The sequence below is a fragment of the Elgaria multicarinata genome, chromosome 1 (assembly GCF_023053635.1).
Source record: "Elgaria multicarinata webbii isolate HBS135686 ecotype San Diego chromosome 1, rElgMul1.1.pri, whole genome shotgun sequence".
Taxonomy (NCBI): domain Eukaryota; kingdom Metazoa; phylum Chordata; class Lepidosauria; order Squamata; family Anguidae; genus Elgaria; species Elgaria multicarinata.
Window position 1 is genome coordinate 130,274,968 of NC_086171.1, and position 102,631 is coordinate 130,377,598.

At 41.6% G+C, this 102,631-nt stretch overlaps 2 protein-coding genes across 3 annotated transcripts; both read left to right on the forward strand.

Annotated features, from left to right (window-relative positions):
• The first annotated feature begins 4,898 nt into the window (after nucleotides 1-4,898).
• Nucleotides 4,899-26,362, forward strand: MCOLN2 (mucolipin TRP cation channel 2). Its single transcript, XM_063117824.1, has 14 exons — nucleotides 4,899-4,981; nucleotides 5,272-5,434; nucleotides 10,163-10,336; nucleotides 11,086-11,239; nucleotides 13,183-13,270; nucleotides 13,356-13,452; nucleotides 13,938-14,037; nucleotides 15,817-15,929; nucleotides 17,633-17,782; nucleotides 19,033-19,134; nucleotides 19,211-19,333; nucleotides 22,713-22,919; nucleotides 23,861-23,970; nucleotides 26,313-26,362. The coding sequence occupies exons 2-14, from the start codon at nucleotides 5,276-5,278 to the stop codon at nucleotides 26,347-26,349; spliced, it is 1,614 nt and encodes a 537-aa protein (XP_062973894.1). The 5' UTR covers nucleotides 4,899-4,981; nucleotides 5,272-5,275; the 3' UTR covers nucleotides 26,350-26,362.
• Nucleotides 26,363-43,689: 17,327 nt separating this feature from the next.
• Nucleotides 43,690-83,257, forward strand: LPAR3 (lysophosphatidic acid receptor 3). 2 transcript variants are annotated; one of them, XM_063117837.1, is made up of 3 exons: nucleotides 43,690-43,773; nucleotides 68,207-68,963; nucleotides 82,256-83,257. In XM_063117837.1, exons 2-3 carry the CDS (start codon nucleotides 68,225-68,227, stop codon nucleotides 82,585-82,587), a joined length of 1,071 nt encoding a protein of 356 aa, XP_062973907.1. In that variant the 5' UTR covers nucleotides 43,690-43,773; nucleotides 68,207-68,224; the 3' UTR covers nucleotides 82,588-83,257. The 2 variants fall into 2 exon arrangements, with proteins under 2 accessions (XP_062973907.1, XP_062973917.1); XM_063117847.1 differs by lacking the exon at nucleotides 43,690-43,773 and adding an exon at nucleotides 45,808-46,010.
• Nucleotides 83,258-102,631: the final 19,374 nt, after the last annotated feature.

A 102,631-nucleotide genomic window follows, 5' to 3' on the forward strand; every position in this document is an offset into this window, starting at 1 on the left:
CCTGCTCTAGAGAGTGGACTGAGAACACATCTGGGTGCCAAGCAGATGCTGCACAGAGGAAAGAGCAAGGGGAAAGTCCCACTGCGTGAGTGGGAGTTTAATCATACTGAAGCCCATATCTACTCAGAATAACTCCTTTCAATGGAACCTACTCGCAAATAAATAGAAACCGGATTGGAGCCTAAGCACATTCATTTTATCTGCAGGAATAGATCATTAAACACACTGCTCTTTTGTCTTTCTGTGAGTATATTTGCAATTTAAGTAAGAACGTAACTAAAATCCTGTTGGATCAGACCAAAAGCCTATCTTGTTTCCCACAGTGGCCAATCAGATACCTTTGGAAAGCCGACAAACAGGACAGGAGGGCAATAATCCCTCCTGCTCATGCAAACCCCATTAAACCTAGTGGGGCTTACTTCTGCGTAAACATGCACAGGCTTGACCAAACATAGGTGCAAAGTCCCCTTGGACACACTAGAGCTCACTTACAAGTAACTAGATATTCATAAATTAAGCTGTACCTGCTTCTAAAGGACTTGCTAAATCTCCGTGCAGGGTGAGCCAAAGACATTTTGCTGGCTGAGATGAAGCAGCAAATGATACCCTTAAAGGCTCAATCTTATGCCGGTTTAGACAGAAAAAGTCTTATAACTCCCAGCATTCCCCTGGCTGCGGAATGCTGGGAGTTGTAGGACTTTTTTCCTGTATAAAACTACCTAGGAACGCGCCCTAAGTCAAGGTTCATAGTACCGAGGTCGGTCAAGTTATTTTGGCTCCTAAGGCAGACATTCCCACAAATAATAATTTTAAAAGTCGAATAAATCAAATAACTACCCATTTGAGGCTGCTCTTTCATGACCCGCCATCAAGCGGCTGCCTCGCCCTCTATCTCAGAAGTGGGCAGCGCATCCCCTCCACCATTAGACTCTACCTAAGGGTAGGGCCGGCTTGGGGAGAGAAAAGAAGACAAGCCAAACGAACGGGTGACAACAGCCACCGCTCGCTTTGGTAGCAGCAACAGTCCTGCGCGCCTTTAAAACGAAACGGAGCGCCTGGTTGCTCCGAGCGCGCGGTCCCTTGAGAGAGATACCAGTAACGTGTGATTGTGGGGGAGACGAGTCGGCGCCGCTCTTCTCACACGCGCGCAGGGGCGGACGCAGCCTGGCGAGGGAGGAAGGACAGCGTGGGCTGCTGTGGCCACTGCAGGTTTCCGCTCGCGGAGGCGTGGACTGCTCGAGCTCCTGAGGCGCGTCCGCCGGAGCTCCACGTGACCCCCAGCGCCGGCGGGCTTTTCGCCTTGCCTCGCTCTTCCCTATGAGTCCCGCTCCCCTGACGGAATATGTAGTCTCAGGCAGAGCTGGAAAAGGAGGGCGAGATAGAGGAGGTGGCCGTGGCAAGCCCCGCCATCCCGGCGCCATGGCCCTGAGGTACCTGGGCAAAGGGAGGACCCTGGTCACCAGGTGAGTGGGAGGCAGTAGGGAAGTTGGAAAGGAGTATTTCCTGGAAGCTCACGGAAGCTGCTCTTTCAAGCGTATTTCGGAGGTGCAATCTCAATCAATCAATCAATCAGTTACATTGCTGTACCCTCCAAATACCCGAAACTGTCGTATACCCATTTATCTGGGAGTAAGCCCCATTGAACTCAATGAGACTTTTTGAGTAGACAGTTATAGGATTGTACTGTGAGTATTTTTAAACCGAGGTTGTGGGTGAGTGATGGTGGTGGTAGAGAAGAGAGATCGTGGTTGGGTTTGAAGGCTGAGTCTTATTTCCCACCATCACCCCCACAGACTTTCAAAACTTGTAGGAAGCTCTGTTGGTTGGAGGCAAAAGTCTAAAAGCAGCATATTGGGTGAGGTGTCTTTCTTAGTTGGTCCTAATATAGGGATGATACTAAGGTATAGGTTGGGTGCTGCCAGGCAAGGCTTTTGTTGTGCATCCATCCCCCTGCCTCATTCATGGATTTTTTTTTCTGGGTTCCAGGAGCCCTCTACTTTTTGTGATTTCCCCTCATTTATCCCACTGCTTCTTCCATCTTTTTCATTTCCACCAAGGGTGCTTCCAGACAAGGTAGGCTCTTATTACCACCAATCAAAAGGAATTATTTAGTTAGTTTATCCTTTTTGGGCAGCTATTGCATTCTTTAGGAATTGTGCAGCTATTGTAACCTATAATATTTTTTATCGTACCATGGTGTGTTTTTTTCTGATAAGAAAAGGGATGGAAGAAGCAGTGGGAAAACGGGAGGAATACAAATGGAAGACCACTTCATCTGGACCTCCCCAGTAAAATTCTGTTAATGAGACAGAGTGATTGCACAATTAAAGTAGCCCAGAGTGCAGAATAGCTGAACAATGTGTTTTGCTTGGTAGCGCTAGGAGCCCTCTGTGGCCAAGTTAGATAACCACATATATAGACTGTAACATCCAACAGCTAAAGAACAGGAGAGAAGGTGCTGCTTTTTGTGGGTACTTACATACAGGTGCTTCTAGCACACACCTAGAGCATCATCACATGGGGGAAAATTGCATTTCCTTACTGTTGCTTCTCTGCCCGCATGTTTGTCCCACATTACTTTCTCTTTTGAAAGAGGAAGTAAACATGCATGTGGCCCTTTTGATTGTGCTGCTTCTCCTGCACACAGCAGAAGATAGTGATAAGTTCCATCTCAAAAATAATTCAGATTTACTGGGGTCTTTTCTTGTCATGTAAAGAAGGCAAGAAGGGACAGGAGGCGTGCAGGACGCAGGCAATATCATGAATAGGACCTGTGAAAATCTGTGAGTGCCCAGCAACGAGCATGCAATAAAACACCTGTCTCATGACACCCCTATTCTGTCAACAGCTTTTTTCTGATAAGAAAAAGATTGGAAGGAGCTGTGGGAAATCATGGGGCGGTTACAAATGGAAGATAATATCTGTTGGACACACCTGTAAAATTCAGAATCAACTGACAGTTGAATCGTACTTCAACACTGGCAACTGGGCATTTTCCCATTGCATCTGCTTGCTTGGGGAATGTAGGACAGAATGCATGGCACTCACCACCAACATCTTGCTGCTGCTGCTCCCTACTTCCCAGCATCTGTTGCTTAAGGCAGCGAATTCACTCTGCCTAATAGTAGGGCCGGCCAACTCTTTAAGGGTGTGGGGAGGGGGAGTTGCCTTGGGAAAATGCTGAAAAAGTTCTGACCCTCAGTATTGTTAGAAACAAGAAAGCAATTTGAACTGAACTCTGTATATATGAGTAGAGCAAAGTTAGGCTACTTGCTTCAGAGATTTTGAGAGACTGAAAGCCGGTGAATGAATTAAAACTTATCTGATCAGGCTGTTGACACTGGTTCTGACTAGATAAGGCTGAGGGAGAAATTGTGACCAGTGAAAAGACACGCAATACAGTCTTGTTCCCATGTAATAGGAGCTAGCATTTGTAGAGCATTTTAGAATACTATGAAAATCATATGAAGTGTTACAAATAAAGTAGGCATGTTTTAAAGGCCAGTATGTTGTAAGCAGGCCAGGGATGTTCACGGATTGGACATTGATTGTCACAAATGTAGCATGCACACGCTACAAGGAAACGGGTAAGGTATAGCTTTCTATTCATCAGCACTATATATTGCAGTGACAATGTTATAGATTTGGATTACAGGCTGCCAGTTAGCTATCTCAGATACATTCACCCTCCTTAAATGTTGGAGTGCAGGAGAAGTACATAGAAACCCATATGCTTTCAAAACAGTTTTTGAGTTTTCCCTGCTACTTTGTGAAATACAAGCTCTGCTTAGAGCACATTCATGCTTAACTCAGCCCAGTCTACCATGCAAACTATGTTAACTCAAAGCTCTGCAGCTCTGGACATCAGGCAGAATTAAGTACTTATTTAGGGCTTCCCGGAAGACACTGTTTGCTCTAACACTGGAGAGTACAGTAGGTCTTCAGTGTAATATTTTTAGCCATTAGATAGGTGGCAGCTTCTGTACTTGTTTTGCTCACACACAACCACAGAGACCTTTGGTTTCAATCATTTCCTTATGTGAAGGGATGTTTTATAGCTGTACTGTTTGCACAATATTACACAGCCAAATAAAGTGAAAAGGTTCAAGGAAACGAGAGAGATTATCATTTCTCTTGGTGAGACCAGACGCCAACATGCTGAATGATTACTGTGAGAATCCTTCTTACCAGTCTTCTAGGGCCAAGACATATGTTACAGAACTGTAAGTATGAAAGCCCTAAAGGTAGCCACACTGGATAACTGCTTAAAACAATTTGGAGAATTTGTCTAACTGAAAAACTGACAAATTTTGCCTGGCTGGAGGACAAATTTTGCCTGGCTGGAAGGCACATTTTCAGCTGATTGGTCTTGCTTTACTAATAAATTCAGCTCAAGAAGATCGACATTACAAACTTCCAGTTGTGTATCAATCATTTTGGCTGATATAAGAATATGTTGTGACTGCTGACCCATTTTGTATTATTTAAATGTTCCTGGTTTCTTTAACTTGATTTGATCTTTGTTTAGTTTTTGATTTTGTTTATTTGATTGGGGAAGGGTTGATTTGTTTTGAAAAAAATCTCAATACAAAAAATATTTTCTTAAAAAACACCCTAATGGCAGGATTCTTTGTTGTTCTCGGTGTTGGGAGTGACCAAGCAGATGCAAATTTCAGTGAAGGGATAGCAGAGGAAGGGAGGTGACTAACCATTTCCCCCATCTTCAGGTTTTCTGCTTTTCTCTCCCCCTCCCCCTTCTGCATAACCTCGCTGACATGGACTTGGAATCCTGCAGAGTGGGGGGAGGCAGTCTTGTGAGAGGGAGTTGCTGTGATTGGGGAAGGGGTTAAGCATCCCTCCCCTCAAATGTAATGTGTAGGTTGGACCTTGGCCTGTGACTTATATTGGTTGAACTGGGGCAGCTGCAAAGAAGTCTGAAAGTTCCTTAAGGATAGAACAGTCTTCTTATAAACAGATCCAGGTGACTGAAAATTCTTTGCGTTAATCTGGTTTATTTCATGTTAATGTTTGCTAGCTTTTTTTGGAACAAGTCCATTTTAAAATGTCATGCAAGATGCGTAAACAAGTTGCTGTGATGTGATGAAAGAAATGTTTCTTTTGTTATTAAAGAGTGAGAATGGTCCTTCAATTTGAGGGTCTTGTTCTTTACACTTCTAACTGAAAGCATGACGTGTGTGTTTGTGTGTGTGTGTGTGTGCGTGTGTATGAAAAACTTGAGCATTTAAAGCATGAACTTATTGTTTATGGCAGAAGTATGATGGCTCAGCCGGATTCAGACTTTAAAGAAGAGGAGTCCCTAAAGGAGGATTTAAAATTCTACTTCATGAATCCATGTGAAAAATACCGAGCTAGACGTCAAATACCCTGGAAACTGGGGCTTCAGATTTTGAAGATTGTTATGGTTACTACACAGGTAACTTTGAAAAAAAAATACCGATTTAGAATTGTATATTGGTGCGTCATGTACATGAAACAGCAAACAGATAGATATTTTGTAACTTCAGGCTTTTGCTTAAAGCTGCTTTCACAGTGTTAAAATTCCAACAAGTTTAAAATGCAAACAAAGGAGTGGATAGTCAGTGGGCAGGGAAATTAATTTCCCTGGTGTAAAGCTCCCTATAGCATTTGACCCTGTGCTCCTTTAAGTTGCTTCTGCAAGAATTTCAGTAATAATCATTATGTAAGGGGGGAGGCAGAGACAATAGTTTTTCCTTGTGTGTCATTCGCCTGAGAGATGCCTTTGAAAACAAATTTGTGTTGGCTATCAGCAGCTCCAATCCATACCTTCAAAGGCTAAAGCTCACTTCAGGCTCTCAACGCACCCACTCCCTCTCTATGCCACCTCATCCCTTTTGTTTTCCTTTCCACCTCATCTTACCCAAGAAGATCCTTGAAGGTACAGATTAGTCTTTGAAGGTACAGATTAGGCTTTGAAGGTGTTAATTAGTGTACCTTCCCTTTCACCCTCCCCAGCCATCATGATATGGAAGAAGAAAGGGAAAGATACAAGTAGGGTTATAGTTTAGTGATTTATCAGTGTTGCTTGGGAGCGGCAGTGGGAGAGTGAAATATTTATTTTATTATATTTTTAAACTTCCCAATAACAATTGTTCTTTGATAGCCTACAAACTGAAAACATAAAATACAAAGTAGCAATCTAAAACAAGAGAAAGCCAGCAGCAGGATGTAATAAAATCAAAAGCAAAACCAGCTGCAAAGGTAAAACAGTGCAAAGGTCTATAAGCAGTAACCAAAACGCCTGGGGAATTAAAAAGAAAAGAAAAGGTATTTACCTTCTTCTGAAAAGGGCATAATGTATTGATTCCCTACCTATGATCTTTCTGGAGGCATCTGCGGGAAGCAAGATGCTTGACTAGATGGACATTTGGTCTGATCTAGCAAGGCTCATCTTAATTCTTAAATGCTGTCTATATAGATTACTGCCGGCTGGATCCCCAGTTTCTCTGGTGAAAGGATCTTGAGACAAGGGCTGGGGCAGACTTGTGCTTGAAACTTTGGAAAGCTGCTGCCATGAAAACCTTTATGTTTAAAAGCATGGAGTTTCAAGCGGAATGTAATTGACTCTTGAGAAATTAAAATAGCATGACCCTCCCCCCCCACACACACACATAGCTTACCCTGGTGAGATGCATTGTTTACCCAAAAAGGTCATTAAAGTATTATAACATATTGTTTAAACCTAATAAAACCAGAAGGCGTTGTATAACTTTGTCCAATGCTTCCTCTTTTCCCTACCTCCTTTTCAAGGAAACTTGTAGCTTATTAGCCACAGAGTTCAATCCTGCAAGTCCTGCCTTTGTAGAAGAGCCATAGTATAGAAGCAAGTGTAGCCCTCTCTCTGCTATGATCGGTTGGGCTGCTGCCAGGCTAGGCAGGGCTGTGTCAGCCCATGCATTCCAAGGGAAGGCCTCTGTGTCTGCCTTGGGAGTGTATAGCAGTTTGTTGTTCCCTAAGGCTCCAGCTGCAGCTCTATGATGCTTTCTTTCTTCTAGGAGTAGCATCCATGCCAAGACCCTGGGGAGAACAAGCTGCTGGATGTTGCCAATGAAGGTGCAGAAGGCCTCACCTTGAAATGTATGGGCTGGTTGTGATGTGTGCCTGATACTAGGGCACTTCCCCAGCATAAAGGCAACCTGAGATAAAAGTTATGCTAGCTTCTGAAGAAGCCCTGCAAATGGTTGTGCACATGTTGGGCCCACAGAATTGTACTCACAGAGAATAGTTGTTGAAAGTTGCAAAAAGCTGTGGTTTTAAGAGAAAGAGCTCATGTGTCCTACAAGATGTGTCATGCATCGTGTGTCCTACTCTTTCTTCCTTTGTAGCTTTCCATGTTTCTTGATGCAGTTCCCCTCATTTGGGGATGTTTCTCCTGCTGACACTAAAATGCTCTGGGCAGGGAGGAATTCAGCTACTACAAAACTTAAATATTTCAGAAGTCTGCACAAAATATGTATGTGAATATAGAATGTTTACAAAATATAGAAGTCTATACAGAATATAGAAGTCTGTACAAAATATGCATGTGAATATGCATGGGTTGTTATTGAATAACAACCCATCTAAGAATGGGTTCAACAATTTTTAGTAAGTGTTCTGTACCATACTGAGGTGCTATTATAGTAATGTAAAGTATTTCCTTTTTTGTCTCCATGCTGGATTGGAAAAGGTTATTCTATGTAAGTATGAAGGGTGGGCTCCATGCTGTTTCTTTACTTTAAGTTCCCATATTTCCTCTTGGATCTCTTTCTCTCCAGTCTAGTCCCTCCATCATCACTTTGCATCATGCAAAATCCATTTTGTTTTATTTCTTTTGGTGAAATGAATTGAAGCCCTGCTCTTTAATACATTAGGATTTTTTTAAGAACATAGAGCCATGAAATTATATACATTTAGGCCACTGCTCTAAATCTCAGGCTTGGACATGTATAACTAGGGGGCGGGATCTACACTACTGCTTTAAAGCACTTTATAACAGTTTTGACAACTGTTGGGGCCCAGGACACACTGCATATACAGATTTCAAAATGTTTTCAAAGTGCTTTAAAGCGCTTTAAAAACAGTAGTGTAGATCCCCCTTAGCTCATCAGTTCTTGAGTGCAGGCAGGAAATATGTAAAAATGTGCTGTGATCATTTCAATATTGTTTTATTTGAAGCAAAATAATTGTAACAAGGGTGCCTGGTTTTGGGCTCTACTTTTTATTGCATTTAGAGAGACACTAATGGGGGCTCTTGCAAAGTTGAATTTTGCTCAGTTTCTCATTTTTCCAGCGTCAAACTTGTTTCATCCCATTTCTGCATCAAAACTCTGCATGAGAATTCAGATTCACTTTCTTGCACATTTCTCCTAACATTTGTGTTTCTGTACATATTCTTCCTAATAACAATTTGCTTCCTCAATATATTTTGTACATTATTCTTACTGCTATGCATTTTTGTGTGTGCTTTCCCCTAATATATGCATTTTGTACATTTGCAAAACTGGAAGAAGTGTCTGGAAGCAGAAATATCAAAGTAAAACTGCAGATTTTCAGTTTGTGTACTATTTGGGAAGTGTGAATTAGGTACTGAATGTATTTGTCCCCCATCCCTAGTTCTATAAACTTCAGTCACTCTCAGTAAATTTAGGTAGTCTCTGCCACCATACAGAACAGAACTTCCCCAGTTGCTTTACGCAGTGATAGAGGTGACTTCCTTCTTGTATTCCTTCTTCCTTCTTATATTTACATTTTGCACAAAAAATATTGGAGGTGCTGGAGGTATTAAACTTGTGCTGTTACATGTGGAGCTTTGATTAAATTGTAGAAAAACAGATCCAGGTTTTAGTGTACTTGCCAATAGAAAAGTGTAGACCCTAAACTTTGTTCCTGATAATTTCTACACTTTCAGCTCTCACTGTTCATGAAAGCTGAGATAGATGTCTACAAAAGCACTTTCTCCCTCTTATGAAAACCTGGAAGAGGTCAGTGACATCAGTGCTTGAAGACAGAGAGAAAACGGCTTCTTCTGTTTAATACTTGCTGTGTGTGCATTTCTTCAGATTCATTGTGGAAGTCAGATGATTAAGAGAGGAGCCATAGCTCAGTCATAGATCTCATGCTGTGCATGCATAAGATACCAAGTTCAGTCAGTTGCCTTTCTAGTGAAAAGGATCTTTGGTAGCAGTGCTAGGAAAGACCTTTGCTTGAGACCTTGAATAGCTGTTGCAAATCAACCTAGATGGTACTAGGCTGGAAGGACCAATGGTCTGATGTGGTAGACTGCTTTGTATGTTCATGGGAACATCTAGTTAGGCTGGGGATAAAGGGGAGGGTTTACTGTGGCTAACTATGAAGTCCTTGGAGTAAGGGATACACTGATCTTTACAAATCAGTAAGGAAACCTCTAACTTGGAATCTTCTTCATGCCATAATCATTAATAAAGCAGTGTGTGATGAGAGTTGGTATGAGATGCAAAATTTTAAGACGTGAGAGTAGGAATTGGTGCCTTTAAGAAACTAATGACCTGATCATGTCCAGTCATCAAATAGCTCTCTTTCAAATTAGTACCTGATGTACTGTTTTGGATATAACAAACTGGGTTTGCTAACCTATAGTTCAGCGAGCTGGGAACGAGCATTAAGTATGTGTTCCCCTTCCCTCCTCTGTTGCTGCTGTTGTTGTTTCCATTTATGCGTCCTCCTATAGCTAAAGCTGTCAGGATGACATACATAATTAAAAACCAATACAATAAAACCAATTATAAAATGCATAAAAAGAATTTTTAGAACGTTTTAACAGCAGCAGCAACAACAATTTAAAAAGAGATAAATATCCAAGCAGCTAAAACATGGAAACATGCCTTCACACATTGATTTCAGTCCTGGTCTGTTTAAGCCAGAGCTCTTCATTACATCTGAAACACGGAACCCTGGTTTAATTTCAGTTTACTGACCAGCATCTTAAATTGGGAACAAATCATCAAATAGTAAACACACTAGGCATATCAGGATTGGAGCACCAATGTCAGGGGAGGAAGAATGGTGTACAACTGGAATCGCTACACAAAAAGCATCTATTGTCTGATCCAGCACGTAATGTATGAAACAATTTACCTCTCTGTTTTCTCTTTTTTTTTGAAAGCTTGTCCTTTTTGGCTTGAGAAATCAGTTGGTGGTTTCTTTCAAAGAGGAAAATACTATGGCTTTCAAGCATCTGTTTCTGAAAAACTACTCTGGTGTTGATGAAGATGACTACAGCTGCAGTGTGTACACACAGCAAGATGTTTATGATAGTATCTTTTTTGCAATTAATCAGGTATGTGTCTGTTCATGGTATGCATACACAGGATGCAACAGCAACTGCAAACGCCTTACTAGAAATGCAAAAAACCCAAAACAAAACTGTGGCTAATTCAAAGGATTGTGAGATCACCTGTGATGTCTGTATACAGGCAGACAATAGGGATTATGCTGCAGGTAGGGTACCTGTCATTCCTTACTAATTTAATGTGATACCATTCTTTCAGAAGCATTAAGTGTCTTCTGAAATTTACGTCTCTTACAATTTGGCTGGCTGAATGTTAAAAGTCACATTTAGCCAGCTCTGCCATGGCTGCAGCAGCTATCCAGGCATCCTGCTGTTGGACAGAAGCAGTTAATTTCTCTCTCATTATGGGATACTAGAGCTATGAATCTAAACAGCCTTGCATGGAAATAAACCTTTAAATTGCTGGGATTTGTTTCCAAGTAAATATGTATGGTTATTGAAACAGTAGTTTTTGATTTCCTTGCCATTATGAGTTTATTTATTTATTTTAAGCAGACTGGTTTTCAGCATCTTACAGTTGCACTGCTATATTTTCGGATGTGCTATAATCTGAGTTGCAGTTACAGAAAAGGGTACCTCTTCTTCAAACCCATGTTCACAAGTGACGTAATCCAAATGAAAAAGTGCATTTTAGGGCTTTTTCATAAGTGATATGATGTCCTTTTGCCATTATGTAGATTGTAGTGTTTTTTATTCTGAAGAGGTTTCTTTGTTTTGTGTGTTTGCTTTGCAACTAGTACCGACAACTGAAGAATATATCACTGGGTACACTGGGTTACGAGCAAGACGAAGATGACTTGCAAGGCTTACAGTTATGTAAACAGCAATACAGGAAAGGCACAATACTTTCTTCTAATGATACGCTGCACATAGACAGTACTATTGAAACAGGTACTACTGGAATAGAAGTGTGTCGTAGCTCTGAATTTTATATTTGCCCCTTTGTCAAGGCCACAGGCGCAACCTGTAGTGCATCTCTGAGCCCATACAGCTGACTACCTTGCCTCTGATGTGTGGTAAAATCCTCCTTATTGTTATGATAGAATGATACAGAATAATGATCAAACCCTTCAGCTTTGGCTGTCTGCATGGGCCCTGTGCCTGAAGGAAATCCATGAACTGACTCTCAGGATTTGGTTTCTGCTTCAAGCACTATTGTTGTGTTCAAATGATTTTATCTTGACTTAAAAAGTTGAAATATGCAGAAAGCTTTTGATTCATGCATACAGTCCCTTCTCTCTCCTCCTTTAGCAGCTTAGTTCAATGAAATATAGAAGTTTCCAATTAACTATTGTTTCCCATTTTGAAATAACCAAAAAACTAACTTTGGAACCAGATTTGTCAGAACCAGGTTATTGGCTTTGGAACAAACCAGGATCTTAAGATGGTTTAAGATCCTGGCTTGTTCCAAAGCTGGTAATCATAGTTTCCCAATTCAAACAAAACAGGAAACTATATTTCTTCATGGTGCACAGCAACTGGAGGAGAAGGGCCGCATGTGGTGACAAAAGGTGCATGCATATTTCAGCTTATTAAGCCAAGATATAGTCAGCTGAATGAGATCTATAGCTTCTGAAATGCAGCCTAGTATGTGTTCCATATAGGTCCTGGCATACTGGCCGGTTCAGACGACACACTAAACCATGCTGCTTAACCACAAAGTGGTTAAGGGAATGCTTAGCCATGGTTTATGGTGTCACCTGACACGCGTTTTCGCTAACATTTTCTTCTGTTAACCACATTGTGGTTAGGCTGCCAAACCACATTCTGCAATGTGGTTAGTGGCACTAACCATGGCTAAAAGTGTCATCTGACACATGTATGTGGCTAACAGGAAGAAATCATAGAGCCCGAAGTATAGAGCAGCTGAAATTGCCGTGGCTGCTTTAGACTGCGGGCTCTGTGCCCGTCGGGGTGTGCTGGGGGGAGGGTGAAGTTCCCCCCCCTTTTAAATGCCTATGGGGGGGCTAGTGGGTGGGCAAGTTTTTTTAAACTTTTTTAAACGAAACGGAGCGCAGGAGCTCTCCAGCGCAACTGTGAGTAGGTTTTTTTAAAACAAACAAACACCTTGCCCTCTTCCCCCCCCCCCCATGGGCATTTAAGAAGTAAATCCCTCCCCCTCCCAGTTCACCCCCCGATGAGCATTTAAAAAGGAAAAAAAAAACCCTCCACCTCCCCCCCCCCCCAGCACACCCCTGATGGGCAAGGAGCCCACAGTATAGAGCAGCCGTGGCAATTTCAGTCGCTCTATACTTCGGGCTCTATGATTTCTGCCTGATGGAGGACTTGGATGCTGCATTAACCGCTTTGTGGTTAAGGAAAATTTAACCACAAAAGGGTTAATGGTGTCGTCCGCACCCGTTTTGCATATGTTTAGCATAACCACAGCTGGACAGGGTTACGTTAACCACAAAACCCAAAGTGTCGTCTGAACCAGGCCACTGTTTAACTAAAGGTGGTATGGGGAGGAAGATTTTGGGGTGGGTGCATAAAAGGTTTGCTTGTGATGAGTTCACATGATTTGCAGACCCCAGCCTATTTATTCTTGATACCTGCTCTTCATGGAATCAGAAGTAGAATACTACTTTTGTTCAGAACTGTATCTACAGAAAGAAAATAAGGCACTGTCTTGGAGATGGTGTTGCAAAGCAGACTGCCTTGCTGTACAAATTGTGAAAAGATTTTAGATGTTTGCAGCATAATACTATGTATGCTTAATTGGAGACATGTCCCGGTGAGTCTTATTGCAGTCCTAGATTTCTCAAGTATAACTGGGGATAAAGCTTTTGTGTCTTTTTGTTCCCTTCCCACCCACTGCCCCACTCTGCCCCCAGAATGCATTCGCCTAGAGCCTCAGGAACTGGCTGCTAAGGAAATAAGTCACTTGAAGAACTCGTCATTTTTCATCCTTGAGTTTTATAGGTAAAGTGAGGGTTTTGGAGACAGTTTTATATGTGTTTCTAAAAAAAAGGGGGGGACTATATTGTAATGCCTTCTCTTTTTCCAGACTCATACAGGTTGAAATCTCTTTTAAACTAAAAGGCATTGATCTACAAACCATTCATACCCGTGAGCTGCCTGACTGTTATGAATTTCAGAATACTGTAAGTGCTGTTCTGTATTCCCACATAGAAAAATATAGTCTTTTTATCTTGAACAATTTCCTAAGATGAGCTTCTCTTCTAACAACTAGTCCTAGGGCCAGTTCACACATAATTTATTTATTTATTTATTACATTTTTATACCGCCCAATAGCTGAAGCTCTCTGGGTGGTTCACAAAATGGAAAATCATGGCTTAATTAAGCTTGCCTGTTAGTGATTGCTGAGAAGTGTGTGTGTGGAGAGACAGGGAGAAGGCCCAGGATAACAATCTGTTTAAAGGTACATTTTGTCAGGCAACTGTATTTTTTAAAAACAATGCTTACGCAGTGCTTACGCACTTAAATGCATAGATGTTAAAAGTTTTGTAACTATTTTCCTGTGTTATTTACAACATTTTTAAAAAATGTGTATAGATTGTGTTACATGATCTAAAATATAGCTTCAAGCAAGTAGCTTATTGTTTGTTTGTTTTTTAATATCAACAGATTATATTTAACAATAGAGCCCACAGTGGTAAAATGAAAATATTTTTTGATACCGATGCTGTCATAGAAGAATGTAAAGACTGGAACATATCTGGCTCCAGTAAGTATTGTGTATGCATGTGTGAGTTAAAAGATGAGAATCTTGTGTTTTGACTATTTATGCATTAGCACTCAGGCCTGAACACCAGAAATAGAGGGAACAAGAGGGATCTGCAACACATATTGCAGTGTAGAGTGCTCCTGTTCACCATGCCCTCTTCCATGCTAGGGTGACCATATGAAAAGGAGGACAGGGCTCCTGTATCTTTAACAGTTGTATTGAAAAGGGAATTTCTGCAGGTGTCATTTGTATATATGGAGAACCTGGTGAAATTCTGTCTTTATCACAACAGTTAAAGGTGCAGGAGCTATACTAGAGTGACCAGATTTAAAAGAGGGCAGGGCACCTGCAGCTTTAACTGTTGTGATGAAGAGGAAATTTCCCCAGGTTCCCCACATATACAAATGACACCTGCTGAAATTTCCTTTTCAATACAACTGTTAAAGATACAGGAGCCCTGTCCTCCTTTCCATATGATCATCCTACATGATACTCCATTCCGTTGTCTCTTCCATTCATTTTTTCCTCTCCAAAAGTAAGCATTCTGTGGTCATTAAGCACATTCGGTGCTCATTGGGTTGGCTTGCATTTTTTCCTCTCTTAGGATCTCTTCTATAGATTTTTTAAAATTATTTCTGCAATCTTTGTGGTTCTTCCTGCCCTAGTGAGACCTGTCTCATGTGTGTGGTGCCATTTTGGCTACATAAGCTAGAACACCCACTTCCTGAATATCAGAAATGGAGGGAATGATGATAAGCATAACTGTAAATGTTTTATGGAGGAAGGTAGTTAGAGGAATATTTAATCTGCAAATGATTTGCAGTTCACATGGTGGGTAGGCAGAAGTGCTTTAGCAAGAGAGAAGTCAATTGAAGAGCAGTATTGCCTTTTTATTTTATAGATGGTCCAATGAAACTTTATAGTCTAACATGAAAGCTCTCTCGGCCAGTTTTTTTTAATTAAAATGTGAAATATAATACCTAAAATAATTGTTGGTTTCAAAACAATCACAAGTCTTATTCAGCCCTAATGTCTGCGGGAAAAGACTAGAGTGAAAAAGCTCAGAACTGAAAAAGTTACATTAAGCTATTACAACTGCTTAATGCTTGAATGCATGTCTGGAAAGTTATTGTCTGTCTCTGCAACTGTTGTTGCTCTGTATTTTAGGAAAGGCGTCTTTATCTTGTGATGTCTTAAACTTTCAGTTACTCATGCAAATGTTGCTGTAGGAAAGTTGTCTCCTAGTTAATTGAAGCTTTATAGAGGAAGTGTCCATCTTGACATAATCTGCCAAGGTTTTGAGAAACTGAGTTCTGCAATGTCAGTAAAACATAATTCCACCATTGCACTTTATGTTTACTGAGCTTGTGATGTAAGGAGGTTCTGTAAGACAGATGTGGATAACACATGTAAAACTTGCTGTATAGTGGTAACACACAAATACATTAAAATTCCTGCTGAAGCTTCTAACTTTGTTACGGGACGCTACTTGTATTGTTCTGCGAGTCCCCTTCATGTATGTCCCAATTACTCTGGTTATGTTTTGGAAAAAGTGATGCACATAAAAATGCGTACTATTTTTTCCTGTTTGTAACTGGTGCTCAAGCCTCTATTGGTTCAAGACCGATTGGAAGAGATGCGGCTTGTTCTGATGTAATACATTGAGCCCTGAGCTGTGATGTAGTTCTTTTGTTTCTTTCTTGTATTGTGGCTTGCTTGCAGATGCCTATGGTAATGAAATCTTTGTGTTCTTTTACTTTTGTATATCTCCTATAATAGTTCAGAAAAACACACAATATACCTTGGTTTTTGATGGGTTTGTCATTGCAAACTGCTTTGCTTCCCTTATTCTCTGCACACGGTCCATTATTCTTGCTGTAAAACTACAAAAAGTAAGTATACCTTAGTCTTGGATGCATGTTTGCTTTTTATTTTTCCAAAACAAAAAGGGTATTGGGAATGAGTCCACAGGAATACTCAAACAAGAAATCATAGTTCTGACTTGTATCAGTAGTTTGGTCAGGAGTTCTGTTAAAAGTTAAGTCACGGCGGCTGCACTACTAACAACTTTGAATCTGTCTCTAAAGATTGTATATTTGCATCTTAATCTTTTTGCAATTAACAATTGCACGAAGATGACCCAGAAGCCTTGCTTCTGGTAGGATTCTAATAATAATTTAATGTCCCCATCTGTGATTTTCAAATCTTTGTCTCACTCCTCCCCAGATTAAATGAGGAAACTGGAAATTGCATAAATACATTCTTCCCCCATGCTCACTTGTGAAGGGTTTTTTATTCAATAGTTGAGTTCTTGAGAAATGAGTGTTTTGTAACAGTTGATTTCCCCTCTACTCAAGGCATTGATAAATGATTATGAGCTGAATAATTGTGCAGCAAGAAGAAGCAAAATAAAATAAAATAAAATAAAATATTTCATTTTTATTTCAATATTTATAAGCCACCTTTCCAGACCAACTCCACCCAAGGTGACGAATAAAATACAAGTAAACAATGGCTTAGGGCCAGTCTACTTGAAGGAGCACCTTCTACTATATGTTCCTGCTTGATTGCTAAGATCTTCTTGGGAGGCTCTTCTCTGGGTCTCACCACCCACTTTTTCCCAGGGAAAAGCCTTCTAGGTCCCCCTGCTGTAGAATACACTTCCCAGGGAGTTCTACCTGGTATCTTCACTGAATAAATTTAGACACCAGGCTAAGACCTTATTCTTTAAGCAGCCACTTAATCTTTAATCTGTTGCTTGATTATTAATTTTACTACTGGTTCCTCAATATTATAAATATTTTTAAATGTTTAATATGGTATTATTTTGATACTTTTAATATTGTGGTGTTTTGTCATTTATTTTATTTTATGATTGTAAACTGCCCTGAGAGTATTAGCCATTTGGGCGGTATGCAAATCTAATAAATGAAGTATAAATACAGTAATATAATAGATAGATAGATAGCAAAGTATATATTAAAACAGCATTCAGTACATGAGAGCACAGTTTGTATAGTGCCTAACATGCTTTGATATGATGCAACCTATGGGTGCTGCCTTTAAATTATTCAGAAGGTTCAACTAGTACAAAACCAGTGAGCAGGCTGATTACTTGTGGTGATCACAAGAAATGTATGATGCTTATTCATCATTGTCTGCTAGTTTGGTCCTAAGCCAAATTCAAAGTGTGGGTACTTAATGGCCGGGTGTTGATTGCATTTGTCATTGGCAGATATAAAATCTAGTCCTCTAGTGTTCAAGTACATTGTAACCATATAAAGTATAACAGCAGAACTTACCCCACAATCCTTTTCCATAATGTTGATGCCAGCCTTTCCCCACCTGCTGTCCTTCAGATGTTAGGGACTTCAACTCCCATCAGTATGGCCAATGGTGAAAAATACTGGGAGTTGTAGTCCAAAATATCTGGAGGGCACCAGGTGGGGGAAGGCTGGTCCACACACTCTAGTGTAGTACCTGTGTGGTCACTTGATGGACTCTAGTAATGTGAGGAAAACCAGTATGCATTTTTTGCTCTAAAGTAGTAGAAGCTTCTTAACTGTTCTCCTCCTCCTCTTAATATTTAAAACAGAGGTTTGTGAATTTCTTCTTGAAGAAATATAAACGCCATGTGTGCAGTTCAGACCGTCTGGAGTTCATTAATGGGTGGTATGTCCTGGTGATTGTCAGTGATATGATGACTATCATTGGCTCTATAATGAAAATGGAAATAAAAGCGAAGGTGAGCTTTAAAGTCACAACTATTTTGGACCATTATGGAGTGGTGGTTGTGAGACTCCTCAATTCTTAAGCACGTAATCCTATCAGGATGCTCATCAGCCTCTGAAATGGAGTTCAGTGGGCAGGGCCATCCCTACCATTAGGCAGGGTGAAGCAGTCATGTCAGGCATCAGATTCTGGGAAGTGGCAGTAAGGTGTTGGAGGAGAGAGCTGTGTGTCTTTCAGCCTGCCCTATGCTCCCTAAGCTAGCCTGTTGCCTTCAGCTTCAATGGAGGAGAATGCTTAATCACCAGTGTTGAAAAAACAGTCTTTTGTACATGAAATGGGAGAGGGTGCCATCTTATTCTTCACCTCATGTAGTAAATGACTTGGGCAGCCCTGCTGGTGGGCATCCTATACAGATCAGGAGGATCATGGAGATGATCTTTGCCTCCGCGCTCCTCCCACTTTGCCTGTCTGTCTGGGGCTCTTTGGAGAAAGAGGGAAGGAGACTGGAGGATTCTCCTTATATATGCCTGCCCAAGACCTGAGATCTGGTGGAGGAGCCCTTCCCCGCATCCCACCAATGCAACATATATGCTATGATGGGACAAGGGAGAGGGCTTTCTCTGTTGTGGCACCCCGACTGTGGAATGCCCACCCCTTGGAGGCCCGATTGGCACCAACACTGATTTCATTTCGACGCCAAGTAAAAACATGGCTTTTAAACAAAGCCTTTGATGGTTAAACTCAGTGGCACATTGTTTAAACTGTTTTACTGCTTTTAAATTATATATTGTTTTATCTTGGTTCATGGTTTAATTTGTTTTTAACTGTGCATATTTATTGTTTTATACTGTATGCTTTTATCTGTATGCCACTCTGAGTTCTTAATGATATAGGGCGGGATATAAATGTTTAAATAAATAAATAAATAAATAAATAAATAAATAAATAAATAAATAAATACTCAGTCCCCTCCCCACTCACAGAACTCCCTCTTTCCTTCCTCTCTGAAGGTGCTTTAACGACCTTGGAGAGGCAGCCGGAGCAGTTCTCTCTACACCAGCTGTGAGTGGGAGGGGAACCCGGACTCCTGGCTCCAGGGTCTGAGTGCTGAGATCCAGGAATCTGAAAAATCCTCCCCCCACACACACACTGTCCAGGGGCCATAGGATTGTTCCCTAAGGGTTTTTTTTTGGTTGAAAACTTAAGCAGAACCAACTGCCCAAAAACTGTTTTAGTTGCTCAACATTCTCTTCTCTTTTTCAGAATCTTACAAGCTATGATGTTTGCAGTATTTTTCTTGGTACATCTACTTTATTCGTTTGGGTTGGAGTTATTCGGTACTTAGGCTACTTCCAGACATACAATGTAAGCTCTAGAATCAAATATTCAGTAGTATGGTATCTTGTGTTTGTGTGACAATTCTACTCTCCTCCTTTCATAGGTTCTCATTTTAACAATGCAAGCATCATTTCCCAAAGTTCTAAGGTTCTGTTGTTGTGCTGGGATGATATACCTTGGCTATACTTTCTGTGGCTGGATTGTTCTAGGACCATATCATGAAAAGGTATGCAGGTGCTTGGTGTGTGTTTCTGACACCATTTCTTATGTAACTAGGATATAATATAGAAGGATATAATATATAAACATTAATTTTGAAGTGGGTGAGTGTGTATGTACTCTGATATACATCAATTGCATTGTTCATATTGTGTGTTCAAAATGTCTGTACTTATGCATACATTCCATTCTGGATCCAACATGTATGTCTAGGGAAAAACAACTTGTGATGCTTGGCTTAGTTAAACAACACTCTTTACTGGCAAAAACAAATGTATTCATGAAGTTTGCTCTGACTGAATGAAAAACTAATATTTTTTGTTTGACTGTGGTCTACCTTTAGATTTTTCACAAGAGGGCAGCATTGTCCCACATTTTATTATGAACACAGCCTAAAATAAGATGCTACAGATGGTGATAGCTGGCTCTCAAGTTTGAGGCAGCTTACCTTATTTTGTTCAAAATAACTCAAATTGCAGTCTAAATTTGACTTTCCTGTGATGGTAGATGTGTTGGCCAAAAGAACATTTCCAAAATCCATATCACCATGATACATTTATTAGGCCAACTCAATGGTCACAAAATATTGTGCAAGCATTTGAGTTCTCTAGAACTCCTCTTCTGGTAAGATGATAAACAAAGCAAAAAGTAGGAAATGGTAGGGGAAGTGGCTGATGTTCAAGCCATGGAGTCTTCATCTGGTTACATTATTAAGATGAAAAGTGGGAGGAGAATGCAAACATTAAAATTAGCATCTACCAGGTACAGCGATGGTCTGAAGTTACACTTGGGACCCTCCGAAACAACAAGAAGAAACAAACAATGGTTGATCTCCATTTTTGAAAATATAAAATTCAGCTGTTATTCAAAAACTGTCTGAATCGTTAGGCAAAACACATTGGTTCCTTGATAGGTATCTTGTGGAAAACAAAAAGTAGAGATATAGGTGGAAAACAAAAGTAGAGATATACTGGGCAGTTGTTATATCAAAACTGGAGATAATTTCCTGGACTACAGTGGCAATTTATAAAATACATATTGCGTGATAACAAGAATATTCTTGCATTGGTAAGCTGACATATAGACCTTTTTTTACAAGTTTCAGCAACAAATTGTGAGTTAATTAACCTATGATTAGTTGTGTTGTATGCCAGATGTGAGCTGTTTCCACTTTGCATAAACAACCTCCTGTTGGCCTGATCAAAGGTTGTTGTGTGAAAGAGTGAATCCAGTCATTTTAAGTTGTTTGGGGATTAAATAACCCACAGTTAACCTATGATTTCTTAATTAATCCACGATTTTCTGCTCTGAAGTGTGAAATGGGACGTAGTATGATTTAAAAATAAATTTGTTCCTATTTAAGCCACAGGGAATGGAGTTGAACCTCCTGACGAAATGCTTTTCAGCTTTTCTTTGAAATTCCTTTGTTCAAAAATGGCCACCTTGATGTCAGTGTCCTGGGAGATTGAAATGTTTTTGAGTATTGCTATTTTTGATGTCACATTTGTGTCCATTTATTGTTTTGTTTAGAGACTGACCTGTTTGTCTTACGTACAATGAAGGCATTGCTGGCAAATGATGGCATATATCACATTAGAAGATGAGCAGGGGTATGAGCCCCTGATGTTGTGGATGACAGTATTATGTATTGTAAGAGTGTTACCAGAGTAGACATGGGGAGAAAATAGCACCTGGGAGAACATTTCAATCACCAAGGACACTATCTTGCCACAAAGTGGTCATCCCTTATAAGAAAGGAAGATCAAAGATGGAACACAAAACAATTGAACTACATTTCATCGGCTCACCGATATTTATTATTTATTTATTAATTAAATTTATATACCGCCCCATAGCCGAAGCTCTTTAGGCAGTTTACAAAAGTTAAATATATATGTGTTATCAACCAAAAATTGATGTATGATTAGCCACTGTCTGACCTCACTGTTTACAATTCTGATCCCAAACTACATGAATATATTTATTTGCAACTCAGCATAACATTTATTGCATCTGTTGAAGTGAACTGCAGTCCCAGAAACTATAGCTTATGCCATAACAAATGAGTTAGTTTTCAGGGTTCTAGAAGATCTGCAGTCTGTTGCAGCAAACACAACAAACAAAAGTACCTGTCTGGAAACAGTAAATTACGTGGATGGACTAAGAATATTCTCAGTAAAAGTTTGGCTCTTCCTGAGGTCTTTTGTGTCATCTAAAAGTTAATATACACATCTTTTAGAATCCTGTGGTGTTCTTGCATAGAAAACTGGCTATTTGTATTACAATTTGTATTTAACTTATAAACAAAAAACTTGCTAAGCATTTTAAACCTAGTGCTTCTGCTAATATAAGTGGTGGAGAAGTAAAAAACAACAACCAGATATGTATTATGTCATGCTTGGTTGGAGGTGAGGCTGGCTGATATCAAGAGCAGGCCTTTTGTTGTAGCTCCAACCATTTGGAACTGTTCTACACGAGGTTGCTAATTGGCTGTTAATTTGCTTAGGGATGTTGGAGAAATCCACAATGGAATCAAATGAATTTTATTTTTTATGAATCCATCCCACAGATTCCTCAATGGAACAACATTTCCCCAGTCAAGTGGATTCTGCAGACTGGCAGATCATTTTTCTAACTTTCAGAATTTTGTGCAAAATTAGTAATAGAAAACAATCCCACAAAATTAAAAAAAAATAGCCAGAAATGCACATTTTCCCCAAATGGCAAAAGTGTGAAAATTCAGAAACGGAAAAAAAAATTCCAATTTTGTCAATGAGTGGAAGATGGAACAAAAGTCTCCTGACGATCCATAAAACGCAGACAGAACGGATTTTACACAAGCCGTGCATCCTAAATTTGCTGTATATAAGTTTTGAGCACTACATGAGCATTTTCTTGCCTGTTTTTCCATTACGTAAACTCTACGTGGCACTGTGATATAGCAGAATAGTGTAAATACACAAGTGGAAAAGTGTTTTCTTTCAGTTTTACAATTAAATATTGCATTTCCCTGCTTTAAACAAAACCCGCAGAACTTGTAACAATGTTGTCTAAAGAACCCATGGACAACCATAAGTAGGGAAAGAAAAGTGCACAATACATGCCTCATATAGAAAATCCCTTACGTTCTCAAAACCACCACAAATCTCTTCTGCAAAATCAATGTACAATCTTTTTTTAATTAAGATATGTATTTAACATTTGATTTTATGAGGGCTGGATAACATTTGAAAATGTACAGTTTGTTTTTATTGATTTGTGGGGGTTTATTGATCTATTGTAAGACATCTAGCATTTTTATAAATGGGTGGGATGATATGGGTCTTTGATTCTTTCAAGTGCCATAGTAATGGTTTCTGATACCAGTTGTGTTCCATGCGTTCTAGTTTGAAGATCTGAACACGGTAGCAGAATGTCTGTTTTCTTTGGTCAATGGCGATGACATGTTTGCTACGTTCGCTCAAATCCAGCGGAAGAGTACTTTAGTGTGGGTGTTCAGTCGGCTATACCTGTATTCCTTCATTATCCTCTTCATATATATGATCCTCAGCCTTTTTATTGCACTTATTACAGATGCCTATGATACCATAAAGGTAAACTTATTTGTTAAGCACTTGTTTTCATCAAGAAGGCCAAATTATTGTTAACTTTTAAGAAGATCCTTTAACTTGAAGAGGAGTTTACTTACAGAAATATTTCAAACTTTCTCAGGCTTAAAATGGGTAACTTTGTAGGATGGGGGTAAGATTATTGGGAGGGGCTTGAAAACTTGCTTCTGTTGAATTTGCCATTTTGTTTCACTAGCTAGGCTACTGCTAGCCTAGGTTTGCCCCTTTTCCATATGTGGTGCTGTTGAAACTTTCAATGGTTGGGGGATAGAGGTGGGGCCAGGGGAAGAGGGCCTGGCTTTCTGAGGACTTTCTGAGGACTCCTTTCTGAGGGCTTTCTGAGGACTCCTCCAGTAGGGCTGGGTTTGGCCCGTAGGGCTGAGATACTGGACCCCTGCAGTAATGCATAGTACTTCCTCCAAGATGGAGGGGGGAAACTGATGGAAGCCCTATTTTGAACACAAGAGATCGCACAGCATTGGAAAAATTTCTAAAGCCAGGAAATGTCACTCTCTTGCCCGACACCATTGTTTTTACCAGAGCTATAGCTGGAGTAGCCTATTAGTAGAACTCTTAGAAAGGACAATGGAGCCAGAGCCAGACCCGTAAATTCAGTGTCAAGCAAGTATAAGAATATTTGCGCTTTATACTAATGAACAAGTAAAGTTACTTACAAGTAGAGTAAGGTAAGTGGATGAGGAGTAGAGGAGAGCATTTCTTTTATCTTCCCACCAGTAATATAGTGGGAAATTTGGTTCCAACCCTCCTTCAGTATATTTTACATTTGCTGGCTTTGCTAAACTGATAATTTTATCCATCTTCCCCCTCCTTGTACCGTTTTTTGATACAGTGGGGTTGGAGAGCAGTAGAAATGAGGAATGCCTTGAATTATCCTAAACAGATATTTCTCTATACTCCTGTTTCAGACATACCAAGAGATTGGTTTCCCAGTTACGGATCTACACGAGTTTCTAAAAGAGTGCAACAATGAAGACACAGGAAAACAGACATCAATAAGTTTCTGTTGCTGTAGGAGGTCAGTATGCTGTTTCACTGGTTCTGTCAGTTCTGTAGGACTAAATACCTTTGAGATAATGGGCTCAGTGATGGGGTCCAACCAGAAATATGGAACTTTTGTTGAGTATGCACTCAATTTTTCTGCCATTGTCTTACCAGTAGGAAACTACTATTTCTAGCAATAGAGAAGGAAAGGATCAATTGTATGTTTTTCTCTCTCTCTAATTGAACAGTGCTAGTGAGGGTAGTTAACCTAAGTACTTTTAATTGTGGCATAAATTGCTTTCCCTGGTGAAATCGTGAGGTTATTTTTAATTAACAGAACTATTGGCAGACAACATAAGCCAAAAATAATGATAATCTCTAACTTCCTCTCTTAATTATACTTCAAGGATGTTATCACAAGATAAAAGTGCTTAAAGTTCTGTATCCTTCTACATAGTTCTAACATTTTAAAAAGATGCCTGACATGGTGAAGAGCATTCTAAGCAGATTATTATTATTTACATTTGTATACCACCCCATAACCAAGGCTTTCTGGGCGGTTTACATAGGATAAAAACACTTAAAAACAATATACAAAAATTTAAAAGCACAAAAACATACAATTTTAAACCACAAAAACAAACCCAGGCTAATTACATATTGCTAAATGCCTGGGAGAAGGGAGATGTCTTCACCTGGTGCTGAAAATATAACAATGTCAGCGCCAGGCGGGCCTCGTCAGGGAGATTGTTCCACAATTGGGAGGCCACCACAGAAAAGACTGTCTCTCTTGTTGCTGTCCTCCGATAGCATCTCCCAGGTGGATTCCCTTTGCTTCGGGAGTGAACTGGAATGACTTGGAAGTTTCAGGCTGCAAAGCTCTATTTTAGGGGTCCCCAACCTTTTTGGATCCATGGGCACATTTGGGAAGTTGAGATACTGCTCTGGGCACTTCCACAAAATGCCTAATCAGTGGATCGCCACTTTGGCATCTACGGATCTTAGGCTGCGTCTTATTTAGCAAAAACCTTTGCTATGTGTCTATTGAAGAGTCTCTTTAAGAAGGGGTTGTCTAATACAGCTAATTGCTGACAGTGCAATACTGCTAAAGCTTCTTTTAAACATATTTTTGGCAATGACCACTAGTTGGTTCTTTTTGCGGGGAGGTTATCACACAGAATTTTTTTTGTACTGGAACAGTCTTTAATATTCTCTGATGTACACACTCATTTAAATTATTTTCCTGCTTCATGGAAATTAACAAATGGTCAATGTAAATGGATTCTCCACACCCTTTTGACAGCTAAAGGCTGGTATTACAGCATTGGAAGGATAAACACTGATTTCTTATAATGTAATGGAAGAGTCTTACAAGAGTTTCAATATTTGAAAGGGTGGCATATAAATGTCACCTTCAAATGGATACTTATTTGGATTTTTGGTCCACTTTTGTTGCAACCCATGTATAATTGTTAGAAAGTTGTATATTTCAAAGCTCCAGCCATCTATACCGGCTTTGATGGAATTAATACTTTTGGTGATTTGTCTGGCTATTCAATTAATTTGTCAAAGTCTGAAATGATGCCAATTGGAGAACATATATCTTCCAGTGTGTTGACTAGTAGGCAATTGTAGTGGTACCCAGAATCCATTACCTATTTGGGAATACTTGTCCCCATATATATAGATCTCAATTGAGTAAACTAAATTTAAGTAAGTTGATTAATGAGAGTTAAATTGCATCCCACCAGGCCCCCACAGGCTGGATGATATCAGCGGGTATGTAGCAAAACAGAGGTATAAGCCTGAGATGAGGGTCTGAGGACAGAAAAGCAGAACCTATAAATGCCAGGTTATATGTGAATTATTATTGTAGAGAATGGAAACTTAGAAACCAGGTGCTACAACAAATTTAAGCATTTGGCTAGTCTTCTACTAGTACCTTCCAACATATTTATATTGAATTACTGGTGTGAATTGGCTACATATCAGCTATTGAACCAAGTTCAAGTTCTTGCTGTTGGAATATAAAGCATGGTGGATTGCCTTTTCCAGTATATTCCTGCGTGTTGCTAAGATCATCAGAAGAGGCCTTGCTGGTTGTAACACAACCTGCAGATTACCATGGTATTTGGGAGGCGACAACGGTGGTGTCTTTTAGGCACCCGTTAAAGACCTATCCCTTTGCCCAAGTTTGTTTACTAATTATTGTGCTTTTAGCTTTGGCTTAAAATAATTTTAAGACATTTTAACTGATGGTTTTTTTGTATTATGATGCATTTTAACCTCTGATTTTGTAAACCGCTTAGATGTATATTTAGATATGGCAAGTGGCATATAAATAAATAAATAAATAAATATAACTTCTTTCTACAGGCAGAACAGTGATGACAACTTGATACTTATAAACTGAAGATGGGTGGTGCCAGCCTAAATTACTGCAAACAACCTGCTGGGAAAGCAGACCCTCTTGAACTGCAGTAGAGCATGCCATGAGTGCATGCCTTTTCTACAAACAAATTACTTCAAGGAAGGAGAAACAATGAAGTCTTCCTACAGTCCACAATGGGAAGCTCAAAAACTGTATATTGAGCTAGTATTGTATGAACAGTGGATGACCTTGTTGCAATAGGTGACCCTAAGAGGCACTTTCAACGAACTGCTGGGCGTTAAGTATCTCTTGGTTACGCCTCAATTGTAACCTGCTTTCTGGATATTTTATATTAAAATGTTTCAATGAAACCCACTTCTTAAACACAAACTACTGCAGTTATTGGTAACTGTAGGTTTTTTTTGGATTGCTTATTTTAAGATTGTATTTGGATTTAAGAGTATAATGGGCTTTCCCCTTAAACATAACCTATTTGTTAAACGTATGTAAAACTGTACACGATGGCTTGGTTTCCCCCCTCCCTTATGTTCTGTTTTTTGGTTTATTTAGTAACTTAAAGCTGTCCAGACATTTAACGTTCACTTGGTTGTATATGCACTTTTCCCTAAAAGCAAATAACTTTACAATCCGTGTGGGTTTTCGTTGCTGTTGTTTGTGTATCCTGGATAGTGGTTTTCGCTCATTATTTCCTTAAATCTAATTAAGGCTACAGCTCTATGCACACCTGAGTTCAGTGGGGCTTACTCCTGATCGGCTTAACTCTTAACTAAACACACATAGCGTTGCCAAAAGCTACTCTATCAATTGCAGCACAACCTGGTAATGTCACATAATACCTTGGAAAGGACACTGCTTCTGATTGCCTCTTCCCAAATGACAATGTTGTCCACGAAATTAAACTCTCCTGGAAATACATTACAATGCCAGGATAATGAGGACATTGATGTCTGTCACCATTGGCTTCCATAGCAGGAAAATGATGAAAACCATTGGAAGGCAAAGCTGCCCAGGATCCTTGGAACAAGAGGGTACTAGGGATTGTCTCTGTCTCTTCTCTCCCATCTTTTTTTGGGGTCAGGCTTTCTGCCTTTTTACCTCCCTAACTCTTCATCTCACTTCCAGCTGCCAGGCAGAGGTTTTCAAGGGAGGGTTGCGTGTTTGGGAGATGGGGAGCATGGTAGGTGGGGAGCTCAGTTAATAGAAAGTAGGGGAGCCTGGAATTCTTCTTTAGCTGGAATTTTAAGGCAAGCGCTTGTGTTTTTTATTAGGAACTTCCTCTCTCTTTCCTCCCTCCCTCCCTCAAGCTCATAGATGGACCCAACCTCCGTTACCTGTGTTGGCAGCGCTAATGGTCTACCTGCAACAGAAACAATAGCAAGCCAAGGCAGGAGAAGTGATTTCACCATAAATTAAGAGGTATCCTCTTGTATTAATGCAATAGATTCATTTTGATTCTTTAACCTAGTTCCATAAGCCACTTGAGGGGAAACTAAGCCTTTTAGCACCCCCTGCAAGCTGTGTGACAAATTACTTTTGAAAGTGGGGAGAGCTTCAAAAGCAGTTAGATACAGCATGAGGGTCAGCTACCAAAGTCACGTTCCACTAGATTAGCACAAGCCCCTGCATGAACCTAAGCAGCCTGTCAAAGCCCAGCAACAATGCTGTATTTGAATGACTATACATTGGGGAAATGCCATTGAAATCTCACTTATTCAGCCTTAATTTTGAAGCTTCTCCTCAAAGGTCCAGCAAAATCCCACATGATGTAACTAATCCACCCCCAAAGGTACAGGGATGGGGAATGTGTAGTACTCCAGATGTTGGATTGCAACTCCCATCAATCCTTCCATTGGCTATGCTAGCTATGGCTGGTGGTATTTGCAACACAGCAACATCTGGAGGGCCACACTTTCCCTATCCCTGTGCTAGTTAATGACATCTACTCACATGCTCTTTCATTGTCAGAGTGGTTCTTTCAAAGTTTTTATTACTACTTTTCAATCAAAATACATTTGGAATAGGTAAATATAACTGAAGCATGAATAATAAATGCAAAGACCTCCCCAGGACAATCAAACAAGATCCATTTGTATTGAAGCAAAAATGATGGAACTGATGTACTATTTATGATTCTTGTGCACTATTAACATTGGTCTTGAAGACTTATCTTGAATAAATAAACAGGACTGGCTTTGTAGGAAGAGGCAGTCTTTAAATTACCGGCATGAGGAGAGGAGTGCAGAAGAGCAGTGAAACCTGGCCTCCTTACCGTAGCTATTCTCATAATTAGAGCACGATATGGTTAAAATTTGTGGTGGTGGGCAGTCAGGCTTGTGCATTTCGTTAAGGATCCCCCTTACCTTTTTACAATAATTCAAGCATTGGACAGATGCTAGTTTTGACTTCTCTCTGTTCTTGTTTTTCGATGGAAAGTCTCTCACTCCTATTATTGCCAGATACTTTAAAAATGCCAGTTATTCATGAGAGATGGAGAGCATCAGCTCACAAACTGCTTTTCTGTAATGCAGCGTATCAAATGCTGCTACCTTCTGTTGTATAATCCTATATTAGAAATTATATTTATTTAAAATATTTCTTCACCGCCTTTCAGGGCACAATCCCTCCCAACACAGCTTACAGGTGTGTGTGCGCATGTGTGCAAGTGCATGAGAACCGCCAGGAAGGGAAGGGTGGCAGGAAAACTTAGATATCCAGTATTATAGTAATTCTAAAGCACTATATCCTAATGTGTTAGCATTAAATGCCCTTCTTTAGAAACCAGGAGGAATATAATATGCTGTCCTTAATGTCAGAAGAAAATGCTATGAATTCTGCCATGGGATATGTTTTCAGTAACTGGAGGCCACCAGGGAGAAATGTGTTGCAATGCTAACTATGAATCATCTTCAAAGGCTGGGGGAACGGAAATAGTCGATTTTAATTGAAATGCTAGAAAAGAATGAGTGCTCCATAGCAGTAAAAGAAAACATGGGCATTAGCATAATACACAATGAATAGTGTTGCAGAAGTGGAGAAACAGGGATAGCACTGTGCTCTTCAAACCAGCTTTTCTGAAGCGACCTTGTTGACTTCAGCAGTGCTAGGGACAAGTGCCTTGAAAATTCTGGTTACAGAGGGCAAACCTAGATGTGAGACAAATGCACAAAAAGCTATCTACGCTTTCCTTGTCCCCACGTCTTTGAAACTCAAGATGTTTGAATGAAGCAAATCTGAGCATGGATTTGTCCATTTAAGTAAATTTTGGGGCAATTTTGCATCCCTTTATGCCTCTGAATCTAACTAGTTACAGAGTCACTTAGAAAATGCTATGCATTTTTAGGACCATGTAAGCGTACAAACAAGCATTTTGTGCATTATTTGGCTTTTTCAGAAACCCAAGTCTTGTTTTATTTTAAGTATAATTGGTGTTTGATGTGGCTTAGTCTGGGATGTCCAACGTCAGTCTCAAAAGGGAGAGCAACAAAAGGATCAGCCTGTTAGATGGAACTACATTTTTAGAGTCTCCAAGAAAAGGCTTGATAACTGTGCACTGAAAAAAGAGAGAGAGGGCAAAATACCGTTCTGCTTGTTTACTTGGAAATAAGTTACTGAGACTTATTTTTAAGATTGTAGCTATAGTAGCAACATCTTCTACTTGTGAATGTGTTGTGAAGTTTTAAATTCACAGTTTTAGGGAAAACATGGCAATTGGAACTCGAATTGTTGCCCAGTTTGCTAAAACAAGTGAATAACATTGTGTTTAGGATTAATGTAAGTGGCTGAAGCATGCATAGAAAGTTGGGTGTGGACTTACTCTTGACAGAAATTATGGGCCTGTTCAGACAACATGCTAAGCCACGGTTAGATAGCTAACCCTTTTGCAACAAGTGGTTAGTGAGTGTGTTTAAACCATGGTTATGTAGCCGCTGGGTTTAGGAATGGTTCATACAACACTTTAAGTCATGGTTTACATGATATGCTAAGCCATAATGTTTAGCTCAAAATACTTAACCATCACGGTTTACCGTGCTGTCTGAACAGGGCCTATTTTAATTAAGCACAAACTTGCTTTTATATAATGCTAAACCACGCACAAGCAGGCACAATATTTAGGCTTGCAGGTTTCCACCTCCCTTTGCACACAGCAATTGAAAACTTCTGCTCTTAGTATAGCAGTAAGCCATGGTTTCATCTGAACCTGGCACAGTATGGCTTGCCTTGCACAAACCATAGGTTGCCTGGAAATGTAGTTTGCCAACTTCTACCAAAACATGTTTGCTGCAAAACCAGAAATGGAAGTTTTCAATGGCTGGTTATGAGTTGAGAAGGAAGTATGTGAGATTGATGGTTATAACCGGTCATGCCCAAACACTGACCAGGCCAGCCTTCTCCAACCTGATGCCCTCCAGACATATCAGACTACAACTTCCATCAGCCCCAGACAGCATGACCAATGGTTAGGGATGTTTGGAGTTATAATCCAATCAATCTGGAGGGTGCCGGATTCAGGAAAGCTGGACTAAGCCATAACTTCGTATTACATCTGATTAGCACAACTGTTCTGGATAACCAGATCAAAATTTTGTAGGAGTTAAACAGTAAAATACTATATGTTAAAATCTTGCCTTCTAAACAATGGAAATGGAAGTCAGAAAGCACAAAATGCTGCATCACACTCTAGCACTTCCTTGCTGATTATTCATATCTCAAAGCTTTTAATCTTGAGCTGTAGCAAATCTTGGAAGACAAACAGTATTTAAAAACAAATAGTTTTTCTGGAAGCCACTTCATGTTGCCATCTCCCTAGAGTTGTACAAAGGTTAATTATTTCTGTCTGACCTGCATAATTATGTTTGTACATCTTTCAGCTCTTCTTCGCTATGCACTCGTAGATGAGCTGGGGAAGTGGCAGACGTCACATGAGCTGGGAGGCACGGTGGCTCTGTGGTAGAACCCATCCTTGGCATGAAGAAGGTCCCAGGTTCAATCCCCAGCACCTCCAGATAGAGCTGGAAAAACTCTTGCCTGAAATTCTGGAGAGCCACTGTCAGCTTCGACAATACTGGTCCTGATGGACCCATGGTCTGCTTCTGAATAAGGCAGCTTCCTAGGTTTCTATATAGCCAGTTTGAATTATTTGTCCCATCCACCTCTGGATACATGCAAACATCTATGCGAGCAGACTCTCAGCTTTCCTCAACTTGGTGCCCTCCAGCTGTGTTGGACTACGACTTCCAGCATTCCCCAGACAGCACTGGGAGTTGTAGTCCAATACATCTGGATGCCCCCAGGTTCAGGAAGGCTGGACTAAGACGTGACTTAGCATCACAACTGAATAGCACTACTGTCCTGGCTAGCCAGATCAAAAATTTCTAGGAGTTAAACAGTAAAATACTACCGTATTTCTTCGATTGTAAGACGCCATCGAATCTAAGGCGCACCCAATTTTTAGAGCTGTTACTTTAGGGAAAAAAGTGCGTCTTAGAATCGAAGAAATACGGTATATGTTAAAATCTTGCCTTCTAAACAATGGAAATGGAAGTTTTATTTATTTGTTTATTACATATTTATTCTGCCCAACAGCCTAAGCTCTCTGGGCAGTTTACAACTAAAACCATAACATCCAGTTTAAAACTTTAGAATCACATAAAACCAGAATAAATTACAGTTCAGGGAATGCTTGTTTAAAAAGATATGTTTTTAGGAGGCGTTTAAAAGTTATTACATTTTCCGCCTCTTGGAATGAAGAGCAGGGCCTCCTCTGAAGATCGTAAATGTTGCTTGGGTGTGTATAAGGGAAGGCGGTCTGCTAGGTATCCTGGTCCCAAATTGTTTAGGGCTTTGTAAGATAATAGCATGATTTTATACATGGCTTGGTAGGTAACAGGTAGCCAGTGCAGTTCTTTTAACACTGGTTTTATGTGGGCAGAACTAGATGTCCCAGTGAGCACCCTAGCTGCTGCATTCTGCACAAGCTGCAGCTTCTGAACCACATACATGGGTAGCCCCACATAAAGTGCATTACAGTAGTCTAATCGTGAGGTTACCAGTGCATGAATGACTGTGGCTAGGCTGTCCCTGTCCAAGAATGGGCATAGCTGGCATACCAACCTAAGTTGATAATGTAGTTAGAAACTATAAAATGCTGTATCACACTGTAGCACTTCCTTGCTGGTTATGCATATCTCATAGCTTTTAATCTTGAGCTGTAGCAAAGGCTGCTCTATGTAAAATATTGCTAATGCTGTGCAGAGGAAAACTTCTTAAACAATTAAGAATACACAGCCAGTTGTGGAAATCACATTTCTAGGATTGGAACAGCAGTCTCTGAATTCAACCAATAATTACTCTAGAATCAGGGTAAGGTTCACAGGGCCTACTCCCTCAATGTGCAATTTGGGAATTGCTGCTTCTACCTATGTGCATGTAGCTGCAATTAAGTGCAGCTTCCCTGCTGGTGTCCCTGTGTTTACAATTATCTACTTCCCCTTGATGGTGTTCATTCCAGTATAGATCAGTATGCAGTCATCCCTCATACTCTCAGTATATGCAGAGCTATGTGGATGTATTCTTGTGCTGCAGTTCTGGCTCTGATCTCATTCTGTACATAGGCCCTATCCAAGACTGCTGCTGTACTTCTGCTGTTTCTATTGTGCCATCAGGACCCGTCGTTAGTGGTCCTGAAAGCAACCTTGGAAACAAGCAGGAATGCTACTTTTCAGAATGTGACAGGTCTGCAGCATTTCCTTCTACAAGCTCCACTGACCTGTCCTGTTCCAGAAATGAGTGTTTCCACTTGTTTTTGGTTGCTTCAGAATCCACTAGCTTCCTGGTGCACTAGTGCAGTCCCAGTTAGGCAGACATTGACCAACAGCACCTGTGTCCAAGTTTTATAGCACCACACTCTCTGTGTGTACACGCATGTAGTTTCCACTCCAGTGAAGGAGCATGCTTCTGTGCTCTTCTCCCTTTTGAGATCAAGACGGTTGAATATTTTTGGTCTATATATTGTGGCGTGATGATGATGATACTATCATGGCTCTGATAATTAAATCCAGCTTTACTTTCATGTTGTAAATTAATAGACTGCCATACAAGTTGGAGTACAGATGTAGATTCTGTAGTAAGCTTTTCCACTTGTTTTCATATTAGTGTATTTCTCTTGTTGCTAGCTCCTGTTTTCCCATTTTCACTGAAAGTCTTTTACTGGATTAACTACATAAAAGAAATGATAAATGACCCGGGTTAGCCTAATGACAGAAGAAAAACTATCTGCATGACCAAGACATTAACCATAAGAGGCCCAATACCTAAACCTCTAGAGTTTGGAATTTCAGTTTTTTTGTTCAGATGATTCATTTTTGAAATATGATGTATTTATCTTACATATTTGATCATTTATCTTACATATTTATAAAGGCTGTGGAAAACTATAGTATTCTACATGATCTATAGTTTTGGATTGCTTCCATAATAGCCATTTTCTCCAGAACTGATATCATTCGTTCATTCTTTCTGGTTTTATGGACAATCCAGCTGGCACTGCCAAACTCGTTTTCCCATGTTGTCCTCTCATCCTCTTTCAGACCTAATTTGTGATCATGTTTTCCTTTGCAATCAAAATGCAATTTCAATGTTGTCCTATCCAGTGTAGACTGGCAAACAATTTATGAGATTCCTATCTATAAATGTTCCTTTTAATTAGTAGTTTTCTCCTTGCCCCCTTTTTTGTAAAGCAGATTCTGCTTGTCAGTTTATGCCCCTTTACTTAGTTGCTTCCTGTTCCCTTGTGGGGTCACAGTATTACTAAATTGACCCTTAAGTAGACAGTTCCTGTTCCCAGGGGCAGGAGCATTTAAATGTTTTGTTTTCAAAGAGGAAAACGGTAATTACAGCCTCCCTCTAGGGTACAGAACTGCCTGTGGGCCACTTTGGAAAACAGTGTTCTGATCACCTGTGTGAACAACAAGAAACCAATTAAAGGGATAGAAATGGCTGTATGGGAAAGAGACAAGAAAGAAGACTCAAGGCCAGATACAAGGGGCTTTACTAGACGGGGCTCTAGCGCGCGTTACCTTCCGCAGTCACGTCGAGGCTTCCAGATGACGTTCACGAGGATCCGCCGTTATCCTGCGGTGAAGCCTCTTTCTCCCGACTTTAAAAAAGTGAGTTCTAGTGCGCCTTTTCCTGCCGTCCCGCGGTAATTCGGAGTACGTGTGGGAGGATGTGAGGTCCGCACTGGGCAGGAAAAGGCATGCTAAGGGGGAGTGGTCAGCAGCTTCGGTCAAGCCGCCTCCGCCATTTGCGTGCAGTCCGCCAGCTGGGGCAGCACGGCGGAGCGGCTTTTTTTTTTATTCCCCCAGTGACAGTTTGCACAGGAACGGAGGAACGGAAAAGTGGCTTGTGACTCCTTGCGGTGGGCAGCTACCGTGGCTGCATAATGGCGGTGCTGTACGCTGCCTGTTAGTGTGGGTACCAGGCTGGCAGAGGGCAGAGCTGTTTGTGGGCTGCTGCCATGGCTAAGGCCAGATGTGGGTTGGCTCCTTGGGATGGGGCACAGGGCACAGAGGCGGTCATCGCCGCCGACACCTCAGAGGCATGATGGGAGATGTAGGCACAGAGTGCCCATGCAGACGATTGACCTCGGGTCATATGACACCCGCCACGACCCCCATCAGGAAGTGAGCGCATCAATGCCCTCAACAGCACCAGCAGCACTTCAGCTGGCACTGGCACTGACGCCACCGCCGCCGGCTCTGGCGCCGCCGCCGCCGCTGGGGCCGGTGGCGGCATTGCTGACGGCTGCGCAAGTTTGCGGTCTTTCGGACTTGCACAAACCATGCAGCGAGCGAAAAAAAAAAAGCCACGGCAATCAGGCCGGTGTGGCTGCGCAACCGTGCTCGCAGCGGCAGGAGCACAACCGGCGCAAACTTCCGCCACAAATCGAAGGCAGGTGTGGATCATGAGCCGTCACGGCTGAACGGGAAAATCCGCTTTCACCGCTCCTCAACGATGGAACACCAAACAGTTGGAACATTGTGGAACAGGACTTACTTTGATCACATGAAGATCTTGCATGTGAGGAATGGGTATTGCTGAACTTTTATGGAAAATGTAGTACTATATTAGGTGTCATATGAAATCAATATTCTAATTCTGCTTCCTACTGCTTGTAGAAAAGCAATGTCTTAGTATTGCTGAATGACCCTACTTTGGAAGCAATGTTGCTGTCTTAGTATGTGGGAGTGATGGAGCAGCACAACAGCAACTGGTTCAGTAATGAGGTCTGCATGGAAGAAATAGCTGCACTATACTTCTGTACTTAGTGCTTCCAAATAATCAAAAATCTATTTTGCTACTAATGTTCTTCTAGTGCTAGCTTGATTAAATGTTGATTATACAATATGTAGACTCCACCTAATTGGTTGTTTCCTTCAGATGCGGTAAGTCTGCTGCAAAAAACAACAACACTTCACATGCCTCCAATCCCTACAACAGTGAACCGTCCCGAGATCTTCGGCTATTGGCTGGCATAGAAATGTCAAACAAACTAACAAACTAGTGAACCAGGAGCAAAATAGCAGTGGGGCATTTTATAAGCCGTAATAGTGGAAAGGTGACCAAGTAATTGGAATGGTGTAGTTATACACCATTGCTAAGCATATTGCAAGTTCTCTTTACCAAGTGCAACATGATCATGATGTCATTTTACACATGGAAGACTGCTACAGTTGCTATGAAGGCATCCAGTATTCCTATGGTTTACCTTAAAAAAAAAAAAGGAAGCAGACATAGAAGCACAATTAACTAGAATGCAGAGGTTTGACCGAAACATCACCTGGATTCTCACAACTATGATGCACATCAGGGATGGGCCATTTATAGCTCTCCAGATATTTTGGCCTACAACCTCTATCATCCCTCTCCATTGGCTGCCTTGACTCATTGGCTATGCTGGGAGTAGTAGGCCAAAACATCTGGAGAGCCAAAACACTCCTCAAACCACTTAACCTATATGACACAGCAAGCACATGGCTCAGAAGCAGACACAGGGGAGAGGACTGAAGGGGAGAAAGTGAGCAGGGAAAGGATGAGACACTAATCAGTTATCTAGTAAGTGGCCCACTATTCTATACAGTAATAGCAAGCTCATTTTTTGAGTGTGGATCCTTATGTAGCCACAATGGTACCATTGTGCACAAGAGGAAGGTAGTTCTAGCTTAAGGTAAACCCAAAGGTTTACACAAGTACAAAAAAACTTCAGGAAAAAGGGCCAGGGCAAATGGAATGGAGCAATAAGGAGAAGGGCATGGCTGGCTAGTTGGCACCCTGCACAGGAACTTTCCACTCTATGACATTTTGTTGCAGGTCCCACTTGCTCTATAAGACTTAAGTAACATGATTTGGGGAATAGTCAACATAATTCTTGCTCTTTCTTACAGATAGAATGAATTTTAAATTTGAATAGATAATAGACCTTTTAAAAATGCACATACAGAAGGAGCCAAATGTCCAACCATGTTACAGTTTGAAAATTATTGTGATGTTTCAGTTATTATGTTAGGTTTTACCTACCTTGGGTTTCCCAGTCCTTTTGAAATTTTGCCATCAGGTTTATTGAGCACAATGCAAAAATCAGGATTGGCAGACGTTTGAACAGTCTGCCTCCATTGTAAGAAGAGTTCATAGAACAAGGTCCTGATCCTGCTAAAAAAGAAGTGGTTTGCCCTGACACAGCTTTTAAACAGTGAGGATATTCAACTTAATGGGAAAGAGAGAGGGTTTTAAAAAATAATTTTAAAGTGGCTGAAATGTTGAAAGCAATTTGAAAAGTGTAGAGATAATGGAGAAAACCATAAGGCTTATTTACCTACTTCTTATAAATGAGCTGATAATCACATTTTCAAATAAGAACTCTGAATGAATTTGAACACTGGCTTTTAAGCTGTAAAGTTCCCCGTGCCTTATCAAATGAGCCCCTCTATAATTTCTTTTGCAAAGGAAAGACTTTGATTCTTCTGTGGTGAGTGGAGACTTGTGCTAATTTTTAATGACATATTTAGATTCACTTTTAAAAGCTGAGCCAAATATTTGCAATGAAGTTCATGTTCATAAATTCGGGAGAATGGAGTGCCCTAAATTTGGCTTCTTCCTGTTTTTGAAATTCCACCAAGTTCTTAGGAGCAATTTATTTATATATGGAACCCTGACTGTCCCTTGGCAGTAGATCTGTCTTCTCAGCTTCTGTTGTTATGAATGTGTAATACATCAGTTTTATTCCATAACTTTCAGGTGTGTGTGTGTGTGTGTGTGTGTGTGTAGGGGGAATAGTCTCCTTGATTTGAAATCTAAAATAGATTCTGGATTCTCATAGTTAGTATTCTGTGTGTTCCAGTTTGATATAGAGCAAGAGTGAGCAATTTGTGGCTCTCCAAATGTTTTGGCCTAAAACTCCCATAATTCCTCATCATATGCTGGCTAGGGCTGAAAGTCATAACATCTGGAGGGTCACAACTGCTCATCTCTGGTATACATATTTACCCCCTAATTTTAGCACCATGGATAGATTTCTATTCCCAATTCTGCATTTTGCTGATTTTTTTTTGGTTAACCATATGAAAGGAATTTCTACCCAAGATCAATTTTGTGCCTGAAGCTACTTTGAGCTGTCCCTGTGATTACTCATCATTAAAGGGATCATTCCTTTTGATACTTCTAAGGAGTAGCAGTGTGTTTATCACCAGAACAGAAAGTCACACAGGGTCATCTCACTAATATCCTGCATTTAACAATGGTCAAATTTCAAATCATTCCAGCAATGTGCAATGTCATGTTCCAGTGTGTTCTTAAAGAGAAAGGTGTGGTGTTTATCAAAAAGTTTCACTTGCTGCTGACTTTGATAATTAGCATTTTATATTAGGTGCAACCAAGCAGATCTTAAATGATGATGTCACTTTTGGGAGATTTGGTGCACTTATTATGTGTGCTTCATGCTGAAACTGAAGATGTTTCATTTCTTTATACACTCTGCAATTCTACTAGGCAAGGGAATGGCAGAGGAGGAAGGAGTAATCTCATGGTCCATGGAGATGTGCAGGTGTAAGCCTCTCTCAGCTTCTAACAACATGGAAATGTACAAGACCCTGCAGTAAGCCAACAATGTTTGAAAAGCCTTCAGGCTTCCCCAACCTGGTACCCTCCAAATGCTTTTGACTAGAGCTCCCAGCATTCCTGACCCTTGACCATGCTGGCAGGGTCTGATGGGAACTGAAGTCCAAAACTTCTGGAGGGCATCAGGTTGGGAAAAGTTGGCCTTGATTGTGGCATAGGTTTTCCTTGGCCTCGGTAGGTGGGGGAGGGGAGAAGAAGAAGATTAGTTGTTAGATTTAATTCTGCAACAGAATTAAAACATACAAAACATAAAACAGACTCTCCTTAACTTAAGCAGTGAGCGGGACAGAAGAAGAGCGAAATATTATCATCTATTTAGATTTATTTAGGTTATTTAAATTTACAACAGAATTAAAGCATACAAAATGTGAAACAATTATCCATTAAAAAAACAACCTCCTCAGAAAACAACTTTAAGGATGATGGAGGGCAGTGACCGAAGGCAATGCTCCTCCAGCAAGCTCTCATTACCTTCACATGGAGGATCTCTGCCCACTCACTTGCTGAACAGATGATTGCCATTGGGCTGCCCACCCACGCCGCCACCATCCCTGCCCAAAGGTAAAGTTAGAAAAGCGCTGACCAAGAAAATGTGAGAATTATGGTCCTGAAGAGAGGGGATATTATCCCCAATGGTGAAAGTTACTTTTACTGAAGGGGTAGACTTGCTGTACTTCTAACTATCAGATGGAAAGCAACTAAACCATGGAAGAGGAAGCAGACTGGTGAAACTGCTGATTGTCAGTCCAGCAAATGTAAGTCGTGCAGAGATGTGTGGCTGCAATATCTCACAGAAATTGTTTCCAATAGTTTCACATAAACCCTGTTCAGATGACACACTAAGCCATGGTGGTTAAGCACTTTAAGATAAACATTGTGGCTTAGCGTGTCAGGTGAATCTTTCCTAACCGTGGTGAATGCATAAGTAAACACACTTACTAACCATTTGCTGCACAAAGGCCTAACCATGGCTTAGCATGTTGTTTGAACAGGCCCATATTATAAATATTATTACAGACCAACCTGATGGGAAAGGTACCAAGACTAGTGCACTGACCAAGAAAACAGTAAGTGTGGGGCAAGATCACTGTTAAATATTGGGCAAGTGGTTATGTTTTCAGAATACAATGGAGTTAATCCAGACTTGGCCATGCTTTGAGTAAATCCATTGGAATCAGGGGGTGTTGATAGGCTTGGGGCCTTGGCCCGAAAGCTATTCCCCATGGCTCTGTTCTCCAGAAGCCTTAATGTCCATTGGTGCCAATGGAAGTTTTTTTTCTCAGCTTAATTGCCATGCAGAGAAAGTTTTCAGCTGGGAACAGAAGGGTTAACCTCCCTCCCCATATGTAATATCTCCCCTTGAATGGCAATTAAGCATAGAAGAAAATATTTCCCTTGCTGCCAACAGAAAGCTTCCCCCCATCTTTTAAGTGCCCAGCATGCCTCTGATTGGAGTGAAGTAAGTTATGACTGAATATGTTTATTAGGCAACCTATGTAGGTTTTAGCCACAGTTACAGTAAAGAAGGAGGGGGGGGGAACCAAACCAAAACACGTCAAATTATGCAGTCAATAAAGTATTTCCAATGAGAAGATGAAGCCCACATATCACGCAAAATATAATACATAAGTTTAAAATTATAGTTAAAATAAACATTCAAAGGGAGAGCAAGATGTTTGTAAGCACAGGATTATTAAGCAAAGCAGTTGGCCTCTAAGTCTCTTCTGATCTGGGCTGCTTTTACTGCAAATCTTGCTATGCTTATCATAATAGGCCTTAAAGTATTTGACAGTGTGTGTGTGATTTTATCGGCATCCTTTAGGTTTGCTACTGGCACCAAATCAACTCTCACTGATTTCAATGGATGTGTGCTAAGCCTGACTAAGGCCATGGCTAGACCAGGCCTATATCCCGGGATCGTCCCAGGATCATCCCTGTGCATCCAAGTGACACACAGGGGATCCCGGGAGCAGGCAGGGACGCCCCCCCCAAATTTGCCTGGGATAATCCTTAGGTCTAGCTAAGGCCTATGTCTGGATCCAAAACGGTGTTAAATGGGTAAGTCACAGTTTGAACATCCTGCATACCTCCAGTTGTTTTGGCCTACAACTCCCACCATTCCTAGTCACCACAGCCAATGGTGAGGAGAACTGTAGGCCAAAATATCTGGAGGACCACAAGCTGTCCAACTCTGGGCCAAACTGGAGATGATGGCAGTAGCCATGTTTGTTTGATCACATGTCTAGCCTAGTTACTTACTTAACAAACTGCATTGGTGTCTAATGTCAAGTGGAGACCCTGAGGATGAAGTGAGCTGACCCTTCTCTCCCCTCTGGAAGTCTATTGCCCTGGGCACTTTTTACCCAGCCTGGCTAGTGTGAGTCCATGAAAAGACTGATCTATCATCCTTCATTTTCTGTGCTATAGCACACATTCTACCACCTGCCAATGGATGGTTTGCAAAAAATATTTGTTTTAAAACCAAGTACATGAATACGCCATCCCAGATGTCTGATACTCGGACCACATCTTTCAGTTCTTACTAATTTAATTTTTGAAAGATGATGACAAAGCTTTTACTTCATTTGATTGTATTTGCTTCTTATCGGCAAGATTGTTTCATCCATATTGTGTAAGTGCTGGAAATTAATGCTTTACTGAAAATGGTCTTCTCCTCTTTACCATCTGTCTTAACTAAGAAAAAAACCCTGAAAGCCGTATAACAAAAAGTCGCACTGTCAGCTTTTTAGTTTGTGGTAGTAAAAAAAAAAAAGTCAAGAAGTTGTCTGGCATAAAGATCAGCTCTTAATTCTGTCCATGACAAGAATACAGTAAGACACGTGATAAGCCGACACTGAAAGCTGTCCCATAATGGAGAGAGATATCGATATGACCACTTACAAAGTGTTCTGAGAATGAGCACTCATTTCCCTTCACTTATTGCATCTCTATGGGAATAATGGTTTGATTTACCTTGGGACCAAATTTATCTGAAAGAGGGAAAGAAATGGAAAAGAAATTAGAAGGAGAAATAGCTTTTTTTGACAGTGAGGGGAGGAATAGAAAAATTGCAAAAAAGAATTTGCAATTCTTTTGGATGAGGACAGCCGAAAGGCAGCAGAGAAAAGAAAAAAATATTAGGTGTGGTTCCAGCCATTTTCAAGACAAAAGCAAATTATGTTAGAAGGAGTCGCCTTAAAGTTTAAGCATAGGTTCCTTCAGTAGTAGCTGGTGTCAGTGGGACTGTACATCTTCTCTGGGTTTCAGTCAGAACTAGTCAGAACTCTAAAGGAGGTATCCCAGGTGCTGGACCATGGTTCATCCCACATACACTTTTGTTCTGGTTTACTCTCGAATTAGGGGTTCAGTTCAGTACCTCAGATAGCTCCTTTAGAGTTCTGACTGAAACACAGAATGGATTCCCTGTTCCACTGGCATCACTGTCACCAGCCTCCACTGCTTTCCTTATCACTTGCTTTCTACTCTCTCACTATTTATTTAGGTAACTATCACCTAAAAACACCAAAATTGCCTTAGTGACACAGGAAGCTGCCTTATTCCAGGTCAAACTATTCTCCATCTTGCTGAATGTTACTTCCCAGGGCTGGCAGCAGGTCTTTGAAGCCCCAGGCAGAGGGTTTCACATTGCCTCTTTTCTGATCCTTGTGCTGGGTCAGGCAAATTCTAGCTCGTGAGTGAAACATTTCTATTTCCAACAAATTGGCCCTAGTGTCCCTGTGCTCAGAGCTCTGCTTCCACTGTTGAGCCACAGAGGCTCCATTAGCCACTGGTCAGATTTCCTTGTGTATACATTCTGAATGACTGCATTATTAAAAGACCTGGCTTGTTATCGCATCAGTGTACCAGTTATAGGAAATATGGGGAGCATTCCTGGCTCCTACGCTGTCCCTGGATCTTCAGGTATCAGCAGTGGTGGAGCGTATATTTGCACCTGAGACAGTCTGATCTGGCAACAGTTATCCACAATTTGATTAGATCACGGTTAGACTACTATAGCAACATGCTCTGTGTTTGGGCTAACCTTGAAGACCATCCAGAAGCTTCAATTGGTGCAAAATGTGGCAGCTTGGCTGTGAACTGGTGCATGGTATTGTGATCACATCCCTCCAATACTGAGCAATCTTCACTGGTTGCCCATTGTTTTCCAGGCTCAACTTAAGGTGTTGGTGTTAATTGTTAAAGCTCTAAATAGCTTAGGGACTGGCTATCTGAGGGATCGTCTGTCTGTGGTCCATCCCTCATACACTTTGCCCTTGAATTATCCCATTTCGGTTTTATAGTGCTTATATAGCATATGAAAACTTGTAAACTTACGCCTCTGCTGCTGTGGTGCGTTGTGGAGATCCGTTGAGGTTCACTCACACATGTTGTTATCCCCACCCACCCCAGATCTTCTTTGTACCTCCTCCTCGTACTGTGTATTGGTTGTTTGAAGTGGGGACAACTCCCCCTCTGACAACAGGGATTAGGATTTGCTTCTCAGTTACTCAAATCAGCAGGAGAGGACCTTTGGAAGAGGTCTTACAGACACCCACTTACAGACACCCACTTGTCAGGAACGCAGGAAGGGTCTTTCTCCAGTGTTACTTCCAAACTCTAAAATGCACACACACACCCCGGAGTTGTGACCGCCCCCCCCCCACTCTCTCTGAATTCAGGAAGGGGGCCATGACACAGCTTCTTAACTTGGATTTTTAAATTGTTCTCATGGTTTTTGAGGTTGCAATAAATACATAAATATAAGTGTGTGTCTTCTGGGGGATGAAGGATGCTGGGTGGGGTGGGGAGGGGAGATTCTCTATGTTGCTGCAATCTCATGCACATGTGCCCTGGGAGTATGTCCTTGAACACTAAGAGTAAATAACCGCAGGAGAAGAAAGAACAGGGCTGGCCTCAAGGCTAGGCCTGGTTGGGCACCTGTCCAGGGCCCCCTGGCAAGAGCCCCCTGGAATTATCCCTCCTTTTCCATCACTGCTGCCTGCTTGTTCACCTGCCTCTCAGTCTGGCCCAGACGATGGAGGTGGTGAGGAGGAGGAGCAGGTGCCTCCTTGCTCACTGGCTCTTTGCCTGTTGAGCAAGAAAGTGGGAGCAATGAGGAGCAAGAGGAGGAGGAGGAGCAAGAGAGCAGCTGGTTGTTGAGAAGGTAGACTCCCCAAGGGAGGGGACTCATTGAGGACATCTTGCCCAAGAGGAGAGAGAGGGAGAGAGAGAAAGAAAGAAGCGGTGGCGATGTGATGAGGGTGGCATTAACCAGTGAGTAGCTCCACTGCTGCTGCAAAACCGGTCTGTTGAGCTGGCTGCTGTTTTTATTCTGTTACTGTTGTGTTTTTAATTGTGTTTGAATGTATTTGTTTTATAAGTTTTAGTCGAGATTTTTTAAAAAATATTATTTAACTATGATGGTAAGCCGCCTCAAGTGCCATTTTCTTGGTAGAAAGGCGGGATACAAATCAAGTAATTTTTTTTTAAAGGGTGGGGAGGTTTGATCCAGGCAACAAGTGGGCACCCGGGGGTGGCAAGGCAGGTAGGCACTAGGCAGGCAAGAGGCGAGGCGGGGACAGGAGTTGCTGATCCCTCTCCCACTGGCTCCTTGTGAACTAAATAACCAAGGCGCCAACAACAGTGGAAAATGTTGCTGCCGCCGCGCCTTCTTGCCTTGTTCAGAAGCAGGAGGAACACCCTGTATTGGAGCAATCCCTTTCCGAACAGCGCAGCAAGTTTTGTTTTGTTTGTTTTTAAAACCAAACCCAGCCTCTGGCCAAGCGCAGCAAACTCTGAGGGAGCTAAGAGGGCCGGCAGGCAGGCTGCCCAAGAAGGGGCTCGAAGGCGGCTGCTCACTTCTCCGACGGAAGAGCCCGTTTGGGGAAGGGCTGCTGGTGGGCAAGGAAGCCTTGCTCCAAGGAGGGCGCCTCGGCCCCGCAAGGGTTACTTATTGACACGCTCGCGCTCTCCTTCGCCGCCTGCCCTCCCTCAGAGCTGGAGCAGCCAGCCCACGCCCACGCCGCCGACTTAGCCGGCGGCACTGGCGGGGCTGCCGTCAAACTCCTTCGCCCGGCCCTGCTGCTGCTGCGCCTTGCGTTTCGGGGAAGAAGCCACTGGAGAGTGGCGTGGCGGATGCCGGGCAGGCGACTCAGCCGCGGGCTGCTGGTGTGGTGAGTGAGGGAAGGAGCGAGGAACTGGCCGGCGCCGCTGGGGTGGATCCAGCCCGCGTCTCCTGCGCCCGCCACGAGGGAGAAAGCGCGGGGTGAGGTAGAGTGGGAGGGGGGTGGACAGGCGTTAGCAGGACAGTGTCCCGACACAGCGACATGCCCGCACCGGCTTTCCCTGAAAAAAAAAGGGTAGTGCAATTGGGATCAGTAGGCAATCCAGATCTGATCTGGATTAGGGCGCCCTCTTCAAATAGTTTACATTGAAGCGAGGGAAAGCCGAGGGTCAAAGTACCTGTTATCTGCGTTTGGGGTGTGTACACACGAACGCGTGCAAGCGATAGAAGGAGCGCCGCGCCTGCCAACTCTGGCTGAGTTCGGACGACACGCTAATCAACTGGAGGTGTGTGTGTGGGGGTAATAGGAACAGAATGGGAAACAACCGTTGATTAGCGTGTGTTCCAAACCGACCCTCTCTCTGGCCCATCCTCTCTGGGCACCGTGGATTTGGTCCATAGTTAGGCAGAAGCCCCCCTTCTCTCAGGGGATGTGCAACATAGAGGCTTCGCCACGTGGAAGGTGCAGCAACTTCAACCTCTAACTGGCAGACCTGAGTTCTTTACCTTTCCCAACAAGCCTTGTCCCCCCCCCCGCCCCCACCACATCACCCAGTGACAGCGCCGGCCCTATTATTAGGCAGCCGGCTCTGGCAGCATATTGTTGTGGAAGGACAGCATATTCTTAATTAATTAATTAATTATTATTATTGCTAGGGAAGGAGCAAAGGGCACTTGAGAGATTTTCTGTCTCAGGTGCTCAAATAACTTGACCAGTTTCGGGAACTATGTATCTTGCTTTGGGTGGGTGCGGGGAATTTACTGCTCCATCTCAGGCAGCAAAATGTCTTGGGCCTGCCCTGACCAGTGAGCAGGCAGTGATGGTTTTCTCCCTCAGGATGCTCTGCTGGGCCCGATCCTTTCTTCTGCACTGCCCAAAGGGGCGGGGGGGGGGAGGGACCATGAGCAGATCATGATTTCTAGAGGGAGAGAGAAGGTGAGTGATGAGAAGTAGCGGCAACTTCCACCTGCCCAGTCCTGCTGCCTCTTCATGGTGGCCCTCTCTCATCCGGTAGTGTAGTGAGGAGGATTGGGGTGGTTGGGTGCAATCACCACAGCCCAGAAGGAGAGCGTAGGTAAGCAAGTGAGATGAAGTAGCTACTCTTTCCATGTCCAGCAACATTACTCAGAGAAAAGGGTGAGCAAGTGGGAAGAGAGGTGCCTGCTCCAGTTTCTCCCTGGAGAGCATCACGGTCCCAATCCTCCCTGCCAGGGCTGTCCAGAGAGGGTGAGTAAGAGAGAGGACGTAGGAGCACCTTCTCGCAGTACACGAGGGTGTGTGTTCCAGGGGACTTCCTGACCAGGCAGGGAGTCCCTCTCCATACCAGCCTCTGCTGGAGGGCAAGGGAAGGGAGGAGAGATTTCCCTGTGCTGTTTTCACCTACTGCTGCTGGTCACCTTGAGGGGAAAAAAAAGTGGCAGAGTTAAGCATGCTTTTCAGAAAGGTGTGTTCACTTAACATAGTACATATTCTTCAGGATAAGGGTTTCCGTTCCAAGAGTCAACCACCCTGCTCCTATGCCGATACGGCTACTGCTCATCCATTTGTTGTTGTGTCTGACTCAGCCAATGTTTGGTTTATAACGTGGTTCCTGTTTGGAGGTAAAGCATTTTGGGGGGAACGTTTAATCCTATCCACATCCCATTCGCCCTATGAAGCACTGCCAATTCTCTTATTTTCTGGAACGTGCTTGATGAAGCTGCTAGTAAGTTCTTGACTCTAGCTTATTCATCTAACTGTGTGGAGAATAATATAAAAGTGCTTTTTTCTTCTTTTAGTTCTCTGTCTTTCTTTCTTTTTTCTTTTTTCTTGCAGTTCCTGCATCTGTAATTCGTATGCAAAAGCTGACTTGGTTTTGAGACCCAGTCTAAGCTGCAGACCTCATGGCCACAACCCAATCTTTATGCTTTTCTTTTCTTACTACGCCTTGCTTTTTGTACCATCTAGCCTAATGAAGATTTCTGCAGAATTCAAAACCTTGCACACTCTTTTATGACACTTTGGTTGGTCCTAAGAAAGGTATTGCCTAAATCTGGATTTTGGCTAGAATACACTTTGTTTTTTGTTTTTGTTTTTTTTAACACCGCCCCCCCCCCAAACTGAGTCAGAGCTTTGTTGCCTTTAGTGTGTGGGTGGGAAGAGCCTTGCCCCAATCTTTTTTTGCATCTTTGTGATCCACTGATAGCTCACTTTGACCACAAAAGATACCCGGAATAAACACCCGAAGATATACATGTGTTGGTGTTAACATTGGAAAAGATTGTGGACCCTGGCTATGCAGTCGCAAAATGATTTGAAATAACATGTCCAGCCCTGGTTGCTGGTATTACAACAGCCATGGGAATGGTACTATGGTCTGTTGGGAATGCGCTGCAAGTTTGCAACAGGCAGATCTATTTAAGACAAGATCCAGTCATAATCTTGGGTGACTTGTAAGGCTGAAATCTAATCATTCACATGTAATCACAGTCTGCAATTGAGCTGGGGCTCTTAGTGCATTGTCAGGCTACAGATAAGATGTGAAGGGCTGGCTTCTTCCCTTATCTCAGACCTCCCATGTGACAGATGGACGGCAGTTCTTTAAGGATGAGTTTCCCTAGGATGAGATTTTTCTTTCAGTTGTGTAAAATATTAAACAGCTAAGCAATTTTGCTGTTCTAACCATTTTAACTATATCCATCTGGAATTAAAATACATGTTTTAAAATGATGTGATGCCAATGAATTTGCTGTAATTCATTCATTTCATTGCTGATTGGAAAGCAAGTGGTTAATAAAAGTAATTGATTATAAGCCAGAGTGTGCAGTCCCTGAACCCTTTAGGCAAAGAGCTATTGCAGGGAAATTGTGGACTAATTGATGCTTGAAATAGCGTGGCACCAACTGCAGATTAAACGCTCTGAAGTCTATCACTGCTAAGGTTTGATGATCGTGATATGTTTATTGTTATCAAGTGTAGACAGGACTTTAGGATAAATTTGCGCACGTATTTAATGCTGACGTCTTTTATGCCTACCCCATGCTACACACATAGTTACGTGCTTGACAGATACCAGAAGGTAGCCATGATAGTCTGTTGCAGCAAAACAAGAAAGGGTCTCGTGGTGCCTTAAAGGCTAACAAATTTATCTTGGCAGACATTTTTTTGGTATTATAGCCCACTTCATCATTTTTGCGGAGTGTTATGGACTGTTTTGGGTTTATACAGTACATGTGGTGGAGAAGGACGATAAAGAGTGAGATCAGAAGGAAATTAAATATAAAAAGTGACAATGGTCATTCACAGGGCAGTTGCTGCCAGGGTGTTTGTGTTATCAACAAGTGCCTTGTGAATGACTGCAACTAATAATATGATTTACACTTTTTGTATATAATTTCCTTCTGATCTCACTGTTTACAGTTCTCCACATATGCATCTGAGGAAAGCCTATGCTTGAATAAATGTGTTAGCCTTTAAGGTGCCACAAGAGTCTTTGGCCATGTCTAGACCAGGCCTATATCCCGGGATTGTCCCAGGATCATATGACACACAGGGGATCCCGGGAGCAGGCAGGGACGACCCCTCCATTTGCCTGGGATAATCCTTAGGTCTAGCTAAGGCCTGAGTTTCTTATGCTTAACAGAGTAATTTCAAGTTAAACTCATTCAGATGTTACATACGACGTGAAAGCCTTGTAGTACTGGATATTCCTTTTTTTAGCCATATTAGTTGTTTGTGCTGATCTCCTTGGTCTGAGGGCTAAGCTAAATGTGATGGTGGCAGAGCTATTTGTTTAAAAAGCACGCTGCCCAAAGCACAGAGAACAAAAGGGGTGAAGGGCATTTTTAACAGCTGAAGAGTGCAGAACTTTCCCCCTTGCAGCTTAGTTACCTCCCTACCATCTGTCCTTTGAGGTGCACTTTTTCCTTGACTCAGCTATGCTCGGCTGAGAGGAATGTGTTTGGAGAGAGGGCCATGGGGAAGTAACCAGTGAGTGGGTGAGGATTATACATTCCTCACCCACATGGCCCCTTTGCTGCTAAACAGAATCCCCTCATATCTTTCTTCATTATTAGGATAGATCTGCATTGAAACACAGTGGATTTGCCACCTTTACATCTACTTTGGCTCCGAGAGGCATCGTTTGATCCAGGCAAGAGCATAAATACTGTCCGTGTTCACACTAACACCAGCTATATAAATCACTCACTTAATTAAAAAGCAATTGATAGTTTGAGTCAATAGCAAAAACACTTTCACACAAGAAATGGCACTTTAAATTATATGTCCTCCAGTTACTGATACTGTTAACCTAGGTCAGAAGAGTTGTCATGAACAAATATTTACTCCTATTTATTAGCAGTGAAAATAGTTATTGGGACAGCAGCAGATCTGTATTAATTTAAAAATGACTTCCACCAGAAAAACATTTTTACCACCAGCAAAAAGGACTTGTTTTAGCATAGCACTGTTTTTGTAATTTAGCTTCATTAATATCAGGCTTTTTAGGTTGTAATCCTATGTGTATTTAGGCAGAAAAAAATCCAACAACTTTCACATACCCCAGCCACCTTGTCTGGCTGGAGGATACTGGGGGGTTGTAGGATATTTTTCTGTCTAAATGTGCATAGGATTGCACCCATAGTGTGTCCTGTGACCTTGGCCCTTTCTACACCTAAGGATTATCCCAGGAAAATGGAGGGAGCATCCCTGACTGCTCCCGGGATCCCCTTTGTGTCATTTGGATGCACAGCGATGATCTTGGAATGATCCTGGGATAAGTGGCTGGTGAAGACATGCCCTTAGCCTCCAGAAATAGGGGTAGTACCAGGATATCATATACAGGTTAAAAAAGAGAAGGTGAGAGAGAATATTCTGAATTTAAATTCTGTCCTAGGCATTATATTCCCCAATGCATAGGGATGTGAAATGCACAATATTCCAGGCATGCTGCCCATCCTCTTCCATATACTTAATACAATGTGTGAAATGGAGGAAGACATATTTTATATACTGTTTATGGCTTGATGGCTATTGATAGCAACTTGTGTATTTTTATCTTTGCTTTATATGGGTTTTGCAAATGCACCGGAAAGCAAAACAAAAATACACCCTGTAGTAGGATGCAAATCCTAGATTTGTCTAGGTTGGACTCTATTTTATTTTCAGTCCACTGTAATCAAGACATTTCAAGGACCTTGAGGGCGCCTGCTCGTGGCTTTCTGAAGATCAAAGATCTCTCGGATCTTCTTGGGCTTTGAGAATACAGTGTAGCAAATCTTAGTAGTGGCTCCTACATACATATAGAAACTGCTACTATGAGGTCAGTGTAGAGATAGTAACATGCAACTTGTCCCCCTTTTTTGCTTATTTTTTTAACGTGACTTAGGATTGTTATTTTGTGAAGGGCCACAGCTCAGGGTTGGAGATGTCTTTTGCATGTATAAAGTCCCAAGGGTCAATTCTCAGCATCTCCAGTGAATGGGTAACAAGACTAGAAAAAAATCTGCCTGGCAGCAACTCTTCAGGCAGTGCATATGGACATATGGAATATATAGACCAATGGAATATATGGATCAATGGTCTGATTCAAGCCTTCTTCTCCATGTGTCTATCAAAATGTGGAGGTGGGAGGGGATCATGTCAGCTGGCCCTTCCCACAACTTCCACCATAAAGCCAAAGGTGAAACAGGAATATGTGCAACTGCATCTGTATGTGCAGTCAGGATCCTTGATGTTAGCAAAGACCAGATGTACATATATTTGCATCCACACTGATGCCTTTCTCACTTTTTGCCTAATCTGTGGAGATCTGTATTGTGTGGCCAGTGAAAATACAGAGGATGGGGTGGGCCCAGCTAATGGAATCCTGTTTCCCCTTCACATGTTATTGACTGAATGTGTGGAGAGGGTGAGAATAGGAATTATGTAAATGGCAGCTTGATTTGTTTATACCTGTGAATTTGCTGATTCTTGGTTAGGGGATACTGGCAAACTAAGGAAGAGATCACACGATGTATGTGGAATAATACTGCCTTTAAAGTTACTAATAGTGATTGGAATAGCTATTTTCCATGGGCATAGCTGCATATGTGTGATGTCTGTACTTTTTGGGTCTATATGCATCACTTTGCATTTAATACTGAACTTCATTTGCTATTCTGTTGTCCATTTGCAGAATCTTTTTCAGTACTCTTTATAGCATGCCTGCGCCATCATGGATAACTTGGAGTCTTCTGCAAACCTGGTGATGTTGCTGTTTTGCCCTGTTCCCAGTTTCTTGAAAACTCAAATATATAATGTCTATCTAATTGTCTCCATCTACTAGAGCTGCAATGTTTAATGAAGGAAGTGGTTAGATTAAGAATGAATCTTAAACTCACTTACTTGGGAGTAAGTGCCATTGATCACAGTGAGACATACTTCTGAGCAGATGAGTATAGGATTGCACTGTAAAAAAATTAATCAACTGATTATCTGGGCAGCAGATCTAAAAAACAAAACCCTGCAGACAGCAAGCATCTTTTTAAAACACACACACACACACATATTGCCCCTTCTCTTCCATGCAGGACGAAATGCCTCTTCTAACCGAAGACTGCTATGTCATCAGAACATCATCTGAAAACAAAGGAAAAATGCTCCTTGTTTTGGAAATACTGTTTTACCCATATGCAAACTTAATCAATAGATTGACCAGTCAACTAAAGCTCATACAGCTAATCAACTAAGATGTTAAAAATAATAATTCTAAAAGCTTCCCTTTGCAGGTTCTGTGTTCATTGTTCCTGTATGTTTAACAATCCGAGCCTTACTAATGCTTTCCCTAAAACTTACTTGCAATTGAGGTTGTTAGGTGGATAGATCTTAATTTCCAGAATGCTCCCTGGATAACTAATTTAAAATCAATGTTACATTTTCTACCTTCTAGTTCTCTGGTAGTTATTTTGTACATGTTTTTTCTTAAAAATGAACAATTTTATTTTTGCGTTCTTTCAAAACTCAGTGCCACTGAGTTGCAATGACTTGTTAGTTCTTAATTCATCAATTAGTTCTAAGCATCACCCTTGTCATTTTTGCTTGACATAGTTCTTCAAATGCACTTCCCATAACTAATGGCTAAGGCCTGAGCACCTCTCTAATGTGTATGACGGTATAAAAATGAGGTAAATAATTCATTGTTTCCTCCCACTGTCTTTTATCACAACAGTAACAATGCTGCCGCCTTTGTAACTGGTTTTCTGCTTCTGATGCATTTAAAGAAAACATGCAGTACCTAGGTCTGCAAGAATTTACTCTACAAATTCCTTCTTTGCTTGCACAGCCCAGGCTGCACCTACCAGGATCAAACCAAACAGACTGGCAGCATGCTTCTCGTCATTTGTGGCCATCATGAGGATGTCTTAACTGAGGTAGATACGTGCTACCCTTTCCCAATATATTTATTTATTTATTGCATTTATATACCGCCCCATAGCCAAAGCTCTCTGGGAGGTTCACATAAGATAAAACATTTTAAAACAATATACAAAAATTAACCACAAAAACATGCAAAATTCACATACATTTAAAATCACGATAACAACTTGAGAAATGATGAGCCAAAGAAACAGACCCAGGCTCATTACATATTGCTAAATGCCTGGGAGAAGAGAAAAGTCTTGACCTGGTGCTGAAAAGATGAAAATGTCAGCGCCAGGTGGGCCTCGTTGGGGAGATTGCTTCACAGTTGGGGGGCCACCACGGAGAAGGCCCTCTCTCTTGTTGCCAAGAGTTGTATAGTGCTGACAAATGTATTGTATTGAGACGACAAGTGTTGTTGGAATGTTATGCGGTGGGAATATGTGCCTCAGGAACAATACATGTGATCCAAAGTTGTTGTGCATTTGGCAGCCACTTCTGCTTTCAGTTGGGAAGACCCCTGTGTGGGACTCTATAGAATGCTCTTTCCGGCATTTTTCCTTTTGCTGCTGCAGGAGAATGCAGCTGCTTTTCTGGAATATTTAAATATTAGAAGTGTGGCTTCTTTGGGGAATCCTAAGAAATAGTAGAATTTATTAATCTATGTAGTGTAATACCTTTATTAGGAAAAACAACAATGAAGAGTCTTGTGGCATCGTAAGGCTAATACATTTATTTATTCTGGCATAAGCTTTCATGGACACTGTCCACTTCATAAAGATACTTGGCTGTTTGTATCTGGGCAAGTTTCTTCATGAGGTTGAAGGATTTTCTCTTCATACAGCTAAACGTGGTGGCTTCTATTGTACCAATTTCTAGAAGATTAGCACTGTAGGACTAACACAGCTACCCCTATGGAAACTTTTATTAGGCCAAAAAGGGCAAGCTTTCAAGACCTCCAGATCTCTTCATCAGGCAAGATGTTACAAAAAGCAGGTTGGCAGAGGTGGGATAAGAGATGAAAAATGGGTTGTGGCCAGGATGTCTGCATGATCTTAAGATGATATGGAAGAGGAGCATTTGCAGACTTTCAGATTGGGCTCTGCCAGGTGATGTGATGGTTTCAAGTTTCATAACCATGAACTTGAATTTTTTCTTATGGTCAGCATGGGTGCCTTCGTTTTTTTAGTTGTTGTTGTTGTTATTATTGTTATTATTATTATTATTATTAATAATAATAATAATAATTAATTTGCATTGCATTTCCAATGTGAAGAGGCTTCCCTCTTCTTAAATTTAGAGCAACATTGTTGTAAGTGTTCCTGTTTTGGTTTTATAAGCTCAGATATGGTATCTTGGCTACAATTCTACGTTGTTCTATTGGCTGACTCCAATCATCCAGGTCCAGACTGTATCCAGTAATCCATGCTGGTTTGCAGTACTACTCTTAGTATGCATGCCTCTTGTAGAGGACACAGGACAAAGCTAAGAAGGAAAGGATTTGATGGTGGTGACGAAATGGAATATACACATTTAGTAAGCCATGCCTGCAGAAAATCGAAAAAGTATGCAAAGGGCTTTATAATATCTTCAGTGCTGAGATTATTTCCCCATTGCAGGCTGAGTTGCCAACTCTTCATTTAGAGCACTACTCTTAAATGAGAGCTTTGCCATGACCTTTTTAGTTTAGACTCCATGTATAGACTTCCTAAACCGTAATTTCAGAAGATCTTAAATTATGAAAGCCTCTACAGTCTAAATTTGTGGTAACTAGAGCTGTACTGGGTGTCTGCCCTTAACAGGTTTCAGCATGGCTGTGATAGCTTTAAACTAGAAGAATATAGTGCAAAATGGCCTATAATGTCATATAGTGTTACACAACATTGTTTTTATATGTGGCTTGCCTCCACCACGATTATCTTTGAAACGGATGCAACTTCCAATTAAAGAAGGTAGGTTTGGTTTTCCGGATCTTACTTTATATCATTGGTCTTATTTGTTGACTTGTACTACATTTTGTGCTTTTCTGTTTAGATAAGATTTTCCAACTTGGTCATTTCTGGAATCTTCTTGTCTGGACCCTCTCTCTAAATGGATGGCACGAGGTTCTAAGCATTTTAGAATGGTTAGGGTTCCTCCCAGTTATGGGTGTTCAAGATCTGGCACATTGTGTCAATTACATTTTGATCCACTTTCTCATGCTAAATTGGTGCCATAGGGAAATCCAGATTTAAAAATTGGTATGAAAATGTTTTTGTGGTGGACGTAGACACATAAGACAATTTTTACTTTGGATCAACTGGTGGGTGCAGATGATGAATTTTGTTATTCCCTAATTTGCTCATAAATATGATTTACCAGCTCTAGCTGAATGGCAATGCTTGCAATTGCAACATTTGTTAGTATCTAGGTTTGGCACTGCTCTTTTAAAGCTTCAGCAACTCTCGCTATTGGAAGCACTTATTGAGATTTATCTAGTAAATCAACCTACGATCTATGCCTAGAAATACTTATTGTTTGTGAATAAGTACAAAGCCTTAAGCAGAAATGGAACTGGATTGCCTCATTTTGCCTAATGGATAGATCACCACCTTTGTGTCTGTATCTGATGCGTCTATGGATCTCAGGTTCTGTCTTAATAAGCAAAATCTTTTGATTTGTGTCTTTGGGATGCTGCCACATCTTTTTAATAAGGGTTTGTCTATCTCAGCTAATTGTTGGAGGTGTAACACAACTAATGCTATTTTAAGTATATTTTTTGGTAATGTCCAGTGGTTGCCCCTTTTGGGAGGAGGATAGTTGTACAGATAAATTTCGTATTGGAACACTCCTTAATATTTACTGATGTACATGCTTGTTTAAATTATCTCCCTGCTTCCTGGTTAATGCATGGCCAACGTGCCCCTCTGGCAGCCAAGAGACTGATATTAAAATACTGGAAGGGTAAATGCTCACCTCCTATAATGCAATTTTATTGAAGACCTTTCAGTGTTTTCATCATTTGAATGGGTGATATATATATATATATATATATATATATATATATATATCAATCTCAATGTCACCTGAAAATGGATACTTCTTTGGATAATATGATGGTCTGCTTTTGTTTATGTATAGTTCTTAGAAACCTGTATTTTCATATACGGTATACACACACACATTCCATGTGCATGCATTGAAATTGATATATGTACATTTATGTTTTTCTTTCTTTTTAAATTCTTTCTTTTCTTTTATTGAAATACATGGCACATCTCCATCGGCTTCTCATGATAAGCTGGCAAGTTGTTATAATAGTCTTTGGGACTGTTGCTCTTCACTTGGATTGTTTAAAAGTATATTCTGTGCACAATCCTTTATAGTACTCTGATACTTCTATATTTAAGTAGTAACAGGGTACAATAGATTATGTTAGGGTTGGCACACCACTCAATTGACCTGTCAGATATTGACAATTGACTGACTATTATTTTACCATGGTCAAACGTTGTTCAATAATAATCAAATATTGTTCAAAGCTGATCATGCTTTAAGGATCAGTCTGTTGTCTTTTAAAAAAAACACCCCACTTGTTTTCAATAGTTGTTCTTACGTTCCTTTATTTCTGCTTTATTTTATTTGTTTCATTTTGCAACTATAGGCTGACTGATATTCCATGATAAAAGCCAAAGAGAAGAACTGTTCAGTGAAATTTTCATTTATAGAAACCTTACCTAATATTGTTAAAAGCTGTTATAATTTGTTACATTCTTTAAAAAAAGTTACTTTCATTGTTTCACTAAACAAGTTAACTAAGGCTGCAATCTCATAATCACTTACCTGGGAGTAAACCCCATTGAAATTGGTGGAGCTTACTTCTGAGTAGAAATGTATAGGATTGCACTGTAATTTGTGTTTGTAATTATCTTAAGGCTTCAGTCCTATGCACACTTACCTGGGATTAAGACCTGTTGAACCCTGTGGAATTTACCTCTCAGCTATGATGTATAGAAACAAAACTGTGTAATGTGTTGAATCCAAAGTTTGTCATGCTTAAAGGAGACCCATTGAAATCAATGGGCTGAGGTAGTCAAAACTAACTTAAGTTGATTTCAATGAATCAGCTCTAACCGTGACTAATTCTGGATCCAACCCAGTATTTGTTTTGTTGTTCTATAAAAATAAATAAAAGAAACTTGAGCTTTCTTTGACAATGTTGTATCAACATTCGAAAGTCAATTTGAACAAATCTCTTTTTAATCACTGTGTTTTTCAGACAACAAGGCTCCTAGAGTGGCTTCCATAAAACCTGGACATTCAATAAAAAGCAGTAACTACCAAAAGATTTTAAAATATTGCAATTAATCGTAAGATTAATTACAGTCAAGATCTAAAAGGTTTTAAATTTGACATAAAAATATACACAGCATTAGATGGTGGCATCATTGTTCCTGCCTGTGCTGCGGGGCATTCAGCATTGCCCCTGGCCACTGAGGGTTTTGGGGTCTCCTGAAATCCGTGTAGTTATTTCCTCATTCTAAAATGTTGAAAAGCCTCTCCTAAGACTTAGTCATTGGCAATAAGAGCTTTAAACTAAGAGTGTCATCAGACAAGAGTTTTATCGCACACTTGTCACTGGCCACTCATGGATGTTTGTGGGTCCTTTTGACGCTGCTGTTCGCCTCCCACCCCTTCAGCTTTTTCTGTCAAAAAATAAGACCCAGAAAATCAGATCTGTTTTTACTATAACGACCCCTGCCACCATTTCCTGCTGTGTGCAGGAGAAGCAGTGTGATAAAAAACGTTCACTGAATGGGCTAAGTGGTTGTTGTTTGCTTCTTCTTTCTTCCCTGTGTGAAGAAAGAGGAAGCTGCTCATCCCTATTTCGGGACAAAAGCAGGAGACAAAATGATGGTAGGGAAACGCAACTTCCCCCTGTCTGATGAGGCTCTAAAATATGCCCCACCCCAGTTTGGCTTTGGCACCCAGCCCTTTTGGCTTTGGCTCAGAACGTTATTTGAATGTGACTGGTAAGAACATTCCTGAAATAGAATTTGGCCCTTGGGCTGACAGATATTCAACAGCCCTGCTTAAACCCCTCTCAGAAGCAGATCTTGAAAGCCATTAAAAATAAAACCTACGTTATGGTTCATTTTGACTCAGTGCACAACCATTTGTCAAATATTAAAAACCTGGTTGTCATTGTCAAGAAGAATTAAAGGAAACTACACCATGAAAAACAACTTACATTATGAATTCATGATGGCCGTGAACAGACCTAATTATTAACTGTGGTTTATTGTTGCATAACCAAGCCTGTGTAAGTCTGAGGCTCATGTGCTCCCCTCTTCCCTTCTCTGGCACAACTGTGAGGAGAAAATCAAAAGCTTTTGCTTCCATTTTTAACTAACCAAGGTTATCATTTCATCTGGACTTGGACAAACTGTGATTAGTCTTAACTTTGGTTTACTGAAACAAGTCTACTTCAAACCTCAGTTTATGAAGCTGACTTCTTAGGATTAATGTGTTAGGATTTCAATTAACTGTGGTTAATTGAAAATGGAAGTGAAAGCTTCCACCATCCTTCTTGTGGCTGTAGTTGTAGAGAAGGGGGCTTGTACATGCTCATTCGAGTAACATTAAACCATACTTTAACATTATGTTTGAACCAGTCCATTGTGTTTGTCAGTTGTATTTTAAGAAAAGATAGAAAGGCACTTACTTGTGATACATACAGAATGCTTACTACAGAATATGGGGTGTACCATCAGAACTGATTGATGCCTGCAAAAAACAATAGTCTGATAGAAATGAATCTTGCAGAATACTTTTTGCTTGAAAAACTAAAGCTCTAAAGTCTCTCAAATCCATTCTCTCAAATCTGTGTTATTAACAAAATGGTATATGAAAAAACTAGCAACCTTTTTATTATTATTATTACATCTTTATCCTTCCTTTCATCCAAGGAACTCATGATGTTGTGAAAAAGGCTAGGACATAGCAAATGAGCCAAGCAACCCTGAGAGTGCCATGGCTAAACAGGGATTTAAACTTGTGTCTTCCCAGTTGAAGTCCAATATTGTACTAACTCAACATGTGTGGCTTGAGATTTTTTCAAAATTAAACGGTGAAGCTAAATACTGGTTAATGATGACTTTTAAGTTTTTGAATCCCCTAGTGATTAGTGGCTGCTAAATCATTGTATCTTCTAATTCATTTTTTCAATTGGATTTTTACCAAATAGACTGATTTCATTGGTTTGTATCCAATGTTAATCAAACTTAAGGCTCATTAATTTTAATGGATCTACTCTAAGTAGGATTAATATTGGATACAACCCTTTAATTTAAAAGGCACCTAGTAAACACTCAGACAGTTATCTTCCCATAAAACATTAAGCAATATTGCATAAAATACAAGGAATCTAGAAATGTTTGTGTCTTCATTTTTTTAACCAGAGATACAGAAATCTTGCCAATTTCAGCACACCCAAGCTTTTCTTTTCCCCTCACTCTTGAGATATTCAGGAGTAAGTCTGCATGTTATAGTGCCAAAATAATAATAATAGCCCATTATTTTTGCAAACCGGCACTCAGCGAGAGAGATCCGGTTGCAAACCTTTTCTCTGCAAATCAAATTGAATTTCGTAATGTTACACCAAGTAAAAAGTTAATGATTCATGGTTATGTATATAAGATGACCAGATTAATTTAACAAGGACATAATCAAATCCCGATCAAAGTGTTTGGCTCCATGTTTCATGTTTACATTGTTGTTTCTCAACATTCTTAGCTTGTGTAGCAGCTGCTTGTTTTCTTCAAGTTACTTATAGGAATATAGGCGCAATCACATTCATGCTTTTCACATATCTGTTGAAAATGCAAGCGAACCAATCCTCAGAGTTGCTTATGTATGTAGACTTAAGCTTGCTTCCCACCTTACAATTTTGAATCTTCGGAGTGCTCCTTAAAGTCATGCTGTCATGTCTGATAATGTATTCTGGGAATGCACTGTGTACTTAACTAGCTCTGTCAGATGCTTGCATTTTAGAGCTTCTTCAGGTGTACTAAATAGTTTGAATTCAGGTCTGTTAAAGCCTTCATCATGTGTTTTCCTGACTGTGTAAGGGCTAAAATGGGACAGGGCCATGCATGTGTCCCTGTGTGCACTGGCCCTGCTCCCTCAGATCCGTGACCTTGCAGTTTTGAGCAATACAGTCTGCAGAAGAGTTTTACTCATCTCCGCTTGGGAACTCTCAGATCATTCCTTGTTTGATCAGGGCTAGCAATCACCCTGAGAGATCTAGAGCCTTTCCAACAAGGCTTCTATTGTACACTTGTCATTGCTCATTCATAGTAGTTTGCGAGTCCTTTACATGATGTTGCCTCATGGTGCTTCCCCCCCTCCCCAGCAAGGAAAGTCTGTTATTATTTAGAAATGACAGAATGAAAGTCTCATGTAATTGTGCAATTCTGCTATACCACAGTGCCATCTAGTGATTGTGTAATGAAACATATAGAGAGGCAGAGAAAGAAAAACCGCAGAAGAAAAAGGAGCAGATCCAGAAGCAGGGATAAAAGCCTCTTGTAGAAATGCCCCTATTTGCATTCAAGTAAATGTGAGTAGAACTCCCCTGCAGGCCTTATTGAAAACACGGCAATCTGAGGAGGCACGGTTGGTGGGCACATGGATGTTGGGTGCAGGACCAGCATCTGCATCCCCAGTTTTAGTCCTCAAACATTTGGGAAAATACATGAAGAGGGCTATTCACATACTGAGCATTCTAAGGAGACCTATTTCAGACATAGGAGTCAGGCAAATCGCATACTCCTGGTTCAGCACTGTGGCACACAGGTAGGAGTGCTCTGGGGTTTGGCAAGTACCCTTCTCCCTATCCCACCCATCTCTTCCTCCAAGAGGCACCCTACTCAATATGTGAAGCCAGAAATCTGTACAGGCCTTACCGGTTACTATTAGTTGTGTGTTCCAGCAGGGCATCAGCATAGAGTGAAGCACTCTATCCATTCAGAATAATAAGGAGCAGAAGGATTGAAAAAGAAAAGGCCTAGCAGGGGGAGGGCTAGGTAGCGAGAGGCAAGAGAACCAGAGTTGGTGTAAAGACATTGTTCCAGCAGGCCTTCCTCCTAGGAATTGAGGCTTATAAGTTGAAGCTTTCATGCCCCACCTAGGGCTCAGCTACAGAACATCAGAGGCTTCCAGAAGGATTCCTTGTGATGAGGAAGGCCCTGGCCACAAGGAGCCCTCTACTCATGAGGAGCCCTCCTTTGCAACTGGCCATTTCTTACAGTGATAATTCTGGCCTGCCTCTTGAGACGCCACAACTCTCGAGACTAGATTGTTGCTCAGCCTCTCACCTCTTCTTGCGGGGATGGACCAAAGGCCCAATATCCTTCTGGTCTGTCTCCTGGCATGAGCTGCTCCTCAGTGTGGTTGGTCTCTGGGAGGTCTAGCTCCTCCTCTGAAGAGGATTCAGACTGGCTACCTTAAGGGAGTTTCCACAAGTGCATTCCCAAGTAACTGGCACTCTAAATAAGGGATTTGAGTGATAGCTCACAAGTGACACATTCAGAAGGGCAATATCCATCCCCAATGCTCAAAGGTCCTATAAACTGGGTTTGGCACACAACACACAGCCACCATCGCAGAGCAACAGGAACAGTCGCTCTAAACTCCCAACAAAAGGAAGTACCTGTTTAATGAAGTCCTTCCAGTTTCCCTCCCATGACCATTGTCAACCTGAGCAATGTTTGGAAGTGCCTTGTGTGGCTCACCAAAAAAGTCCGGGTGACTTTTCTCCACTGTCATCATAGGTCGTTGAGGGCATCTGTGGTAGCGTGGAGAAAATGCCCTGCGTCAAGTGGTGAGCAACGGGGAGTAGTTTTTAAACCAGCTTCCAACCTTATGCACTGGGTGTGCCAGCCTCCAGAGCAATTTGGATGTCCCTAATACAATTATCAATTGTGCATTAAAGAACCTGAAGTGGGATGGGAGAAGGGGTGAACTGAACACACCCTTCCATAGAAATTCTGGCATGCATTTGGTTAGAATATAGAAAAAGCAAGGCAGAAAGTAAGTACATTGTGTCTATGTAGAACAGGCAGCATGTTCTTTTCCCTGTGAATAACAATGCAGGCAAGTTGTTTCTGCCATGGGAAGGACCTAGTGAGGCATTATTTTTATGGAATTACCTCAAGTGCTGAAAATAAGCTGGGACAATGATTGCTGAAACGCTTCGCTGTGAAAATGTGCTAAGCTCCATCTGACATTAAAAGTTGTATACGCGTACACGTACAGACACACGGTGCATTAAGGAAAGTGCTTACTGAAATGGATCTGCAGCAACTTCTTGCACACAGCTGGAGAAGAAAAGCAGTACAGCACCATGTACATTGATGGTGCTATATAAATAAATAAATAAATAAATAATTATAATATATAAACTGGGGGAGGGGGGAGTCTCTCCTAGAGATTGCCTCCATGGCACCGCTTTGCCACTAAACCCCACAGTTTTGCTGCTGCGGGGTGGGTGTGGGTAATTACCATTGCAGAAGGCAGCACAGGCTTTCTGGCAGCTATCCTGGTACTTAAGCCCACCCCTTGGCCTCTGCCTGGCTTCTGGCTTCCAATCAGCAGTTGCCGTCCACCTTGGAATGCCCCGGCTCACAGCAGAAGGGCCGTGGTGACCTCACATCAAAGGAAAAAAGTCACGGTAAGTTCCCACCTTTTTAAAGGCATAGCTTCAGGGAAAAGTCCCATGGTGCTCAACCTTTTTACTGTTGCTGGACCATTTATAGGTATACCACTTGCTGAAGCAAGCATAGTTCAGGGCTTGGCAGCTTGTGGGCTGCATGGCCCTTTTTGTGTTCCCCTTCTCATTCCACTCAAATTCAGTGTCACAGAGGCAAAAACAGTGTTAAATTTGCTTGAAAACAAGACAGACGGGGAACACACACCATGTTTTCAAGCAAAATTGCCATCTTGGGCCCTCACTGTGTGCCTTGTTTTCAAGAAAAATCATGGGTTGTTTCACCACTGCGGCTCTGCCAAATTTCAACATCAAATTTGGCAGTGTGGGGCAGCAGTGCGCCTCCCACCAGATGTCAGAGATTTACCCGGCCCCGGCATAGATGAACAGTGCCGGTACAGATACACATCAGTCCATCAGCCATAAAACTTCAACAAACCCTCAGCCAAAATACAAAGTGGATGGAAGACATTATTTAGATGAGGCTGAGTAGAGTATTGGGATGAGAAGAGGAGGGGTAAAATCTATGAGGAGAAATTAATTATGACCGTTTTATTTTTTTTTAAAGCATTCTTAGTCTGCCCGTCAGCCAAAATGGCTTCTGGAGCAGCTTATATCCAGTTAATACAAACAAGACAAGTCTCTAGGTTTGCAATTTAAAAGGACAAGACACAAAAGAAAAAAGGGCTGGTGAGGGAAGAGGTAAAAAACCAAGTGTTGCTTTTTTCTTTTCTTTTTTTTTTAGCAGAAATGGCCCTACTTCCCATCTCATCTCCCTCTGCTGCAGCCTGCTGGAGTGGCTGCCGCTGGTGACTCTTGAGGGAGGATCCTTAGGGAGGTGGTTCTTCAGCAGGGCTGATGGAAAGGCAGAGATTTAGTGGCAGAGAATTGCTTGGAACTCCACCATTAAACAAATGAACGTGTACTTTGCCAGCCTTTTGAGTCTTCCCATGTTTCTGAGGGCAATGTAATATGGAGTCACCACAGATCACTGCCATTAAATTATGTTCCCTAATGAGGAAAATCCAAACGGCCAACTAGTCTGTCTGAACTCACATGCCCTGGCTATAGTCTTCAGTTGTCCCTCAGGCCCAGAAAAAGAGCAAAAATGTTTGTGGGACCTGACTGCAAGCAAAAGCTCTCAACAAATTCACACACAAGTAGACAAACCATGATTCTTGGCACTTGGTCCTCTCAGGTCCTCTCACTCCTTTTTGTATGTGTTTACTTTGGTAGGACTTTGTAATGGTGTTGCTCCGCCTGATGAGGCATTCTCTCTTGTTGAAAGGGCTCCATGTTCCATTGTCTAAGTAATCAGTGGCCGCGATATGCCCTCCTTTAATCTCCAAACTCTTAGTTTCACGAACAGGGAACTTGATTCTTTCTGTGCTTGCCAATGTCCTGTTGACAGGAGGAACAAGTCAAGGACAGGACCAGACTGGTAGGGAATGAGCAATACACATGCTATTCGTGCAGCTATAGCAACCAGGGAGAAAAATGGCGAGTTCTATGCTTTACAGGTGTGGTCTGGCATTGGGATAAGGAAAGGCCTTCCGTTGTATTAATTGCGGCAGGTTTGCTGCTGTTCCCAACACCATACTCCAAGGTGATGCCTTCAAGTTTAGCAATCTCCATGCTGTTATACAAACCTTTACATTTAAATGCAGATTAGTTACAGCCAAGTCTGGTGGCATTTACATGTTTACTGAACTTTGATTTGCATTTAGGTCTGGGGAGCAACTTATCTCCTGCTGACCATAATCACTGCAGTGTAAACTGGGAGGTGTGGAGAAGAGGGTTGCTGTGCTCCGATTAGCACACTGTGCACAATTTAAATGAGAAATACCCAATGGCATCTGCATAACTGACTTTTGTGTGTAAATAAGCCTACTAACCTTGGAGAATTGGAATTATTCCCTGGTGTGCAAACTGGGTCAAATGTATGCAAATATACATAGTAAACATGACTCCTAAGTTAAATGCAAGTGGCTTTTAAGATTTTGGCAAATTCTTACCCCAACCCATAACTTAACTGTAGGGTGACCATATGAAAAGGACAGGGCTCCTGTATATTTTCTGCATAGAAAAAGGAATTTCAGCATGTATCATTTGTATAAATGGAGAACCTGGCGAAATTCCCTCTTCATCACAGCAGTTAAAGCTGCAGGAGCTATACTAGAGTGACCAGATTTAAGAGAGAGCAGGGCACCTGCAACTTTAACTGTTGTGATGAAGAGAAAATTTCACCAGGTTCTCCATATATACAAATGACATCCTGAAATTTCCTTTTCAATACAACTGTTAAAGATACAGGAGCCCTGTCCTCCTTTTCATATGGTCATCCTACTTAATTGTGTGTGTGTGTGTGTGCGCGCGCGCGTGTGCACCTAGGGCTTGCAAATGTTTCCTGTAAAATTCTGCAAGGGCTTTCCCTAGAACCAAATGATCTGAACAGATTTTTTTCTTCTTGGCGGTGTTCCCAGCCCCTGGTTTATTTCCCATGTTATGGATGGCTGCTGTATTGAAGGTCCACAGATGTGCTTTCGCTGGATGTAGAGATTATTCAGCTAGCTGACAGCTTCTGTTCTTTCAGCAATGAATGGGTGTGAAGAGGAGGGGCTTTTGAATGAAAGGAAAGGTTTCCCCGTCCCACCTAATTCATCTGAAAAATTATGGAGGCACAAGTCACCTCCTCCCAGCACCCTGTTTTTCTGTTTCCTGCGATAGGAAGCTGTCTCAAGAACCTCTTTGTTTTGGGGGCGGCATATAAATAAAATATATCAATAAATCTTAGATGTCCCTGGAAAAGGAAGACAAACCCTCTTCCTCAAGGTACAAAACCCTCCTGAAATTAATATCTAACTTTGCTAATGTAAGCCTGCCATGTTTCTCTTTGTTTCTGCACGGGCAAGAGACAGATCTGAGTTACATCCACGCTTTATGTTTTCAGAAATGGTGTTCAGCCATTGCATTTTTGTCCCAGAATGCCAACTGTAATCTGATACTTGCAACACTTGCAGTGACTCATTCAGACTGCAACCCCCATTTTGAAACTGAGTCTATACTGAAGACTCATAGCTACAAGATCTGGCCCAATTTTTGATTCCCCCCCCCCCTTCAGTTTCTTCTCCCATTTCCTGCCTCTTGGGGTTAAAATAGATGCTAAATTAAATACGTAATATGCAGCCAATCCTTACCTCTTTTTTTTAACCTTGAAGTAAATACATAGGGCCCTGCTGATCCAGATCACCATATGCAGGTAGGAAAAATGTAAACCTTCCCATCTAGCCATATCCTCCACTAAATTTGTTTCCCATTTGTGGTGGCTAAAAAGGAACCATTGGCTGTAGCAGTGGTGTTCCTGGTGGAAATGTAAACTGTTAGAACTGGTTTGTTGATATGGATCAACATAGCTGCCTGGGGTTTTAGCCTCTCTTTGGTGGTGTGGGAACTGTCACGATGAGTGCCTGCACTTGAAAATTTACCCTAGACTGCAGATCCAATCATCCCATGTCTTAGAGTCTAATTTGCATTTCTGCAATGGCTTCCTTCCCCGACTTTACCTTGGGATCTGAACATGGAGACACTCTGATTTCACCAGAGTCTTTTTTTCTCTCTCCTCCTATTCCCCCTCACCACCTGCTTTGTGTAATATCTTGCCTTATGAAGAGATCTGCAGGTCTTGAAAGCTTGCACAATTTTTGTGATCTTTTGGTTGACCTAATAAAGGTATTATTCAAATGTGGATTAATTTATTTTTATAGTCAGCATGATTATATTTTCCCTCCCAAATCTCTCTTGACAGGCATCACCCCATATTGGTCTGCCTAATAGCGTGACCACAGTGAACCTGTCTAGCATCAAGGGATTTAAACTGCTCTTTTAAAAACAGCTATCGCAAGATTATCACCATCCCAATTTCATTTGCTGATAGCCAAACAAAATGTCCAATGGCACCTTAAAGACTAACATGTTTATTTTGGCATAAGCTTTCATGGACACAGTCCATTTCGTCATATGCATGAAGTGTTCTTCTCAGTTGGCAAGTCTATACACATATCATTGGGGTGGAGGTGGGGATTGTAAACAGTGAGGGAATTGAAACACAGAAAGTGCAGACAGTAGTGAGTTGATTAACATATGTAGCATGATAAAATGTTTTTGTTATTCAAGCCACAGGGGAGTTTTGTCTTTTGATGAATTGTAATTTAGCAGTTTCACACTGCAATCAGTCTTTGAAGTTCCTTTGTTCAATAATGGCCACCTTAACATCATTTACAGAGGCCTAGTTTGCATGTCATGGCCAATTCCTGTGTTGATTTCTGACATCCAAACCTGGAACTCTGGCTTATTTATGATTAAACAATCCAAATTTAACCCAACAATTGCTCATGTTTAGTTGTTGGGTCAACTCTGGGTTGACCCAACTCTTAATGCATAAACAACCCAGGAATTCCAGATTCGGATATCACAAAACAACCCAGTAATAGGACATTGTTGATTGAAAACTGAAGTGGCAAATTCCTGGGTTCAGCAATCCAGGAATTGGCAGTGATGTGAACTTTGTCAGAGCATCCTAGGAGGTTGAAGTGTTGCCCCACTGTTTTTTGAAAATTGCCATTTGTGCTGATAGATTTGTAGCCATTTATTATTTTGTGTAGATACTGGCTTGTTTGTCCTATGAAGAATGTAGTAGGTCATTGCTGGCAATTGATGGCGTACATTACATTGGAAAATGCACAGGTGTATGAACCCCGGATGTTGAGGATGGTGTTGTTAGGTTCTGTAATCGTGTTACCAGAGTGGATATGGGGACAGAACTGGCATTTGGGTCTGCTAAGGGGTCTGGTTCCTGTGTGTATTTCTGTTATTTGGCTACTTACTTCAGAGTAGGACATGTATAGGACTGAACTGTTCATTTAGGAAATGACATGTGCTTAAGGGTCCATTGATGAGGCTTGCTGGCCACTTGATTAAATAAATAAGCCATAATTCAGGACATTTATTAAAATCCTACTCTTCTATATTATTGAGGACTCTAAGTGGCTTCCAAGTTTTGTTTTCAAAACAATAAAACAATGGAGCATCTTATTTTCGTTGGATCTGGTTTTGGCACATGTTTTGTCTATGTTCTGTGGGAGCTCCATCACACCAGTGATTTATCACAGTCTTGCCATGCCTGGTATGTGTTTTTGCAGCGAGGTACTCACATGATGTCGTCCCTCCCCTGTGCTCATCTCACCTCTTCCCCTCCCTTTTCCAACTTATTTTGGAGCGGGGAAAGTCTGGGTTTTTCGCCTCCATGCACAATAAAGCCGTGCCTCCCCCCCCCCATATATTGCTCTCCTTCCTTGCACTATATTGGACCATCCTGTTTTTTGTTGGGTGTGTGTGTTGAAGGGTGGTCTTGCTGACAAAAGAGGAGTGTGGGGCAGTTCTCTGCTCAACTGTGAAGGGGGAGGGAGAGAGGGCGTCCAAACACCCTGCGGAGAAGGCAAGCAAGTCTGCTGCCACCTGTGCCCAGACTTAGTCTCATTCAACTCTATGGTTCTTACTCCTGAGTAGGCATGTCTAGATTTCCTGACCAGAACAATGTCAGTTTCCCATTGCCATGCCAACATTGACCACAAACTTCTCCAAAAACTAATTGTAATACTTTCTCTTCCTTATATTGTTTATTATGATCTTAGGGGAAAGCATAGTGTGTTGTTTTACCGTAATTGTGCAGTTTCAGGCTGCCGTACTATAGTATTTGCACAGAAATAAAAATATATACAAAATCAACTGCAGGGGGAAGGAGAACATAGGGGTTGGGGCGGAAGATTTCACCAGCACAGTAGCGCTCCAGTTGAAAAGATGCATTAGCTGAAAGAGCGCAACAACACACAGACGTGAAAGTGCCCAGTGCTCGACTTCCTAAGGAAATGAAGGGGGAAACCGCAGACTTAAAGCGGGGTGGGTGGGATGGTGGGATGGAGCTGGGGAACTGTAACATATGGGCTCCATAATTCTGCACTTAAAACACCCAAGTACTGTCACTGGAGAAAACTATATGTGCATAAATGAGCTGAGGTTGCATGCTGCACATACAGTAACACATGGAGTTGCATAATTTGACTTTTGTCAATGTGTAATGCAGAAATTATTTGTTTGGGAAGACAAGAGAGCTTTGATAACTGAGCATCATAAAAATGTAATAAATAAATAAATAAACAAACAAACAAACCTTCCTATCTACAACAACATGCCAAAATATAGCCATTCTAACCACTATTTTTCATCTTTCCCCTCCTAGGATGCAACTCCTTAATCCATGATGAATGAATGCCACTATGATAAACAAATGGACTTCTTTTATAACATGAGTAAAACAGACACGGCGGATGAGTGGTCGGGGACAACGCTGGTCATTGTTTTATGTTTCGGGACCTTCTTTTGCTTCTTTATTTTCCTTTCAAATTCACTGGTTATCGCTGCTGTGGTAAAAAACAAAAAGTTTCACTACCCCTTCTATTACTTGCTAGCCAATCTAGCTGCTGCGGACTTTTTTGCAGGCATCGCTTATGTATTCTTGATGTTCAATACTGGCCCAGTGTCAAAAACATTAACTGTTAATCGATGGTTTTTGCGCCAGGGACTCCTGGACACAAGCCTCACAGCTTCTCTGGCCAACTTATTAGTCATTGCTGTTGAGAGACATCTGTCTGTTGTGCGGATGAGGATCCACAGTAACCTCACAAAGAAGAGAGTCACCTTTTTCATTTTGTTGATCTGGGCCATAGCTATTTTCATGGGCTCAGTGCCCACGTTGGGCTGGAACTGTCTCTGTGACATTTCAACCTGCTCTTCCCTGGCTCCTATCTACAGCAGGAGCTACTTGATATTCTGGACAGTCTCCAACTTGGGGGTTTTCCTCATCATGGTGGTGGTGTACATAAGAATCTACATGTATGTCCAGAGGAAAACCAATGTTTTATCTCCGCACACTAGTGGATCCATCAGTCGCAGGAGGACTCCAATGAAGCTTATGAAGACAGTCATGGCGGTGTTAGGTAAGTTGTTCCTCCTCTGCACCATTTAACCCGCTTGTTCATCTGCCTTTCGCTCTAGCCCAGACAACAGAGGTGGTGAGAAGGAGGAGCAGTAGATGTCACTACCTACTTGCTCAGTGTCTGTCTGTCTGTCTGTCTGTGAAGCAAGCAAGTGGTAGCAATGATGAGAAATGAGGAGCAATAGAAGCTGGTGACTATGATGGTGAGAAGGTAGAATTCATTGAGAGACGGACCCCATGGAGGGCATCTTGCCCAGAAGAGAGCTTTTTCATTTTGTCTGTGAGGAAGCAATAAATGAGTAATGAAGGTGTCAACTGGTAGAAATTTCCATAGGCTAGCAGCTTTTGTACACAACAAAGTTGGTTAAAATATTGGGATGGGCTCAGCACTTGGATTACAGGGGGTTCAGGGAGGGGATTTATCCCCTTACCTGTTCTGATGCTTCCTTTAAGCTGCTATTTTTAGGAGACTATAGGATGGGCATGATATTAATAAAATGGGGGCGGGGTGAGATGGTGATGGGGCTTGAGGTTTTTATTTAGTGCTTCAGACCTTTCCTGACATAAGTGAAGCACAGATCACAATCAGAAAATGATTTTCCCTGCCCTACTTAATTAGAAAACCGTAACTTTTAAACAAAACCAATCAATGTGCTCTCTGGTGATTATTGGCCCTAGGTTAGATCTCAATTTCAAGGTTTATAAAGCTGACTTCCTTCATTTCCTCTTACAGTGCAATCCTATATCTGTCTTCGCAGAAGTAAGCCCCATTGAATTCAGTGGCACTTCCACATAAGTGCCACTGAGGCTTATATTACTGTCCCTAGTGCCCAGTTATTTACAACCTGAGGTATCTGGGTAGGTTCTGACCTACGATTGAGGGATGCATTTATAAGGGTCACTCCTTCCCCCAAATTCAATGTCCGATTTGCATTCCCACCTGATTGGGAATCTAGAATGATACAGTGCAATTTTAATTATTTTGTCAGCACAAGCTGGTCTTGGACACAAGCTGTTGGGTAGGTGTCCAGTAATGCTAACCGAATCTTGCAGTAGCCCCGTTGCCCATCAGACAATGAATGGCTTCTTTCATAACTATGATATAATAGTGTTGTATTTCTTCGTTCCTCCTTCTTAGCAGGAGATAACAGAAGAAGGCATTGCTCTGTCATGGGGTGGGTGGGCTAGTCCTGTCCCTGTTAGAAACATTCTGCGATATCAGGACCATGGAGGATGCCTGTTTTCCAACAATAACTTTGCAAATGTAGCGCACTTATCTTCCTAATGCTCAAGGACATCATTTCTTTAGTCTGGCAGCTAACTTGTTCTGGCAGTGGGCCTTGTCTTCTGGCAATAGTAACTCAAAGAGAGTTACTATTCTTCATTGTGAGATGATATTAATTGTTCACTGACTCGAACCTGTTGCAACATTAACCTACTTGCAGCTGATGCAAAACTATGCAGTGCCTGCACAAGGTTCTGGGTTCAAGATATTGGGTAGATTGGTTGGGGGCTTAAGACCAGGGCGGGCCTAGGTGGACCAATGTTCTAACATGGTAGACAGCACCTCCATAGCGCCTACTATTGTTGGGAGGCAACATGAACTAAAGCTACGGGAACTTCACTGCCTTCCAAACCTCCCCATTTTTCCTCCCCTAGCTGGTTTTACATTTCTTCTCCTTATTTTTCTTGCCTGTTGGGTATGCTGGGAGACATGTTGTCAGATGCCAGGACCAGCACCGTCTCAACAAAATGTTGCTAGCTTAAATGAATCAAAAGTAAGGCATCCATAGCATCAAGACATGATTTAAGCCATGGTTCTCTAATGGTTCTTAGGCCAAGAACTCTTCAATGGTTGGTTGGAAAGTTGAAGAAACAGTAAAGAACCCCTTTCTTTCCCCTCATGGGCTTTGTGAAAACCAAAACAAATGGCCACACTTTTGGCATTATAAAGAGCAGGGATTTCAGTTAGAGGGTCTCATTGCTACACTAGTTTTCAGGAAAGCTGATAAGTGGAAGTTTCAGTTCATAGATATTAGGACGTATAGTTCATGAGTGAAATGGGCAGGTATGAAGCTGGGAAGGGCACATATACTGCAGGGACTCTGTGGTGTGTGTGCGTACATGTATATTGATGCCTTGCGCCTTGCCACCCCCAGGCTTTTGTCTGTTGGAACATGGCCTGCCTGTTGTGGTGGCAGATACTAAAGCCCTTGAAGGCAGGGTTTAATTTCTTTCGCATATGGGGAAATAGCTACTTAGATCAACGTTGTAATGTGTTATATATAGCAACTTCATGCATTCATAATTGCTACTGTGTTGGGAGGCAACATGACCTGTTAGCTCCTATTCATTTATATGAGAGAGGGCAAAGAAGTACCTTTGGAGATCAGGTCTAACCTTGTTGCTGGTGACCCTAGTTTCTAGCATACAGGTCAGCATTTGCTATTTCTCAGCAGTGACCCGGATTGCCTTTCAAAAAAACATAAGAGCCATGCTGGATTAAACCAAGTGTCCACTAGTCCAGCATTCTGTTCACACAGTGGCCAGCCAGCTTCTCACGGGAAACCCTAAAGTAGGACATGAGTGCAGTAGCACCCTCCTGCCTATGATCCCCAGCAACTGGTATAGAGGTGGTGTACTGCTTCCGATACTGGAGGTTATATAGCCATCAGGACTAGTAGCCATTGATAGCTTTCTCCTTCATGAATTTGTCCAACCTCCTTTTAAAGATATCCAAATTGGTGGCCGTCACTACATCTTGTGGTAGTGAATTCCATAATTTAACTATGCGCTGTGTGAAGAAGTACTTCCTTTTATCTGTCCTGAACCTCCCACCAATCAGCTTCATGGGATGACCCCGGGTTCTAGTATTATGAGAGAGAGAGAGAGAGAGAGAGAGAGAGAGAGAGAGAGAGAGAGAGAGAGACCCCTGTCTGCACAGCCACAGGCCTTAAGGTTCCATTTCATGTGATACAAAGGTGTGGCAGAACCTTAGGAACTGATTTATATAGGAAATTATACCCTCCTTAGCAATGAAATTGCACTTTTAGCAGCTATGTGATAGGCAGAAATTCAACAAGTGATTACTTTTCCCTGTAATGGATATGCAGTGATCTAGAGAACCCTGGCTGTTGAACTTCTATAGTCATTAGATGGACAGGAGTCTTGTTGGGGGAAGGAGGTTTCAGCCCAAATTCTGATAACTTGGCTTCAGCTAGGGACAGTTGGTTTTTATTGCTTAGTTTTTAAAATACCTGAGCAGAAAAGCAAGTAGAATTAGTACCCGATAAGCACAGCCTTGCTCAAATAAGCCGTGCTAACAAGGATTACCAGCATCTCTGGATAAAGGCCCTAATGCACATATTTGTGCAGTTTCTTTCAAGAACGTTTCGCTGCCTTCGGGTGGGAAAAGAAGGGCCTGCTGGTGCGAACTGCTTGTGAAATGATACATTGCCAAGAACTTCCTCCAGCTCAAACTGAGATGGATGGCAGCGTTTTCAGTAATTTTGGCAGAGCCAGACAAGGGCTCAATTTGCAACAAGTTATAACCTATTAATTTGTTCAGGAGAGCAGCAGCATTTTCTTTCGGGTCAGACGTCATCCCATATGCTTTTCAGATGTTTCTAATTCTTTCTATTATGTTTGGAGATTATAATCTAGCTGAGTTTCTTATGTGACTGTTTTCCACCTTTTGGATCTACGTATTTTAGTAGCTGAGAAGTCACAATGCTTTCTATTTATCCTAAGTGCTCCAATGCTTTCCATTTATTCTAAACTTCTTGTTTTCCAGTTGTCGAGTCACTGAGTCATGGTGGCTTGCTGGAGAAGATGTTTCTGCTTGCCTTGTACAAGAGTTCAACCCAGGGGTTTCCTCCTTTGAGCCAAACTACATATTACACGAATTGCATAGCAGAGGACTAGCTTTTTATTTATTCTAGTGAAAGCAGACATTGCCCCAGTTCAAATTGTGACTGCTGCACACTAGGAGGGGGAGGATAAAACCTACCCTCTACCATTTTTCCCCCCTGAATCCACCCCCACAGGAGTTTTTGGTCAAAAAAAGGCAAGACAAAGCCCCTCAATTGATGCCACTGGAGACTTTTTCTTTTTTTAACGTGCCCAGTCCTACCGTGGATGGTGGTGGTGGTAGGACTTATGGAATTGGGACCACATATGCTTACACTAGAATCAATAAAAAACAAATCCTCAGTCACATGCTATGCTAGTGTGTTCTCAGTTTCCCAGGAAAGAGAGCAGAAATGATTCTGCTGTGTTTTTACCAGTCTGCCTAATTCTTTATAATCCATTAAAAACACCAAAATCTGGAAGTGTGTATGTTTATTATTTTTGTTCATTTGTTTTTAATTTCAGTTATTTACTCCAATAGAAATCCTCCACTCCAGTTTCCCCAAAGTACATAGCACGGAGTCTAGCCAAAAACAATCATTGCAGTTTTGGGGGAAATCACTTGAGAAGCAGTTGTGGGGGACGGGACTTCAGAGTCTTTTAGATACTTCTGCCAGATTTAGCAGCAGGTGACTCGAGTATACCACTTGAGCACTAAGCCTAGAGGGCTTCAGCCTGCAGCTCATCTTAATTTCATATTTGTATCCTGTTTTCCCTCCAAAGGGAAGACGAAGGGATTTTCTAGATGAGACTTCTATTATGTGCACACCGTTTCTCATTCATGGTAGTTTGTGGGTATTTTGGGCTTCTGTGCTTTTGAAGCATTTTTGGAGATGGGAGGGTGTGTGTGTGTTGACCGAACAAAATCAGGCATTTTGAGGAATGGTGGAATGAAACGCTAGTGTAGTTACACAATTCCACTATACTAGAGCACTACTCAGAGGTTATGTAGCAGAACATAGAGAAATGCAGAGACAGAACCCCCACTACCACCACCAAAAAAATTGTGTAGATAGCCAATCTTAATCCCACCAACGATCTGGAAGCAGAAGCACCAAAAGCCCTAAATTGCCTAACAAGAACTATAAAACAACCAATACAAAAGCATCACAACTGCAATCAATATAGACATATTATATATCTAAAAAAAAAAAAAAGTAAAAGTGTTCAATGCTATACCAAATTCATAATGACAAATCACCCAGGGTTGGATCTAGGATCTGCTTTCCATGAGAGGAAGAGCCCTGCTCATGGAAGATCCCTCTCTCAGATTTTTGGGGAGTCCCCCTCCCCCCCACACCACAGCTCACCCCATTCAACTCTGTGTAGTATCTTCTAGCTCTGTGTAGTATTTTCAGAAGGGCTGCTTTGGGAAAGAGCGAGTGGAGAAGTCCACTTCCGCCTATGCAGTTGATGCAATATAAATCTGGATCCAACCCCTAATGAGTATAACACATTTTAATGACAAAGGGCCTGTTCAGACAACATGCTAAGCCATGGTTAGGCCGCTAACCCTTTTGCAGCAAATGGTTAGTGAGCGTGTTTAAACTGTGCTTATGTAGCCATCATGGTTAGGAATGGTTCACACAACAGGCTAAGCCATACTGTTTAGCTCAACATGCTTACCATGTCATCTGAACAGGCTTACCTGTGGCTTACCATGTCGTCTGAACGGATATAATTATCAGTGCTTAACTAACAAATTATTGCACACAGTTAACTAATCCAATAATATTCCCTAATAATAAAGGCAACAAACTCCCATTACAATCCTATTTATGTCTACTGATAAGGAAGTCCCATTCAGTTCAGAGGGAGTTACTCCTAGGAAGAGCAACAGAACAATACATTGAAATCGACCAAGGGAGTTTTCCCAGAGCAGTAGCAAAGGTGAAACAGGGTGCTAGGTGTTAAAGTGTTTTAATCTTTGTAAACCGCCCAGAGAGCTTCAGCTATGGGGTGGTATATAAATGTAAATAATAATGATGATGATGCCTCTTCCTGCCTCTGCTGTGCTAGTGGAGCCTGCATCAGTTCTTGTAAACCTCACTTGTAAAGATGTCATCAATGACTTGCAAGGACCACATTGTATTAATATGAGAGAGAGAGGGAGGGAGGGAGGGATAGATGGCTGAACAGCAGAGTTTCGGATTGTTCAGATGATCAGTGGTGGACACAATGCAACATTGGTGATCTCCCTCATGTGTGCTGGTTGTGTGACTGGGATTACCCTAATTACCTGCAGTGCATCATGGGTTGCCATGTCCTCCAAACCCAGTGTGCAGTGTGGGCATATGCATTTTCATCCATCCTATAATCCCTACTGCAAGCCATGAGATGTAGGGTGGGTGAAAATGCACTATGCTCACTCGACATGGTGCAGAGAATTAGGGTAATCCCGATCATGCGATCGGCAGGGGCAGGAAAAACTGACCCACCGTTGTTTCCCCTGCTGACAGTCCAAAGCAGTCTTGGACTTAAAAAAAAAAAGATTGCCTGTTCAGGAAAGCGTGTGTGACTTGTGATCAGATCCAACCATGCAAATGTATCCTTTTGTATGATAGGGATAAATGATGCAAGCAGATCATGCATTAAAGTTGTGAAATGAGCTACAAATGCAATATAAATCCAGAGTATTAAAGAGCAGAACGAATGAATTGCAATGTGGTTAAGGTCCTGGAGACACCTTTTTTTGCCTGGAACGCCATTTTCTCGCTGCAGGACAACTTAATTTTCTGGTGTGCATGCATGTTTAGTCTTGGAGGACTTCTGCCCTGGGCCTAGAAATATTTTAATTAATAAATAATATTAATGATTTAGAAAGTTAACATTTGTTAAATTTTCTGGCAATATGAAGTTGAAGGCTTGGTTAAACCAATGAGGCACTAAAGGGGACCTAGTAAGTATAAGAATAAGAGCTACAATCACAGCATGGTGTGTACATGGTAAAGTCATGCTGTGCTGGATGCGTGCAAAGACTGGCCCAAATAACATCCCCCTAGTAAACAAATACAAATCTATTCTATACAGAATGACTAAGTCTTTGTAGTTTAGGGGGGAAATTATGACTAAGCGGAAGGGAACATGATAAATAGAATACTTTCACCCCCTCTTGTCACGTAATTGATTGACAGTAGGTAAATGGCTGGAAAAACAACAACAACAACAACAACAACGAGTCCTGTATCACTTTAAAGGCTAACACATTTTTTACGGCTTGAGCTTTTGTGGATTAGGGTCTACTACATCACATGCATGAAGTGTTATAGAGCTGGTACCCACTCAAAGTGAAATGGGGAAAAAAAATCAAATATCTGCATTGTAACACAGATATCTGCTGTGAAAGTCTCCCAACTCAGGCAAGCTATGAGGTTAATTTTTGGTTTAAGGACTTTGCTTCTTGTGTATCATCTATGTATTGTAATGTTTGATTTGTTTGGCTGCAAATTTCCTTTTTGGCTATAACCTCTAACTGGTTGCCTAATGAATTTGATTTGGATACACCACACGCACACACAAACACATATGGTGGAGGTGGGAGAGACTGTGAACAATAAAATATATTTTCTAGTCTTTAAAGTGCTGCAAGACTCTTTCGTCTTGCTGTAACAGTCTAACATGGCTGCTATCCCTCTAGAAATTGAAAAAAGTAATTGAGTATTTCTTCATATAGTACATTGGTGGCTCATGAAATTTGCTACTACCTGATAAGGCAATGACCCTTAGCTTAGGTGGCTTTGAGGAGGAATTATTGATTGACAAGTGGAACCTGCACTAAAATATTTCTCTGTGGAGTTCTCCTGTGCAGGGTGCCAGACATGCCCGCTCCCAGGATACTCCGTTCCACCTCCTGGTTTTCTGTCCTTCCCCCAGCCCCAAATAGAAACTTGGCATTTTGAAGCATTTTTCATTCATCTGTGTTTTGGATTCCTCCTACGCAACCCACTTTTAGGAAAAAAGCAAAAGGCCTTTTTGTGGGGGAAAGGGGGTATTTCTGCAGAGATTGAGATTTTCCTGGGCGTGTTGATACCTTCATCCTGTGCATGGATGGTGCTGTTTTGCCTGCTTTAGAATTGGCACTCACCCGTGAACTTGGCTAATAGAGGGAATTATAGACACTTGGATGAAGGAAAGTTATACTTGGCTATCAAAACTAAATGGAAACTTAATGTATAGTAGCAATATAGATCTGAATACAAGATCCTGAGGACTAATAGGGGTGTCTATGACTTTCATGCCATTGGAATGGGAGCTTCCACTGGTTGGCTGTTATTAGAAATGAAATGCAGGACTTGATGGATCTTTAGTCTGATCCAGCAAAACATTTCTTGGTGGCTTAAATGTTTCACTGCTTATAGATCCCTGTTGCAGAAGCATCTTGGCTAAAAATGCAAAACAGCCTTTTAAAAGAGAAGGGTATAGCATTCCAGGCAAGTCAGCACATGACTTTGGGTTTGCTAAGCTGAAGTGTGCTTACCGGACGGTCTGTTCTAACCTGCCTATATTTGAGCAGAAATGTTACTTTTTAAAAACAACAATATACAACTCGCTCCATATACATTTATATGGCTTATATAGACTGTCTGAGCATTGTACAGAAGATCTGAGTGGCTGTTTAAAAATGTGTTATTCAATGTTATTTAAATGTGCTTGTCCAGAATGTAAAAGACATGAGTTGAGATTTCTGGAGAACTCCTTTGCCGGGCGATGCAGAAAGATTAAAAGATTGTGAATGTTTCAGAGAGATGGGATTTCGTGTGCTAGTGGAATTGAGGTAGACTGCCATAAAATCCTTATGGGGAAGGACCGTAGACCAGTGGTAGAGCCTACGTTTTGCACGTAGAATGTTCCAGTTAGAAGGATCAGGTTGTGGGTGATGGGAAAGATGTTTTTCTGCCTGGGACACTGGAAAGGCGCTGTGAGTCAGAGTAGACAGAACAGGGCAAGATGGACAAATTTGTTGACCTGCTAGAAAACAGCTTCTTGTTTTCATGAATCACTGAGAGAAGTTCACTTATCAAAAATCTCTCAACCAGACCACTGAGTACAACTAATGTTGTGTTTGTGATGTGGCAGTAGCAATGACTCAATTGCCTCTTCAACCTAGAGTTCTTCCCTTCAGCCCACAAGCTGTTTTTTCTTATCTAATCATCTCGAGTCTTGTCAGGATGAACCTTTGGTTCTTGGCTTTCCTCCAAGCCCTGAATTTATTCAGATTCTGAGGAGAGTAGCCAGACAAATGGTTCTGGTCTGAGGAAAATGAATTTGAATGCACAAGTCGGGTGCTGCAGGTCAAATGTGCTCATTCTCTTAACCCAGCGTCACAGATGGGTGTCATCAGCACCTATTGGACCATGCTTGTGCCACCACTCATGCCGTTATATATGCTACAAGTCTCCACTTGTGCCACTGTGGCAATTAAGACAAAATAGAATTTATGTATTTACTTATACCATTTGGTGTAACACAAAGCACACTCACATTTGTGTAGTTGCAAAACATAGTCGTCTTTTTCAGCCCACTGTAGTAGCTGCAATTTCAGGAATTTTTCCCCCTTTTTATTTTCTTCCTTCTTTTCTTGCTCTTATTAGGATATGTATTCCCTCCATGCCAGAGCTGAAACACTGAGGCAGCAATGACACAAATACAATGAATATGACCCTATACTCAAGGCTATCCCTCCTCTTCAAATACTTGAATTACTTAAAATACTTTAATTTTTGTGAACCGCCCAGAAAGCTTCGGCTATTGGGCGGTATAGAAATGTAATAAATAAATAAATAAAAACTTGAAAGGTTGTCACACAGAGGAGGGTCAGGATCTCTTCTTGATCATCCCAGAGTGCAGAACACGGAATAATGAGCTCAAGTTACAGGAAGCCAGATTCTGGCTGGACATCAGAAAAAACTTCCAGACTATTAGAGCAGTACAACAATGGAACCAATTACCTAGGGAGCTAGTGGGCTCTCCCACACTTAGAGGCATTCAAGATGCAGCTGGACAGCCATCTGTCAGAGATGCTTTAAGGTGGATTCCTGCATTGAGCAGGGGTTTGGATTCGATGGCCTCATAGGACCCTTCAACTCTATGATTCTATGAAGCCAAGGGACCCCACCCCCCTCAATCTCCAGTCTAGGGTACATCTAGACTACAAATATGCAGTTGTCCCTTATGGGAACATCTCTCAAAGTCTAAAAAAGGGTCTGCTTTGACTTTTTATCCAGATAAACCCTACAGGATGAGATGCTCAGGAAGTTGAATTACTTGGTTCCATCGCATACTAAATTCTGTGCTCATGCAGTAGAGAATGTAAGCCTATGGGATATGCATGTAGCCTTCATCTCATAGCTTCATTCTTCCTATTTTGCAGATAGGGAATTGAAGGGCTTCTTCAAAGCTCCACAGCAAGGTGACCACGACAGTTGGATTAGAACTCTTGTCCCTTCCCCAACATTCACGTCATGCTAGTTTAAACTGTACTGTACTGTACCGACTTGGTTTCTATAATGGAAAATAAAACTCTAGGAAGACACTTGAGTAATTTATTTTTAAACCTGGTCTGGTCAACAGATACTGAGACCACCAGAAGAGTGTTTCCTTGTTGTCACAGGCATACTTGCTGAAATACTTACTTATGTAGGCTTAAGGGGAGGGGGGGGGAAGCCTTCTCGAAATGTAAGCGTTGACTTGAAAAATAAAATCAATGAGCAGCATTTCCTCTGTGTGTCTTTTACAGCCTGCCTTCTTTGTGCAGGGCTGTAATTTTTCTATTTTTGTAAACTAGGCAGCAATTGTGGCTTGAGCGAAATACATTCTGGTTTGCGAGTCGCTTTTCTCTTTCTCTCTCCCTCTCTCTCTCTCTCTGTTTGCACCAAGAAGCACTGAATGATGAACTGGCAATGTTGGCAACCCCGTCTACGGGGGAGGGCTACAATTCAGCTGTTTGAAATTATTTATTTCTATTTGTTGTGTTTGACTTGGTGGCTTTAATTATTATTTTTTATTTGTTAGCTGTTTTGGGAACCTTGTGGGGTTGAAAAGCAGGTTATAAATAAATAAAGTCAAATAAAGGCCATCATGGCCTAGCTTTTCTAACTTGCTTGCCTATGATGTATAGATTCCAACCAATATTTATTTATTTATTACATTTTTATACCGCCCAATAGCGGTTCACAAAAATTAAAACCACAATAAAACACCCAACAGGTTAAAAACACAATTACGAAATACAGTATAAAAAGCGCAACCAGGATAAAACCACACAGCAAAGTTGATATAAGATTAAAATACAGAGATAAAACAGTAAAATTTAAATGTAAGTTAAAATTAAGTGTTAAAATACTGAGTGAATGAAAAGGTCTTCAGCTGGCGATGAAAGCAGTACAGTGTAGGCGCCAGGCGGACCTCTCTGGGGAGCTCGTTCCACAACTGGGGTGCCACAGCGGAGAAAGCCCTCCTCCTAGTAGCCACCTGCCTCACTTCCTTTGGCAGGGGCTCACGGAGAAGGGCCCCTGTAGATGATCTTAAGGTCCAGGTAGGTACATATGGGAGGAGGCGTTCCTTCAGATAACCTGGCCCCAAACCGTTTAGGGCTTTAAATGTCAATACCAGCACTTTGAATTGGGACCGGACCTGGACTGGCAGCCAATGAAGCTGGAAAAGGACTGGCGTAATGTGATCTCGCCGGCCAGTCCCTGTTAGTAACCTTGCTGCCCTATTTTGTACCAGCTGAAGCTTCCGGACTGTTTTCAAAGGCAGCCCCACGTATAACGCATTGCAGTAATCCAAGCGAGAGGTTATCAGAGCATGGATAACTGTAGCTAGGCTATCTCTGTCCAGATAAGGGCGTAGTTGGTATATCAACCTAAGCTGATAAAAGGTGCTCTTTGCCACTGAGTTCACCTGTGCCTCAAGTGACAGTTCTGGATCCAAGAGCACCCCCAAACTACGGACCCGATCCTTTAGGGAGAGTGCAACCCCGTCCAGGACAGGGCAAACATCACCTCGCCGGACAGATGAACCACCCGCTAACAGTACCTCCGTCTTGTCTGGATTGAGTCTCAGTTTGTTAGCCCTCATCCAGTCCATTACCGTGCTCAGGCACTGGTTCAGAACAGTCACTGCCTCACCTGGGTTTGATGAAAAGGAAAGGTAGAGCTGGGTATCATCCGCATATTGATGACACCTCAGTCCACATCTCCGGATAACCTCCCCCAGCGGCTTCATGTATATGTTAAACAGCATAGGGGATAAGATAGAGCCCTGTGGAACCCCATGGCTTAGGAGCCACGGCACAGAGCAATAATCCCCCAGCACCACCTTCTGGAATCGGCCATCCAAGTAGGAGCAGAACCACTGCAATGCAGGACTAGAATAGGTCTCCCCATACATTATATGTAATGTATGGGGAGGAAGGACCATGTAAGCTACCTTTGGTTACTTGCAAGAGGAAAAAAACCAGATGTAATAATGAATAAATGTAATATAAATATATCTTGCAGCCCTCAGTGTCACCCTGTGGGGAAGAAGAAAGAGCAAAGGGACAGGAGCAGGAAGAGGAAACATCAGGGCCTGCTCCAGTTTGACTCCCCTCCTTCGGGAGCGGGGCAATGCAATCAGCTCTGTTGCTGGGCTACTTAATTTCTCTCTCTCTCTTTCTCTCTTTTCCCTCTTCCCTCCCGAACTCCTTTTCCTTGTGTGTCATGTCTTTCTTAGATTGTAAGCCTGAGGGCAGGGTCTGTCTTCTTGTTAATTGATTGTAAGCTGCTACGAGAGCCTTTTTGGCTGAGGAGCGGGGTAATAATACACGACCTCGGAAGGATGGAAGGCTGAGAGCCGGCTGCCTGAAACCAGCTTCCGCTGGGATCGAACTCAGGCCGTGGGGAGAGTTTCAGCTGCAGAAACTGCTGCTTTACCGCTCTGCGCCACACGAGGCTCTTACAACAGATAAACAAACAAATAAATAAAAGCAGCTTTGGCAGAGAGTTTTCAAGGAGAAAGGTGAAAGGAAAGTAGAGGCCCTCCTGGCTATTCTTGGGATAGATGATTGCAAATGTGGGTTGGTGGGTGCAGTATACTCTCCTCTATCTCTCAGGTTTCTTTGCTGTCCCAGCTCCTATAGGGCCATGGCAGAGCACTCACCACTGGGAGGAGGATAGTGTGCTGCTTCACTCAATATAAAGGAAGTATAAAGACTAGGGAAATAAAAGAGATTTATTGTAGGAGGTCAGTATATCTAGCACCATCAAGTTCCATAGGTGAATTGTGCTTTGTGTGAGTGCAGTAGTTCCCTCTGACTCTTCTAAGCCTATACATTGCAGGTTGGTTTTTCCAATGTATATCTAGATAACCTTGTTTTTTATTTCTCTCTTCTCTCTCTGATAGGTGCCTTTGTTGTGTGCTGGACTCCTGGCCTTGTCGTTCTGCTTCTCGACGGCTTGAATTGCACTCGTTGCGAGGTTCAGAATGTAAAAAGGTGGTTTCTTCTCCTGGCCCTGCTGAACTCAGTCATGAATCCGATCATTTACTCTTACAAAGACGACGAGATGTCAAGTACTATGAGGCGAATGATCTGCTGCTCTTTTGAGGAGAGAAGCCAGGAGCGCCGGTCTTCCAGGATCCCCTCCACAGTGCTCAGTAGAAGCATTGATACCTCCAGCCAATACTTAGAAAATGGCATTAGCCAAGGGACGATCAGTGGCAAAGAAAATACATGAGAAACTCCTTTTTTCTCCTTAGATGTGGACTGCAGTGGCGAGGAAGGGATGGCGGTGGCAGCGAATGGAATGAGCTCTGAACCAGCTGAGGTCACTGAACCCTGAAAGCACAGAAGAATATGTTCTCCGTACCAAAACCCAGGGTTACCTGACATCTTTGTAAATAACTACTGGATGGATGGAAAGAAAATGTACTTGGTGAAAAACAACAGAAGGAGTAGTCTTATTCTATAGTGTTTCTGTTAAGACTGGAAACAGTACAAGCAGCATTGTGGAGTCCTCCTTCCTCAGAGACCTAGCATTCACCTGAGGTGGTAAATCTGTGGCTGGATTGCACTACTACAGACTACTGTGTCAGGGTGGTTCTCAGAACTGAATGTTTCTTCATTAAATAAAAAAATCCTCATAGATAGCTAGGATGTTATGGAGAAGAGTTGTAGAGTAGCTTCCTAGTTCTCTAAGTGGAGTAGGGTTTTCGTTGTTGTTTCGTTGTTGTTGTTGTATAGTGGACCATTCCATCATGTGAGCTACTCCACCCCTGCATTCTGAAGTGATCCAGCCAGACATACATTTGCCACCTCAGTGAGCATCAGACCACAGTTTCAGCCTGCTCCTTTGCACGTTTACTAGGAAGTATGTTCCATTTTGTTCAGTGTAACATGCTTCCAAATTGTATACATTGGATTGCAGCCTATTGAACCCAATAGGACTTGCTTCTGCGTAAACATATATATGATTGGGCTCTTTGATCTCCTAATTGGTACAGTGTGTATGCTCCTCAATTAAACATTTTTATAGTCGGGCCATAAGTGAGGGTTGTAGAGTCTAAATGTGTGCCCTTTTACGTTTATCTGTGTGTGTCTTTTTTCAAAGTCAACGTAATGGTTTCTGCATGCCACTCTCCTTTCTGAAAGGTGGGGGAATTCAATAGTTTTCTAAAATAAGAGCATACAATAGGCACCCAGTGTGCCTCCTCATAACAAGTTATTCTGTGCATATGCAATTACTGTGGCTTGTCAATAGGCATAGAACTGTTACTCTTCCAGCTCACCTCCTGCCGCTTAACTGAAAGAGTGACTGTGTGTGGACTGATGGTGGTATTTTAAAGTCTCTAGTCTTGTCTTGCGGACACATGCCTGTGTTGCTAGAACAAGAACATTGGAAGTATGGACATTACACTGAACATCTTTAAAGGCCGGGCTTTTTAAAATATGAGTTCAGAAAATGGTGTGATCAAAACAAGACTGTTATGACAAAAACATTGGCAGGAATATTTGTACACTTGCAGTTTATGGATTTAATCCTTTCCAGTTAGTGAGGAACCTCTGGAAAAAAATCTGCAAAAGCATGGGATTGTACATAAATGTATTTCAATGTTGTTGTGGTTTTAAAAAAATCCTGAGTAATATGTATAGATCAATTTAAACAGTGTATTTTAAAGTGGTTTTTATCACCTGTGGACTACGTGTGAAATCAGGAGTATATTTTGTGTGGTGAGTCCATTGTTTTAAAATAAATTCTTTCTATTTGAGTTTGGGTACATCATTATTTAGGGGACCATTTTCAGACACTGGAATTCTAGAAGAAATACCGAGGGCCTGACTACACATGACGATAATGGTGCCACTCACAATTGCAGCATCTTTGTTTATTTAATTATGTGTGCATGGTGAATGTATTGGGACCGCAGTGCACAGGAAGGGAAGGTTTCGCTTTCCCATCCCAGCCACAGCACAAATCTCTCTTGCACGGTACAGTTAGACTTAGAGTAAAAAGTTCAAAATGACTCCTGTAATTAAGTATAAAAACAAAACAAAACAATGATGTGATTTAAAGTAATACAATTACTGGTATGAATAGTTAGGCCCTGCGATTTTGGCCCATAATGTAAGTGTGGCCTCTTCAGGGGAAGCGAAATACCATTTATTATTTGTGTGTGCTACTTTATTCAGATTCATGGATGTTTTAAATTATGCCTTGCTAAGGATTAGAAAATGAAAATGGGCCTGTTCAGACAGTACACTAAGCCATGGTTAGGCCTCTAACCCTTTTGCAGCAAATGGTTAGTGAGCGTATTTAAACTGTGGTTATGTAGCCACCGTGATTACGAGTGGTTCATGCAACATGCTAAGTCATGGTTCACATGACACATTAAGCCATAATGTTTAGCTCAAAATGCTTAACCACACTAGCTTAGCATGTCATCTGAACAGGGTCAGAATGGAGAGAGAGAGAGAGAGAGAGATGTGCTTTTTCTTCTTGTCTGTTCTTCACGTGGAAAAAGCCAACAACCTCCACACCAGCTTAGATCTGGTTTGATGGTATGTAAAACCAGATCTAAGTCCAGTTCTGTGAACAGTGTATTTTTCTCTTTTACATAATCATTTCCAGCCAGGTACATGGAATGCTAATGGCTGCTTGTGTTCATGGATTTCTGCAATTACAGTTGCCAGATAAGCAGCACTAAGGCATGTGGCGTCAAGAACTAGACCAAAAATTGGTGTAACATCTCCTGGGGCCAAGTGACGAAGAATGAATATTAATTACTATATCTTGAATTACTGACAGGCACTGTTTATGATACAGTGCTGTACTGTCATTCTGGTTTTGCCCAATTTGTAGTCTCTCATTTGTCCCAATTATACCACACCACTCATCTAACTAATCTCTGGTAGTAAGAATCCCCAGCCCATGATGCTATATGAAAATCTAATTGAGGCTAATTTCAGAATGATCTACTTCAACCCTATTAAGTATATCATTGCCTTGTATTAGTGGAACTAATAAAAGAAATTGTCTGTCTTTCAATTAGATGGCCACTCTGCTCTCTTCATCTAACCTCTCCACAAGTCTGTTGATTCTGTTCTTTTCCTGATAACTACATCTCTCACTATTATCCTACCAAAACATCATCAGTCTATCTCTTTCACCAGGCTGCTTCTCTATGACGATGGGACCATCTCTCCCATTCTCAAAAAGCCTTCCTTTGACATATCCTCATCCTCTTAAGTACTGGTCAATCTCAGTTCTCCCTTTTGTCTCCACACTCTTGGGTGGGATCTACACTAATGGTTTAAAACATTAAGGAAGGGTTGTGATAACTTATTGGGTCACATGATGCTATGGTTCTTACACTTTATTGTTGTTGTATTTTCCTCCTTTCATTGTATTTCTTCCGTTGCGATGTTTAAATAGCGTTGCAAATATTTGTTTGTGCCCCCTTACATTGAAATAGTTGCATCTCACTGACTTTTGAATCGTCGATTGTCAGCCAATCAATTTCCTGGGGGCGTGTTTACTTCCTTTTGGCGCCTAAAACTAGTACACTATAAGCTCCAAAGGGCTTGAGGGAGGAATTTTTAAAAACCATAATAAATCAATGGAAGACCCAATCTGATTAAAATTTGGTGTACTGAAAGCCCTCATTAAGACCTGCCACTGTGCTGATTTTGAACTCTTTATCTTTAAAACTGATGCAGTTATAAGCATTTGTTTAATTTCCATTAAAAATAATTAAAAATCAGTGGTTGACCCAATCCAATTCAAATTTAGTATGCTGAAAGCCCTCCTTAATAGCTATTACTGTGCCAATTTTGAATTCTTTATCTTTAAAAGTGATGCAGATGTAAGCATTTGTTTAATTTCCATCAAAAAATCAGAAAAAAATCAACGGGGGTGGAAGGGCGAAGCCAGGAGATCAGAAAGTGGGTGGAGCAAAGAGACAAGCAACTAAGAGGAAGTACAAGCTACAACAATAAAACAAACAGTGTGTCCTGCTCTAATCAATGAATACCGGGAAAGCAAAGGGTTAGTAACGTGACATTACTGGAGTGTGCCCCGTGATGTATAAAAATGAAACAAATTAAAATGTTTCCAGTGGTAGGAAAAAAATGTAATAAGCACTAGTGTAGATCCGCCCTTGGTCATGCTTTTTGCTTTCACTGTTGTGACTTTCTTCCAGCTCCATGCCTGACTCCCTCCAATCTAGCTTCTGCCCTCTGAACTTCTTCTAAGGTACAGTCCTATGCATGTTTAGACAGAAAAAAGTCCTACAATTCCCAGAATTCCCCAGCCAGCATGCTAATCTGCCCCAAATCGGCTAAGATGATAGATGATCTTCTCACTACCAAATGTTAGAACACAGGAAGTTGCTTTCTAACAAGCCAGAGCATTGGCCCATGTAGCTTAGTATTGTCTGCTCTACACTGAGCAGCAACAATTCTCCAGGTTTTCAGATAGGGATTTCTCAGGACCAGGCCCTTGACAAGCACCGGAGGAAAGCGCATTGCTCTTATTCTCTGCTCCATCAATGTTACATGGCAGAGCCAGCCAGACCCAAAACATTTTTTTCAGTGCTAGGAAAACATTTTTTCTGGGTGGGGGAAGGTAGAACCAACGTCGTCGATGAGAGAGGCCTGTTAATTGCCCCTCTCCAGGTTCCCCTGCTATATTATGGAAATAGGAAGGAACTAATACAGCAGATCTCTACTTTTTATAAACTGGAGATACGCAGTGGTGCAAAAGCAAAGTAAAGAATAAAAACTCCCTCCAGAAATGCACAGTTTTGGATATGGATTGGGCTGAATGAAGTGCAACATCATAGAAGCTCATTAATACAACATCAAAGAAGTGAAGTAAGGCAGCATCAGAGAAGCTAAATAACAAAAGGAGTGATTGTGGGGGAGGGGCATCCCCACCCCTTGAGAGCACCCCAACGCCTCAATTTCACCCCATTCCAGCAAACTGTCAGTTATAGCTTCCTACCCTATTTCCTTCAATCTAATTAACATCAGAAAAGAGAAGCTAAATAACACAGCATCACAGAAGTGAACGAACACAGCATTAGAGAAACGAAGTTAAATAACATCAAAGAAGCGAACTAATTCTGCATCAGAGAATCTAATTAACGCAAGATCATAGAAGCGACATAAGGCAGCAATAAAGAAGCACCTAATTACGGCTCTCAATGGAATGGGGAAAGGAGTGATGGATGGGGTGGGGAAGGGGAAGCCCCACCCCTTGACACATCATGGCCAGGTCACAGGCATGCCCAGGTTTTAATGCAGAGGAATGGGACACATTGCAGAGCAATTGCACAGGAGCCACTTCAACAAAAAAGAACGCAGTAAAACAATACTGCAGTACTGCAACTTTTTGAGGCAAAATTGGCTGGCTAGGTATGCACTGGCCATGGCATCATGCACTGCAAAGGACCTGACAATCTACCCATGCTGCAGGAAAAAACGTGTGAAGATAGCCACCAGGAGATGTGGGGAATTGAACCTGGGACCTTTGGCATGTAAAGCATGTGCTGTACTACTGAGTCACAATCCTTCCCCTAAAGGCCTCTATTCAGGCCTTCTATAAAATCAAGGAGTCTCAAGGGACCTAAAAGGTCATCTAGTCTAATTTCCTGCACAACATATGATTTGCAATACAGTATATAATTACAGCATCTCTGTCCATTCAGTGCTTAAATCCTTGCGGTAAATTTATTTATTTATTTATTGCATTTCTGTACTGCCCAATAGCCGAAGCTCTTCGGGTTTTTACAAAATTAAAACAATTCAAAACAAAACAACAATATAAAACCATAATATAAAATACAATATAAAAGCACAACCAAGATAAAAACAGCAGCAATGAGAGCCCACCACCTCCCAAGGCAGTCTATTCCACTCATTGGTTCTACTCCTGCCCTTTGGAAGACTACCACTTCATCTGAATGTGTGAACTCATCTTCACTGTGTAAGGACATAAGAAGAGCCATGGTGGATCAGACAAAGGTCCATCTAGTCCAACATTCTGATCACACAGTGACCAACCAGCTGCCTACAGGAAGCCCACAAGCAGGACATGAGTGCAACAGCATCCTTCTAGACATGTTTCCCAGCAACTGAGGTACATAGGCACCCTCTCTCTGATACTGGAGGTAGAATATATCATCAGGATTAGTAGCCATTCTCCTCCATGAATTTGTCTAATTCCCTTTTAAAGCCATCCAAATTGGCTGCTATCACAACAATTTGTGGCAGCAGATTCCATAGTTTAACCATGCACTGTGCAAAGAAGTACGTCCTTCTTTCTGCCCTGAATCTCCCACCAATCAGCTTCATGGGATTACCCTGGTTTCTAATATGGGAGAGGGGGGAAAGCCTCCTTATCTACTTTCTCCAACAGAGAACCCAACCAAACAACAAATCATGGGTTCTTTTCTTGGATTGTTTGTGGTTAACAACCCATAGTTAAACCATAGTGCAGGTTTCACATGTAATAATAACCCACAATTGAACAACAACCCATGTTCATTCCATGTTCTGGGTTGTTATTGTGCACAAACCCGGTGACTCTGAAATAACATCCTTGGTTTCCTTCAGCTCTAGGATGTGATGTAATTAATCTGGCCCTGGAGCCATGAACTCAAAGGAGCTGGGTGTTCTTTGTCTCTCCTTACCTATCCTGGGCTGTAAGCCCCTTCTGATATAATTTGTTCTACTTTTCCTAGTTGAACACACTTCCCCTCATGGGAGAAAACAGAGGCAAAATAAGATCAAGTTGTTCTGTCTTCACCTCCATCATCTCTAAATAGACACCATCCACCTTCCCTAAGCTGTAGACCTACCTTGTTCTTTTTTTGTTGGTTTTATCATCCCTCACAAGCCTTGGCTCATTCCTGGCACCATCCTAACAGGTTCAAACTACTCCTATGCCCCTCCTTGGTTATATGTCCTTCCTTCCATTTCCTATTCATGCCCTTTTTAAATCCGAGCTCTACCGAGAGCTCCTTGTAAGGCTACGATGGGTTCGTTAGATGTTTCCTAGTTTTCCTTCTCATGGAATAGGTTGTGAGGGTGCCTTCAGCATTACACTGTTCCAAATCTCCCCTGCTCCTTGAACAGTTTCCTCCTTCAGAATTTCTAGCCATGACATTGTATCCAACTTTTCTCTAGACTCTTACAAATCGGCTTTCCTAAAATCAGATTGCATGGTATTTGCTATCACAAATTCCAAGATGACATGGTCACTTTCCCTCAAGGTTCCTGACACTTTTACTTCATCTACCATTTATTCTAGCTCTTAGCTGATTACTCCCTTCTTGTGTGAGGTCTCCTTGACTTTCTCCTAACCTTGTTCTTAACTGTTTCTCCTGTTTTTTCAGCTTGCTTGTTTCCATTGTTTCCAACTGTTTCCATTGGGGAAAGCTCTTCCTCTGCTCTCTCCTTTTCTTTTGGGGTCCCCACAGAGTTTTGTTCAGAGTCTTGACTTCTCTTTCTATGTTGTCTCCACTTGGATTCCCTCACTGAATGTCATGGCTATATCTCTCTTCCCCGGGCTCTTTCTCTCTCTGTCTAGTCCTGCCTCTTCACCTGCCTATCTGATATATCTATTTGAATCGTGCGTCACTCTTTTAGACTTAATATGTCCAAGACCAAGCCACTTATCTTTCCTCTCAAGCCTTCATCTCCTGAATCCACCTCCATATTTACCAACAACTTCATCATTCAACTGGTGGATCTGGCATTCCCTCCTTTGCCCCACACGTTCAGCCGATTGCCAGGTGGTGCTGCTTCTCCTTGTACTATATTGCAAAAAGCTGCCTGTTCCCCTCTTTGCCCTCAGATAAAACTCTTGTTCATGCTCTGGCCATCTCCTGCCTTGTTTACTTCTGCAATCTCCTCACTGGCCTTTCTTTCTCATATTGCAGTCCCTTCACCTCTACTGAAAACTCTACTACCAAAATTATTCATCTTGCCCGTATCTCATGGTACCCCTCCTCAGATCATTTTGCTGGCTTCCCATCATCTTCTGTATCTGGCTGAAACTCCTTATCCTTATCCTTCAAATTACCCAGGGTTTGCCCCCACCCTGTCCTTACTTCCCTCTTTCATATTATTTCCTGCTCTTCTGTGTCTACCAACCTCAACCAATCAGATTTCCTGCTCCCTTAAATGACTCCTCCCATTCTCCCTGGTTGTCCCCTATGCATGGAACTCACTCCCTGAATATTTACCTGTCGTTGCCTCTCACCCTTTGTTCAAAACTTCCTCACAACTTGCCTTTTCTCTGTGGCCTTTGTCTTATGCTCTTAAACCTCATTCCCAATTGTAACCGAGCTTTAAATATGTCTGTCTCAACACGAGGCTTCATCATGGGCTCGTGAATGTTCACTCGCAAATGTTCATGGGTCCTTTTCAGGACATCGTCACCTCCGATGCCAATCCTGTCATTTTCAAATGGGAATGTGCCATTTTATAAATCACCAAAAATACGGGAATGAATCTAAATTGTGCAATATAGCAGTGCCGTCTGCTGGTGGTATAAATGAAACATATGGGAAGGAACTGGCAAAAACAAAGGGGGGAAGCATGTGTATTGTGCTGATGTAAATCCGTGAAGCCTTCGGAAGACAAAGCCCCAGTAAGATTGCAGGATTTTGCTTAATGTAGAGAAGCCCTAACATGTCAAGGCATCTGCCCTCATGAAGAAAAGTACTGCTTTTATTTGTGAGTTACATGAACAATGCTTTGTAAGGGAAATAGTGGCTTGCTGGAAAGGGGCACATGCAGAGGTGGGCAACTTGTTGCCCTTTAAATGTTTTGACCTGTAATTCCCATCAGCCCTTAGCCATATAACCAATGGTGAGGCATGGTGAGAGTCATAGGCTGAAATTTCTTGAGGGCAAGTTGCCCACCCCTGCCTAATTCAGTTTTATTCTTGGGTATGGTATCTTGAACAACAGAGTTTTTATTTCCAGAGGGGATAGCCCTGTATGAATACTAAACTGAAGCATATCACTTTTGTGCCACTTGATGCTCTGTAATAACTATGCTTCTAATATTTGCTGCTGCAAACATTGTAAAATAATGCCACATGAAATTGAAGGTTGAAACACCAACTGATTTCAAAATGGCCCTCAAAATGGCGGCTGCCCTTGGTTTCAATTTTCTGCTGGTGTTCCCCAGACCTGCTTCGCTCTGTGTACTTGCACACTGAACCCTTTGATTCCTATCACCATTACTTCTCCCTTTTTAAAAATAATATTTCTTCCTTGCATTGTGCCTCTTGATTTCGTCACATGTGTCCAAAATGCTTTTCATTTTTTAAATAGCAAAATGAAAAAATGTTGCTATTTCAAAAAGACAGAGAGAGAGAGAGAAAGGAAATTAAAGCCTTCCCTCATGGGAACAAAAACGGGCACTTAAGCAATTCAGAGAAGCCAATTTGTAGGCTAACATTAATCTTCGACACTAATCAGGAAGCAATAAAATGGTTTGTACCTACAAACAGGAAGTATTTAATTACAGGCACAGGAGCTTTTAAAAACCTCAATAGGGCTTTGCTTTTTCACATTAGCCAGGCTGGTGCTGCGAATGTATTTTATTACCTAAAAAATGGCCACAAATCGGGTCTGAAAAAACCACAAGAGGACAACACTGAAAATACTGGAATGCAACAGGCTGACAGCATCATCTAGATATTCCATAAAAAGGAAATGAACAAAGGACTTTGATTCTAGAGCAAAAGGATAGTGCTGAAGCAACCTTAGTTAAAATCTCATGGATTTGACATTCCATTGGTTAAGATATGTGCTAAGTATTTTATTTCTGAGCCAGCAAAATTTAAATTTCCTGCTACTATTTGTCTCTTGACACCTGTTTAGAACTTACTACAACATTTTCTGTTCAGTCTTTCTCCGCAAGGATATTGTGTATAGAACATGTGATTCTATCAAGACATCCACCCACCCCCAAATAGCTGCTGGATCACCCTTTCTTACATCCCTGGAGCTGGAGAGTTACTAAATGTTAATCTTGTAAATCTGTACCTGTTAAAAAAGTGGACTGAAGGTCCACAGACTGGAACCTTTATCATCCAGTTGAATTCAGTATCCAGGATTGATATCTGCAATTAATTCTGCTTCTACTAACTAACTGGTGATGTCTTCCACAACAGGCAATTGGAAATATTCCCTTATAATTGCTTTGTTTGTATCTCTTGGGTCCAAACATTATCTGTTCTTATCCACAACTACTGGATTGACCCAGTCTGTAGGTTCTTCTACCTTGGTATCACCTTCAGTTTTTCCATATGTATTGGTTTCTTTTGAACTTTATCCCTTTATTCCACTGGAGCCTTCAAAGGTGAATAAATTGCAGGTCCTACCTGTGGATATACTTTTATGGAGTACTGCTCTGATAAGTGCCATAGGCTTTGAAATACATTTTTATTTTGTTATCCTCATCCTATTGACCTTTGCGGTTTGAAACTTCATAAAGAATGCTAATTCATAGCACCAATATTGCATGCACTACGAAAACTACAAAAGTAAAACAGCAGTAATCATCATACAGTCAAGGTCAGACAGAACTAGCTGGTTTTTAACACCTCCTAAAATTTCAAGTTGTACAGGCCTGACAGGTCTCCTGGGAGAGGTGATTCCAAAATCTTCTGAAAAGTCTTTTTTTCTAGTAAGTTAGTAAGGCTGCAGTCCTATGCATATATATAAGCTTCATTGAACTCAGGGGAATTTGACTTGAAGACAATGTGCATAAAATCAGGTTGCACATGGTTGCGGTCCATTGTACGTTTGTGAAAAGGGCTAAACTACATCCTATTTACATTGGAGATCTGTAATTTTCCCCAACACCAGCTTGGGAAAGGCTGGGTAAACTGTCGTCGTCGTCCCCCCTGCCACTGCCAATAGTGATTAGGTTTGTGGTGTTTTGTTGAGGGAACAGACCGGAGCAGTTTCTGCAGGGGGGGTGGGGATATAGATTCAGCAGTATAATCCCACTGAATGCATTGGGAATTACTATGGAAAAAAACATGCATGGAGATTTGGTTGCAAGAGTCTGTATCATTCTTAGGCCTGCTTGCATTCCAGGAGTTAACAAACCTTTTATTTAGGAGAAACCGCCCTGTTTGTTAATGGATTGTTGACAACTGCATTTTAAACAGTGTTTTTACAATTGGCTTATTCAGCCATTGCTCAGCAGAAACACAAGAGTTTTAAGAAGAAGTTTGCATATCAGTTGACCCTGTAGTATAGCAAAGAATGACTTATTTGCTAGTGAATGTTTCTATTAGGAAAAACTTCCTGAATGTTAGAGAAGTACGACGATGGAACCAGTTACCTAGGGAGGTTGTGGGCTTTCCCACACTAGAGGCATTCAAGAGGCAGCTGGATAACCATCCATCAGGGATGCTTTAAGGTAGATTCCTGCATTGAGCAGGGGGTTGGACTCAATGGCCTTATAGGCCCACCTCTACTATTCTATGATTCTATGATTCTAATCAGTAGTGAAATTTAGGCTTCTACTACCTCTGTTCTCTTTTCTATTGTCCTGATCACCACCTGTACCTCCTGTTCATAGGTGTCATGAAGACTTTCCATTTTCTACAGTTCAAGTACCAGTTTCTCAAAATCCTGCTATGGATCTTTAGTGAGTTGGTTTCAATGTATCACCAGTCAATTTGCAAATGAGAAAACAATGCTGTTTCCTTTGTAAGAAAATTGTGTTGATCTCTCTCTGGAATGCTGCTTCCATTTCCTGTGGGTTGTTAATAGCCCCCATCAAAGATAATCTTGCACTTCTATCTGAATAATTCATTTTACATATATGAGTGCCATGTACTCTTCTTGCAATAGACTATTCTACATCAAGGTATTAGAGAGGGGAACAGCATGTCGTTGCTGTGTTTCAATCCCCCCCTCACTCTTTTTAATTTTCTTCTTGCAATGGATATTTTTTTAAAAAAAACCTAGGTCTCAACACCAACATGCACATTGGAGTCCTTAAATCACTGGTAAAGCACACATGGTTTTGTGTCCATAAGATCACAGATTCGGCCATTAGATCTCTGGGCTGCGAAAGAGATTTTTGGCTTTGAAGAGCTGATGCCAGTCAGACTTCCTGGTGCAGCACTAGATTGACCAAAACACTGATTCAATACATAGCCCTCGTCTATATGACAATGGGATAGCTCCTCATTAAATAAAAACCCAATTTTTCATTGATTCGAATGTAGGTAAAGAGTGTCAAACTGCAGAAGCAACAGTGATTTATTTCCTGAATTATTATTTTATTTATAGTGAGTTATTAATGCGCACATGCACATTATCGCACTAGCCCATAAATGATGATAAAGAGTAGAAGCCAATGAAGCTATAAACCTTATCTGCGAAGCTCCGCAAACTAATATAGCACACAAACCGAGCAGGAGCGGGGGGTGGGGATGAGGCTACAGAGGGAAAGGAATATATATATATATATATATATATATATATATATATATATATATATATATGAATGAATTTGTATTAAGAAGCTTTCTCTGTGGAGCTCTGGAGAGAGACTTCAAACTAAAATTGGCACAAACGAAGGAGGCAGCGGATTGGTGCAAAATCGGGAAATGGGCCAACCATGTTATCCTACCCTCAAAGCTCTGCCAACATGTCAAAATCCGACATAACTCCCCCAAAGACACACAGCCATGACGCATTGCGAACTTGTACCTGATCTAAAAGTCGCGGCAAATCACGAATGCAAATATGCGCATTATTGCAGTTAAAACCCAGCGCTGAGACGAATGGATGGCTGTGTCATGTAACCTAAAATGCGAATATGTACATTTAGGTGAGGGTAAAGAAGCCATATAGACAAGCCCCTTAAAGCCTTCCCCACACAGTCAAATTGCAAATTGTAATGGAGCTTTCAGGACATTTTGGTATTTTGTATATGCACACTGGGAACTTTGTGTGTCAGCAGTGCTGCTTCCTGAAGTATAGTACCCACTGACCCATCCCAGCTTCACCTGAGAATGATGAGTCCAACCTTTTTGTGTGTTGTAGAAAACTCTCTTCTCTCTAAAATCTTAGAGTGATTAAGATAGATACTACATGTACCAGATCTACACTAAGCAGGATATAACACTTTGAAAACATTTTGAAGACTGTATAGGGAGTGTGTCCTGGGCCTCAACAGTTGTCACTACTGTTATAAACCATTTTAAATCTGTCTCGCAACACTGAATGCATGTATTGCTTCTGAAGGTAAGTTTGTAACGAATAAAACAAACATTACATTGGGAAAATGAATGCTTGGATTGTACCCCCATTTTCCTGGAGTTGGATGCCCAAGACTGCTTTGGTTGGCCTGGTGCACCATCTTTATCTAAAAACAGGCCCTTTGGGTTGAAACCAATGTTACGCTAATTTAAGTCCCATTCATTTCAATGGGTCTACTCTAAGTAGGACCAACACTGGCTACAACCCATTGATTGAACATGCTGCCCAGTTGGAGCCATTTGGTGAAACCACAGCTCACCATTCTTTAGCTCCCATAATTCAGGGATATTTGAGTAAGAGTTGAGCTATGACCAGCAGTCGAGCTTTTCATATGAATCTACCCTTTGCAGCAGCATAGCTAGAAATTCTCCACTGTTAGGCAAGCAATAGTAGTGCAAGGGGCAAAAGGGCCATTATCCACTTAGAAAAATGCCAAGTGGTAAGGGGGGACACGATAGGGGTATGTAAAATTACACATAATGTGGAGAAAATGGCTACTAGTAGGGTGACCACATGAAAAGGAGGATAGGGCTCCTGTATCTTTAACAGTTGCATAGAAAAAGGAATTTCAGCAGGTGTCATTTGTATATATGGGGAACCTGGTGAAATTACCTCTTCATCACAACTGTTAAAGCTGCAGGAGCTATACTAGAGTGACCAGATTTAACAGAGGGCAGGGCACCTGCAGCTTTAACTTTGACTATTTTGGAAACCAAAAAGGAGGACAACATGGTCGCCCAAAGGGGGCGTGTCCAGTACCAAGGGGACGTGCCCACCCGAACATAGCCATGGTCACATGTCTGATTTTACAGCACACATTTAAGACAAATCTGTTCTACATAACATCTTAATGTTAAAATCACTGAAATAAAGAACAAGTGAGAGATTCAATGTATCTGAAATTAACTCCACTCACTCCTACTTTTGTAGGTTTTGCTGTACTTTGAAGCTTTTGCTATACTCTGTGTGTTACATTCTCCCCTTCCCTCAAATATCTTTTCTGACTGTATCTTCACTCATTGCAAGCTGCTGTTGTTGTTAACAGGGTTTGCTACTGGCCCCAGATCTGTTTCAAATTTGGTATGGCTAAAGCTCTACCTAAAAGCTATCATGGTGCCAACTTTCAGCTCTTTATCTTTAAAAATGACAGTTTTAAAAATAATAATTTTAAAACCTCATTTTTTAAAAAAAATCCTAAAAAATCAATGGATGAACAGATCTGTTTCAAATTTGGTGTGGCTAAAGCTCTACCTAAATCCTACCAAGGTACAAAGTTTCATCTCTTTATCTTTAAAAATGATGATGTTAAAAATAATAATTTTAAAACCTCAATTTTAAAAAAATTCCTAAAAAATCAATGGATGAACGGATCTGTTTCAAATTTTGGTGTGGCTAAAGCTCTACCTAAATCCTTTCATGGTGCAAAGTTTCCTCTCTTTATCTTTAAAAATGACAATTTAAAAATTAATAATTTTAAAACCTCAATTTTTAAAAAAAATCCTATAAAATCAATGAACGGATCTGTTTCAAATTTGGTATGACTAAAGCCCTTCCTAAGAGCTACCATTGTGCCAAATTTCATGTCTTTATCTTAAAAAATGACGGAGTTATAAGCATTTTTGTTAATTCCCATTAGAGCTGCTCTTTGAAAAAAAATCCGGATTTCCCCTCCTCCTCTCGGATTTGCTGTCAAAAACCCGGGCAAATCCGGTCATATGGTCACCCAACTGTTAGAGCAGTATGACAATGGAATCAGTTGCCTGGTGAGGTTGTGGCCTCTCCCACAATAGAGGCCTTCAAGAGGCAGCTGGACAACCATCTGTCAGGGATGCTTTAGGGTGGATTCCTGCATTGAGCGAGGGGGTTGGACTCGATGGCCTTGTAGGCCCCTTCCAACTCTGCTATTCTATGATTCTATATATACAAATGACACCTGCTGAAATTCCCTTTTCTATGCAACTGTTAAAGATACAGGAGCCCTGTCCTCCTTTTCATATGGTCACCCTAGCTACTAGAATCTGGGGTCATCTAACAAAGCTGAGATGTGGCATCTTGCATTTGTTCAGACAGCACACAATTAAACTATGGAATTCACTGCCACAAGATGTAGTGATGGACACCAACTTGGTGTCCATCACCACACCAGGCTTTTTATCCACACCAGGCTTTTTATCCTGCAGTTTTACCAGGGCTTCTGCTTCTGGATTCTTTGCAGGATTAAGATCAGCCCTTTAAATATACTTCCCTCCCCTCCCGGGAAGTTCCTTTATCTGCAAGTTTCATTATACAGCTGCTAGGAAGTAAGGCAGGTGGTTACCAGAAGGAGGGCCTTCTCTGCTGTGGCACCCCGGCTGTGGAATGAGCTCCCTAAGGAGGTTTGCTTGGCACCTATACTATATTCTTTTAGATGCCAGGTGAAGACCTTTCTATTCTCTCAGTATTTTAACAGTCTATAAATTAATTTTAACTTTGCTGTTTTAAATTTGTATTTTGAATTTGTATTTCTGCACTGCTGCCAATTTTATTCTGGTTGTCCTTTTATATTGTATTTTATATTAAGATTTTATACTGTTGTTTTATACTTTGAATGGTTTTAATTTTTGTGAACCGCCCAGAGAGCTTCGGCTATTGGGCGGTATAGAAATGCAATAAATAAACAATAAATAAATAGCACAACTGTGTTATTACACGTTGAGATTCAAATCACCATTATTATTTTTTTAAAAAGCTCATTATTCCCATTCCAAATAAAGCCACAGTAAATGTCACAAAGCATGGGAGAAGCCTTGCAGGGTGATAACATCATGAAAAGGTAACCAATCTTGACTACAGGATAAAAGCCCCTTGTAAAGACGCCCCTGGACAGCTTTAAAAGCAGGTTAGACAGGTTCCTGGAAGATAAGGCTATCAATGGCTAATAGTCATGATGGCTGTATATATAACCTCCCATAGCCAAGGCGGTATGCCTCTTAGTACCACTTGCTGTGAACATGAGCAGAAGAGTGCTGTTGGCCTTGTATCCTGCTTGTGTGCTTCCCCATCAGCAACTGGTTGGCCAGTGTGGGAACAGAATTAAATGCTGGATATTAGCAACCTTACTCTCAAGGACTGATACCTTCTGCATGCAGTGCAAAATGGTCACAATATTTTTTGTTTCGCAGCCTCTCTCTGCTTGATATCTATCAGAAATCTATGCATGAACACCACATCTTGATGAAGTGAAGACAAATGACCAGCAAGTAAAGTCAGTGTTCAGTTACCTAATGCTGTGCAAAGCAGCAGAATTAGGTTCATACTAGAATTGACATCATTGTCAGCTAGCCACACTTTTGGAACTTGCTGCATGCTTTTGCTAGTACTGCATGTCTATGCAGACCCTGTCCATTGGGCTCCATCACAGCAGTGTTTTATCGCACTCTTGTCATGCCTGGTTTGCATTTTTGAGCACAGCACTCAGATGATGTCATGCCTGTCCTGCACACACTGCACCTCCTCTCCCTCCCCTTTTCGTGTTTTCCTAGAGTGGGGAAAGTCTGGATTGTTTCCCCCAAATGGAATCAAAGCGCCCTTTAGACCCCGGGTAGTGCTGTCTTTTTGCTATTTCCTTTGTTTGGGGGGGTGCTTTGAAGAGAGAGTTTGCTGATGAAAGTGGAGGGTGGGGCGGTTCTCCTCCAGCAAATGTTGGCAAATAGCTAGACAACAAAGCCAAAATGTGTGTGTGTGGGGGGGAGCCCACGCCCATCACAATGTTACAACCAATGAACTAGAGGTGGAAGGAGAAGGGGTGGGCGGGGTAGAGTGGAAGAGCAAACAAGCAAAGGGAGGTTTCATCAGTATGGTGCAATACTACAAACCCACGTGAAAGGGGCCATTAGCTTGGCGCGCTAATGAAATGGAGCTAGAAATCGCAGAGGAAAACCAGGGGCAGGGGGAAGTAGGTGTGATGGACCTCATTGTTATTAATCATGTACTGTATACAATAGAGAATCATTCAAGATTTCTTTAATATAAGAGAAGGGGGGGGGGAGAGGATCTCCCAAAAGGCAATCCAACCCACCTACCAGACCAGTTTTACTTGTATGTAGCTATAATGCCTTAATCATCTCTTTTGCTTCACTGATCATAAAGAACAATGTAAATTGTATTTGAGAATGCTTGAATCAACACAATGAAGGATGCTCCTCGGTGGGGGCAGGGGGCTTTAGGGCTACATGGTCATTGCTCTTCTCCTGTCAGCTACGCATGGAATGTCAACTGACTTTCTGCTAGTGCTGTAGTGGAGCCAGAGCTCACCTGGTTGAAGTGCCCAGATATTTTGGTCCCGTTCAGAAGACACTTTAAACCACGGCGAATAAGGCAAAAGGCTGGTGGTTAAAGCTATGGTTTAAGGTGTCTTATGAACGGGGCCTTTGATGAGCAAGATGATATCAGCTGTCACACCCCTCCAGCGTCTCTTGTTCCTTCTGAGCTTGACTGCAATCCTCACAGTAGCTGGGAGATAACTGGATTGTTCCTGTAACAATATAGTGTTGTAAGCTGTCCGTGGCCACATCTATACGGGCTCTATAACTTGCCTGTGCTGCGCCTTTCCCTGTTGCTTGACACATGACACAGCCGTGGATTTGCTCAATAAAGTTAATGCCCCAGGTAGCTCTAAACCACAGAGAACATGTTGGGAAATTTCTATACAATAGCGTAGTAAAAACAAGACATTAGCAAATATGAATAAATATGGAGGGGTGAGATTAAAAGAGTACAGTATACCAACGCAGACTATTTGTGCCCAATATTAAGCTCCATCAGACAGGGGAGAATCACGCTTACCTACCATTGCTTCTCCCTCCCCTTTCGTTTTTCGATATTTCCTCTTTCTCTCAGGGAGAGGAAAGAGGAAGTAAAAAAGTGCACGTGGCCCATTCAGAGGCCGTCTTTACCACGTTGCTTCTCCTGCACAAAGCAGGAGATAGCGGCAACTTCTGTCTTTAAAAATAATACGGACTTACCGGGGGCTTTTTTTGTTGCACGAAGAAGGCTAGAAGGAGTGGAAGGCATGCAGGAGGCAGACAACGTTGTGACAGGAACCCGTGAAAATCCATGAGTGCTCAGTAAGGAGCGTGCAAAAACAAACACACTTGTCTGATGGGCCTCATTGTCCGCTTGAATTGACAGCATCTCTACAAAGTCTCAGGTAGGCATTCATATCACCTGTTATCTAACATGCTGTTTCAAGAGTCAGACTAAATCACTATTGAGGGAAGTTTGCCAATAGAAAGTTCTCCACACAACATCCCACATTTATTCTGGTCAGTAGGGATTGGTGCCCATTTGGGCTGGTGGGACAGAGGCCAGGGCAGCTAGTGGTAGGCGGAGCCAAGGGGTCACAGTAAGTGAAGGCAAGGCAGCAACCCCTTGCACAGAAAAGGGAAACTGAGGCAAATTAACTTTGGAATCATGCCTAGTAGCTCAGACAGAGAGTCTGCTGGGGGAATCAAGAGGATGTGGGAAGAAATCCTTTGTTTCTTGTTTGTAGGAGAGTAAAAATGCAGTGCTTTGTGGATGCGAGAAAATAGCTCTGGTATGAACAACATGAAGGAAAGATATTAATGTTCACTCAAGGGAGGCCAGCGGGGCATGTCTTTCCTTTCCAGTAACTGGTCACAGAATGTTCTCTTTGTAGCACACCCTGCTGGTGTTCACACAGCCTTGCCTACGTCTTTCCAGGACTGGACCTTTTCTTTTCTTTTCTTTTCTTAACATAAGCTCTCATTGTTCCTCTGTGCCTTTTCTATTTCCCTTTCTGTCTTGCAAATGTGCACCCTAAACTCTTCAATGTGAAGGTTTATTTGACAGCTTGTGCCATTTATTCTGGACATTTAAAATGATTACATTTTCCATAAGGGCAGGTGGTTCATGTCTGTGGAGTTGTATTGTTGATGAATGATTGTTCATTTTATTTGGTTTGTGCCATAGAGGATTCTGGCTAGATTTAGTCTCTGTATACAGCAGACACACTGATCAGAGACAAGGGCTGGGATTCCCAGTGCAGCTGCTGCAAAAAAGTGATATATAGAAGATACACTGATGGGAAATAAGAGTTGAGGGAACCCGGCGGGGTAGAGCCTTGCCAAAGAGGGGGCAGACCAGATGGGGGATCTCTGCAGGCTGTATTGGGCCTACAGGTTTGAAGTTACCCACCCCTAGTATAAAAGAGCAAAAAAGCAAGGATGCTAAGAAAATAATACAACTGGTATTTCAAAGCTTTTTTTTAGCATTGATCTTCCAGAAGGGTACATCAGGAGTGTTAAAACTTGTCCTCCCAAAAGAGATTTACAATCGGGTCATTGGTTGGAGTCATTGGTTAGGGTTAGGGTTAGGCAATGCTTTAAAGGAGGTCATACCAGAGACAATAGAATAGGGGAAGGCTATAAGGCACCCATAGGCACCAGTGCATGCCTTTCTTAGCACCCACTGAGGTGCTCTCCCCTCACACGTCTTTGTTAAGTTAACACATTTTCTTACTGGCAGCTGGGATTGCTTCAGAAAGAACTGGGAAGAAAGAGAGTGGCTGGATTCAGAGGACTCAATAGTCAATGGTAGTTTAAATAGTCAACTGTTGCTCAAATAGTAAATTGTTGACTATTGTGTCATCTGGTGAGACTTTTCCACACTATGGTCAGTTATTTTCAGGCAATAACCAAGGCAAATAGTCAATGCCATGCAAAGTTGACGATTTGCAGAACTGTTGGTTAGCATGTTGTGCGGCAGGCTCCATTGACTATTTCACAGTGTCAAGTTGACTATTTTTGCCAGCTACAGTGTCCCCTGGCGAGAGTGGCCAAAACAGTGCCTGCCACTCTAGGACAGCCACTCAAACTTGCTTCCGTAACTGTTGGCACTGAAAACTATGAGTTCAAAGGAGTTGTTAGTGTGTCAGGGATCAAATCCCACCTCTGTTTTGTACTCAAGTCTTTTGGG

Excerpts from the sequence above, each read along its gene's own strand:
- MCOLN2 (XM_063117824.1), top strand. The coding sequence starts at position 5,276 with ATGATGGCTCAGCCGGATTCAGACTTTAAAGAAGAGGAGTCCCTAAAG. Across the intron at positions 13,271-13,355 it reads TTCATCCTTGAGTTTTATAG|ACTCATACAGGTTGAAATCT; the intron begins GTAAAGTGAGGG and ends CTCTTTTTCCAG. Across the intron at positions 14,038-15,816 it reads CTGGAACATATCTGGCTCCA|TTCAGAAAAACACACAATAT; the intron begins GTAAGTATTGTG and ends CTCCTATAATAG.
- LPAR3 (XM_063117837.1), top strand. The coding sequence starts at position 68,225 with ATGATGAATGAATGCCACTATGATAAACAAATGGACTTCTTTTATAAC. Across the intron at positions 68,964-82,255 it reads GACAGTCATGGCGGTGTTAG|GTGCCTTTGTTGTGTGCTGG; the intron begins GTAAGTTGTTCC and ends TCTCTCTGATAG.